The sequence below is a fragment of the Sorex araneus genome, chromosome 2 (assembly GCF_027595985.1).
Source record: "Sorex araneus isolate mSorAra2 chromosome 2, mSorAra2.pri, whole genome shotgun sequence".
NCBI lineage: Eukaryota > Metazoa > Chordata > Mammalia > Eulipotyphla > Soricidae > Sorex > Sorex araneus.
This window is the reverse complement of record NC_073303.1, coordinates 375,747,305-375,884,793: the sequence shown is the minus strand read 5'-3', so window position 1 is coordinate 375,884,793 and position 137,489 is coordinate 375,747,305. Positions and strand designations below refer to the sequence as shown.

The window sequence follows — 137,489 nt, the reverse complement described above, 5'->3', positions numbered from 1 at the left end:
GGATGGGTAACGATCACTGTATGAGTGAAATGCAAACACGAAAGTTCATAAGTTTGTAACTGTACCTCACAGTGATTCTCTAATAAAAATTTTGAAAAAAAAGAGAAACAGGCAGCCTCCTAGATAGGTGAATGGAAGGAGAGCTAATCTCTCCTCTCTCTCTCTCTCTCTCTCTCTCTCTCTCTCTCTCTCTCTCTCTCTCTCTCTCTCTCTCTCTTTCTCTCTCTAGCTGTCCTTGTTCTTGTGTCTTATCATACTGACAACTCAAGTCCTCAACTTCATACATACAAAAATATTTTGAAAGCAGCTATGAAGAAACAGAAAACCCAGACATTTATGTGAAAAAGAATGCATTGTTTCCTCAAACTTAGTTATTATTTCTTCATTACTATACTTTAGCGTACCTTGTTCTTTTCAAAGAAAACCACCGAGTATAACTAACAGAAATAAATGCGGGATTAAATAACAGCTAATTTCCAGTAATGCATTAATTAAACATTTTAACATTAATGCTATCCATTTAGTTTGACCCACTGTCTCAAAATATTTTACTTGAGTTTTAATTTTCTTTGAAATTAAGCAGACTTCAAAGGTCCTCCATAATCACGTGAATCCCTTTGAGTGTCTTACATCAGAAGTTAGTAAATTTGTCATTTTTTGGTTGTTTGTTTTGTTTTTTGGGTCACACCCAGTAATGCACAGGGGTTATTCCTGGCTCTGCACTCAGGAATTACTCCTGGTGGTGCTTGGGGGACCATATGGGATGCTGGGAATCGAACCCAGGTCGGCCATGTGCAAGGCAAACGCCCTACCCACTGTGCTATCACTCCAGCCCCAGTTGTTTTGTATATATATTTAAAATTCCAACACTGTATTTTTTTACTGGCTTCTTATGATTAGCCTGGAATTTCTTCTGCAGGATATGCAAATACCACTCAAAACTTTGCGCGTTTGGGTCAGAGATAACAGAGTATTGAGTTGCTTAAGGGCCCGCAGCTGACCCTAGTTTGACCCTCACCCCACACAGAGGCCCAGATATGGGCCCTTAAATCCGCACTAACACATTTTACATTCAAAACATCTTATCTTTATGTACATCTGAAAGCCATACGATGCTCTGATGCAGTTTTACTTCAATCAAAGTGTTTTCTTTCAACGTGGGCCGCACCCAGCTGTGCTCAGGGATCAGTCGCCCCCGGTGGCACCTTTGTGTACTGGGGGATCAAAGCCCAGCTGGCCAGCGCCCTGCTGTCACGCTGTCTTCAACCCAGCAGGAACGTTTTTCAAACAAAACACCTTGGGGGCCGGGTTGACAGCTGGGGCGGGGGGGGGGGGGGGGGGGGGGGGAGGCGCACACAGATGCCCCGGCTGGTGCCACCTGGTCTTCTCCCAGCTGCTCTGAGGGGGTCTGAGGGGGTCCCAGGTGTCCCCAGACACTGCAGCCTGACCCCCAGGCCCCCAAGCCGCTGGCCCTGTGAGCAAGTGGCTCATGCCAGGTGGCCCAGCTGAGCTGGGGACCTTGGCTCTGTGCCCTGAGCCCCTGGGGAGAGGGACCGGCCTCTGCCTGTGCGGATCCGGGTGCCCAGCGGGTGCCACCTGGCTTGAGCAGCCCCCGCGGGCTGTCTGCCTCTTCCTGGTTTCCAGTCCCGTTCGTCTCACCTTTCTCTGGCCCCTGCTTGGTCTGGGGGCTCTGCCCTCCAGGGCCGCCCAGACCAGCCCCTCTGCCCTCCTGCCCCTCCGTGCACGAGGAAACGGCGTGAGGTGAGGCGTGGAGCCCAGAGCGCGGGGTCCTTGCCTCGCTGTCCATTCCCCAAGACAATGGCCCCAGAGCCTTTCTGTCTCAGGCCGGGCCAGGCCACCCCTGGGCCCCAAGGCCTCCTGCTTGCGGTTCCCTCCGGAGCCCTCTGTTGCCCCTTCCCTGGGCTTCCTGATTCCCCCGGGGGTCCTGTGTCCAGCTCCCCTGTTAGCTGGCCTCCACTCTTGGTTGGTTGATGTCCCCTCGCCCTGACACGGTGGGATTCGGCGTCTGCTGGGGCCATGTTGCTGAGGAGCTGTGCAGAAGCCCCGGGCACTCGGCTGGACGGGCCAGTGCCTGGGACGCACACGGCTATTTCCAGTCAGGGCCAGACCGCATCTAGCTCCTGCCTGGTGTCACCCGTGTTGACTCAGCTTGGGAACAGCCTGTCTGTCACCTCCAGGCCCTCCTCCGACTTCCCTGAGGGAGGGAGGGAGGCCGGCAGGTGAATGTTTAGCTCGAGGACAAACAGTTCCCCAGCACGGCTCCTCGTCCTTAACAACGTTAGAAGGGATGCGCGTCCGGCTCCGCCCTGGTGGGCGCTGGCGTGTGCCCCCCTGGGGTCCAGCTTCCCTTCAGCGGCTCCGTCTCCCCCCATCTTCCCTTCCTGCTCTTGAGCCTTCAGTCTGAACGTCAAGCACCAGGCACGCTGGCACCCCCTAGCCAGGCTGATGGCGCAAGGTCAATACTTATCCTGGGCTGGGGCAATAGCACAGCGGGGAGGGCGTTTGCCTTGCACGCGGCAGACCCGGGTTCGGTTCCCAGCATCCCATATGGTCCCCTGAGCACCGCCAGGAGTGATTCCTGAGTGCAGAGCCAGGTGTGACCCAAAAAGCAAAAAAAAAAAAGGTCAATACTTATCCTGGGCCGGGGCTGGTTTGAGAAAGAAGGGAGAGACACTCTCCAGGTTGTTCCCTTGAGACACGGGGACACGAGCTGTCCCAATCCTCTGTGATTTCTCTTCCTTCTTTACCAGCACCACTGAGCCTCGTTACCAGCCAAATTAGCTTAGCAATGACTGAGGAGGGTCCTTGGTGACAACCTGAGTTGGACAAGAACTGAGTGTTGGAAGTAGGTCAAGGGATATACCTGACAACCTTTCAGCATCTGTACTGCAAAGTATAAGGCCTAAAATGAGGGAGAGAGAAAGAGAGGGGGGGAGAGAGAGAGAGAGAGAGAGAGGAGGAGAGAGAGAGGAAAGAGTGGAGAGAGGGAGGAAGGGGAAGAGGGAGAGCAGAGAGAGAGGAGAGAGAGAGAGAGAGTGGAGAGAGAGAGAGGAGAGAGGAGAGAGAGAGAGAGGGTGGGAGGGAAACTGGGGTCACCGGTGCTAGGACATGTACACAGGTGGAGGGACGGTGTTGGAACATTGTAGGACTGAAACCCAATCATGAACAGCTTTGTAATGCTCTATCTCATGGTGATTCAACTAAAAATAATTTAAAGAGAAATATTTAAGTTATTAAAATATTTATAGAGATCTTTAAATTGTTTGAATTTTCGTTTGGGAAAAGATGTTTCTCAGCTTTAGCTTGTATAACCTGGGTTCAAACCTTGCACCACAAAAATCAATCCATCATTCTTTAGAATGGTTGAGAATCAAAAAAAAAAATCTTAGCAACTACACTGAAATCATATTCTCCTAGAGAGCATCATGAACTGATGTCACCCAGAGCCTGTTTTGGGCGCTCTCAGAGGTTAGGGTCTGAAAGTGAAACTAAGATTCCTATCAGCTACTTTCACTCCTTGACAGAGTATTGTGTGATGATTATTAGGTTTCGTAAAAATATGTTTAGTTTGCAAAGTATTGTGTGATGTTTATTAGACTCTGTAAAAGTATTTCACAAAGATAACCAAGATTCAATGACCCCATGCATTTTCTTTATCTGTATTAATCTCATTTTTCTTTTTTTTCCTCCTTTTTGGATGATGAATGTCTAAGTAGATGTTATCTATTCTTTAGATCCTCCTAGAAAGCAAACTTCTCCCTTCTGGTGTTTAATTTAACAGAGGAAGTTAAAAGCCGCCTTTCGCTGGTTCAATAAAAACTTTCACCTGAGCTCGTTTCTGATTGTGGCATTCACTGGAAACACACAAAAAAAAATGTTCCATGAATTTATCCTAGGCTGCAACTCATTTTCATGTCACCTATGCCCTTTGTGTGTGTTTGAAAAAAAGGATTTTAGTTTTTTTCCATATTGTAGAAATAACTTCACTCTTACGTTTTTCTTTTTTGGGAGTTTATTCTTTGATGTGAGTAAATTTATTGCCTGACATTTAGACCTGATATGAAAACGTGACAGACATTAACAATTATTCATTAAGAAAACATTTAGTTGGAGCTTCCTTTTCTATAGCTGTCTTTGCTTTTATGGATTATATGCTAGTCTGGGTTATGCCCAAATATTTGTACGCTAACAAAGAGAAAAGTTTATTCTCATAAAGATAATGAACATGGCCTGCATATCAATTTACAATAAGTGTAAGTGCCTTTATATATCAAAAAGGACTGGAAGGAGATAAAATTGTAATTAATTTGTAAATTTGTTAAATTAACTGAGTGAAGCATAGTAATTATTTGAAAACATCATACTTCAAAGCCAGATCAGAAAATACTACTTAATGTAACCACCAAAGAGTGAACTTTTTTTTTTGTCATACTCAGCGGTGCTTAGCACCTATTCCTGGCTCTGCACCCAGAGATCACTCCTGGTGGGGCTCAGGGGATCGAAGCTGGTCGGCTGCGGCAAGGCCAGGCCCTACTCCCGTACTCACTCTGGCCCGAGAGTGACTTTCTTTTTTTTCCCTTTCTTTTTAGGTCACACTCGGCGATGCACAGGGGCCACTCCTGGCTCTGCACTCAGGAACCACCCCTGGCCATGCTCAGGGGACCATATGGGATGCTGGGAATCGAACCTGGGTCGGCCACATGCAAGGCAAACGCCCTCCCCGCTGTGCTATTGCCCCAGCCCCCCAAGAGTGACTTTCTTTATAAAATCCTTCCTGAGGCTTCACTAAGGACCTCCCTGTGGATGAGAACAAGCAACATTTAATTTCATTAGATGCCATCCACAGTGGGACTCAGCAGTCCGAGAGAACAGTGGGTTCTGTTGAGGTTAGACCATCAGAGAAACTAAGGTCAGGGCTTCCTTCTAGTTTAAAAAAAATTTATAAATAAAAAATATATATTGGCACCATGCTTATTTTAGATAAACTACGTTTATTTTTAAAACAATTGGAGCAGCCCTGGACAGCGTTCCATTCCACCAACTCTATCGTCTTGAGAAGTTGACTATGAATAGATGAAAAGTTTGGGCATGATTTCCTGAGCGGGGCTAAACTTGTCATTAAGCCGGCTTAGAGGAGAAGAGGGGCAGAGTGAGGATGAATAACTTCAAAGGAAGGTCAGATGAATTTACAGCAAACTTTACACGGCAAATCAATTTGGTGTAGTTTACAACAAAGGTATTTCATTGATATTGTAGATATCCCATCACTGTCACTGTCATCCTGTTGTTCATTGATTTACTTGAGAGGGCACCAGTAAAGTCTCTATTCCTCCCAGCCCTGAGATTTTAGCAGCCTCTCCTTACTCGTCTTTCCCAACAATTGGAGGCTCTGAAGGGCCAGGGGAATGAGACCTATTGTTACTGTTTTTGGCATATTGAATATGCCATGGGTAGCTTGCCAGGCTCTGCCTGTGCAGGCGAGATACTCTCAGTAGCTTGCCGGTCTCTCCAAGATATAGATATAGATATATATATGGATATAGATATAGATATAGATATAGGTATAGATATAAATATAGATATAGATATAGATCTGTATCACTGTATCACTGTCATCCCTTTGCTCATCGATTTGCTCGAGCGGGCACCAGTAACATTGTGAGAATTGTTACTGGTTTTGGCATATCAAATACATCATGGGTAGCTTGCCGGCTATGCTATCGCTCCAGCCAATAGAGTAATAACATATATATATATACACATATATATGTGTATATATATATATACTCTCCAATAGAGTAATATAAATAATATATATTACTCTCTATGATTTGTTGCCTACTGTCTGAACTCCATCAAATATGGTGTGGTGATTATGGAAAGTGGGTAGGAAGTGTCTTATGTGTCACACAGCCGCTTTGTGCCCGCGTGATCCGGAAAGTGGGCTGGAGCATGGCGGCAGTTGGGTAGTGGAGGTCGGCTGCCAGGGCTGGGTCCCTTGTGTGTAGTGTATTGTATTGTGTAGATATTCCATAACTTTGGAAAATAAGGACTAGCATTATAGGCAATAATGCCAAAACCATAGTGATTATTTTTGAGTTTTTTAAATCATCGAAGAATAAGCATAGATGCTCAATTTTTAATATAGAAAGAAGGAAGAAATTATTTATTGTATTTTATTCCTTGCTTAATGTGACAAATATTAGCTATTTGGGAGAAGACTGGTGCTTCAATTGAGGATGAAAATTATCAAATAGTGTTTAGATGCAGATAAACTAAAGGTAGAGTGGTAATTTCCTTTTCAGAAAAACAAAGTAATTGAATTATACTTTTATAAATAGGATTGATTTTAAAATCTCTTTTGGATTAATATAAGTTGTCTCTTAATATTTTCTGTTCTGTAGCAATTAAACGGTGCTTTCACATTCTGTGATAATATGAAGCACACTGTTAGTCTTGGATCAGATACCCAGTATTGTAGTCCATATTAAGGTTATTTATAGATTCACTTTCAATTCCCCAAACCTCAGTGATGGATGGTCGCTTGTTAAGTGTCCTAATATCTTAATACCAACACTAAATCATATCAGTGTCTCTTAATCTGTTGGTTTTCTTCAGCATCTCTTGACACTCACATGCAACGCACAAGAGAAACTTCGGGTATTGCCTTACGGACTGATTCTCCAACATGAGCTCAGAGACAAAGATGGCTATTGTTTTAGGTCTAGGAAAATCTAGCGCCAGAAACACAGCTTTCATGTTCTGGGTCAAAACAAAGATAGTCATTGGGTATTTTTTGGCTTCTATTTTCATTTTATGAGGTAATGTCATGTTGACACTATTGTGTGGCTTTTCAATTCATAGCATAACTGCATGCTAAGATTTTAATTCAGACCAATTTATTTTTTAAATTGTCTGCCCTGAAATGACTGATGGATCTTTTTTGTTGGTTCCTGTTAGCTACTTCCTCTTCTTTTTGCCAGATGCATGTATAGCCCTCTGAAACATCTCATAAAGCTAATAATGAAGATATGTTATTTAATAAGCATAACAACCAGTGTTATCAACTAATCTTAATTTTTTTAATCTTAATATTTTAAAAGCAGCTTTGGAAAAGAAGACCAAGGTCATCTTTTTTTTCTCTAGAAAGTTTCAAACCCTTAAAATTAAGAGAACTTGTTAAAATTTGTGACACTACAATGCACAAAAAAAACATAAATGTAAGGCTTTAAGATTTTAATTATGCTTATTGTCTTTCATTGTTTTTTCACACTCTGCAAAATGTATCCATAATCAGAGCTCAGTGGGAATATAGAACATTTTAAATGAGAAAATATTAGTAATTCTCTGAGTTTCAAGATAATTCTCTGTAAGTCATCTTATCTTCACTTTAAAAAGTCTTCTTTTGTTTCTGGGATTGATGTAGGCAGGTAGATAGGAAAAGGCCCTTGGCAATGAAAATTGAGATTTAACAGAGTCTCTGGGAAGGAGGCTCTTAAGATGTGCAGATTCAAGAAAACAAAAGACCCGGAAGAAACCATCAGCAGACCCTGAGGATAATGGACCCCTCCCCAGGAGGTTCCCCAAAGAAGGCCAGCACCACTCCCAACCTCCCTGGTAACCTCCTTAGCAACGGACTTTTACCTGGGAAGAAGCCCCCACGTGGGGGCAGGTTGGAGAAACCCTATAAAGGCCACCTTGAACAAAGGAAGCGCGCGCATATGCTGCCTGAGCCCATGTGCTGCTTGTGCCATGTGGCTGAGCACATGTGTCGCCCGCATCTCCCCCCTTGAGATGTGTACTTTCATGCTTTCGTGTCCAGTGCTAGGATGTGTGTAGAGCTTCCTCCACCCTTGGAGAAGCCCGCGTTCTCCCTTGAGCGCGTTATTCTTACTATGACTCTCTCACTTATCCCTTCCTCCCTCCCTCAGAAACTTCTGAATAAAATCTATTTACTTCACTGCTTGTCTACTCCTGAAATTCTTTTCCGCGAGCGAGACAAGAACCCCGTAACTCTGGGCCCCGGGTGGTAGAGGCGGTTGGGGAGAAAGTGACCGTCTTTCTCCTCCCCACTTCACATAAGTCACCCGTGGGGCCCACCGACATCAGGATGAATGAATTGCTTGATGTTTAGCAGTGTGTGAACTACTCGGAAAGGAAACCAGAATCATAAGACTACAGCGTGGCTTCATTAAAAGCAAGTGATATCACACTAACCTTATTTCTTTTTCAGAGACTGTGACTAACGGGGTAATTAAGGAATATGCTGTAGGACCCACGAAATTTAGACTTCAGCAAAGCATTTGACAAGGCCTCTCAGACGAGATCTTTGAGGATTAGATAGAGAAATATTAGCTAGAGGCAGGGACCGTTTGATAGATTGAGTTCTGGATGGATGATCATAGTTAAGAAATACAATGAATAAAATGACAAGAAATGTCAAATGTCCATAATCAAGGGCAAGCTTTGTCCTTGGTCCTTTGCTGATCAAATTTATTTTTGACTTGGATGAAAATAGAGAGCCCCTTAGATTTATTGCTAATGTGAAAAACTCCGTAGAAAGATCTGAACGCTGGCTTAAACTATCTTAAGATGGAAGTTAATGCAGGAAGTTCCTAATACTTGGTCACTAAGAAAATTTAAACAGACAGGATCAGGGGAAATATAGCTCCCCGGGCTGAGTGGAAAGATGACCCACCTTTAGCAAAGGACTTTGGACTGCTTTACTCCAGTTATAAAGCTCAGAGCAGGCAAGTGTCTTAATCCACTCAATGAGACCCACTTGAAATACTGTTTTCTGTGTGTGAATTAGAGCTCATTCAGAAGAACGTTTCCCAGAATTATGAAGGAATACCAAAGTAAGTGACGTGAAAAACAGTGAGTAAACAAACTCAGCGCTGGCTGGCTGAGAGGCGAGAAGGGCAGGAGCATTAAGCCCAGGGCTTTCGAACGTCTGAAGGCTCGCCAGGAACAGAAGGTTTAGAATCGGACGTTTTCCGAAGTGGTAGCAGGCCCGGCCTCTGCAAACAGAACAAAGGTCCTTGGTGCCGACTGATGTCAGCCTGTGCTTGCAGAAAGATTGGTGTGTTTTGAAGCTGGCCACTTTGCAGCTGCCATAGAAGTCACCGACTCAGACAGGAATCATCGAACGGATGGCTAAAACCAGGAAAAGGAAAGTGTGTGTGTGTGTGTGTGTGTGTGTGTGTGTGTGTGTGTGTGTGTGTGTGTGTGTTGGGGGGGTGGGGAGGAACCAACAGAATATTCATGTGGTATCAAAGCATCAACCCACAAATTGCATTCTGCCCTAATGCTTGTTTGGAAACTTCGTTTCCATGTCATTAGTACATCAGGGAACAATGGAAGCATGACACACCTCTCACGTTTGCTTCTGCAGCCTTTTCTGTTTTTCTTTTTTGCTTTTTGGGTCACACCCATTAATGCACAGGGGTTACTCCTAGTTCTCCACTCAGGAATTACCCCTGGTGGTGCTCAGGGGACCCTATGGGATGCTCGGAATTGAACCCCGGTCAGCCGCGTGCAAGGTAAACGCCCTCCCCGCTGTGCTATTGCTCCAGCCCCTTCTGCAGCCTTCTGGCTCCCTCGTTGCAAGCCAGGTTTTTCTTTTTTTTTTTTTTTTTTTTTTTTTGCTTTTTGGGTCACACCTGGCAATGCACAGGGGTTACTCCTGGCTCTGCACTCAGGAATCACCCCTGGCCATGCTCAGGGGACCATATGGGATGCTGGGATTTGAACCCGGGTCGGCCACGTGCAAGGCAAACGCCCTACCCGCTGTGCTATCTCTCCAGCCCCCAAGCCAGGTTTTTCGTTGCTTTTTTTGTTTTTTAGGAGAAAGTGGTCCCACACTTATGTGGCAATTATACATTTCCATTTTCTTAACACTTTAACATGTGTGAAGCTGTGCGATTTAATTTTTTTGACTTTTTTTTTGGGGGGGGTCACACCCGGTGATGCACAGGGGTTACTCCTGGCTCTTCACTCAGGAATCACCCCTGGCAGTCCTCAGGGGACTATATGGGATGCTGGGATTCGAACCCAGGTCGGCTGCATGCAAGGCAAATGCCCTACCCGCTGTGCTATCGCTCCAGCCCCTTGACTTTTTTTTTTTGTAGTGTTAGGCTTATTTGGTTACTTCCATCACAGTTCTCCCATTCCTCTGTGTTTACTTGTAAACTCTTTCTTTGTGCTCTTCTTTCCCAACCAGTCAATCACCTTTAACTCCTAACCAGACTCTGTTAAGTTGTAAATATTGCTTTTCTCTTCTCCTTAAGTCCTTTGCATAGTTAATTCAGAGCAATGTCCTTTTCTTTCAGACACAGGAAGACAGTTGATGCTATGTTTCTGTAACTTGGGTGTTAATTGACTCCAAACAATATTCACCACTGGGCATTTGTTCTCTCGACTTAAGCCTCAGTTGCCCTTACTTCCTAGATCCCCAAAAGCAGGGTCCTGACGAGGGACTGGGTGGACCCAGGGCAAGCGGTGAGCTCCCCTGGCATCGAAATGGGCCAGGCCAAAGGGCCATGATACTTAACTATAAGTTAAGAGCATCCAAAACGTAACAACTAGATTAGGACCCTGCTGGGGTTAGGAAAGATTAATCTGGCCTGAGCAGATGTCCCCGGGAGAGCCACCTATAAGCTTAATGTATCTCTTACTGTGTCCATACAAAATAATTAAGAAGTAGGATTAAGATGTTAATTAAGTTATTGGACTAAGGAAAGGAGAAAACCCCCTAAATGGTATTTCGCCCTAGAGCCTGACTGGGGCCCGGGAAGGGCTTTGGTGTGCTGATTGTGCTTCCCGACCAACCTGGGGTGTGGTGAGGGACCAAGGCAGCCAGGGGGGTTTCGGGGAGACTGGCAAGGGGGACGGGAGGAGAAGGGCATGAGGGGCAGTGTGAGATTGGAATGGGGGGGGGCTCAGTGAGGCTGGGACAGGCGCTCGGGAGAATGAATAAACAGCAACTGGTCACCAACCCGCCTGGCCTTCACTTGCTCCTTCGTCTGTCCGTGGCATCGGCCATCCCGGGTGGGGAAGCGACCCGAGACTCCCGAACACAGGTGGGGAGAGAGCCGGGGGGGGGCTTTCCTAGCCGTCTGGTGATTACTCAGTAGTGCTAGGGATCAAACCCGAGCCCCCACATCATACAAGGCTAGAGCCCTGCCCCCCTTTTATTGGATTTCTTTCTATTTCCTTTGAACTATGCCACCGAAAGGTTGGTTTTGTTGTTGTTATTTGTCCTTTTGGCCCCTTTCTCCACCCCCGCTCCCACGCTGTGGTTTTTATTTCATAATTTCTCGGATGACCTTTTACAGAGCACGTTTGCTGGGTTATAAGTGACTAACACTATTGCCTAATCACCAAGCTTGAAGATGCCCACCGTGGGGTGATCTGTCTCTGCCCCATACGAATGCCTGCTGTAGGTGAAGTGACTTGGAATAATCTGGTATCATGTATGTCTTGATGGCTTATATTAGGACGTACACACATACGGTAGAAAATGGTCAGGAATATTAAGTGTGATCTGATGAAGACGACATAGAAACCAAAATGGAAAACATATGCATCAATCCCCATAAAATATTACATGGAATTAGAATTAAGATTGTTTCACTGGAAAACAAAAGTTAAAACAAAACTGTCTACAAAATAAAAACATTTGCATTGCACTGGTGCGGTTCACTCGCCAATACTGGATGATCCCTGAGCACTGCTCTGGGAGCCCAGAGCCCAGAGTAGACCCTGAGCACTTCTGGGTGTGGGCCCCAACCTTCCCTTCACTCCAAACAAAAATTGCAGAAAATTTGGAAAATCTGAAAGTAGGGTGTTAGGAAATGATTGGTAATTTTCCTAAGTGTAATAATGGTATTATGTGCAGGAAAATATTATTTTCTAGGAGATGCAGGATGTATAGTATAATGTCTTCAGTGTGGTTGTTCATGGGACTGCTCTTTCATATTTGTGTTGAAAATATTTAAGTAGTTGAAGCTTATTTAAGTAAGTGAAACATTAATAAAATAACATGAAAAGTGAATGAGAGACTCTGAAAGGAACCATATGAATAATAGCATTTTAGATTAAGTATCATTTTTGTAGTCTATCCTTAATGGAATTTTCCCAGCAAAATATATATGTATATAAATATATATACATACATATATGTATATAATGTATAGATATGTATATGTGTGTATATAAATACACACACACACATACACACATATATGGGCTGGAGCGATAGCACAGCAGGTAGGGCGTTTGTCTTGCACATGGCTGACCTGGGTTCAAGTCCTCCATCCCTCTCGAACAGCCCGGCAAACTACGGAGAGTATCCCACCTGCACAGCAGAGCCTGGCAAGTTCCCCTGGCATATTCAATATGCCAAAAACAGTAACAACAAGTCTCACAATGGAGACATTACTGGTGCCCGCTCGAGCAAATCGATGAATAATGGGATGACAGTGCTACAGTGATACATACATACATACAGACAGACAGACAGACAGACAGTAGATAGATAGATAGATAGATAGATAGATAGATAGATAGATAGATAGATAGATCTATATCTCTCTATACAGGATTTTGTTTACTGGAAAGAGCTAGTGCTGTCGGGTGGGTATTAACGGTGCCTCTGCATTGAATGATGGCTTCAGACATTCTGTTGCAAGATCTTGTCCCCTTCTACGCCCCAGTCTCCCCAGGGCCTAGGGGTCTGCCCCAGGCATCCCATATGGTCCCCCAACCTCTGCCAGGAGTCAGCCCTGAGCACCACCTGGTGTGGTTCCAAACCCCAAAATAAATAAAATACTTTAAAAGGGGCAGGAATGAAAAAGAAAGAACAAGCAATTCTGTTGGAAGGCAGCAAAGCCAAGAAATGCCTCGTGGTGTGTGAGCACTGATCACAGTGACTCGGAAAAGTGACAAGGGTATTGGGAGGGACAAGCGCACTGGTGTGAAATAAACAAACAGAATAGTTTTCGGAACCGTTTGTCCAGGTGAGAGAAGCACAGAGCTCGCTGGAGAGGTGCGCTGGGATGTGTCTGTCCGCTGGTGCCCCGGCCGCTGGCCCCGGGTCTGCCTGTGTCCCACCCTCTCTAGGGAGATCATGTTTGAGAAACTGCTGTCAGAGAAGGCTAACTTAGGGGAAAGAGTCTCCAGCTTTTCACAAAATGGGTTCTTTTCAAAGTTGCAAAGAAGACCACTTTATTTATTAGGGAAAAGTATTAGATAAATGGCCTCTGTTCTATAAAAACTCGATTTTCCACTTGTTTTAGAATTCGAGTGCATGGAGCTATGCTGTAGAAGTCGCTCAGCCACCTGTGGGCCTTTGGCGTTCTCCACGTTAGCTGCCTTCAAGTCAGTCCTCTTTTGTCTCTGCCTTCAGTGACCTAAAGTTGTTTAGAAATCAAATTCTCCTCAGACTTGAAAACTGGTGACCAGGATGTCAGTATTCCAAGAGCAAGTTCGGTATTGTTTTAGGATTATGCAAACTTTTATGCGATTCCCTTGGCCTCTTGTTTCACAAAGCCACAGACCGGGGGAAAAATTTATCTTATGAAGAAAAGTGAAAAATTGGGAATAAGATCTGTTCTTGGGCTGTAAGACTTGGTAGCAAAGCAGAAGGAAGCTGTGGGAAGCATCCTCTTGTCCCTTCTTTATTCAGCAGACACCATGGGGGCTGACACTAAGAGGGGGATCGGGGTCCGAGGGAAGCTATAGCAAAACAGCATCATAAGCCAAGAGAATGATGCACTTCACATGCTAAGAGAAAAAAAGGTCTTGGAGATGAATCTTTGTACATTATAGTCAAGAGATGTGTATTGTCTGTGAAGTACCAGAGGCCTTATCTCTTGCACTCCCAGTCTGTAACCACTGCTAGCGATGGACTTCAGTCTCCTGATTGCAACCATCAAGAGATGCAGCTTGAAACCACCCTGAGACCGTAGACGACATCGGGAACTTGTCTTTGAGAGGCTGTTGTGGGGAAGGGCAGGGATAGGCTCCCTCCAGGCTTCCCATCTCTTCTCTCATTAGTGATGGCGAAATTGATAGGTTCGTACGGTCCCTTCGCCCTGCCCGCTTCCAAAGCAGAAGAGGAAACTAATCCCGCCTCTGCCTTTCTGCAGCGTTTCATTCTCCTTAAGGGGCCTTTGAAAGTCATTTAACTAGATTTCAGCTGGACAGAATTGATGGCGAGGCAGAGAAGGAAGCATATAATGTGATTTTGTGTGCCCCAATACTTCCTAGACAGAGCCCTGTAGACTCAGTTCCCCGAAGGAAGTGTCTTGCTGTTGTATAATCCATAAAGCCTCTGATAATTATATAACCATTTACTCCTTTTCCTGCTCCCAATTTCACTGATTAACTTATCTAATAGTGCCATTAAGATCCATACATCATTTTTCACCATTAGCTCAAAATTCATGAGTTTTATCCATCTTTGAAGTATGTTCATCAGGAAAAATAACCTTAATTTGCATTTTAATTGCCAATACCCAGTGGTATCTGATAATATAAACGGTGATTTCTCGTTAAGCAGAAGCTTATGCTTAGTGATATTAAAATGATCTTTATTTTAGGTCTCTGATGTGATTTTTTTTTTAATAAGGGTTTTTTATGTAGGTCTTTTTATTTACTTTTTTTTTTTTTTTTGCTTTTTGCATCACACCCAGTGATGCTCAGGGGTTACTCCTGGCTCTGCACTCAGAAATCACTCCTGGCAGTGCTCGGGGGACCCTATGGGATGCTGGGAATTGAATGCTGACCAACCAGGTTGGCCGAGTGCAAGGCAAACTCCCCACCTGCTGTGCTGTCACTCCAGCCCCTCTGATGTCATTTTTATAAAGAGAGTAGGTATTGCTTGCATGTTAACTAGCTTAACCAATAACTAAGACCTTAACTGAAAATCTCAGAGGCACTGTTACATTTAAAATTCAGAAAAACAAAAAAATATTTTTATACATAAATGTGTAAATAATACTGGAACTTTTTTGTGTGTGTGTGACGGGTGGTGGGACCATCGCTGACAGTACTCGGAGGACCATGCTGGGGTCAAACCAGGGCTGTTTGCATGGAAGGCAAGAGACTTAACTCCCATACGAACTCTTCAAACCGGTTATAACATACTTATACTAAAAGTATACATTGCTCATCTGAAATGCAATCTAACTGTGTGTTTACTTTTTTTATTTGCCAGATATCTCAACTTGGATCATGTAAAAAGTCCAAACAATTACATAACTAGTTTCTACCAAAGAAAGCTTTATTTACTACCATGGGTAGCTTTTAAAATATAATGAGGGTAATTATTTGAAATAGTTGAATGTTATCAGATCTCTTTATCAATAATATAAATAGCCTTAGCTATATATAGCCTTGAAGAACTATACTTAGGAGTACCAGGCAAATATTTTCACTTTTGATCTTGCTATTGAGATAATCAGGTTATATCTCTCCAGCTTGTAATTGTGTATGACTGTAATACTTGCTTTCTAATTTGTGCACGGGTACAAAGCTTTGCACAGACGGTGTCTTCCACAAACATTTTCGTCTTAATGATTTTGTGATCTTCCTCTTTAGCCAAAGAAAGTCTTGGTACCTTCTGTGTGTCTGTCCCTCCTTCAGAAGCAAAAGGCAATGCCAGGTGGAAGGGACATGCAGCCCTGAGTGGCCATCTTCATTTTAACTTTGCACTTTCCTTGATTTCAGAGGGAAATGGTTTGGTGTAGGATAATAAAGCCTCAGGTAGTTTAGATTTATTGGGTTGTTCCCATCACAGTGCTCCCTTTCCTCTGTGTTTATTTGTAGCTTCTTTCTTTGTGTTCTGTTGAGTGTAAATACTGTTTTTCTCTTCTCCTTGAGTCCTTTGCATAGTTTATTCAGAGCCAAGTCCATTTTGTATGGACACAGGAAGACTTAGCAAATGTTATGCTTTTGTAACCTGGGAGTCACTTGACTCTACATGATATTTTCCTCCTGGGCATCTGTTCTCTCGACCTAAGCCTCAGCTGCTCTTATTTCCTAGCACCCCCAAAAGCAGGGTCCCGACAAGGGATGGGACGAACCCAGGGCAAGCGGTGAGTTGTGTGCTACCCTGGCATCCAGATGGGCCTGGCCAAAGTGCCTAATGCTTAACTCTAAGTTAAGAACTTGGTCGTGGACAAATGCTGTCATGATCCAAAAAATAGTAACTAGATTCGGACCCTGCTACGGTTAAGGAATGATTAATCTGGTCTGAGCACTGTGGTCTGAGTCTGTGGCAAGATATTGCCAGGAGAGCTGCCTTGCAAGCCTCCGTGTAGATCTTACTGTGTCCATACAAAAATAACTAGTATTAAGATGTTGATGGAGTTTTTGGACTGAGGAAAGAGAAAAACACCTTAAGAGGTGTTTTGCCTGTGGGCCCTCAGGAAGGGCTTTCTTATGTTGACTTTGCTGGGTATGACTAGGGCCCAGGGAGAGAAGCAGGGGTGGGGAGACTAGTGGAGAAAGAGAGGAGGATCCAGAGAGCTGGGATGGAGGGATGAGGGGCGAGGAGAGACAGAAGGAGGCGGGAATGAGGAGCACTGTGAGACCAGAATGGGGGGCTCAGAGATACTGGAACAGGCATGTGGAGAGAACGGAATAAACCAGCAACTGACCAATCATCCGGCTTGGCCCTTGTTTCTTCTTTCGTCTGCCCCACAGCCTGGCCGCCCCAGCTGGGCGAGCGGCCCGGGACCGACCCCCTGAACCTGGGCCCTGCGCCCCTGGCAGGTGTGTTTTACAGCTTGTTTCCAATGACTGATGTATCAAATTAGCGGCTTCAAATAAGACCAGTTTGTTTTCTTACAGCCTGGGTGTCAGAGTTGCGAGAGTTTTGGGGGAGCTGCCTCCCAGAGGCCTGAGTTCCATTCCCGGAGACCCCCGTCAAGAGTGCCCCCCACCCCCAGAGCTGAGAGCAGTTCCCTGCACACCCTCCTTGCAACCGGAAGTGGACTCTCCCTCGTGGTGTGGGAGACTCCTCACCTCCGCCCCTCTGCAGGCTCGGGCCTTCTGTAGCTCACAGCCCACCGGCACCTCACTCCAGCCTGTTGTCCTGTTGTCACGTTTCCTGTGGGTCTCTCTCACCATCCTGTCTGACCCTTATGATGCCGTAGGCCTCACCCAGATGACGCTGGTTGCGTCCCCGTGTCAGAACCCTTGGTGCGCCCCCACCTAGAAATCCCTTCTACCACGCGCGACCGCTGCTCGCAGCTCCTGGGGTTGAGGAAGGCAGTCTGGGGGCACTGTTCAACTTACCAGAGAAGGGAGTGGCCGATTGGAGCCTTCTGACTTTTAAATTTGGATGTTGGGCCACACCCAACAGCTCCCGGGGCTTACTCCTGGCCCTGTTCCCTGACTCAGGGAACAGTCTTGGCGGGGCTTTAGGGACCACAAGGGGTGCCGGGATCGAACCTGGGTCAATTGTGTGCAAGGCAAGTACATTATCCACTGTACTAGTGCACTAGCCCTGCGAATTCAGTCTTGTTCACATCCGCATCTGCATCACGAACAAGGTTGCGTGTGTAAATACAGTAGTGCGTGCACACTGCTCTTACATTTGCACATTTGTGCTTTCCCTTCACCAGTCAAACTAATCTGACTGCTACCGTGCACAGTCCGTAAGCTGGGGCTTGTTTCATTGTTTCTCTGTTGCTGAATGATCACAGAAGCGAATGTTTCACGTGGGCTTTCATTGTGTCAGGTAGAATATTGAAGGTCAGTGGTTGCCTTTAAGCTTTGGAGCAGTCCTACCACATAGGCGGGGTTTGGGTTTCCACTTCCCTGTGATGAGCTCTAGAGAGACGAGCAGTTTAGAAACAGCAGAGCACCAAGTGTCTTCTTCTTTAGCACTTACTCAGGCCGCGTGTATCATTTAGAGTGTGTGGACATGCGATGCCATGTACTCCTGACAGAGCTTGAACACACAGTGCAGCCAGACTTCGGTGAGGCTCACGGTGCTCCGCTTCCAGAAGAGGGACGTGCTGTAGTCTGGAAACGGCAGAGCCAGCGTGAGGCCAGGATCCCTCGGTTCCGGGTCGCGTGATTGACCACTCTGCGCGGATCAATGCAGCAGGCGCCTGGTGTGACAGGGCGGGAGTCACAGCACTGAGGCAGACCGGCCCGGGCATTGCCTCTTGGTTGCAGGCCGGGGGGATGGTCTGCAGGTTATTGTGGAGCCTTTTAAATCTTTTTTTTTTCCCTTTTTTCACTAAAAAAGTCTGATCTAGGGGCTGGAACGATAGCACAGTGGGGAGGGCATTTGCCTTGCATGCGGCCGACCCAGGTTTGATTCCCAGCATCCCATATGGTCCCCTGAGCACCGCCAGGAGTAATTCCTGAGTGCAGAGCCAGGAGTGACCCCTGTGCATTGCCAGGTGTGACCCAAAAAGCAAAAAAAAAAGTCTGATCTAGGCCGTGGTCTCTGAGATTCCGGCCGTATGTGTCCAGAGTGAGGGATCAGACATTGGTAGACTTTAAATGCTGCCGGGTGATTCTCGTGCAGTTAGTAACCCTGGAAAGCAGTGGGCCCTGATTTGTAGGAAACACAGAGCAGGAAGTTGCCCTGGAGGCAAATGGTGTCTTGGAGGTTTGCTCCATGCAGATGCTGAGAGACCCCCGGGCTCTTCCCGGTCCCTGCTGGTCGAGATGGTGTGGAGAACCGGGTGGCAGGGTCAGTCTGTCTGTCCACCTTGCGCTCTCTGGACTCCCCAGGCGGGAGTAAGGTCCTGGGGGGATGGTGGTTCTTTCCCTGGTAGCCTGTAAGCTAACTATGACACAAGCGAACCGCGCTTAAGTACTGGTAGCAAGTTATTAGGGTCCTCTTGTGCCAGACGTGTCCCCAGCTGCGTCCCCCTCAACAAAGAAACAACACAGGAAAGAATCTGGTGGGTCTGCGTGTGTGAAGTCACGGGAAGGTGGGTACTGCAGAAAAGAAACCGGTAACCTGGGATTTAACAGAACTGTGCGTGTGTGTGTGCATGTGTGAACACGCGTGTGCAAGCTTATGTGCATGTGTGTGTGTTCATGCATGCGAGTGTGCATGTACAGATGTGTGCTTGTGTGTGCATGCATATATGCATATGCATGAGTGTGTGTTTGTACACATGTGTGCATGTGTGCATATGTGTGTGTGCATGTGTGTGTGCATGCACGTGTGTATGTGTGTGCGTGTGTGTATGTGTGCACACACGTGTGTGCGTGCATGGGTACATGTGTGCATGTGTGTATGTGCATGTGTGTGCGTGCATGCATGTATGCATGTGTGTGTGTGTGTGTGTGTGTGTGTACTCTTGGCTTTGCTTTCCAGTGCAGCCCCCGGAGGTGCTGAGGGGACCCTACGCAGCGCAGGCCATGAGATGCGGGTCTGGCGAGAGCCCTGGCCAGAGCAGCCTTATTTTGGGCTCCTGTTTACCTTCTTTTATTTTTTGTTGGACGGTGCCAGGGATCAAACCCAGACCTCAAGTGTGCCAGGCATGAGCCAGTGGCTCGGACATTTTATTTTTGTTTGTTTGTATGATTTTTTTTGGCATCAAGGTCTGAATACTTGCTTTATAAAGATTGTGGGAGCCAATAGATAAAGGTAATTATATCAATAATCTAACTGGCATCATAAGCAAGTAGACTGCACATAATACAACGCAGCATTAAGGTGGAGATGATATTCCAGTTTTCTGTTAGTTTATTTGGGGGGGGCACCAGGGATCAAACCCAAGGCAAAATGTGTGCTCTAGCACGAAGCGATATCCCTGATCCCCATAATTATTTCATTTTTTTAATGTACTCTCACATGTTAAAATACACATATGAAAAACATCATTAGTATGAATTAGCTTTATTCAATTTCTATTATCACATATATGTATCTATGTCTGAAAGTTTATAAAAGCAAAGGCAAAAACAGTAACTGTCAGACCTTAACATAATGCCTTTTAAAAGATATTTCTTTACATTATAGCCTTCAATACTTGCATTGTCTGTGACAATAGTTTAAGTTTTTCATTTATATAATTCTGAAAAACTAGTAATGCATTTCACTTTTCTGTACCCTGAAAAGTTTTCTATAAACTGAAATGCTAAAAGTACTTTTCCATTAAATTAAAAAAAGTAAGTATTATGTTTCTGAGTGTCTGTTATTATTGTTTCCACCCACTAAAAAAACATTCCATTGCTACTCAAAAAATGTCACATTTTTTTCCCCAAAAACATGTCAAAAATTCCTGTGACTGCCTTTTTATTTTTTTTTTTTAATTCTTTGGTAGGGTCCAAGAGAACAAATATGACACAGTGGGTCTGTATGGTAAGCACTGTTGCATTGCATACAAAGTCTGAGAAAACTCACTTTGAGTAAATAAAGAAAGAGAGCAGATTATTTTATTTGTGAGCGCAGTTGAGTCATGTGTGAGTTTTTGGTTTCTGCCTATGGGAAAGTCAGGTAGGGAAATTTCTCTTATAATTGTGAGCCAGATTCCATTAAGTGTTCCTGCATGCCCAAGTGAGCAAACAGAATCATTTGTTGATAGTCTCTGTAATTATAGGTCCTGATAGGATCCAACCATTGCGTGCTTTGAAACTCATCTGCCTTTAAGTTAGGCCAATGTATTCTTAGTATTAAGGGAGCCTAAAGGTTGGTGCTCAAGAAATGCAATCATTTAAAAAACAAAACAAAAAACCTTTTTTTTTTTAATGAATGACTTCAAAACACTCAAAAAAAAGAAAGAAAGAAAGAAAGAGAAAGAAAGAAAGAAAGAAAGAAAGAAAGAAAGAAAGAAAGAAAGAAAGAAAGAAAGAAAGAAAGAAAGAAAGAAAGAAAGACTTTTGTAGTTGTTTCTGATGGCGGGTTGACAAGAGCACACAGAACTGAGTTTCCTGTTCTCTCCTCCTTCTCCCTAGCATGCTCTGTTTTCCTAAGCCTCTGACTTCTCATGGACTTCATGCCCACGCCCGAGTGGTTTTCAGTAACAAAGGCACACCTCTGAAAAGTATGCAGGATGTACTCGCATTTTTTCCTTATTATAAAATCTTACCAGGGGAGGGATGATGCGCTTGTGGTTTCAACAATTAAGCCCAGAGATCAGGCAGGAAGCATCCCTGTTGGTGCGAATGAAAGAGCAGATGTTGCACACGGCTCCCAGAGGTGGAAGGGGACTGGCGCTGCCCCGCTCCGTGCCTTTGCTGAACACGCCCTTCCAAGAGATGTTATCTCCGCTTCGGGTCCGTTTCCTCCCCAGTAGGAGTTATTTCAGATGGCCGAGGGGAACGGTTCACAGGCTGCGCTTACACTTGGACTCTCTTATCAGATTTCTGTACACGTCCTGCCCAATTGTTCCTTTAATCCAGAGAGGGCGGGCAGGATGTATGCTGTGCACGGGGAGATTTCCCCTGCGTACAAGGGATCCCAGTCCTGCACTCTTTCTTTTAAAAAAAAATTTAAACAAATTTCTTTATTGAATCACTGTGAGATCCACAGTTCGAGTTGTTCACGATTGAGTTTCAGTCATACAATGTTCCCAAACCCGTCCCTTCACCAGTGTATGTTTTCCAACACCAATGACCCTCGTTTCCCTCCCTCCTGTCCCTATGCAAACACCTCTCTCCCTCCTCTCTCTCTCTCTCTCTCTCTCTCTCTCTCTCTCTCTCTCTCTCTCTCTCTCTCTCTCTCGTCCTCTCTTCGTCTTCTCTCTCCCTCCCTCTCCTATCTCTTCCTCTCCCCCTCCCTTTCTCTCCCTCCCTCTTTCATTTTAGACACCGTGGTTTGCAATACAGGTACTGAGAGGTTCTCGTGTCCATCCCTTTACCTCCTTTCATCGCTCAGTTCTTGACCAGAGCGATCATTTCCCAATACCATTGCCATAGTGGTCCCTGGTCTGTCCTCACAGCCCTCTCCCCGCCCTCCACTGTGCCAAGCTTCCTACCGTGGACCAGTTTTCCTGGCTTTCCTTTCTACGGTCTTAGAATATTCTTCTTCTTTGTCTCGGTGTATCTCGCAGACGAGCGTGATCATTTTATGCCCGTTCCTCTCCTTCTGACTCACTTCACGCAGCACGATCCTCGCCACGTCCATCCACACGGAAGCAGATTTCATGACTTCATTCCTCCTAGTGCCTGCGTCGTGCGTCATTGTGTAGATGTCCCAGAGTTTCTTTATCCAGTCATCTGCTCTCAGGCACTTGGGCTGTTTCCCGATTCTTGCTGTTGTGAACAGTGCTGCAGTGAAGTAGAAGGTAGAAGGACTTTCCCGCATTGTGTTTCCCCCAGAGCCTATTCCCCAGAGGGGCATTGCTGGGGTGTATGGAAGCTCAATTTCTGCATTTTGGGGCAATGTTGTTTTCCGAAAAGGCAGAAGGGAGCAAAGACGCCTCAGAATACATTTTGCTCTGCTGGGTTGTGTCCCTAAGGATCTGTTCCCTCAGGCGACTTTACTCCTCAGCCATAGAGACACTCTCTCCTGTCTTTGAATCACGCACACTCTTTTGATTCTCTGCTGGTGTGTTTGGTACTTATGTGTTAATTATTTTTTTTTTTTTTTAGTGCCAGGGATCAAACCTACAGTTCACACATCCAAGGCAAGTGCTCTACCGCTGAGCAATCCTCACCCCACACATTTTCCTCCCTCCCTCCCTCCCTCCCTCCCTCCTCCCCTCCTTTCCTCCTTTCCTCCTTCCCTCCCTCCCTGCCAGCCTCCCTGCCTCCCTCCTTGCCTCCCTCGTTCCTTCCTTCCTTCCTTCCTTCCTTCCTTCCTTCCTTCCTTCCTTCCTTCCTTCCTTCCTTCCTTCCTTCCTTCCTTCCTTCCTTCCTTCCTTCCTTCCTCCCTCCCTCCCTCCCTCCCTCCCTCCGTGTTTCTCTCTCTCCTCTCTCTCCTCCCTCCCTCTTTTCTCTCTCCCTCTCTCTCCACCCTCCCCCTCTCTCCCTCACTCTCCCCCTCTCCTTTCTCTCCCTCCCTCTTCTCTCTCTCCTCCCTCCATCTCTTTCCTCTCTCTCCTCTCCTCTCTCTCTTCCCTCTCTCTCCTCTCTCTCCCCTCCCTCCCACTCTCTCTCTTCTCTCTCTCCTCTCTCTCTCCCTCCTTCCCCTGTCCCTCTCCTCCCTCCCTCCCTCTCTCTCTCTCTCTCTCTGTATACCATGCAAGACCAAATTTAGCTCTGCTACAGGAAAAAGGCTAATAATTTCCAAGTGGAAGAAATCTTTTTCTGCAGTAAAATAAACGCCCCAGCACAATAGAATTCTTTGCCACAGCTGATAAATATTTCCAAGTGGGAAACCTGACTTTATGAAACAAATGGAATTCAGTGGAACAAAAAAAATTGTTACCCTCCTTCAATTACTTAATTGCCTTCAAATTCAATACCACTTTGAGGGGCAACTTTTCCGTTAAGAACTTGTTGGTCTGTTTCCTCATTACCCTGAGTAATGAGGAAACAGCATCTCTGAAAATAGCCACTGCATTTTAATGACTGTGATGGGGGAAGTTAGGGATTGGCTTCTTCTCCTGTAGAATGATGTTGAATTAACTGTAGATATGGCCCCAAAGGAGCTTCTGATTGGTCCTTTGAAAATAAATTCTACACTCACTTTTTCTTGGGGGTTGTTTTTTGTTATTTGTATGGGAGTTTAAAATACAAACACTATCTGGAAAAGCAAAGCATGACCCATCTTATTTAAGGAAATTCCTCACAAACTTAGTTTAAAGGAAATGTGTGACATTTTCCAAATTCTTAAAGCTGACATTGTCCAGCTTTAAGAGGGCAACTGTTATTTACTTTCAATCACCAAATGGAGATGAATTGATGAATAACGATGCTTGGATTCAGACAAATATATTTTGCTTGTAAGCTACCGAGAGTATCCTGCCTGCACGGCAGAGCCTGGCAAGCTCCCCGTGGCATATTCAATATGCCCAAAACAGTAACAACAAGTCTCACAATGGAGCCGTTACTGGTGCCCGCTTGAGCAAATCAATGAATAGCGGGATGACAGTGCTATAGTGCTACAATCATTATCTCCAAGTGGGATGTTGGCCTATCTCACGTGCACTAATTTCACACCAGAAATCCAGTGTACTTCATCTCCAGAGTGTCCTGACCTGTCCTCTCGCCAGGCCTGCTTCAGACACGTTACTCTTCCTTTCTGGAAGCACTCTTGGTAGATGCTGAAGCAATCCATTGAAGATTTGGGGTTTTTGCTTGTTCATTTGTTCTTTCTTTTCTGTTTTGGGTCACACCTGGCGATGCTCAGGGTTACTCCTGGCTCTGCACTCAGGAATTACTTCTGGTGGTGCTCGGGGGGAGAGAGAGAGACAGAAAGATTGTACTCATCTGTGGAATATAAAGTAACAGAATGGGAGAATAACACCCAAAAACAGTAGAGATAAGTACCAGGAGGATTACTCCACAGCTTAGAAACCAGCCTCACATGCTGGGGGAAAAGGCAGCTCGGATAGAGAAGGGAACACCAAGTAAAGGGTGCTAGGAGGGCCCACTTGGGATGGGAGATGCGTGCTGGAAGTAGACTATAGACTGAATGTGATGGCCACTTATACCTCTACTGAAAACCACAACACCCAAAAGGAGAGAGACAGCAAAAGGGAATGCCCTGCACAGAGGTGGGGTGAGGTGGGGGAACGGGGTGGGGGTGTTGGGAGAGATATTGGGAACAGTGGTGGTGGAGAATGGGCACTGATGGAGAGATCAATACTCAACCATTGTATGACTGAAACGCAAGCACGGAAGTTTCTAAGTCTGTAACTGTACCTCACGGTGATTCACTAATAAAAAACTTTTTAAAAACCACAAGACTTTTTTTTTTCTTTTTGGGTCACACCTGGCAATGCTCAGGGGTTACTCCTGACTTTGCACTCAGGAATTACCCCTGGAAGTGCTCAGGGAACCATATGGGATGCTGGGAATTGAACCTGGGTCAGCCACGTGCAAGGAAAACGCCCCACCTGCTGTGCTATCACTCCAGCCCCCCACAAGACTTTTTTTGCGTGGAATCATGCAATTATCAATATTGTAAATCACAGTGCCTAAAATAAAATTTTTTTTAAATGAACTTAACAAAAAGTCTTCTGTTTTATCTTTGAGTATTTGTTTGTTTTCTTTAGTTTTGGCACCACACCAGGGGAGGCTTAGAGGTTACTTCTGACTCTGCTCAGGAATCACTCCCGGTGGTCCTGGAGGGCCTTGTGGGATGCCGGGGATTGAACCCAGGTTGGCAGGGTGCAAAGTGAACGCCCTCCCTCTGTGCTATCTCTCCAGCCCTGTTGCTTCTTTACAGTGTTTCTCTATGTACTACACATGAGAGATCACTCTGCATCACTCCCTCTCCTCCTGTCTAACTTCACTCATGACACTCGCTAGATCCACCCACACAGAGGCAAATGGCATGATTCGTCCCTTCTGATAGCCGAGCAGTATTCCCCTGCGTCTGTGTGCCTTTTCTTTATCCAACCATCTGCTCTTGGACACAGGTGTTTCCAGGGTTTGGCTACTGTAGACAGTGCCGCAGTGAGCGTGGGGGTGCAGGTATCTTTTCTGAAGAGAGTTCTTGGGGCCTGGAGGTAGATGCTAAGAAGTGGCATTGCTACACCATATGGGAGGTCAGTTCCTAGTTTTTTGAGAAGTGTCCATATTGTTTTCCAAAATGGCTGGGCTAAAGGGACTGAGGGTTCCTTTTGCTCCATACCTCGGCCAACACTGGTTTTTTTTTTTTTTTTTTTTTTTTTTTTCTTTTTTGGGTCACACCCGGCGATGCACAGGGGTCACTCCTGGCTCATGCACTCAGGAATCACCCCTGGCGGTGCTCAGGGGACCATATGGGATGCTGGGGATCGAACCCGGGTCGGCCACGTGCAAGGCAAATGCCCTCCCCGCTGTGCTACTGCTCCAGCCCCAACGCTGGTTGTTTTTAATCTTCATGATGCATCACACGGGTGTGAGTTGAGATGTCATTGTTGGTTTGATTTGCGTTTCCCCGATGGTGGGTGATGCTGAGCATTTTTCCGTATGCTTTTTGCCATCTATGTCTTTTCTTTCGGGAAGTTTCTGTTCATCATTGGCCAGGCAAACAGAAGCAAATACAAACAAATGGGACTACAGCAAGCTAGTTAGGCTTCTACAGTGCAAAGAAAACCATGCACAGACCAGGAGAGAATATTTACCCACCACTTACCTGATAAGGGGTTAATATCCAAGCTATCTAAGACCCTGCAGGCACTTTTTTATGAAAAAAACAAACAAACCCATCAAAAAATGGGGGAAGAGGTGAACCACATCTGCCTTTAAATGGAAACATGGGAGTGGCAGCTTGCTGGGCCCCCGGGTTTTCTAGTAAAACAGAGAAGACATTAAACTCCGTAACCTACGAAGGTCCTTGAGCTCTGAAGCCACGGCTCAGGCATTTTTCTCAGGACTGCCGGCACTCTGCCCCCCCTACCAGGGCCAGCACTGTCCCGTCCATCCTCCTGGGCAGAGATGAGCTGGTTTGGGTACCAGCTGTGGAGCAGCCGGCCCAGGAGCCAGATTTGGGAGTGACGTCTCTGTCTTGCACTCCAGAGACTTTGCTCCAGAAAAAAACTGAGCAAATTAGCTACAGATGTAATCTTTTTTTTTACAGATGTAATCTTGCATAGAATATTGTCCCTGCTAATCTCCCGGTTTCCCTCTGGTGGGCTTACCCAGGTTGGACAAATCGCAGCAATGTTTATTTTGGCACAGACAGATGGATTGTTTCGGGGAACCCTGTCATGATCCACGGAAAAAATCACATACTATTGTTATAAACTTTCCAGTTCTTGGTCCACTTAAACACTTTCCACCAATATTTAGTCCGAGTTGTACAGACAATGTATTTGGATTATTGTCGTTGTTTATCTGCAAACTCAAAACATAATCATTTTAAAGTACCTTGGGGATGTGTAGAGCATATTTCATGATAGATTTGTGATCCTTATGTTTTTTAAAAAATCATAAAGTTGGGTCTTCCTGGAGGCTGGAGCAATAGCACAGCAGGTAGGGCATTTGCCTTGCTTGTGGCTGATCTGGGTTCAATTCCCAGCTTCCCATATGGTCTCCTGAGCACCGCCAGGAATAACTCCTGTGCATCGCCGGGTGTGACCCAAAAAGCCAAAATAAATAAATAAATAAATAAATAAATAAATAAATAAAGTTGGGTCTTCCATGTTATAATCACAAAATTAAAACCAGTATTTAAAAGTGGAAAGGTATTAAAATATTATGGACCAAAAAAAAAAAAAAAAGAAAACCCAAACTGAGCGAAGGCCCAAAGGAGATGCTGTCCAGCGGCTGTGCCGTCCAGGTGCTGTGAGCTAAACCCACAGCTAACTCCACACTGGCAGCTGCTCCCTCGACATCACGCCGGGCCTGCATTCCTCCCCACGTGCCTTTACTTCTCCGTCCACTCAACGCCTTGGACTAAGTTCGAAGCCCAGCGACGGACTCCGGACTCCGGGGATCCACCAAGAGCTCGTCTCATTTCAGATCTTCTGGCCCTCAGAGGGATCTGCTGGAGAACCAAGGAAAACCAGCACCTCACAGTATCACCCACCAGCCCGCAGTGATAGCGCAGCGGGTAGGGCACTTGCCTTGCACGTGGCCGACCTGGGTCCGATCCCTGAGTCCACTAGGAGGAATCCCTGAGTGTAGAGCCAGGAGTAAGGCCTGAACCCCTCCGGCTGCGTCCCCTTCTCCGTAAGAGAGAGTCGTTCTGTGGCCATAACCAGCACTGGGTTTTCTCAGAATTCTGTCGCCCCGATGGAACTGAGTGCTTTCATGAGTTCACTGGGTGATTCTTTGGGCAGCTGCGTCTCAGTTAGCCCTCGTGTTGAGGGATGATCGAGTCTGGCAGGGCCAGGGGGCCTGCAGGGCCAAGCCCGGTGGTGCTCAGGGGACCAGGCAGTGCAGGGACAGAAGCTGAGCCGGGAGCACCCAGGCCCTGTGCACCTCTGAGCCATCTCCCCGGCTTCTCAGTCACCCTCAGCGTCCTTCACAATGATCATGCATTGGCATTGGACCGTGGGGTCGGTCTTTAAAGCCTGCAAAGTAGGCTGGGGGGCTGTTGGGAGGGGGAGCCGTGGTACAGCGGGCAGGGCACTTGCCTTGCATACGGCCGACCTGGGTTCGATTCCCGGCACCCCGTATGCTCTCTGGAGTCCCCACCAGGAGTGATCCCTGAGTGCAGAGCCAGGGTTAAGCCCTGAACACTGTTGGGTGTTTTCCCTCAAAATCCAAAAATAAATAAATAAATAATAAATAATAAATAAATAAATAAATAAATAGAGCTGGAGAGGGAGCTCACTGATCACTAGTGGCCTGTGCAGGAAGTGGGCGGCGACCGTCCAGCACGGTGTGGACGCCGCCGGCACACCACCCGCACTGACCAGAACTCTCAGCTGGGACCTCTGTGTGTGGCCCGGAAACCAAAAGGGAAAAAAATAAAATGTATCAAAAAGAATCCTTTTAGGCCACGCGCTTGAGTCCTCAAGGGCTGCCGATGGCTCCGTTAGGGCGTGCGTGGGGGACGGAGCAGGGCTGGAGGCACGGGATTCTCCTCCGGGCTGTACTCGATGCCACCCTTGAATTCTCTCTGGGGCACCCAAAGAACCTCCCTCACTGGCTGGCAGGGTCCTTGCGCATATTTATCTGGAAACTGAAACAACTAGATCTAATCCCAGCCACTCGCCTTGAAATCTAGTTAGAGCGAAAACAGCACCCGCGTGAGTTGTGATTTTCCTCCCAACTCTCTGCGCTCATTTAAACCGTGTGATGCATGATTCTCCATGCCCGGGCGGTGTTAGAGTGAGTCCTATAGAGTGTACGGGACTTCATTAACATTGCATACAGCCCATGAATTATTAACACCTCAATGTAGGCTCGAATTTCTCTTGACATTCAAGAGCACTTGCTGCTGTCTATCTGTGAGTGAAACCAAGTCCGCTCCTCAGAAATCACCCATGCCCAGCGGGCTCGGTGCCTTCCCCAGAGGCGTTTCCAATCAGAATTGAAGAATATCAGCAGGGGGATGGGTTTGAGGGCATGGTTTATAGTTCTACTTATGCCCCGTGGGACAGAGATAAAAATTCACAAGGCAATTGAGAGTTACCCTTTATAGGCTTGTAGAGACCTGGGTACAGTTACTAGAAGTTCAATGCTTAGAAATATCTTAAAATACCCTAGCAGAAGCCTCTACATAAACCTGAAACCCCCAAAGAAATGTGGCTTCCGAGTTCCACATCAGCTCGAGCCTCAAAACCGGGGTTCCCTGGGGAACAGTCTCTATGGGTCTTGGCTTGCTTGCGCTTCTCACTCCGGATAAGCCCGTGTTCTCTTTCTCTCCTCTCTCCTCCTTCTAAGTAAGGTTCATTCAGTGAAAATGATCTTGCTCCGCTAAATAAGTTCAACGTCAGGAGGGTAAAGCACTGACCACACGCTGGCAATTCGGGATCATACTCCCACTGGAGAGGGGAAAGTTGCTTTCCAGGAAAGATCTACGCGGGCGCTGATGGCACCGACCCGAGCTCAGGACCACGCCCCGGGCCTGGGCCACGCCCCCCACTCGGCCGGCTTCCCTATTGGTCCTGCTGGATGGGGGATGCAGGATGCTGTCAGCGCGGCGCCGCCTGCCTTAGGCATTCTGGCGGCTCTGGCGCTGGAGAGAGAGTCCAGGGATGAAGGCACTTGCCTTGCATGTAGCCAGCCCGGGTTCGATTCCCACGCACCACACATGGTCCCGGATCAATACAGGGGATCATTCCTGAGTACAGGACCGTGTCTGATCCATCTCCCTCCCCCGCTCCTTTAAAGAGACACTGGCACGGGCAGCCTTGCTTTTCAGCACTCGAAACCTGGAGAGTTCTTTCAACCCAGTTCCCACCAGTTGTGGGGCCTAAGGCCACCCCCAACTTCCCGTGAGCCTCCGCTGGTCTCTGCGGCACTCTGTCCCCTTCCTCTGCTCCTATTCTAATCTTCTCCCTCGCCCTCCCAAGGGGGTTCCCTTTCCTTGTAAGGCCACCCAGTCCCCACTTGACACCCTTGAAAACCGAAATACTCCTGTGGGGGGGTCACCTGCTACCCCAACTATCTAGAGATGGGGAGAAGCGAGTCTAGCTCATCCCCGCCCTGGCCCTGATGCTCCCTTTCACGAAACCATGGTCTCCATCTCTCTGTTTTCTGTAGGTCCTGAGAATGCTGTGGATGTCAGCTGAGAGCAGAGGCTTGCTCTTCCCCACAGTACTCCTGTGTGGGTAAAAAACAATGGCCTGGGGCCAAGAGCTAAGACCATGGGGGAGGGCATTGGCCTTGCACATTGCTGTCCCTGGTTTGATCTCCAGCAGCCCATATGGTGCCCTGAGCCCACCAGGGCATAGAACCAGGGATGAGCCCTGAGTGCACACACACACACACACACACACACACACACACACACACACACCAGCACAAGCACGACCCACTCTGGATGCCTGGCACGGAACTATGGCTGTTTCCAAGTCCCCCCCCCCCCCCCAGCTTCCGGACCAGATGTGAATGCCCTGGGCACCGGAGACCCCCTGCTTGCTCCTGTGTGATGGCCTGTGACTGAAATGCCACCTGAATGTGCCTCTTTTTTTTTTTTTTGCTTTTTGGGTCACATCCGGCGATACTCTGGGGTTACTCCTGGCTCTGCACTCAGGAATTACTCCTGGCGGTGCTCGAGGAACCATATGGGATGCTGGGAATTGAACCCGGGTCAACCATGTGCAAGGCAAATTCCCTCCTTGCGGTACTATCGCTCTGGCCCCATGAATGTGCTTCCTATGGCCTGGGCAGCTCTGGCCCCCCCCCCGCCCCCCCCAGCATACAATCTCCAGGGAGCACCCTGATCCTTGGTTCAGTTTGGGGTCTCCTCTGGTGTGTGTGAGCACTGATGGAGTTCAACACTGCGGGCCGGTAAGGTGGATTAGAGGCTGCAACGATGCAGCCTCTCTGGGGGCTGCCTTGTAGGTTTGAGGAGACACCGAGTCTCCAGGGAAAAAGCTCAGTTCCAAGGCCGTCTGTGATTCAAGACCCACCTGAGGAGTCTGGAAACCCGTGAAGGTGCAGAAGTGGACAGGAACATGCGGTCAGAGCAGCAGAAGTCCAGCGCTCTCTCCGAGGAAAGCCCGGCCAGAATTCCAGGTGTGCGGGATTCCAGACCAAGGCGATGTGGGAGATCTCCGCGTGTAACCTTGTCCCCTTGTCCTGGAGCGATCGAGTGCTCTCTGTCCTCCGGTGAAGCCTGCCCTCCCTCTCAAGTGCAGGACTCTCTCTCTCTCTCTCTCTCTCTCTCTCTCTCTCTCTCTCTCTCTCTCTCTCTCTCTCTCTCTCTCTCTCTCTCTCTCCTCAGATTTGCCAAATTATCCTACTTCACTCTTTGTCCTCTCCTGAAGTTCTTTCCTGTAAGGGCAGGCAAAGGACCGCGGGAGAAAGGAATGTGAGCGGAGGCTAGAACCGACCTCCCCGTTCCCTGTGAAGAGCAGTCCCTGGGTCCAGCCTGAGTCCCACGGCTGCCAGAGAAGTGGGGTGGCCTGGATCAATCCCCGCGCCCTGAATGATCCATCAATAATCAATAATCAATCGAGACCAGGCGCAGGTGGATGACTGCCCGTGGGGCTGGTGAGACGTAAGGTCTGTGCTGAGCAGCAGCTCAGAAACGCTCCCAGCTCTAACCCTCCCGCCCCCTTCCCTGCTGACCCGGTGAGCAAAGAGGAAGCAGTGGACAGTCCGCTCAAGGCTGACGCAGTCCCCAAGTCACTGCAACAGCACCACAGCGCCCCCTGGTGAGCACAACCAGGACTGGAGGGTGCAACCACCAAGAATACCATAAACCTCTGTGTGTGTGTGTGTGTGTATGTGTGCGTGTGTGTGTGTGTGTGTGTGTGTGTGTGTGCGCGCACGCGTGCAAGCTGGGGGAGAGGGGGTTGAGGGAAGAAAGCCAAACAAAGGGCATCTAGTTTCGATGTGAGTTGATGTTCTTGATCTTTCACCTTAGTGCCAACTTCAAAATTGAGGCAGCACAATTTTGTCTGAACATTGTCTGAACATTTCAGACAACTAATTAATATTTTCCTTCCAGATTCCATACTCAGCCAGCACCCAGGACCACCAGCTCCCAGGGCTGAGTGCCAGGCAACTTTCTGAGCCTCGGTTGAGTGAATGCGTTTGGCTGGAGCAGTGCAAAGCTCTGTATGGTGGAAGCTGGGCTGAGAGGGGCGCTGCTTGCGAGGGACCACCCAGGGACGCAGGGCGTGGGGATCTGATCGCTCCCCTGAGAAACAGAGCTGTTCTCGGGCTCTGTAGGCGTGTGGACGCCTTCCCTGTGACTGTCTCTTTGCAGCTTCCTCAGCCGTTTCTCCCTTGAAAATAGAAACTTTTCCTTTCTAAGCCGGAAGTCTCTTCTTTCTTGCCAATAACCTGGAAAAAACTTCCTGGATGATGTGGTACAGCCGGAGGCCGGGGGTAGTGGACATTCTTCCTGCTTCCCCACACCTATGATCAAGGTTCCAATTTACTCAACTGTGCAGACGCCACCGAGTTCAAATTCATGTTGTTCTTTGATTTGGAACTGGAGTGTTTCAGTCCTCCCACCTTAAAGTGGCATCAGATAGGTGGTAACTTTCTATTTGGGTATTGGAAGGACAAGCTTGAATTTGAAAAGCTCTGAAGAATGAGCTCTTATGTAAGACAAAGTTCTGAGGCCTGATCAGGAATCCATCAGTTTGTGGATTTTAAGAGATATCAGAATTTTTTTCTATTTTTATTTTTTTTCTTTTTGGGTCATACCTGGCGATGCATAGGGGTTACTCCTGGCTCTGCACTCAGGAATTACCCCTGGCAGTGCTCAGGGAACCATATGGGATGCTGGGAATCAAACCCGGGTCGGCCATGTGCAAGGCAAACGCCCTACCTGCTGTGCTATCACTCCAGCCCCCGAGAGATATCAGAATTTTGTTTAAAGCATGCTCCTTATTTGGGGGGCGGGAGAGAACTCTTCCAGAAGACACACAGGATGTTTCCTGTCCTAGGGACCCTGAGGAGTGTGGACTGGGTGGACCCTTTTATTTAACTCTTATGCTTTCAATGCAAAACTGCTCTGTTTCACACACACACACACACACACACACACAATATTTCAGGAGACAAAAAGTGAAGTAAACTAGTTTCATTCATAGATCATAAGGACGGGAAGATAATAGCCATTTCCAGAGCGAATACGGGCTTCTCCAAGGGCAGAGACCGGGGGTACCTCATAGAGTAGAAGCAAGGAATCATACACCCCGCACCTTGGTGCAGGCGACCCACACGGGGCTGCACATTGCTCGCCTTTACAGAGCTGTTTCCTCCCTCCAGTGCTCCAGCCTGTGGCTCTCTGCTGGGAAGTGTGTTGCCGGGTACTGGCACTGGGCTGAGCTCTGAATTTCTGTGTGTGTATGTGTGTGTGTGGGTGGGGGGCTGAGTGGTGGGGGAGTGGTGGGGGGGGTCTTTCATTTTCTGTCACAGCCCCTTATTCCTGCTCAAGCATCTCCTCCCTCGGGCCTGCAGGCCTCTCCGAGGTTGTGTTGGTGACCAAGCGACTAACTGAGCTGACTCTGCACACCCAGAGGATTTCTCGATGTTCTGGGCAACTTGAGGCTGGCGACAGAGTAATTCCTTTCACACGGTTAACACCAGAAGGGCAACTTGTGCCTTCTCTAGGGAGGTGAGAACGAGTGGCTGTGCTTCGGAAGGAACCACCGGGATGCGCTCAGCCGTGACATTGAATTAGGAAAGAATCACCCGTTTCCTCTTCTCCTTCTCTACCGCTGGCTGCTCCGGCCTTTCTCCTCTGGGCCCTGGGTACCGTGTGCGTCTGGGGACCTAACCCGGTCTGTCCGTGTGTTTATTTCGATCTAACCCTTCCAGTCCAGCCATACCACTTTTGTGGGGGCGCAGGGCTGTGGCTCAAGGGGCCATATCCTGACTTCTGCCTCCAGCACCTGCCTTCCAGATGTGGCCCCACAATGAGATAAAATTTAAAAAAAGGGGGGGCGGAGTTACAGTACAACAGGCAGGGCGCTTGCCTTGCACGGGCTGACCAGGGTTCAAGCCCCAGAACCCCATCTAGTTCCCTGAGCCCGCCAGGAGGAATTCCTGAGCACCGAGCCAAGAGTAACCCTTGAGCACTGCCAAGTGTTGCCTCCAAACCAAACCCAAAAAACATTAAAGCCCAGAGCATGTGAGCCGGTGCAGGCCCGCGCCCAGTCCGAGGGTCCCCAGGGCCCAGCGTGCAGCGGCCGGACGTCCTCCCCCTGCACGGACTCCCTTGACAGAGGCCGTCCGGGGCGGGTGGGGGCGCTGCTCAGGGGTCCCGTCTGCCGCCGCCGCCCCCCCCCCCCCCGTTTGCACACGAACTTGCGTGCCTCCGGCAGCTCTCAGCCCACCCTGCCACCCACTCGGGGAGCACCGTCGCCAGGTCCTTAGCACCCGCTGCCCTGCCGTGCGCCTGCTGGGGGACACACATCTCCTAGCGATATTAACAGCCACCCTGACCTTTCCCAGGACTCCTGGGCACAGCAGCGAGCTCCACTGGGAACTGCAAACATTTCATTTGATTTTTGAAAAACGGAATCACCGAGATACATAGTTACAAAGTTGTTCCCCGCTGGGTTTCAGTTATACAATGTTCCAACTACCTGTCCCTTCTTCAGGTCACATTTCCCGCACCTAAGCCCCCAGCTTCCTTCGTGCTTCGTGCTTCGTCCAACCCCACCCGCCTACCTCTATGCAGACACTTCTGTCTGTCTGTCTCTGTCTGTCTGTCTGTCTGTCTGTCTGTCTGTCTGTCTGTCTGTCTCTTTCTCTGTCTGTCTCTGTCTCTATCTCTGTCTGTCTCTCTCCTTTTGAACTTCATGGTTTGCAGCTCCCGGTTCTGGTCCAGAGAGATCATTTCCAACTCTCACGGCGCAAACGTTTAATTCTGGGCTTGCTGCTCGCTCTGGCTGAGCGCTTCCTCGCCTTTTCTTTCTGGCCCGGCTCGCAGAAGCTGCAGAAGTGGCCCCTGGTGGCACGCACATACCAACCTGGCACCCCCTTTGATGCCCAGCGCGCCCCTTCTCTCTCCTGTCCCCTTTCTCCCCGTCCGGTCTGGGCGCCGCGTCTCCGCCAGCTGGAGGGGAGAGTCGCCCGTTTGCCCGAATGGGTCTCCGAGGACGCGATCTCCCTTTGCAGATGCACCTCTGGGTCCCCCAGACGGTGTGTGTGTCTGTGTGGATCGCAACGACAGAGCAACGCAACGCAGCCGCCCGGGCTGCAGTCCCGGGCTGGAGAGCCGGGAACCCGGGTCGGCGGGCGCCGGGGCGGGCCGGGCCCTCGGGCGGGGAGCACCGCGGGGCGAGGACTACAACTCCCGAGATGCACCACGACGCGTCCGGCGCTAGTGCCGCTCCCCCGCCTCCCTTCCGGTGCTGCCGGCGGAGCCCGCCGTCCCGACACGGCGGGCTGGGGACTAAAACCAGGCCGTCAGCGTGTGTGGCGGCGACACGCAGACCGTAGCCACCCGCCCTCTCCCGAACCTCGGGAGCCCTTCGCTCCGCGGGCGCCTGCTCGGGCGAGACGGAACGTGCGGCGCGCGGGGCCGCGTTTCCGGGGGGACCGCGATCGGGGACGCGCGGCGTGGCGCGGCCGTTTAATTCTCCGGCGGCGGCGGCGGCGGCGGGACGCGATGGTCCCGAGCAGGCTGATCGCGAAGCTGGGTGAGGCTCGGCCGTGCGCGGGCCGGGGGAGGCCGCCGCGTGCAGCGCGGGGGGCCCGGGGCGGGGGGCGCGGGGGGCCCCGGGCGCGGGGCGCGGGGGGCCCCGGGCGCGGGCCGAGCCTCTGTTCCCGCCCCGCAGGCCACCGGCTGGCGGAGATCCGCGCGCGCGCGCTCAGGAGCATCCTCTGCAAGCTGGAGCACGGGCTGGCGAGCCCCGCCGAGCTGGCGCGGGACCGGCGGCTCCTGGCGCACCTGCTGGAGTGGTTCAACTTCCCCCGCGCGCCGCTGCCGGCCGAGGCGCTGAGCCTGCTGGGCCGCCTGGTGCAGGTGGGCGCGGGCTGCTGCGGGCGGGGCGGGTGGGCTTTGCTTTCCCTTCGGGAGACCCCCCCCCCATTGGCGGTGCTCAGGGGTCGGCTCCTGCCTCTGCGCTCGGGGGTCAGCCTCGGGGGGGCCCCGGGGAGCGAGCGCGGAGCCGGGGATCGAACCCGGGCTGTGGCGTGCAGCGCCAGCGCCCTCCCTGCTGTGGGTTGTGATGGGAACGCGGGGCTTCTGGGCGCCGCTGTGTGTTGCGTTCCACGCTGGGGTGTTTGTGTCTGTTCGGTTTGGGCCGCACCCAGCTGGGGGCACCTCCCTGCGCTCTGCCAACCCCGGGCCCGCCCTGGCCAGCACCAAGCCCCGCCTCCTGCTTGCCAAGCCGGGCTCAGCCCCTGCAGTCATTTCTCTGGTCCCCGATTTGTCTTTTTTTTGTGGGTGGGTCACACCCCGCGATGCACAGGGCTTCTTGGCTTTGCACTCAGACATTACCCCTGGCGGTGCTCGGGGGGCCCTATGGGATGCTGGAGATGGAACCCGGGTCGGCTGCGTGCAAGGCAAACGCCCTACCCACTGTACTGTCGCACCAGTCCTCCAGCATGTCTTTTTGGATTTTAACATTTGTGAGTCAGTTGAACATAGGGTTAAATGTTGTAGGTGACTGTGAGAAAAAACTTTGGTGCTCACGTGACGCAGCACGGTGCATGAAGGAGCTCGAGGATGTAAAGTTGCATCTCCATCTCCTCAGCGGCTTTTATGTTCCTCCGCGTACAGGCCCCTTAGATCCGTCAGAGTCAAACGTCCTTAGACAGTTTAACCTTCGGAAAAATACAGGCCACTTCAGAGGTGGGGATTCTTGGGACTCTGGGCACCCAGGCCAATAGCACCCCTGCCCGTCAGCCCGGAGAAGCAACCCACACACCCAGCTCAAGCAGGGCTTCGTGCTGTCTGTAGATTTTCTTTTACAAGGTCTTCCATCCTAGAGCATGGGATTTGTTTTCATTTGCTCCTCACTTCTTTCGTTGTTTTTTTTTTTTTTAAATTTATTTTTGCAAAAGCAAAAATAATCAAGTTTTTAATCAAGTTTTCATTCAGCCATTTGTGTGGGCCAGAGAGCCAGCCCAGGCTGGGCGCGCCCCCACTTCCGCCCACGGTTGCTGTGTACTGCCAGGAGGCGGCAGTTTCCTTTCATTTTACTGGTTTTGGGGACAGGCCCACTGGTGCTCAGGGGTCTCTCTTGACAGTGCTCCAGGGATTGGACACAGGTTGGCTACGTGGAAAGTAAGTGCCTCCGCCCCGGGCCATCTCTCCGGGCCTGCCCGCGTGCATTTTCATTGCTGCTGTCTGCTCTTGCTGTGGCATCAGGTGTCTTTCCTATGAAGCTCCGTGTGTATTTTCCCATGGTGCATCAGTCATCTGGGCAGTGGCTTTCATGGGCCGTCTGCGGCCGGGTGCCACCGAGAAATCTGCAGTTGCGGAGGGTGGGCAGTGGCCCGGCCAGCTGGGTGTGTGCCTTACAGCCCTGGGTCTGAGTTCCTGGTGCTGCCCTGCAGCCCCCTGACCCCGGCCCTCGACAGGCAGCGCCCTGAGGACCCCCAGTGCCTCCGCATGTGGCCCTGGTACCCCCAGAATGACTGGGACGTCACTTTGAACTGCCGACCTGGCTGGTAGGGTCTTCCCGGTGCCTCAGCCCGGGCGCCCCTGAAAAGAGAAAGGGGAAGTGACAAGAGTTCCCGCTGCCTGGCACGCGGTGCCCCTGGGCACAGAGGCGCGGCTGTGGGCGGCGGTCACGGTGCTGCGAATCCATGTACGGCAGATCACTGCTTTGATTCTGGCACCAGGGGGCTGTAAGTCCCGCCCTGTTGCCTCTCCCGCAGACGCGCGCCTGGGAAGCCACTGCTTGGCGTGATTTTAATGCAAAGTCGGTATTTTAAGGGAGGGGCCTCTCGTGTCCCCCGGCTTGAGGCTGCGTGCGGAGAGAGCCTCCGCGCCGCCGTCCCCGGCCCTACCCTCCAGGTCCTGCTCTGTTCCAGCACCCACCGGCAGCCCAGCACCTGGTGGATCTGGGCGCCGTGGAGTTCCTGTCTAGACTGCGGGGGAACGTGGAGCCCGCACTGCAGGCCGAGATCGACGGCATCCTGGACGGGCTCTTCGTCCTCCCCCCGGACGCTCCCGCGCTCTGCTCGGCCTCTCAGCAGACCACCAGCCATGCAGGTGACGCTTTGGGATCCACTGATGCTTCCTGGGGCCTGGCGGGGACGTGCGGCGGGTAGGGCTTGTGCACAGCCAACCCCGGGTTCGATCCTCAGGAACCCCCTCCGGTCTCCTGAGCTGGCCAGAAGGGACCCCTGAACTCAGCCTGGAGTCAGCCCCCAGGCCGGAAGTCAAAACACTGTATCCCCGTGTCACTGTCATCCCGTTGCTCATCGATTTGCTCAAGCGGGCTCCAGTAACGTCTCCGTTGTGAGACTTTTCATTACAGTTTTTGGCATATTGAATACGCCATGGGTAGCTTGCCAGGCTCTGCCGTGTGGGCGGGATACTCTCGGTAGCTTGCCGGGCTCTCCGAGAGGGGCGGAGGAATCTAACCCGGGTCAGCCACATGCAAGGCAAACACCCTACCCGCTGTGCTATCGCTCCAGCCCCAGAAATCAAAACAACAGTAACAAAAAACTATGCTTTTTGTCAGAACAGAAATGTATGGGTTGTAGGTGATCAGTTCTAAAGCAAAGGACCTTTAGACGGAACCCGCGTGCCCACCCCTCACCCTCCCACCCTTTCTGGTCCCCACGAGCCTGACCTGTGCTCCGCCGGCCCCTCTGCCTCCAGTCAGAGGAGGACACAGGCGTCGCACATGGGGTCTAAGCAGCCCAGTGAGTCCTCAAGGTGCTGTTCTTGGGCTGTCGGCCTGGGTTCGTGGCCCTGGGGAGGTGATGGCGTGCCCTGGTTCGGCCCAAACTGAGACCAAGGCAGCCCGGCTCCCCTCCCGTGCCAGCTTAGTTGTGTGTCCTGCAGCGTCCCGGGCGGCGCTGTGAGAGGCGTTTCCTTTCCGGGACGCGAGGGTGGTGGGGCGGGGCTGCAGTGCAGAGGGACCCACAGGCCCCGCGTACGCTGCTGCCCTTGCCTTCTCCTGCACTGTGACCCCCACACAGCTCCTAGCTCGTGGGCCGAGAGAGGCAGACGCCCGCAGTCTTCCTGTGAGGTGAAAGTGTCCGCAGGGCTTTTCTCTCCCCCGTCCGCGAGCACCATCAGCAGGAGCAGCTGGCGGTGGCCGGCTTCTCGCCGGAGTCCTCGCGCTGTAGCTTAGGGTTTTTTCCGAGCCCTGGCAAAGCGCTCCCTTGCAGGTGAGACTCAGGGATGGCGGAGGCCACGTTCCAGTTCCTGTGCCTTGGTCGCATCCCCGGGAGAGGCAAAGGGAACATCAGCCAGTTTAGCTTTAGCCCCCCCCCCCCCCCATTGCTGCCGGGAATGTGATCAGCCTGGCAGGGAAGTGGGAAGACTGAGCAGGCTTGGAGAGAGGGCAGATGCCAGAGGCAGGGTGGAGTGGATACTTTGTAACAGTCTTAGGTGTATCATCGTGGATGTTTCCCTTGTAGAAACAGTTGCAATTACTTAGGGCTGCAGGAGAGGAAAGACATCCGTTGGAGATTGGGCTTGTTCTTCCTCTTCCGCAGTCGAGCAGCGGGGTGGCTGCTTGACTGACCTGAGTGAGGAGGACACAGTACTCGAGTTTTCCTTTCAGTAAATAATGACGACTGCAGTAATCCGTGTTTTTCGTTTCAGAACTGCCGCCGCAGTGCGCAGCCTTCCCGGGCTACTTCCCCCCGGAGAGTCATGGCCAGTGGACGGAGGCGCCTCCCCGGGCCGCGGGTGCGTAGGGGTCAGGCCTGGGGCTGGTGGGAGGCCAGCACCCCCCCACCCCCCCTTCAGACCAGTCTCGGGCCTGCAGCGTCCGCGTGGTCAGTGTTCGTTGTTTGAGTGGCCTTGAGCCATCCCAGGCGGGGGTGGCCGTGGCAGCGGTCAGCGCTGATGGAGTCGCCCTCAGGGTCCTGCCGGCCCCGTGCTCAGCCAGGCCGAGGACCGTTTAGTTTCTACATCGATCCTTGGCCCCAGGTCCATTGATTAAGGAGTTTCCGTTTGGGGGCCGGAGAGATAGTCCAGCAGGGAGGGTGTTTGCCTTGCACGCAGCCGACCTGGGTTCGATCCCCAGCATCCCACAGGGTCCCCTGAGCACTGCCAGGAGAAATTCCTGAGTACAGCCAGGAGTAACCTTTGAGAATTGCTGGGTGTGACCCAAAAAGACAAAAAAAAAAAAAAAAATTGAAAAAATAAGAGTTTGGCTTTGAGTGTCCCGGGTCTTCTGTGTGCCATGCATGTCGCTCATGTGTCGCCTCTCAGCACAGGCCTGGTCTGGAAGCATCTGCGTTTGGGTCCCGCCTGTCTCCAGGTTGCGGCTGGGGGTCGCACGCCGGGGAGCTCTCCTGCTGGCGCCCCGTGAACCCGGCATGGCTGCCTCTGTGGCTGGCGAACTCTGGCCTTAGGAGGGAGGCGTCGTCTCGGGGGACACCGGTTAGGCAGTGGCCACGTCGGCACCGAGGCGTGATTGCCTGGTAGCTGGGGAGACGGGGGCCCGCGGCCGGGTGCCCTGGCCCTCACCAGTGCCCCGCTGGGCGCAGTCTGGAAGCCCTCCGTTTCCAGAACGCTCTGCGGGAGCTCAGGTGGACGCGTGGTCCGGCTGCAGGGCCGGGGTGCTGGCATGTCACAGGCTGCAGCTGCGGGCCGAGGAGCCGACTCGTCTGCACACGGCGTCTGTCTGTCTGTCAGTCTGTCCTCGCCGCCAGCCACCTCTTGCTGTCCCTGTGCAGAGTGGGCGCGTGGCAGAGTGACTCGCCGTGTCTGGGGTGGGGTCGTGCTGTTCTCTGCACGCAGCAGTGCCCTCTCCGGGCGCCTGGCAGGGCTGACGTAATGCTGTTTCTCGGGGTCACCCCCTAGTTTGCGCAGCCCAACACCTGGTGGGGGGGCTCGACGGAGCTGGAGCCATGCGGCGTCAGAGGGCGGCCCCACCCCCAGCGTTGCTGTCTGTCTGCTTGTCAGCCCTGTCTCCCGGTCACCAGGGGGCTCCCGTGCTGGGACGCGGCTGCGCCTTCCGTCTCTTTAAGGATCTCGCAGTCTAGTTCTTTCTCACTTAAATTTCAGTCAGGGCTGAGAAGGGCGGGGAGCCCGTCTGGGCGTTTGCCCCACCCTGAGCTTCTCCCCTCTGAGAAGCCTGGGCGTGTTGGGCGGGAGGCTGCCCTGTGCCATGGCAGCTGCCCCTGGCACCCGGGCCATCGGGGAGCTGGGGCTCGTCGGTGCCCTGTCCCCGTGTGCCCAGAGCCCCGCTGTTCTCTGCTGCAGGCCAGCCCGTGAGCTGCGTGAAGTTCTCTGTGTTCCCCTGGCTGCCGCTGACGGCCACCGACAGGCACGTGCTCGCCTCCCACGACAGGTGCATGGCCAGGCACGCCGGGCCTGGGGGCGGGGACGTGGCATGGGGGACCTCAGTGGGACGGAGGGGATGCAGGGGTGTGGAGTGGGGGACCTCAGTGGGACGGAGGAGACGCGGCGTGGGGGACCTCAGTGGGACGGAGGAGACGCGGCGTGGGGGACCTCAGTGGGACGGAGGAGACGCGGCGTGGGGGACCTCAGCGGGACAGAGGGGATGCAGGGGCGCGGCGTGGGGGACCTCAGCGGGACGGAGGGGCATGCCACAAGGCAGGGACGGGAACATCCAATGGGTCTCACCATTTCACTCACTTGCTGAGATAATCGGTTTGCCTTTAAGTCAGACCTTCAGGCCTGCAGGAAATTTCCCTTTTTGCCACTGGAGTTTTGTGGGTGTTGTGGGGCCGGGGGTCTCTGACGGCCTTTGCTCATGTCCTTGGGTAATAAAGTGGAAAAATGAGCCCAGTGGGTCTAACTGGGCAGGTCCTGTACTTTAAGACGTGGCGCTGTGAGAAGGACGAGGGGCTGTGGAGAGGGTGGGGACCACCTGTCAGCTGCTTGTTACCCCCCAGCGCAGCTGACGGGGGTGTTTGCGGAGAGCGCTCGTTTCAGGGGCTGCAGCGGCAGAGCAGCGGGAGAGCGTGTGCCTCGCATGCGGCCGATCTGGATTCAGTCCCCAGCATCCCGTGTGGTCCTTCCGTGCACAGCCAGGAGTTTTTCCTGGGTGCAGAGCCAGGATACTTAAAAAGCTTTAAAAATTTAAAAAAAGGACACAAAAAGCTTTTTTTTTTTTTTTCTTTTTGGGTCACACCGGCGATGCACAGGGGTTACTCCTGGCTCTGCACTCAGGAATTACCCCTGGCCGTGCTCAGGGGACCGTATGGGATGCTGGGATTTGAACCCGGGTTGGCCATGTGCAAGGCAAAGGCCCTCCCCGCTGTGCTATCACTCCAGCCCCCAAAAAGCTTTTTTTTTTTTTAAAGAATAAAGGGACTTTAGTTTCGGTGCCGCTGCAGAAACTGCGCTCCCTTTCCCGGGTGAGAATCTGGGCGCTGAGGATGGTCTCGCCGGGCCCGAGGCCTGTGCTGCTGACTGGCCCTTTCGAGGGAGGCTTGAGGGGTCGTCACTTCTTTCAGAGCAGCAGACTGGGGAGGCGCGGGGGGCGGGGGTGCAGGGTCGCCTCGTGCTGGTCGCCCACACGGAGAGCCGGTCCCCACTGTCCCCGCCCAGGGCCACTGCAGCGAGGCTGAGACTCGGGCGTCGGCTGCTGGCATGGGGTGGACACTCAGTCTAGGCCACAGAGGGAAAAGGTTGTAGAGAAACAGGGCGGGTGGGGGGAGGTCCCCCACTCACCGAGAGAGGAGCAGTGACGGTGGGGCGCGGACCCCTCTGCGCACTGGGCTTTTCCGTCTGGCTCATTCGCCGAGTCCCACGGCCGCGGCACTGCCGTGCTGGGTCGAGCCCGGGTGGGGGCTCTCGGCAGCTGCCTGCGGGTGTCACAGGTGTGGGGGGACACGTCTCCCGAAGTGGGGGGCTGGCGGGGGCCTGGCGGGATGGAGCCCTGGTGCCTGGCCCTGCCCTTCAGCCGTGAGTTCCGTGTTCCGTAGCTCTCTGAGGAGCAGCAACCACACCTTAATCTGGAACACGTGTGAGCTCCTCAAGGACGTCATCATGCAGGACTTCCCGGCCGAGATTTTCCTGCAGAGGCCGAAGATCGTGCAGGTGCGTGTCCTCGAATTGTTGTCGAGTTTGCAATGGAAAACTGTTGGCCGGGAAACAAGCAGTGCGAGGTCGGGAGTCCTCGGGGAGGAAGGTGGCCCGGCCACGTCTGCACAGTGGCCGAGGCTCCCGGACTTCACTGCAGTCCGCGTGGGCGTGGGCGGCTTCCATTGATTGCAGATTCGGTGGATGTGGACACCTTCCATTCACTGCAGTCCGCACGGGCAGCTCCCACTAACTGCAGTCCGCGTGGGTGTGGGCGGCTCCTGTTACCTGAGATCCGTGTGGACGTCAGGCTTCTTAAGGGACAGCCTGTCAGGGCGCGTGCAGCCAGTTGGCCTTCCTTGAACTGGCCGTTCCTGGGTCCCCTCAAGAGGAGGGTGGGTGGGCCAGCGTTACCCGAGGGTGCCCGGGCACATTCCCGGGTGCGGGAGGGATGTGAAGGGGCCCCGCGGCGGCCCCGCCTGCTCACCCCCCGCCTGTCCGGGCTGTGGGGGACAGCAGGGGACACGCTGCTCGGCCCCGGAGGAGGCGGGGTGCCGAGCCGTGTTCTGGGGAAGCGCGTGCCTCCGCGTCCGGAGAGGGCAGAGATTCCCGCGCCCTCCTCACGGGGCAGGGCCCTAGCCGGGAGGGGCGCGGTCGTCCTCTGCCCATCCTGGCTGCCCGGGTGGGACGCGGGTGGGACGCGGGGCTCTGCGTCTCTCCCCGCGGCCTCGCTGAGTCTTGCCTCCGCCCCCAGAGCCTCCTGTCGCTGCTGAAACTGGCCTTCGCGGGCGACGGGAAGCACCGGCTGGCCCTGCAGGCCGTGTCCTGCCTGCAGCAGCTCTGCACCGGCCTCCGCCAGCGGCTCAGCTGCCACCGCGACCCCGGCTTCTTCTCCAGCAAGCAAGGTGCAGCTGTTCCCCGGCCCCGCCCCGTCCCCGGCCCCGCCCCTCCCCGGCCCCGCCTCCGCGCCCTCTCCCACGCCCCGCCCCCTCCCCGGCCCCGCCCTCCCCGGCCCCGCCTCCACGCCCTCTCCCACCTCCCCACCCCCTCCCCGGCCCCGCCCTCCCCGGCCCTGCCTCCATGCTCTCTCCCACGCCCCGCCCCCTCCCTGGCCCCGCCCCTCCCCGGCCCCGCCTCTGCGCTCTCTCCCACGCCCCGCCCCCTCCCCGGCCCCGCCCCCTGCACCCTCTTTTCCCCGGCCCCGCCCCCGTGCCCTCTCCCCCGTCCCCCGCGCCCTCTCCCACGCCGCGCCCCCCACCCCGTGCCTCCCTGGAGGGGAGCCGTTTGTGGAGTCTCGCCTCTCCTGCACAAGCTACCAAGTGTCCCGCCCACACGGCGGAGCCTGGCGAGCTCCCCGTGGCACATTTGATGTGACCAAAGCAGTAACAACAAGTCTCACAATGAGAGACGTTACTGGTGCCCCCTCGAGCAAATTCATGAGCAACGGGATGACAGTGACAGTGACAGTGGTCCCTGTAGGTGTGCGGGTGCTTTGGTTTGTCCTTCCCAGGAGCTCCTGGCCAGTCCCCGGTGTGCCCCTGCAGGTGCTTTGGGGCCAGTTCTCTGTCTCCCCTGGAGAAGCGTCCGCTAACGTGCGTCACCCACTTACACGTCTGCGTTTTCCGCTGCGAGCCCAGTTTCACGGCTCTGTGTGGGTTGTGGACCCGTTTGGAGCTTTCCGCGACCGGCGAGAGGGTCCCCGAGAGCTCTGGCCTGGGCGGGCCGTGCTGGTCGGCTCGGTGGGCAGCCGCGTGCCGGGCCTGGGGCCGCAGAGTCCGCCGTGCCGTGCGGGCGGGGGCCTGCCGCGGGGGCCGGGCGGGCTCTGCTGTCTTCTCCAGCGGGCTTTTCCTGTTTGAGGACCGACCCCGGGCCGCGCTGACGCGTCGCTGTGCTCTTGCAGACTCGGTGTCGCAGAACTCCTCCCTGTCCTACTGCCAGGACGCGCGCGGCGCCCCGCACTCCCGGAACCCCTCCCTGGGCAGCAGCAGCCCGCGGCCGTCCGTCGTCGGGCGCACCGGCCAGCGGCCCCGCGGGGACGGCCAGGACTGGGACGCCGGCTCTTCCAGGTGACCGGGAGGGGGCGGGTGCTGCGGGGGCGTCTTCGGGGACCCTCACCCCAGCGGCTCTGGGCCGCTGCGAGCCGTGCCCGGGGCGGGCATACTCGGGCAGTGCCCCCGCGCAGGGCTGGCCGCCCTCTGCCCTGCTGCTCCCCGTGTCGCCGCTGCCCTGGCGGGTGTTTTCTGTCGCGTGTCCGGGGAGAGGCGGCCAGGGGGCCGTTGGCATCCGCGCTGTTTGGCGGAGCACTCGAGGGTGCTGGTGCCGTGGGAAGTGAGCCGGGCGGGCGGCAGCCGAGGGCCTGGCTCGGGGTCCCCGTGTGCTGTGGCCCCTCGGCGAGCAGCTCCCTCGCAGGCCGCCAGCCGAGCAGGGTCCCTTTCTGCAGGGGCCGCTCGCCCTGGGGCAGTGCCGGTGCCGGGGCCTGGCCATGTGCTGGGGCGGCAGCTCGAGAGCTCTGGGTCTCGCTCAGGCAACCTGGCTTCCCGGGCCCTCGGCACACGGGGTCCTCCAGGCCGGGCAGACCCTGCCGGTGCAGAGGGGTCTGCAGAGGCCGGGCTGTCGGGCTGTGTGGAGGGGGGGCCAGGTGGGCTGTGGGGCCGTGTAAAGGGGGGGGCCGTGCCACAGCGCGTGTGACCTGGGCCTGCCCGTCTCCCCCAGCGGCGGCAGCAGCCGTGCCCGCATGGACTCCCGGCTCTCCGGCCACTCCCCGCTGGACCTGGCCCCCCTGGAGCTGCCCGAGCTGGAGACGGAGCTGGGCGCCCTGGAGCTCCGGTGCCAGCAGCTCAGCCTGCCCCAGTTCTGCGTGTCCGTCCTGGAAGCGGCCGCCCCCCTGCTGCGCACCGGTAAGCGGCCGCCCCCCTCCTGCCCCCGTCCTGCCCCCCTGCTGCCGGCCCTTCCTGCCTGGGCCTTGGCCATCTGCGGCACGGACGCTGGGGGGAACAGAAACCAGAGGCCGGTCGGTCAGTCTCTCCATTCAGCACGAGTGTCTCGGAGCACTGTGTTGTGGGTCTTTCTGGATGCGGTGGCCTGTGAGGGCCTGGCCCTGGGGCAGCGCTGAGCTGCCGGCGGCTGTTCTCTTTCTCTTCCCGCTGCGTGTGCCGTCTTCTTTAGAACCTGTTAGAAACAAGCAAGCCCCAGACCTGACCTTTGCAGCAATGTCTTTCTCCAAACACAACCCCTCCCCCACCCCCCACTCTGAACCATTCTGGGGCCAGCGCTTCCCTCTCAGGTTGCTGCCCTTGGGTCCGTACTGGGATGTGGTTGTCACATGGCGGGTGGGTGGGGGGCTCCGGGGACAGTGCTGAGCTGGCCCGCGCCCCCAGCTGGCATCACAGAGTCTTAGGGGAGGTGCTCGGGGCCCTGCCACCGGCCCGTGCTGCCTGTCCTGTCTCGGGCGGTCTCTGCGTCTGCAGGTGAGGAAACAGGGTGAACGGGACCTAGAAACCCCTCTGAAGTCAGACAGCTGAGGACAGGGGCTTCGGGCCGTCTCTTCGGGATCCGACTGAGTCCCCCGGGCGTCTCGGAGAGAGGCCTCGGGAGCCACTGTGACCTTTAGTCTCTGGGGCTGAGCGTTTCCAAGATGTGGTCTGGCACCTGACCAGGCCCCTGGCTGTGTGAGCAGAAGGGAACCAGAGTCACTCCCGTTGCGGGGTTTCTGCTGGTGGCTGATGCCTCCCCTGTCTCCTAAACATGAACGTGTTAGTGGCTCTGTGAGCCCCGCGATGTTTCTGCCGGTGTGAAAGAGACAGGGTGCGAAGCCGTGTGCTCGGGAGCAGACACGGGCCTTTACCCTGGGAGGGTGTGCACGGGACTAGGAAGTCGGCTTCGGGGCTGCGGCAGCATCTGAATTCCTGGGCCGATTCTATGAAACGAAGGGAGAGCTGAACTTTGGCATCATAAAGGATGTGTTTGTCTGCCTGGGACACCGAGAAGAACGGCTTTAGATGTAATGATTTTGCATTTAACCTTTCCTTAATATGCTGTAAAAAGTCAGATTGATAATTATAAAGCTGTGTCTTGGTACATAAAATTTTCTAAATGTTCTCGTGCCCTTTTGTGGTAAATTAGTGCATAATTTATAGCTGTGCAGTATCATAAGGGATTTCTAAAGGAATTTGCTCCAGCTGCTCTAATGAAACAATTAATCTGGACCACTCATTGCGGAGGCCTTTCACTCCTCGGCCTGAGCCACTGGCCTTTGTTCTGTGGGCCGGCCGGGCGTCGTGGCTCTCGCCTTCCTGGCTCCTGACCTGGTGGGATTCCTGCCCTTCTCCCTCGCGGGAGGGGGCTTGCTCCGAGCCTTGTGGCTTTGACAGCATAGTTTGTGTGGATCTGTTTAGAGTTTGGAGCCTTGCACACCTTTCTTTCTTTCTTTCTTTCTTTCTTTCTTTCTTTCTTTCTTTCTTTCTTTCTTTCTTTCTTTCTTTCTTTCTTTCTTTCTTTCTTCCTTCCTCTCTCTTTTTCTTTCTTTCTTTCTTCCTCTCTTTCTTTCTTCTTTCTTTCTTTCTTTCTTTCTTTCTTTCTTTCTTTCTTTCTTTCTTTCTTTCTTTCTTTCTTTCTTTCTTTCTCTCTTTCTTTCTCTCTTTCTCTCTCTTTCTTTCTTTCTTTCTTTCTTTCTTTCTTTCTTTCTTTCTTTCTTTCTTTCTTTCTTTCTTTCTCTCTTTCTCTCTCTCTCTTTCTTTCTTTCTTTCTTTCTCTCTCTCTTCCTCTTTCTTTCTTTCTTTCTTTCTTTCTTTCTTTCTTTCTTTCTTTCTTTCTTTCTTTCTTTCTTCCTTTCTTCCTTTCTTCCTTTCTTTTCTTTCCTTTTAGTGAATCACCGTGAGGTACAGTTACAGACTTACAGACTTTAGTGCTTGTGTTTTAGTCATACAGTGGTCGAGTACCCATCCCTCCACCAGTGCCCATTCTCCACCACCAGTGGTCCCGGCCTCCCTCCCGACACCCTCACCCCGCCCTTCCACCCCGCCCCGCCTCTGTGGCAGGGCATCCGTTTTGCTCTCTCTGCTTTTGGGTTGCGCGCCTCTTTGGGGTGCTTCCTTGGCTGCCTTCAGTACGTTCAGAAGATGCGTCTGTAGTGGCTCCACTTCCGGGCTTTGCTCCCTCGGCAGCCCCCCGTGGGAAATGCGCGTATGGTGGAGATTAAGGCCCCTTTTAGTGCGGGGGAGATTGCCGGACCACTCCAGACTCGCCCAGTGCTTTGCCACGTGTCACGCTTCCCGGGATGGACCGTGGGTGTGAAGGACAGTCTCTGTGTGTCTCAGCACTGCCCTCGCGGCTTCTGTTCCTGAGTGTCTTCCCACAGGTTCGCGGTGTTTCAGCCGAGTGCTCACGGGGGTGCCGGGTCTTGAAAGGCGGTTGTAGGTGACGATCCCCCTGTTTCTTTCTTGCTGCAATGCAGGAAACAATAAAATAGAGAAATGGAAATGGGTGGGGCGTGACCCTCGAGAGGGTAGACCCAGGTGGTGTTCACCTGTGTACGTGAACGTTGACCTTCCCCTCCGCCTCCTCTCCGTGCCCAGGGAGCAGGCAGATGATGATCCGGGTTCTGGAGTTGCTGGCAGAGGACTTGGTGCTGACTGGGGAAGCGGTTTCAGCAGCCGTCTGGGATGACGACAGTCTGTTTGCCATTGATATGGTAAGGACTGATGTTTTCCGGGGGTGTGGGTAATAGCATTCTTATTCTCATTGTGCTCTTCTTAAGCTTGTTTCATGATCTCGTTAGCTTCTGAACGTATCCTTTCATAGAGACAGTGCGTGACCTGGAACGGTCTTTGGATTTGTGAGTCAGGGAACGTGTCTCAGCACAGAAACAGGCCAGTGGCTTTTCTCTGCTTTCAGTGCTGCAAGTAGGACATGATCCTCTCAGGCATTGTTTTATTTTTTATTTTTTTTATGTAGGAGTACTTTGCTATTTATTGAGCCACGGAGTAAGCTGATTGAAGCCGGCATGAATTCTGCATTACTTTAAAAAAATTCATTTTCAATTCTTCAGTTTTTCACAAGGTTGTCCACAATAAATGTTTACATTCGATATTTCAACACCAATCCCGGCACCATTGGACTTTCCCGCCACCCCAGCCTGCCCTCAGGCAGATGCTAAGTGATTTATTTTGTATTTCTTGCCTTAAGTAGTACGAGGTGTCACACGGCCACGAAAGCGGCTGCGTGGTTCTGGAATTCTAAAATTTTTCAATATTTGGGGTCTGGAGTCATCTCTGTGGTGTGCTGCTCTCTTTAAGATTCATTTGTGAGTCTCTGGATCGTGGCTGTTAAAGCATCTAAACAGCGCCCAGAGGCAGTTCTTGGGCGTGCCTGCCAGGAAACCGGAAGGGCGGGGAGATGGGGGAGGTCACCCATCCCCGACTCCGACTCCATGAAGCCTGGAGTTTTCAGTCACTGGTCCCGCACACCTGGGTTTTTCAGCGGGTTCATTCTCGTGTGTCGGGGGCTCGAGACAAGCCTGTGGGGGTTGGCTGTGAGTGTGGCGGCCATTGGGTCCTGTAGGTTTGCGGCTGCCGGGGTTCATTTGGGGCGATGGAGAGACACACCTGCCGCCTCCTTGGTGAAGTCAGCCTGGCGTGGGGAGGGGAGGCAGCTCTGCGGCGTGCTGCTCTCCTGCGAGGGTCATCATCTATTTGAAATTTTCAAGGCTGGAGCCATAGCACAGCGGGTAGGATGTTTGCCTTGCACGTGGCCAACCCGGGGTAGATTTCTCCATCCCTCTCTGAGAGCCTGGCAAGCTACCGAGAGTATCCCCTCACATGGCAGAGCCTGGCAAGCTCCCCATGGCGTATTCGATATGCCAAAAACAGTAACAAGTCTCACAGTGGAGACGTTACTGGTGCCCACCTGAGCAAATTGATGAGCAATGGGATGACGGTGCTTTGACAGTGCCTTATTTTAGGCGCCACAATTTACAGAACTCTCTGGGTAGGGCTTCCTGGGCGGAACATCCCAGCCCATCCCCTGCACAGGGCCCGCCCCCTTCACGTGGCCCCCAGCCCCTCGGGCCTCAGAATCGGTTAGATCTCAGCTCCACGCTTCTCTTTCTCTTTGTCCTTTGTCTTTGTTTTCTTCTGCCGGTACCAGGCCGACAAAGTCATTAGGAGTCGAGGTAGAAGTTAACAGAATGCGGATGTTTGTCCCATGTGTAAAAGTCTCAAGGTTTTTTTTTTTAACTTCCAAAATTTCTTGACAAGAGAAAACAAGCACTTGTGATAGGTATAATATCTTATGCCTTCAAGTTCCTCGATTTACAAAGAATTCCTTATCCTTAATTTTTCTTTATTCCTTAAGGTTATCACACTGTTTTGTAGTGCTTTGATCGAAAATCTTCACATATTGAAGATTTCAGCAAGTGAGTTTTTTCCTAGAAGTGTGAAGAATGTTCTATCAGTTGCTTAAATTAACTGAAAGAAAATTTTTTTTAACTGAAATTTTCTTGGCCAGAACATGATCTGTAAAAGTTATTCCTTCATTTTTTTTTTGGATCCTGATCTTTTATGATTCAGTGGATTATTTTTACTTTAAAGGTTAAGTCTGTTGTACAATTGCCAATTGGTATGTTAGAAATGTTAAATAAAACAGCACTGCTTGAAATTATATCGAATTTACTTTTTCTTGTTTAAAAGAATAACAGTCTCCTAGGAAAAGCCTCATTCTTGGGCCACATATTAATAGAAGCAAACAGTCAGGCAGAGTGTCCTAGCGTATCTTGCCAGGTTGGAGAGGGAGCGGGGAGCGGCGCCCGCTGCGTCTCGGGGAGACAGGCCCCCACGTGTCCGGGAGGGCAGAGAGGCCGCCCGAGAGCCGCCAGCGGGGGCCCTGAGCACTGTGCGGAGTGAGCCCTGAGCATAGACATGTGTGACCCCCAAACAGAAAACTGCAGAGAATTCCCTGTTCTTGGGGTTGCACAGCCGCCCGTGGGAACAGGGCGCAGGCTGGGGTGCCCAGCGTCCACTGTGTGCCGGCCAGCAGTGCCGCCTGGCCCTGGGACAGAGGAGTGCTGGGGGGGGAGAGCCGCCACTGGACGGAGTGGGAGGGCAGGACGGAGTGGGGGCAGGGGGAAGGCAAGGGGTGGGGGGAGGCGTGGGGGTGGGGGGAGGCGCGGGGTCGGGGGAAGGCGTGGGGGTGGGGGGAGGCGCGGGGTCGGGGGAAGGCGTGGGGGTGGGGGGAGGCGTGGGGTTGGGGGGGTGGGGGGAGGTGCGGGGTCGGGGGATGGCGGGGGGGGGGTGGGGGCGGTGGCGGGGGGGGGGGGGGGTGTGTGCGGAGCAGCTGAGTCAGAAGGCGCCTTCAGGTGCGAGGCCCCGGCTGTGGCCCGTCGGGGTGGGTCGGGGTGTTGGGTGCCGGGTCAGTGCAGTGACACTGAAGCTGGTGCTCGTGGCGGGGCCCCGTCCGCGTGTGCCCCTCTCGCTTCTGCCTCTGAAGCGCCTCATTTACACACGGACTCATAGTTGAGTTTCAGACTTGCCGTATTGCAGCACGGTCCCACCGCCAGGGCCCGCCCCCCTGCACAGCGCCCGCCCCCCCGCACAGCGCCCACCCTTCTGCACAGCGCCCGCCCCCCCTGCACAGCGCCCGCCCCCTGCACAGGGCCCGCCCCCCTGCACAGCGCCCGGGTTCCCTCCCAGACCGCCGTCCAGCTGCCCTCCCGACAGGCCCTTTCCCGCCGGGCTGTGGGTTCGAGTGCTCGGTGTCAGAGTGCGGCTCCTGTCACCCTCAGTCCTGCCTCTGCCCGAGAGCCCTGCCCTGCCCCCTTGCTTCTCTGTCCCGTCTCGAGTGCTCTGGGCCACGGCTGACCTGGGCGCCCTTCTAACGCATCCCTCCCCGGTCAGGACCCCGACTCCTCAGGCCATGTGGTGTGCCGGGCCGTGTGCCGGGACCCACAGTGGCCGCTGCCGCCCCGTCTGTGCTTCAGCTTCGGATTCTTGGGGACTCAGAGAATCCCAAGGGACGTGTCTGATTGGCCGGGTGTCCCCGGCACTGTCCTCCCGGCGGGGATGCCCGGGCCTCACCTTGCTCCCTCGTCCTTCCCTCCTCCCCGCAGGGGTGCGGAGGGCGGGCTTGTCCTGCCGGGCCCTTTCCTCTCATCTGCAGAGCCATCCTTGGGCAAAACATCCGCCCGCACACCAGACCGTTCTGGGCTGGGAGGCCGTGCAGACGTCTCTTTCCCCACCGTAAGGGGCAGTCCAAAGAGGCTTCCGCACGCTCTCCTGTGCTCCGGCTGCGGGTGGCTCTGAGGTGACCAGGCCGTCAGCACATCCAGGGCAGTCAGTCTAGCAGCGTGTGCAGGATGCACACATACACACGCACACACACACACACACACACAACATATGCATGCGCACACATACATTCACATACATTCACACTTACACTCACACATATACATGCACGCATACATACAGGATATACATGTACACACATACATATATACACACGCACACACTCACATATACATGCACACACATACAAGACATACATGCACACACATATACATCCACGCACACATAGACACACACATACACACAGACACATACACACATGCACACATATATATACACACATACTCACACACACACACCCACACACACACACATGCTTGTGGTGCGGGGCTGGAGCCTGGGTGGGCCGTGTGCAGGGCCCCCTGCCCGGCCGCCTGTGCCCTGGCTTCCTCTCTGTGTCCCGGTGCTCGTCCGCCCTCAGCGTGTACCTCATCGGAGTCGTGGGCCGGTGGGAAGCTGGCGGGGGGCCGTCGCCGTCGGCACAGCGCTGGGGCCTGGCCCCTTCGTACCGGCTGTATTTAATAGGCTGCCCCTGGCGGCCTCGGAACTCCTGGGTCTGTGCTCGGCACCCCGGCGGGTGTGGGGTGCCTGGTGCGTCCTGGATCGTGCCCAGGGTGACTGCGTACACGGCGAGCGCCCGGCCCTCCCACTGTCTTTCCGGCCCGTTGACTCATTTCGTTTTGGTTTAACTCTTTCTCTCCCGAGGGCCGAGCTCGCCCTCTTGTGTGCGGGTGAGGCGTGGCCCCCGGGGCCTGCCAGCACCCCGTGGCCTGTCACAGCCTCCCGAGCAGGGAGAGGCCCGCGGGTCGGGACAGGACAGGGCTTTGGGGTGTGTTCGACTGTGGGGTTCGGTTTCTCGTTGGGAGTCACGGTGTGAAGTGCTCACGTATCTCCGAGCGGGTCTGAGCAGCCCGAGTGCATCGCCCCCGAGACTGACCCGGGCTGCAGCAGGGGGCGGCGCCTCCCGGGACAGCAGGACCCAGCGCGCAGGCCTGGGCCCTGCTGCGGCTGCTCCTCCCGCAGTGCTCCTCCCGCAGTGCCCGCCTGCTCCGTTTGCAGAGAGAGCGCCTGCTGGCCGTGCTGAGCTCCCTGGGGGACACGCTGTGCCACCACCAGAGCAGCGCCCACGCGGGGCCCACCGAGGCCGTGCGCGTGCACCACCGGATGGCCTTCGTCAGCACCTCGCTGCTCGCCCTGCGGCTGCTGCAGACAGTGCTCCCCGTGGAGAAGGTGAGTGCGGCCGCGGCCTCCCGCGGGGACGGTCCCTCGGTCTCCACGGTGACGTGCCGGTGTTGAGGGAGCCAGAGCACTTCCCCGCAGGCACCGTCAGCCCCTCCCTGGAGCCGGGCCCCGCCTGCCCCCGGCCCCCATCACTTCCCGGGACACAGGCGTCACGCCACTCGCACCCGCGCCCCTTTACCCTCTCTGGAAGCTGACGGGGCAGGAGCCCTCGGGGCGCCCTTGTTCCTGTCTTGGCATGCCTGGGTCCGCCTGAGCAAGCTTGGCCGAATGCTCAGGGCTCTGCGCTCAGGAATCACTCCCGGCAGTGCTCAGGGACCCTAAGGGATGCTGGGAGTCGAACCCAGGTCGGCCGCATGCAAGGCAAACGCCCTCCCCGTTGTGCTGTCGCTCCAGCCCCTGGCCATCTCTTGATTTGGAACCTGACCCGGCTCTCTGGGCTCCCGTGGGGGCTGCGGGGCCTCCTTGCCTCCCCCTCCTGCGGGACCCCTCCGGGTGCCACCCGGCTCGGACCATGCCTGCTCCCGCCCTTCCTTGCCAGCCCGTTGACTCCTCTGCACCCCGGCCACCCCTGGGCCTCGGGGAGTTGCGTGTGGACCGTCTCCGCTGCCCACCGCGGGGCCCAGGGCTCGCCGGGAGCAGGTGACCTTCCCCGCGGCCTGTGGCCCCTGCACCTAATGTGTTCCCAGAGCCAGCAGGAGAGAGCCCTGAGCACAGAGTCAGGAGTAGGACCCGAGCACACAGCCTTGCCCAGTCACCGAGATACAAAACCAAACCCACCGTACTATCTGGAGCAATAGTACAGTGGGTAGGGCATTTGCCTTGCACGCGGCTGACCTGGGTTCGATTCCCGGCATCCCAGTGGTCTCCTGAGCACCGCCAGGAGTAATTCCTGAGTGCATGAGCCAGGAGTAACTCCTGTGCATCACCGGGTGCAACTGAAAAAGAAAAAAAAAGAAAGCAGTTTATTTAACATTCTAAGACAGTGCTGGAGAGAGTGTAGTGGGTGGGTGCGCGCCTTACACCCAGCCTGGATGATTGCCGCCCCAGAGGGCCCCCTGAGCACAGAGCCAGGAGCACTCTGAGCAGTGCTGGGTGTGTGGTTCCCTCCTCCCCCTCCCCCCACAAAACAGCAACAATCTTTATAATCAAACAGACGGCTTCGTTTGACCCCACTGGCTGATTGATTTCCCTGCTGAGGGTTAGTCTCCAGAGTACTGGGAGCTGTTTCCGGTATTTGGCCGAGCTTCTCCCTCCTCCTCTCTGGAACACGAGCCTGGCCTCAGTTTCTGTCGCGGTGCTCGGCGGGTCTGCCGTCTGTCAGCCCGGGGGCCCTGCTTGCTTGCTGCCCGACACCCTCTCGCTGTGTCCGTAAGGGAGCACTCTTGGAGGTGCTCGGGCCGCGGGCAGTGCTGGGCACGGGACTGCAGCTGCCCGCAGAGCTGGGCTGTCCCCGACACTCGCTGGGGCAAGGGTTTGCAAAGGCACTTTCGGGTATTCAGGGTAGAGGAGAATCACCGAGGAGAGGCCGAGAGGACGGTGCGTGTCAGCGCGGGCGCGAGGGGAGCGTTGCGGGCGGGCGAGGCGTGTGCTCGCCGTGGGCCTCGCCCCGGGAGGAGACGGCGCTGAAAGCGTCTCTCTTTCCCTCACGCAGGCCAGCCACTTCCTGCCGGAGTCGCTGTCGGCCGCCCTGTTCCTGCTCGCGCTGGACCTGCCCGTGTCCCGGGAGTACCCGGGCGAGCACGGCGCCGCGGTCGCCTACCTGGAGCAGCTGGACGCCGATGGCTACAGCGTCTACACGCGCGCCGCCCAGGCCGTGCGCTCCCTCGAGTGCGCCTGCAGCTTCCTGGCCGACGTGGGCAGGGAGGTACGTACACGTCCGAGACGGGAGCTTCCCGGGCGCGGGCCGGCGGGCAGCGAGACCCGCGCTGAGAGCCTGGCTCTGTGGCTGCCGGCTGAGGTCAGCGGCCGGGTGAGATGCGTGTACACGTAAAACACAGGAGACTGTACCCGTGGGGTGCGCCCGAGATCAGAGCGTCCTGCAGGAGCAACGATTCGTATAAAGGGTTTGTTTTTGTTTTTGTTTTTATTCTTTTTTGCTTTTTGAGTCACACCCGGCGATGCGCAGGGATACTCCCGGCTCATGCACCCAGGAATTATTCCTGGTAGTGCTTGGGGGACCTTATGGGATGCTGGGAATCAAACCTGGGTCGGCCACGTGCAAGGCAGTTGTGCTATTGCTCTAGCCCCTAGCATAAAGATTTTAATATTCAATAGGGAGTTCCTATAGAGCTACTTTCTCCGCATGAGCAGAGAGACAGTTGAATAAACAATAAATAAAAAGTTCTATTTTATTGCTTATTTAGATATTTTTTCCTTTGATGTCTTGTAGACTCATTGCATAGATCAAGGACCTGATTTTTTTTCTTTTTAAATTAAACGCCATGAGCTGGATGAAAGGGAATTGGGAAGAGTGATGGTAGAGGGGGGAGGCGTTTGCCTGGCACACAGCCCACCCACACTCGATCCCCAGCATCCCACATGGTGCCCCGAGCACGCCAGGAGTGATCCGTGAGTGCAGAGCCGGGAGTCAGCCCTGAGCACCACCAGGTGCAACCCAGAAACAAAAACAGGACAAAGAGGTAGCTGGATGACTTCCAGCAGTGTATTGTCATCTGTCCTGTCCAGTGTGTCACTAGGAATATTCCCCATTGCGTGGAAAGGGCTGACGAGTCATAAAAGACAACAAGGTGGTTCTTATTTTTTTTTAAGTACTAAAAGGTTTGGAAAATTAGGGACAGAATTCCTAGTTGCTTTCGTCCCTCCTTGAGTCTCCTATTGCTTTATTTTCCCATTGTTCTTTTCCCTGTGCCACACGGCCACCCCGCCCGCTCCCTGTCTCCGCCAGGATGGCCCGCTGTCACTCCCGCAGGGAGGGCCCTTACGGCCTTGGACCAGCAGGGCGCTGGGAGGGCGGGTGGGCCCTGCGAGTTGGCAGGGGAGTCCGGCCCGGCTGGCCCACTGCTGGCCTCCAGCTGGGCGCTGGCCCCGGGTCTGGGTGGCAGGCGGACAGACTGGGGTCCCCGAGTGACGCGATTCCTCTGCTGCGTTGGGGTGGTCGGGCACGTCATCGTGCAGGACCTTGGCGTTCACTGTCCCGTTCTGCTTCCACTGAAGGGCGAGAAGAACCTTCCGGAACTGCTGGAGCTGGCGGACCACGCCCTGCGCAGCTTCTCCTGCCACCAGCACTTCGCCCTGGTCCCGGAGATCGTCCGCGTTTGCTCGAAGATGTAATACCTTTTTTTTTTGTCCCCTCTTACTATGACTCCCTTCTTCTAGGTCGTCGTGTGTGGCTGTGTAAACTTTGGGGCGGTGAAAGCAAAACTGCTCTTCAGTCTTACTCTTCTTTATTTTCAAGCTGTGAGTGGTCTTATGTGTGTCTGAGTGGTCTTATGTGTGTCTGAGCTATGTATGTTCCGTGGCTTTAGGATAGTTGGCGTTTATTTAATAGGAACGTAAAAAACGTTTGGACTAAAATGAGCTGTCTTTGGGTTTTTATGCGTTTCTTTTGGAGTTCATCCAACCAAGTAGTCAAGGGTATTCATTTATCTTTAAAGTTTTCCTTTGAAGTGTATCTAGCCCTAAAGTTTTAATGAACGATGTAAATTTCAGGTTCTTAAGAATGTGAGTGTCGTTGCTCCCAGCCTCTTTCTCCCTCGGGGGTTTGGAAAGCACCAGTGACCCCGAGGACAGCAGGGCAAGCTCACGTTTAGAACCTAATTATCTTCATTGCTTGTGGAAAGAGTAAATGTCATAGTGATAACTTTTACTTAAGTATGGCTTTTTATTTAGTTTTTTTACTGTGTGTGTGATTTAATGTCTACTGTAATTGTCTTTGTGTGCGTCTAGAGCATTTTTCTGCCCCCACCAGATATCAAAGATCCAGTTCATTCTTCTTGTTACTGCTGGGAGTGCGTTAGTCTGGTTCCTCTGCCCCCGAGTCTCCCCTTCCCTCTGCCCCGCATCCTTACGACCAGCCTCCGAGCCTCTGCTTCTCCGCGGGTCTGACTGGCTTAGATTTGATTTATAAGCGAGGCCACATGGCGTTTAGCTGTTTCTGTTCATGCCACCTACCGTAACCATTTCCGGACTCGTTCCTGCTGCCACAAGTGCTAGGCTTCCCTTTCCGAGGCTGAGCAGTGGCCCCTGGTGTCTTCACGCCGCACTCTCTTTACCCGTCTGCCCCCCAGCGGGTCCTGGTGTGGCCCATGCTGCAGGGCCAGGGCACGTGCACGGACCCTTCTTCAGCGCGCCCGCTTCACTCCTTTGGTCGCGAGAGACGGCTGCACTCCGTGGGCCTTCTGTTTGGCAGGTTTTGAGGGATGGGTCCCTCCCTGTGTTTCTCACAGTGCCCGCCCGAGTGTACCCCCAGCAGGGCTTTCAGGACAGTCTAGTGTTGGGCACTGTTGGAGGGAGCATAGTCTCGCCTGGAAGCGAGTGAGTGCGGAATGAGTGTGTCTACTGCTCTATCAGCTCAGCAGGCTCCCCGCCTCCGGCCCCTCCTCGCAGTAACTCCCGCGTGTCTTGGCTCCGCAGCTGGAAGCCCGCCCAGGCCAGCCCCCTGCTGCAGGCCGAGAGCCAGAAGGTGCTGCTCCGGCTGCTGTCCCACCCCATGCCGCAGGTGCGGGCCGAGACGTACCGCCGCTGCCTGGAGACCGTGAAGGTGGGCCTCCTTCTCGGGCGCAGGGGCAGGGGGGAGGGGTGGCTAACATCGGGGCCCGGGTTCAACTCCAGAATTAAGTTCCCTGACCGAGGTGGGACGGACACACGGGGGCCATAGAGGACAGACGGGCATCGTTAGCTCTTGGGAATTGGCGCTGTTCCATCTTCTCCAGAGTCTACCCACAATTCTCTCACTGAGGAACTAGGTGGTCCCGGCCCTAAGTTCCCCTGGTGTTGCCTTGTACCAGCTCTTCCAGAGGCGAGTTGGAGGTGATTATGATGGAAGTGTCGGAGCCTCAGATCTCACAATATTTCTGAAACTAGTATTTATTCTCTATGTTTTTAAAAGGCATTTAGCTTAGCCTACCGCGTAGGATGGTGACAGTTTCATCACTGACAAGGCCGTTGGACGGGGACAGTGCTGACCACGGCGTCAGACCCCTGAGCGTCTTCCCCCACGTGCTGGGCTGCATTTTGCCATTTCCCTTTGGGTGCTTTTTTATTTTTGGTTGCTCGTCAGCCACCGGTTATTTCGCTCCCGTGCTCACCCTTGCAGCTTCATTCTCCTGAGCCGTTGTTGCTTCTCCTCTATAGCTGTTTCTTCTCCTGGATGAGTTTTTATTCAGAGAAGTAAAATCTTACTCTGACCGCAGCTTTCCTTTCTGTTTCCCCGAGAAAGCTCGCCACTGGGACACACACAGATCAGTCTGTGTCCTCCCCAGTTTCGCCAGAGAGCACGTCCTTGTCACGCGGCTTCACGTTCAGGCGTGTGTAGTCCTGTCCTCGGATCCCCACACTCCGCCCGTCTCCCGCCCCCGAGGACTTGTCTCAGAAGGTCACATGTTTATCTCCCTGGCCCCACGTCACACATGAGCTTCCACGTCTGTTCACACGACAGCCCCCACGCGCGGGGTTTGGGCTCCCGGGCTGGTGACAGCTGTGGCTCGTGTCTCCCACCTTTTCATGCAGAGACGGACACGGGCTCTGGCCTTTGCTCTTTCCCCTTTTGGGGTTTGCGGCTGCAGCCAGCTGTGCTCGGGACTTCTCCTGGCGGGCAGCTGGGGCTGGGCGAGAGGCAGAGGCCCTGCCCCTGGCCCCGTGTCCCTGCGCCGTCCCCTCCTCTGTGACCGCGGGCAGCCCCGGAGACGCGGTTGCAGGTTGCAGGCATCTTTGGAGTTCCTGGTTTTTATCCTTCATCACTTCCGCCCAGAGCCCGGGGTGCGGGTGCGGGTGCGGGTGCGGGTGCAGTGCTCTCTCCAGGAACTCACAGGCTCTTTTGCGCTGAGCAGCCGTGCACAGGCCTCTCCGGGCGGGGGGATACTGCCAGCAGCCGTCACGGTAACGGCCGTTCTCATCTCCTCCTGCTCAGTTTTCAGCTTAGTCACCAACAGTCCTTGGGCGTCTGTCTCACACGGAGTGAAAGGAAAGTTCCGATGTAGTAAACCCTGGATTGGACTAGAGCAAAGACTCCTTTGGAAAAATCAGTGTCACTAACGCGATTATGTTTTAAAACCTTTCCCCCATTTTTTCCCTCCGGGCCACACCAGGCCGTGTTTGGGCTCCTGCTGACTGGGGGGGGAGAGGCCAGGGCCCCGCCCTGCGTGTGTGCCCGGCCGTCCCTCTTGTCCCCTGTAGAAGGCTCTGTTCTGTTCCCCAGGACTGTCTAGGCGTCCACAACGTCGGTAAGCCCGAGTCGTCACTCTGTACTGGAATCCATTTTCTCCTGCACCCGAAAGTCCTGTATGAGATTTCTGCGTTTGGCATCCAAGAGCCCCAGGACGAGGTACGGCGGGTGGGCAGGGGGCGCGGGGCAGCTGCGCCCCTTTGGCCGTCAGTCGGGCAGCAGCGCCATGGGGCAGTTTCCACCCTGGTGAAACTTAGCGTGGCTCTGCGTGTGCCGTCGAGGGCTGGTGTCTCGGTCTGGCTTATTGGCGGGGCGGGGCGGGGGGGTGCTTGGCCCCCGGGGACTCCTGGCTCTCTCCTCAGGGGGACCGGGGAGCAGCCTGGGGTCGGTGGTGTGCCGGGCACGCGCGGTTTCTCCGGCCCTGAAGTATTCTTTAAAAGCAATGGCGAGATCTGAGCATCCAGGCCGGAGACAGACTTGCTCTTGGACGAGTCCCCGTGACACCCTCTGCCCGTCTCTCCCCCACGCCGTGGAGAAGCAGCCGGGGGCGGCGCAGGCCGCCGTGTGGGGAAGGTGCAGGGTGGACAGGGCGGGGCCGGGCCCCTGGCAGCGCGTTGAGTTCCGTGTGTGCTTGTCTAGGTGAGGGCTGCGGCCAGGGCCGTCCTGACGTACCTGCTGCAGGGCCGGCTGATGATGCCGGCGCCCACCTGGGGCAGGTTCATCGAGTCCCTGTGCCCCGTCATCCCCGTGCTGCAGGTAGGCGGCTGCTGTCTCTCGGGCCGGGGTCTTGTTTCCGGGGGAGAATGAAGCCCAGGGGCCGCCGCCCCTCCGAGAAGCCCGTAGAACCTGCGCCAGGGTCTCGAGCAAACGCCCAGGGCGGGGCCCGGCCTCTCGCCCTTCCGTGCACCTCCCTGCCTGCCCGCCCTGTTTAGTTTTAGTTTTCATTTAAATTTGAAAATGTGCTTTACTTTGTTCTAGTGGCCTCTTGCCGGGTGATAGTTACTAATTTCTTTGGGCCACACCCACTGGTGCCCAGTCTTACTCCGGGCTCTGCCTGGCGGGCCCAGGGGCCAGACGGGGTGCCCGGGAGTGAACCGGGTTGGCGGTGTATGGCGGGGCTGTCGCTGGGGCCCGCCCCTGTCCGTAGGTGTGCGACCCGCCCTCCGCATGCCCCGGGGCCCTTCCTGCTCCTCAGCGCGGCCCTGGCCCTTGACTGCGGGTGGCCACGTCCCGCCCGGGCGTTTCTCTGAGCCGCACCCCCTCCGCGCAGTGCAGGGCGTTGGCGCGCGCCCGGGGGCCAGCACGGTTCTCCTGACCCCGGGGTCTCTGCCCGCCTGTCGCCGCAGGGCTACGCCGACACCGAGGACCCACTGGGCAGCTGCATCCTCCTCCTGAGCAAGGCCAGCCCCGAGGCGGGCGGCGGCCTGCCCCGGCCCGTCTGGCTCCGCTCCGTCCTGCGGCTGCTGCTGGTCAAGAAGCCCAAGTGAGTCCGCTGTGGCCCCGGGTCTGCCCGCTTCAGGGGCAGCGGTCCTTGCTTTTCCCTGTTGAGAGGCGCCTGGTCCCCTGACGGCGTTTAGACAGTCCCCCTCTGACGCATCGTCAGGGGCCAGGCCTCGCGTGGGCACACACGTGCTTGTCCTCATGTTCCCCGGGAAGTGGCCGCTGTTCCTGAACTCGCAGCCGCAGACTCGTGGGCAGTCTCTTCCCGCCGTCGGGGTGACGTCTGCTCGCAGCGGGCCTGGCCCCGGTGCGGGGCCCCTCTCTGCACCCAGCATTAGAGGAAGGGTCGTACAGACCCAGCCACTCTCATGGGGGGCGTAGCCTTCTCCCCGCGATGGGGCGTCGCCCGCCCGCCGCCCGTGAGTGCAGCCTCCCGCGTGTCGGCGTGTGCGCGGCCAGCGGCCCTGTGGCGCCCTTGTCTTGCAGGGTGCGCCTGCTCGCCTTGAAGTACTTGGCGACCCACCTGGCCCGGGAGGAGGGGGCCGAGGGAAAGCGCCCTCGGGTCGATGCCCGGCTTCTCGCCAGAGCCACGGATTTGTTCATCGTGAGGAAGCCTGTCGCGCTCCAGCTGGACGACCACAGGGAGCTGATCATCAAGGTGACGTTTCTGGAAAGGAGCCCCGGGCCCAGACTGCTCCGGTCCACTTGTACAGACACCGGAAATGGGAGGGAACTGGAGCACTTTCTTCCGAGTATCTGTCTCCGCAGGGAGTGGCGGGGGTGGGGAGTTGGGGGCCCCTGAGGCTGACGTTAGACCGGGCACGGCTGCTCCTGAGTTCCCGTCCCTGCGCCCAGAGCTGCGTGTGGGGCAGGAGAGCCGTATCCAGCCCCTTCCGGAGCGAGGCGGCTTCTCAGCACTCCCGGCTGGAGTCTTGGGCCCAGCGGCCGGCGGGGGGTACTGGCCGCTCCCTGGCCACGGCGGGGTTCTAGGGGGTCGAGCAAGCCCGAGGCCCCGGGCTGTGGTGGAGGGAGCGGGCGGGGGTCTCCCCCGTCTCTGTTCGTGTTGGGGAGACGACGTGCTGGGGCTCCCTCTGCCCTTTCCTCTCCCTCCCTGTCAGGTGGTGCCGCCTCCTGCCGCCCGGTCAGTGACCTTGGCCGGGCCTGGGTTCTCGTGGGCCGACCTGCCCTCCTCAGGCCGCACGACCCGGGGCGGGACGGGCTCTGCTGTGCTTTGGAAGCTGTGGGGGCCTCTGGTCACTGGGGCCGGGGGCCCAGCCCCCTCCACGTGGCCCTGGGCTCAGTAATTTCCCGGGATGCTCCTTGTATTCCGGTCGAGCTGGTTCTCGGGAAAGGCTCCGTGATTGTGAGGGCTGCGGGACGGGTCTGTCCTGGCCCGGCAGCGCATTCGGGGCTACTCCCACTCTGCTGGGAGACTCATGGTGCTCCCCGAAAGTGCTCCCCACCCCCGACAGTGCTCCCTGCCCCCCGACAGTGCTCCCCGCCCCCTGACGGTGCTCCCTGCCCCTGACGATGCTCCCCGCCCCCTGACAGTGCTCCCTGCCCCCTGACGGTGCTGGTGGTGCTCCTGGGCCCATGCAGAGCCCACTGAGCTCCCCAGCCACCGTGGCTGCAGGACTTGTGTGTCCACTGCAGCTTGGGTTCAGACCCGCGCCCCCAGGGCCGTCCGCTCCCCGCTGCGGTTCTCAGACTCTTTGCTTCAGACACAGCCTTCGCCGGCTCAGCTTCTGTGCCTGTGGAAGAAGGTGTGAGTTCGAGGACTCCCGAAGCCGGTGGCAATCCCGTTCCCTTGTTCGGTTCCCAGGTGGAGACGGTGGAAAAGGTGTACGGCATCTTCGTCTCGAACGACGTGGACCTCGCGGTGAGGAAGTCGGCGGCCGAGCAGCTGGCGGTGATCCTGCAAGGTGACGTCTCCGGGGGCCGCCATCTGTGGGCCGCTCGCGACTCTGTGTCGCTGCGTGTGTGTGTGTGTGTGTGTGTGTGTGTGTGTGTGTGTGGGAGGGGGGCGAGGCCTTAGTTCTAGCTCAGTTGAGTTTCCGGGGGGCTGGGGGTTGGGCCGGGCCGTGGGGTGGAGGGGGACGAGCGTCTCTGCTCTGGGGCCCGTGTAAGCAGGTGCTGGTCAGGGGCTGCCTCTGGGCATCTGCGCCCCAGTTCCCAAGTGGTCTCCTTTCTGTGCCCCCCGTGTCCTGTCCCCTCGCCCTGTGCTGTGCCCCCTCCCTCCATTTTTACTCTGGTTCCCTTGTGGTATCCCGGCCCGTGGCGGGGACACAGCTCCCTGGCTGGGAATTGCGGGGAGGGGTGTTGACCGTTGGTAGACCCGGAGAACGGTGTCAGTGGAGCTGTCTTTGGACTTGGGGCTCAGTCGCTGCCTGTCTCTGACCGGAGCGTGTCTCTGGGTGGACGGTTCTTACCCCAGTGCTGCTCGCAGCACACGTCAGTCTCGGTGCCCGGAGCATCCCGGCTCCCGCTGGGGTCATCCTGCTTCAAGAAATCAGTGGAACCGTACTTGGGGGCAGATGAAGTAAAAATAACGTAGTGTGTCTGCATTTCTGCTGAGGGGGCATCTTTGAGAGTGAGGAGTCAGGCTCCCGCTGCTGTCCGGGGGGGCTAGTGCTCGCCTGAGCCTAAGGCGTGTCTCGGCATGCCGCGTGTGATCACCCGCCGATGGGCTTGGGAACTGTGTGAGTATTTTGTATTTTGTGTTTAAAAACTGTAAGAACGTGGTTTGATTTCTGATATTCTTTCTGTCTGCAGATATTAAGATGCATAGCATGGTGAAAAAGGCATGCTTGATTGACAAGATAGTCGAGTACCTGAGTAGGTGTGTGGCTCGGGATGGCCAGGTAAGGCATGGGCAGTTCTGAAGGGCGCTTGGCTGGGGCGGTGCTCGGGACCCGCCCAGACCCTCAAGTCTGCTGCCCGGGGGGGCTTGCTGTCTCGGAGTCATAGGTGAGCTGGAGCCACCTGAATGCATCAGGCCACTCGGGCCTGGGGTCTGGAGTGCCACCCACCGTCTTGCTCGTCTTTTAAATTCCTAAAGTTAGGTCTTTGCCAAGAAAAATGAATCTTGGAATTTGTATAAGATACATCATAAAATACAAGGATTGTCATTTTCATTTCAGTGGCGAGTAATTTTCAGGGTGTGCTTTTTAGGTGCATACTTTTGATGAGAGAGCAGAGAACGTGGATTAAGTGCAGTTTTCTCTGAGCTGAGATGGTGCAGTGTCTCTGCTCTGAGCTGAGATGGTGCAGTGTCTCTGCTCTGAGCTGAGATGGTGCAGTGTCTCTGCTCTGAGCTGAGATGGTGCAGTGTCTCTGCTCTGCGCTGGGATAGTGCAGTGTCTCTGCTCTGAGCTGAGATGGTGCAGTGTCTCTGCTCTGCGCTGGGATAGTGCAGTGTCTCTGCTCTGAACTGAGATGGTTCAGTGATTTTGCTCTGTGCCAGGATCGTGCAGTGTCTGTTCTGCACTGGGAATGAGCAGTGTCTGCTCTGAGCTGGGATAGTGCAGTGTCTGCTCCGCACTGGGATAGTGCAGTGTCTCTGTTCCACACTGGGCTAGTGCAGTGTCTCTGCTCCGCGCCGGGCTGGTGCAGTGTCTCTGCTCCGCGCCGGGCTGGTGCAGTGTCTCTGCTCCGCGCTGGACTAATGCAGTGTCTGCTCTGAGCCGGGAAGTGTGGAGGGGAGATTCAGGCCGTGTTTTCCTCCTGTGCAGCTGCTGGAGTGCCTGGTGCCGCCCAGCCTCACGCTCCTGAGGAAGGTCCTGTGCGCCGACGGGGCCCTGCGCCTCTCGCTCTCCCAGCAGCCCGCTCTGCTGACCGCCCTGCTCCGAGGTGAGTGGGGCAGGCCGCATCCCCGGCCCCCACAGGGTCCCCTCGCCCCAGAGCCAGGAGTCGGCCCTGAGCATCCCTGGGTGTGACCCAAACACAAAGAAACAAGGATGGCCAGTGAGGGGGCCTGCAGGTGCGGGCCGGTGCCAGCAGGGCTGGCGTGGGCACTAACGGGCCGTGAGATCTCTTCCCGCCGGCCAACTTCTCCGAGGCCGGTGCGTCCTCGGACTCACCCTCGTTTCTCCTCCTCTGAGAAGCGTGTGCACCGTCTTCCTTCTGTGTTGCAGTCTCCTTGATCTTCCACGAAGACAGTGCTGTCGTGACCGAGGTCGGAGCCTTGTTCTGCCTCCTGTTGTTCGACGAAGTCTCGCGGATGGACGTGTGGTAAGCCGGGGGCGCCCGGCTCTCCGTGCTCCGGCCGAGGGCTCCCGGGGGCCTGCGGAGGGAGGAGTGCACTGGGGCTTCTCACTGCGGCGCCTGTGCGTGCTTTGCCGGAGAGAGCACTGTCACATTTCTCTCTTTTGGTCACATAAGCAGTAGTAAAATGGGCATTGATTAAACGCACCCCCCGGAAGCTTCCTTTTGAACAGTGCCGAGTGTGAAATCACAAAGAGCTGCTGTGATGCCTGTTCATGTCTGTTTTAGTCCAGACTCTTAGCTTTGTGCTCGTTCCTCAACATTTAAAAACACTGGGGGTGGGGGGGGCGATCCCTGCCGGGGCAGTGCTGAGACGGTGCCAGCTGCCGGGGGAGGCAGAGGTCACTGCGCACGTGCAGCTGGCAGCGGGCTGTTAGCTTGCACTCGGTGACACAGCCCATCTCGACTCTTCACAGACCGGGGGGCCAGGGCGATAGCACAGCCGGGAGGGGGCGCGCCTTGCACGCAGCCCACCTGGGCTTGATCCCCGGCATCCCTCATCCCCCCAGCACCGCCAGGAGTGATTCCTGAGTGCCCAGCCAGGAGTCAGCCTGGGCACTGCCGGGTGTGCAAAGCGTTGTCTCCTGCTGCCTTCCTTCGGAGCGACTGCTTCCCGAGTTCGCTGAGGGACGGCCGCCCGGTCTCGGTGGCGGGTCGTGGCGGTAGGGCAGCTCCTGTCCACGCCTGGCAAATAAGAGGCAAGAAGAGGTTTCTGTGTCGTGAGAAGCAGCTGCAGCTCCGGGTGGACCGTCCGGCCCAGGCGTGAGGGCCTGTGGGACAGCACGTGGCCCTGCCCAGCCGCCCTGCCCAGCCGCCCTTCCTCCTCCCGCAGGTCCCTGGACCCGGCCCCCGCCGAGGCCGCGCCCGCCGTCTTCAGCTTGCCCGTGTCCGTTTTCAGAAGGTAAATGTTCCGGGGCTGGAGCGATAGCACAGCGGGCAGGGCGTTTGCCTTGCACGCAGCGGACCCAGGTTCGGTTCCCGGCATCCCATATGGTCCCCTGAGCACCGTTAGGAGTAATTCCTGAGTGCACAGCCAGGAGTGACCCCTGAGCATTGCCGGGCGTGACTCAAAAAGGGAAAAAAAAAAAGAAGATGAATGTTCCTTTCTTTGATTTTCAGAGACTGTCGAGTGTCCGACAGGGACCCCCCGGCTGTCACTGGCTTTTCTCTCAGTGTCCCTGCGGTGGCTGCGTGTGGCTCAGGCCAAGAGCAGAGTCGTAAGGCCACTTAGCAAGGCCCCATGCCCCTCCCCCAGCCCCACTGAGGTCTGGGGTCGCTCCCTTTCCTGCTCAGCAGATTGAGTTTAGGTCATGTTTACTCAAGTGCCCTGTAATAGTCGTCCTAAAATTAAAGTCGAGTGTAAATTGTTTTATAGGTTTATTAATTGTAACAGATATAATGTGCATATCATTATGCATCTGTTTATAGTAATGCCTAAATTCATATAAAGCATATTGTTTATGCTTAAGTCACATAACACATGCATTTATAGCCTGTTGTATAGATAAGGCGTATGTGTCTTTTCCAACCCCTTTGAAAAGATATTTCAGCTATAATCTGACTTGCTGCCTGATGGCCCCGCCGTGTTCCTCTCTAGAGATCCCTCCTCACGGCTGATGGCCCTCCGTGCCCCCTAAGAGAACGCGCTCTGTAGTGTGACCTCGGTTCCCCGCCCTGGCCCAGGCCCTCACAGTTACTGAAGGCCGGGTGCAGCCAAAGACATCAACTGCGCCTGCTTTTCGTGCTCTGTGGGGTTTTCAGAAAGGAATTGTTGTAGTTGAAATCCAAGAGCACGTGGAACACAGAGTCCCAAGAGCACCCTGAGTGCATTGATGTCTGTGTGATGCTGTGCTCCCCTCCGAAGTGCTCGTTGGAGCACCGGCATCTAGAGTGAGGGAACGGAGCCTGGCGCGCCGTGGTGGGGGGCAGCTTCCCCGGCGTCAAGTCAGCTCTGCAGAGCCTCTGCCTGCGGGGAGAGTCTTGCAACGGGTGTTGAGGGACCGCAGGGACCGCGGGGGACGGAGGGCGCGTGCCCGCGAGTGGCACCTGGGCGAGGCCGGCCCGCAGCTGCCCCGGCCCGTGGTCCCCGAGGCGCCCGTCTGTGACTCGGTGCCCATTCCCTGCAGGTATCACCTGCCCGTCCACGTCCTGCGGCACCACGCCGTGAGCCCGTACGCCATCGTCCTGCCGCTGTCCGCCGACTGTCTGGCCTCCAGGCCCGTCTCTGACATGCTGCGGATCGCCTGGAACCTCGCGTGGTACCGCGGGAGCGAGAACCTGCTGAAGCAGGCTGACTCGGAGCCTCAGCACCCAGAGTGAGCCCACCCCGCCCAGGGCCTCTCCCCCCTGTGCGGAGTCTTACTCATAGCGCCTGTGTCTTTAAATCACTGCGGGGGGTGAGCCTCACCGCCCTCCCGTCCTGAGATACACGGCTAGGAAGTTGTTCATGGCTTCAGTCTGCAGTGTCCACCCCCCCGCCGAGTGTCCAGTGTCCAGCACCCGCCCCTGCCCAGTGTCCAGTGTCCAGCACCCGCCCCTGCCCAGTGTCCAGTGTCCAGCACCCGCCCCTGCCCCTGCCGAGTGTCCGGTGTCCAACACCCACCCCTGCCGAGTGTCCGGTGTCCAGCCCCCGCCTGCCCCTGGTGGACATCCTCTCTTCCTCACGCCCTCCTTTTAGGCGTGGTGGTCTGCAGGCGCTGAAAGGCCATCTCGTATGTCCCTCTCCGTCCTGTCTGCACCCAGTTCCTACCCGCAGTGACCCTTTCCAGCTTTCCTTGTCACAGCGGTCCCTTCTCTGTCCTAACCGCCCCCTCACTGTGCCAGGCCTCCTGCCACCGACCAGCCCTCCGGGGCCTCATTCCTACTGTCGTAGGCGATGTTCTTCTGCTCTGTCGGGCGCCTCTCCCTCAGGGGCGTGCTTCCCCCTCTGGCCCGCTGCCTCTGACTCATCTCGCTCAGCATGGTGCTCTCCGTGTCCGTTCATTGCAGGCAGGTTTCATAGCTCCCACTGTGTAGACCACCTGAGTTTCTTACCCAGTCGTCTGTTCTCAGGCACTCGGGTTGTTTCCAGATTGGCTGTTGTGAACAGTGCTGCCGTGGACACAGACGTGAGGTGGCATTTCTGCGGTGTGTTTCGGGGCCCCCAGAGTGTATTCTCACACTGCTGGGTCATATGGAAGCTCAGTTTCTAGCTTCTTGAGGAATGCCCATGTTCTTTTCGACGAAGGCTGGGCCCGTCGGCATTCCCACCCACCACCGATGAGGGAGGCTCCCTTTCTCCCCACATCCACGCCAGCACTGGCTGTTCTTGTTCTCTTGGGCGTGTGCCAATCTCTGTGGTGTGAGATGGCATCTCATTGTTGTTTTGATCTGCATCTCCCTGATGCTTAGCGATGTGGAGCAATTTTTCATGTGCCTTTTGGCCATTTGTATTTCTTCTTTGAAGGAGTTTGTTTTCACTTTTGATGGGTTTGGGTTTTTCTTTTTCTTTTGCAAAGTTCTTCCAGTTCTGCCTTACCTATCTTTGATTTTAAACCCGAATCAGATAGGTGTTGGCTAAATAATTTGTCCTGTTCCCTGGGTCGTCTTTGTTTCCTGGTCATTGTTTCATCTGCGGTGCAGGAACTTCAGGGTTTAACGTACCTGTCTGTTTATCTCTGCTTCCACTTTGTTCTAAAGGCTGCATAGCTCACTGCTTTAGAAGACCACGGCCCATCTGGAGCGATAGCACAGTGGGTAGGGCGTTTGCCTTGCTTTTGGCTGACCCGGGTTCGATTCCCAGCATCCCATATGGTCCCCTGAGCACCGCCAGGAGTAATTCCTGAGTGCAGAGCCAGGAGTAACCCCTGTGCATCGCCAGATGTGACCCAAACCAAAAAGAAAAAAAAAAAAAAGAAGACCACGGCCCAAGGAGATAGAGACAGACACGTGATGCTTGATGCTGCGTTAGAGACCACTTAATGCAGGGCTAGTTAGTAGCACCTCCTCTCTAGCCATAGCTCGCCGGAACTGGGTGTGGTCATCGCCACGGCTGCTGGGGGGTGGGGGGGTCAGTTCTCTTCTGCAGCCTCGGATCTGAAGCTGCCAGTGCTTCCTGATTGGAGTGAAAACGGTATTTCTCTTGGCAGGAAAACGTCCCTGTGAGTGCTGGTGGGTCAGGGAAGTGTCAGACTCCGGTTGCGCATTCACCAAAGGCCCGAGTGCAGCCGAGTTGGGGCCTCGCTCCCGGGAGACCTCAGTGTCGGCCCCCAGGGCGTCGGGCGACCCGAGGTGACTCTGTTCCCCCTCTCAGGTTCCTAGGTGCCCTGCGGCTGTCTGCGGAGGACGCCCTGGCTCTGAGGGTCACGCACACGGCCAGCGGCCTGCAGGACTGTGTCCAGGCCATCTCGCAGGCTGCAGGCCACCGGGAGGTGCGGGCGGCCGTCACCAGGATGAGCTTCTACCTCCTCAACGACAGGTGGTCCTCCAGGGATGCCGGTGGCCGCTGTGGGGCGGCCCTGAAGTCTCTGGCTTCTTGGCACGTGGCGCTGGACAGGTCAGTGGCAGTCGGAGGCTGCTGGTTCCAACGGTCGGGATCGAGTCGGACCTGGGCTCTCCTTCAGCGCGTTTTCTTAGCATCGCTGCCGGGAAAAACCTTCCGAAGAAAGAAAAATCACGCGATTTTTATTGTCTGTAATAATAGAGAAAGAAAAATCCCAACCTGAGTGTGGCTTTGTGGAAGGAATTATCCATGCATCCGACAGTCGGACAATTCCTGTTGTCAGGGCTGAGTCCTGCTGGGCTCGGGGGTCTTCCGGCTGTGTCCCGAGCACTGCATGGGTGAGCTCCCAGCACTCGGCATTGGGGCCCCGGGCCCCAGAAACCCACACCCGGAAGTGGCCCTTGGGCTGGGAGATCCTGTTTGCCCGTGATAGTCAGTGACCCTGCTAGGTCAGGGGGACACCGGGACTGCCCCGGGCGGAGCATCCCACAGGGAGCCCTTGGCTTGGCTCCTGATTGGCTCCCGGGTGAATCATCTTTTTTTTTTTTTTGCTTTTTGGGTCACACCTGGCAATGCTCAAGGGTTACTCCTGGCTCTGCACTCAGGAATTACTCCTGGTGGTGCCCGGGGAACCATATGGGATGCTGGGAATCGAACCCGGGTCGGCTGCATGCAAGGCAAATGCCCCGCCCACTGTGCTATCGCTCCAGCCCAGAATCGTCTCCTTCTCCGTCTCACGCCAAGGCTCCCGAAGTGGGCTGTGGGGTCTTGGTGGGGAGAGGCCGTGTCCGGTGAGTCTCAGGCCAAGGGCAGCAGCCGCCGGAGCACTGGGCACCAGCAGCGGGTCCTCTTGACGATGCCCGCGCGTTGGTCTGTGCCCCGTCGCTGTCTCTCCCTGTGCCACTGTGCCGTGCTCAGCGTGGCGGGCCCGGACCCCCGAGAGGGGGCGGCTCCCGGCCTCTCGGCCCCCGCCGCGGCCTCTCTGAGGTACTGTCGGCACAGCACCGCTGGGAGAAGGAGAAAGCCTGATTGTCGCCTTTCCTGAAGGTTCCTGCAGGTGCTTCCTGCGTGCACCGAGGACGAGAAGCTGCTGATAGACGTCGTGCACTTCCTGCACAAGTTGCTGCGGGACCAGAGGAAAGCTCCTTCGGTGCAGCTGCTCACCTGGCTTCTGGAATCGCTGCTCCGACCCGTGAGTGCTCAGGAACTGGGTGTGAGGCGTGGCAAGGAATTGGTGTGCAGTCGTTAGCGTGATGCTGGGGTGCGAGACGCTGTGTGTGGAGCCTGCTGGGCCCGTCCTGTGCCGGGGCGGAGCGTCACGGTCTCCTGACGTGGACGGGGTCCTGCTCGCTCAGGTGTTCAGCGGGAACGGGACCGTCAGGGTGTCCAGAGGTGCCTGCCCTCCGCGCCCGCTCTGCGGCCAGTGCTCCCAGGGCTCGGGGGCCCGCGGGCACCAGGGCAGGAGAGCGGGCAGGGACAGGGGCCCGCGGGCACCTGGGCGGGAGAGTGGGCGGGTGCTGGGGGGCGGGGACGGGGCCCGCGGGCACTGGGAGCAGCTCCAGCAGCAGGAGCCCTGCGGGAGCAGCACTCAGTCCCGTCTCGTTGTCTGTTGTCTGCCTGTGTCATTCCCAGAGCCCGAACCCCCTGCTGGACCTGCTGGTCCCGGCGGAGTCCCAGGCACGGGAGGAGGCGGACAACGTCCGCACGGCCGTGCGGCAGCAGCTGCAGAAGGAGCTGATCGCTTTCTTCAACACCCTCCTGCTCGCCTTCGACGGCGTCTCCGACAGGTGCCCCTGCCCGGGCCGGCCGCTGGGTGCGCGGTTTGGGTCTTTTTCTTTCTTTCTAGTTAAAAGGAGGGAAGACTTTCTGGTAATAGTTTGGTAGTATTCACTACACACACAAACACACACATAGGCACAGACACACACACACACACACACAGAGGCACAGAGACACATGTAGACACACACACACACAGGCACAGAGACACACACACACAGAGGCACAGAGACACATGTAGACACACAGGCACAGAGACACGTGTAGACACACACACACAGAGACACATGTAGACACACACACACACAGGCACAGAGACACATGTAGACACACACACAGACACAGAGACACGTGTAGACACACACACACACAGGCACAGAGACACATGTAGACACACACACAGGCACAGAGACACGTGTAGACACACACACACAGGCACAGAGACACGTGTAGACACACACACAGGCACAGAGACACGTGTAGACACACACACAGGCACAGAGACACGTGTAGACACACACACAGGCACAGACACGTGCAGACACACACACACATACACCCCTTTTTCTGGGCTTATTTCTTATTCTGTCTTAGTCTCTACACTTCTCTCTGCTCATCATACTCGTTCCTGTGATCTTTTGAATATATCTGTACATTGGTCGTTTTAAAATATATGTCTGGCTGCGATTTCTTTTGTAAAAACTTTAAAAGTCCACTCTTGACTGTTTCAAAGTGTAAAATGAAGTGGTTTGCTCATTTTCACAATGATGTAAGGTTGCCACTCCTTACAGATGTCTGATAACCTCAAAAAGAACTCCCTTATCAGTTAAGAGTTCCTTTCCGTTCCCCCTACTCTCACCCCCAGCCGCCCCCTGGACATTTCATGTGAAAGGAATCATACATCAGTGGCATTTCGTGTCTTGCTTCTGTCATTTATCAATGTGTTTTCAAGGTCCTTCCTATGTAACAGCACAAACAACTGTATTTTTTCCTGTGACTGAATCACTGCTGATGTATGGATATAACACATTTCATTCACGCATTCATCCGATAGTTGACATTTGAATTGTTTTCAGCCCATCACATGTTACTAAACTCCAAGCTATTTCTATGAGCAATTACTTGTCTCCTTCCCTTTTAACAATCGTCTTATACGAGTGTTTGGTATATGATCATAGACAGGAGAACAGTGTAAAGTAAGAAAACCTCACAGTGAAGGGGAAACGTCACTGGAAGCAGGTGCACAGTGACTGTCGTAGTAGCAGCACCATCTTAAACAGTGAGGCAGTAGGCCAGGAGCCGAGCAAGGTAGATGCAAATATGTCCTCTGCCAGCAGCAGAGAAGCGGGGACCGCACACAGAACTGTGCACACCGACCTCACTGGGGGCTGCAGTCTGCAGTGGCACCTGCCCGCCGGTGACGGCCGCCTGACCCGGTGGCAGCAAGCGCCTCCGCGTCCGGGCACCCCTCTGAGCTCTGAGCCCAGCCCTGCGGGCTGTCGTCTGGTTGCTTTTAAGATTCACAACACAGACTTCACGCTCCTCCCGGAAGGCGCACTGGTCCTTCTGGCCCTTTAAGAAGCGGGAAGAGTTGGGGGGCCAGTGATGCTGGCGGTCTCTGGGGCACCTGCAGCTGGAGAGATGGAGCTGCCCGCTGCCCCATGAGCGTCCCCGCCTGGGGAGAGCGCTGAGACGCCGAGCTTGATGCTTCGCGTCAAGTTTGTGTCTTAGATCTTCAGAGCCGCGAGGTGACAGCTCTGTTAGGACGGCGGTCTCAGAAGTCGCCCCCATTCGGGGCGGGGGGCACCTGTCTGCCTTGCGCGTGCCGGGCCTGCTTCAGTTCCCGCGTCACCTACGGGCCCTTGAGCCTGCCATGAGCCCTGCGCGCCGCTGGGTGTGTCTGACAGACAGACCGTGACGCCTTGGTGGAGTAGTGAACTGCAGTCGGTAGCCTTCAGTTCTGAGCTCTGGACACCTGTGGGCCTAAGCAGAACCCAGGCCGTACCCGATGCCCTGTGGCACAGTGGTTATCGTTTCTCCCAGGAACTTTAACTCCAGACCCATGCCTAGCTATTTGGTTTGGGAATTGTTTCCTGGAGAAACGTGCTCTTGATTGTTCTGCTTCCGAAAATTTTGTTTAAATTCATTTTCATTATTTTCCTTTTTGCCTTTCAGCTTCGTGGGGCATTTTTGCTAGGCACACTGTCAGCTTTTAAACAGTCCTGCCTGACAGTAGCTGTAAACTTGAATAGATGGCAGTTAAATCCGCTTAACGTCTGCGTTTCATTTTCCTCCCCGGGTCCGGAGGTCCTTACTGGGTGGCCACACTGCGTCCTTGCGAGTGTTTCTCGGTGCCCTGCGGCCGTGGGGCGCAGCTCCTGCAACCCCGTGCCCTGCGGCCCCCTTTCGGGCCCAGAGCGTCCGCCGCCTTCGGGGGGAGCAGAGCTCCCCAGGTTCCTCGGGGTGGCTTCTGCCCTCCCCCGCTGCGCGCGCTGAGCTCGGAACTGTGCTCGGAAAGCGTCGGGAGACTGGGGGTCTCTGGCCTCCCCCCACGCTGACCCCGCCCCCGCCCCGCCCTCTCCCTGCTCTGCCGCAGGCGCTGCCTGGAGCTCCTGCGCGCCTTCCAGACGCAGCTGGGCCTGCGGCTGCTGCAGCGCCTGCGGGTCAGCGACGCGCCCCACTTCTACGGGCTGCCGGCCCTGGCGCGGACGCTGCGCGCCCTGGCGCACCTCACCGCCTGCCCGGGCTGGAGCGCGCACTCCCCGCATGCGCGGCCCCTGGACATCTGCGAGAAGTACCTGGCGGGGCTCCTGGAGGTGAGTGAGGAGCCCACCAGGGCCGGGCCGGGGATGCGCGCTGCAGGCGCCCGCGTTCCCTGGGTGGTTGTGCGGCCCGGCTGGCGGCGGGTGGTTCGGGCTCTCGGTGCTGTTGGCTTGTTTTGGGCCGTCCCCACCCCCAGTGAGCAGGGTTACTCCCGGCTCTGCACCCCGGAATTACTCCTGGTGGCACTTCAGGTACCGTGTGGCATGCCGGGGCTCGAACCCGGGCCAGCCGCGTTGCCTGCCCACTGTACTGGGGCTTTGGTCCCACGGCTCAGAGATCTGACGTTAGCGAATGTCTGCTTCTGACGAATTAGTTTCAGGAAAAGCACAGACAGGCTTTCTGCTCAAGACTCCTCATGACGGTGTTTCATGTACTTACACGGGGCTTTGTGTTGTGAAATACAAGACACGTAGGAATACACAAACTAGCCATAAGGCTTGATTGGTGGTGACCATCCGCGCGCTCCGGCCCCCCGCGCCTCTCCTTCCCCAGGGGTTTCGGGGCACTCTCTGCGCTGCTGTTCTCGATGCTCTTCCCGCCGACTCTCGTGTCTGTGTCCACGGTGATTCTTGAGTTTTCTGAGTTTCAGGTACATCCGATCTGGGTCTCGGGACACGGCTCAGGGAAGCTTTGACTCACCCCCCGGGTGGGAGGAAGGCGCGTTGGTTTGGTGTTTCCCCAAGTCTCTGCTACACTGTTCACGGGACACTGGGCTTTTCGTCCTCCAGTTCAGGGCGCGTTGGTCACTGCCGCTGTGGGCGTTCCTGCCTTGAGAAGATGCTCACGAGAGCCCTAACTAATGTCTAATGATTCTTTAGGCCTCTCCATGAATACTTAGAGGTGAGGTCCATGGGGAAGGCACTCCTGCACCCGCCCTCCCCCGTGTCCTCCGTGTCCTGACCCCTGTCGTGTCCCCCGCCCCTGTGGGACCTTCCGGCCGGAGACACTTTGACTTTTTCTATTTTGATTTTTGGGCCACACGTGGCAGTGCACAGGGCTTACTCCTGGCTCAGTGCTCAGGGATCACGCCTGGCAGTGCACAGGGGACCATATAAGGTGTTAGGGGTCAAACCCGGGTGGGCTGCATGCCAAGGAACCCGCCGTACGACGGCTCCGCGGCCAGCGTTTCTTCGCACCCCGCACATGGCCGTCCTGTGTGTGCCCATGGCCGGACCCGTTGTCCGAGAGCCTCTGCAGCCTTGTGTGCCAGGGGAGGGGCCCGTCTGCCGCCTTCCCGTGTCACGGCAGGGCGCTCGCATCGGTTGATTAAATGACAATCTTCACACTTGGGTAGAAGTGATAAAAAATAATTTTTTTTCTGGATTTCTTTTAAGATGATCATGATTCTTCTATATTTAGTAAAATGGTAGATTGTGTTGATTGAAAGTGTTTATTTTGCATTTCTGTACAACCTGTAGTGAGGCTGAGGTGTGTCCTTTTTCTACTCTAACACAGTTGGGTTAGTCATGTTTTTAGAGTCATTCCCTCTACTTGCTCAGGCAAAAGTGTTTTTAGTCTGAGTATCACTGTGTCACTGTCATCTTGTTGTTGGTCGATTTACTCGAGCGGGCACCAGTAACGTCTCTATTACACTCAGCCCTGAGATTTTATTTATTTTTTTTTTATTATTTTTTTTTAATTTATTTATTTTTAATTAGAGAATCACCGTGAGGGTACAGTTACAGATTTATACACTTTTGTGCTTATACTTCCCTCATACAAAGTTTGGAACCCATCCCTTCACCAGTGCCCATTCTCCACCACCCGTAAACCCAGTGTCCCTCCCACCCTCCCCAATCCCATCTCCCCCCCACCCCACCCTGCCACTGTGGCAAGGCATTCCCTTCTGTTTTCTCTCTCTAATTAGCTGTTGTGGTTTGCAATAAAGGTGTTGAGTGGCTGCTGTGCTCAGTCTCTAGCCCTCATTCAGCCCGCAACTCCCTTCCCCCACATGGCCTTCGACTACAATGTAGTACACTCAGCCCTGAGATTTTAGCAGCCTCTCCTTACTCGTCTTTCCCAATGGTTTAGTATAGTATAATAAATTAGTATAATATTGGTTTTTAACATAAAACCATCAGGTTTTAGTATCAAAATTAGTTCACCTTTATGTGTGCGACTTATTCCTTTCCTTTTTTTTTTTCTTTTTTCTGGAGGCCGGCTCACCCAGTGGTGCTTGGGTTGTTCCTGGTCCTGCTCTTGGGAATTCCTCCTGGTGACGCCGTGGAGTGCTGGGTGCTGGGTCCGACTCTGGTCAGCCACGGGCAGGGTGGGCTCCCTCCCCGCTGCCCAGACAGCCCCCGGCTTTCTCCTTTTCTCATAGAACTTTCTCCTTTTCTTTTTCCTTTTTTAGAAATTCTCTAAATAGTCTGTTTGAATTGGTGTTTCTTAAACCTGTAATAGAACCTGATGGCGAAGCTCTCTGGGCTCGGTTTTCTCTTTTGGGGGGAGATTGTAGATGAATTGAATATTAAAATGGAGCTGAGTCTTATTCAGATTTTCCATTTTTGTGTGTCAGTCTTGGCAAGTTAAATTTTTCTAGAATTAGATCTGAATTTTCAAAGTTATTGCTTTCTAATTATCCTTCAGATCTTGTTTTTGAAGTAGATGATGTCTGTAGTGGGCTTCTCTTTCCCTCCAGCCGTCGGTTTCTTGGTCGCCCTCCCCACCCCATCATGCACGTGCTCGGTGACCTGGATGGTGTGTGTGTAGTTTGCATGGTTAGTTAGAGGGGTCTTTGGCTTTACCCATCATCTCCGCAACGTTTCCTCCTGCTCTAAAGATTCTGCTTCTATTTATTTCCTTTTTTTTTTAAATAAAAATTTTATTTTATTCAATCACCACGTGGAAGATAACAATGCTTTCAGGCTTAGGTCTCAGTTATACAATGCTGAAACAACCATCCCTTCACCAGCACCCATATACCACCACCAAAAAAAAAAAAAACCACACAGTACACCTCCCATCCCACCCTCCCACCCCCCCGCCTTGTAACTGATAAGTTTCATTTTACTTTTTGTTTATTTTGGTTAAATTCAATATTTCAACACAAACATCACTATTGTTGTTAGCAGTACCCCACTAGATTCAGACCTATTGTGAAGACAAATGAGGTCTCGCGGCCGCACTACCGGACACGCGGTTTTGAATTTCTGTACTTTAACAACTAAGTCCAGGGAGATTTCTTCCAGATATTGGATCATTGCAGGCTTGAAAATCCAATCTGTGGTCGTCATAATATGGCGGACACCGTGCCCTTCATCCCAGGAGAGAGAGAGAGAGAGAGAGAGAGAGGAGAGAGAGAGAGAGAGAGAGAGAGAGAGAGAGAGAGAGAGAGAGAGAGAGAGAGAGAGAGAGAGAGAGAGCCGAGGCTTAGTTCTCAGGCAGGAGACATTCTGCGAGGAGTTGCCCATGCCGAAAGAGGTTTTGCTGGGTCTGGATTCACACTCGTGCAGCTGCGGAGAGGCTGCACACGCGTGCGGCCCCTATTTCCTTTCTTTTTGGTTTGACTTAAGAGTCTTTCTGCGGTGTGTTAAGGTGGAATCTGCCTTCATTGATTTTTTTAATAAAGCTTTCACTGGGCACATACTGACTGTCCGTCACCCCCTGCGCACCTGCTGGCCTGCCCCCTCTCGCCACCCTCTAATCCCTGGTGGCACGAATGCCTCGGCCCTCGAGGCTGTGTGAGCTCAGGGAGGAAAGCTTGGCCCAGTGTCCTGGCAGCTGGGCCTCTGCCAGGGGCCACAGGCTCAGCCCCGCCTCACTGACGAGCGTCCCCGGAGCAGCCAGTGGTCTCTGTCTGGCACTGAGGGGCGTAGGGCTTCCTGACTGTCCTTGGCCCTCTGTCTGGGTGAGGGCGTCGTCCGCTTCTCTCCCCTGGCTTCTGGCGCCCCCTTCCCTCGGGGCCCCCCTGGCCTGGCATCGCGGTGGGAGGTGGGGAGAGGGCGGGCCTGGGGGTTAGGCTGCCCCTCCTCCTCCCCCAGGCCGCTCTCCCGTCACCTTTCTGCCATCACCATCGCGATCATCACAGTACTTAGAGTCTGCTCTCTAGAAGCCTCTTTCCTGTCTGTGTGGCCGGTTTCCCCACTGCCGTGAGTTGCCCTTCTGCCCGGGCAGTTAGTCTCGGGCTGGGGACACGGTGCTTTGCTGCAGGAGCCCCCGGGCCCCCCGCCCCACCCCGCCCCCCCGGCCAGCGGACACAGACTCAGAGTCTCCCCTTTCTCCTTCGGGGCCTGGAACAGAGCCGAAGGCCTCCTGCACCCCTTTCCCGAGCCTCCTTGGCGGGCGTCGGTGTGTGGCCCTCTGCTGGCTGGCCCCTGGTGAGGCGGGGCCCCTGGCGAGCGTCCCAAAAGCTCCGCGCGTGTCTGTGCCGGCTGCGAGCCCCAGAGCGTCGCCCTCAGACGGGCGCTGCGGTCTCCCGGCTGCTGTTGGAGCCCCGGGGGCTCACTTTCGGGGGTGCCGGCCGGGTCCTGTCTCGGGGGCCCCACGGGTGTTGGCGCTTGTGTTGCAGGTGGTGACCTCCTTCTACGTGGAGCGCGGCGGGAACGCCATGTCGTTCATGGGCAAGGGCGTCACCAAGAGCACCGTGCTCTGCCTGCTGCAGCTGTCGCACGAGATGCTGGCGCAGGCCCCCGTCCCGGTGAGAGCCCCGCGCCCCCCCTGGCCCCCGAGACGCGCCCGCGGTCACGCTTCTCCGGGGCACGTTCCGTCCTGACTCTCGTCCTGGGGGATGGCGTGATGTTGGTGCTTTGCTCTTCACCGGGGTTTCTGGTCGGGCTCACACGCCTGCGCTTCACTCTCAGCAGGTTCCGGGTGGGATCTGTGTGCCCGGCCCGGCTGCCTTGTGTCGGCCCCGGGAGGGAGCAGTCGCTCTGAGGGGAGACCCTGCGCCTCCTGACGGGGACACGGGGATTTCTCCGCACCCTGTTGTGACCGAAAGCTGCCCGAGACTCGGGTGTGACGGCGCAGGGCCCCGGCTTCTCCAGGCCGGGCGGGTGCCCGACTCACGCGTGTCCCCCTCGCCTTGCAGGACTGGATGTCGCGGTGGTTCCTGCCGCTGGGCGGCCCCGGGGAGGACCAGGCTCCGGGCCAGCAGGGACTCATGTGGCTCATCCCGCTGTGGGTGGACCGCGACCCAGAGGTCAGTGAGGGGACGAGTCCGGGGAGGGTGGTGGCGGCGGGGGAAGCGGGTCAGGCGGGCTCCTCGGGGCCCCTCGCCTGAGCCAAGCTGGCCGTCGTAGTTCGCCTGCGGGGCCCGTGGCGTGTGGGGGCTGCAGTCGGGATGAGGGGGATGAGGGGCCCCGGGGTGGGTGCTGGGCGGCCCCCCGACAGCCGCCTTCCCCTGGGCGAGTTCCCAGTCGGCTCATCAGGCCACCGCCTGGCCCTGACCTCCCTCCGGAAGCCCCGTCCTCAGGCTCTCGGAGACGACCCGGACAGCCGGGCTAGAGGTGCGGCCCCGCCCCCTGGCAGGGCTGGGGGGATTTTCCGCTGCGGCCCCTGCGGCCGTGCACCCGCGCGTGGGGCCCTGGCCGGCTGCGTCCAAGGCGCGTGCCTGGCGCTCAGCTGCCTCACAAGCCTGTGTCCGGCAATTTTACATAAGGAATGGCCCTGCCCTGTGGCCCCAGGCCCTTTGCTTGCAGGATGTTTTTATCTGAACCTTGAGGTTTAGGTCCTTAAAGCCCTCGAGCTTGCTCCTGTTTGACTAGATGGTGACGGCCGCGTCCATTCCCGTCACCTGCTTTGGGCCACAGAGTCAGAATGCGGCCTTCCTGCCGACTCCGTCCCGGTGCTCCCTGCCTCTTGGTCCCGTGTGAGGCATTCTCTCTAAAAGTGACTGTTGGGGAAAATACTAAGTGCCCGGTAAAAGGTCATTCCGGTCAGAGAAGTCGCGGTCGTTAACTCAGAGGAACCCTGAAGCAGGCAGAGGGAGGTCGAGGCAGGTCCTCGGCGCGGGCGTGACGCTCTCACTCCCGGACAGGGCTGCGGGCCGGCCCTTGAGTCTCCTTTACACCCGGTTTGAGGTTCTGTGGCGCTGGCTGCCGTAACTGTCACTGTCCGCGCCATTGCTCCCTCGGATTCTGGACGGATAACAGGCTTCCACTCACGGCCTAGGGTGCCGCTCCTCCGGGTGTCCCACGATTCGGGACTCTCCAGACGTGGCCCAAGGGTGGCGGCTCTCGCTGCAGAGTGCAGGCGCCGGGCGACCCCTCTCCTTCCCTTCCGCAGGTCAGGTTCACTTCGCTGGCCCTGGGAGCGGCGCTGACCACCCTGGACACGGGCTGTGTGGCCCTGGCCAGCAGCTGCCAGAACATCTCCGGAGGGCTCTGGGGAACCGTGCTCAGCGTCCTGCTGGACCAGGCCGAGTGCAGCATGGCGCGCCGGGAGGTGGGTCTGCCTCGCCCTCCCCGCACACACCCTTGCGGGGACGTCCCTCCCCTCTCCCCCTCTCCCTCCACTTTTCCCCCTCCCTCTCTGTCTACTTGTGTGTCTCTCTCTCCCTTTCTCTCCCTCTCTCCCCCTTTCCTCTCTCCCCCTCCCCCTCTCCCCCCTCTCTCTTTTTCTCCCTCCCTCTCTCTGTCTTTCTCTCTCCCTCTCTCTCCCTTTCTCTCTCTCCAATTGAACCTGGGTTGCATGCAGGGCCACTCCCCTCCCGGTCCCTGGCGACAGCCCGTCTCTACTGTACCTGACTCCCCCCCGAATCGTTCCCATTTCAGCATCTGTGCTGCTGAGGCGAGCAGCTGCCCCCGGGAGCCCGTGGACTCCCCGCTGACCCTGCTGGCTCCTGTTACAGGGAGCCGAGTGCTGTGGTAGTACGGCAGGAAAGTGCTCACACCGTAGCCAGATGCCGTCTGCGGGGGTCAGCAGCTCAGAGTCCTGGCACATGCTCTCCGTGGCACTCCTGCTTACGGAGCAGCTCTGGGCCACATTCCGGGGAGCGGTGGGGTGGGCAGGGCTCGCCTGGGGCGTGGCTCCCGGGCAGCCACGTCAGGTGTAATCCCCACCTGACGGGCCGCCGGTGTTGCTCGGGCCCTGAGGTCTGCCGCAGGGCTCTGGCTCTGGCGCACAGGAGACAGCCTTGTTTCAGTCCTTCTGAAGGACGGAGTCGTCCCACTGCCGCCTTCCCCGGGCAAGCTGGGGCAGAAGGGCTGCAGAGCAGGGAACAGACAGTGCTCAGCCACGGGGACAAGCCCCCAGCCCCCAGAGTGCGTCCTTTCTTCCTGCCTTACGCGTGCACGTGCGTTGGACGCCCCCGAGTGTCAGCAGCTCCAGCCGCTGCCTGCCCCGGCTGCCCTGCCCAGCCCCCCGCTGGCCTCGGCCGGGAAGTTGGGTTTGGTTCATTGCGTGCCTCATGGGTCACTGACGTTCCATGGTGTGTGTGTGTGTGTGTGTGTGCGTGTGCGTGCGTGCGCGAGCGCGTATGTGTGTGTGTGCACGCATGTATGTGTGTGTGCGCGCATATGTGTGTGCATGTGTGTTTGTGTGTGTGTGCATGCGTGTGTGTGTGTGTGTGTGTATCTCACTCTTTGGCTTCTGTCACCAAGCGTAGTGACTGCTAGGTCTCCCCTGCTGTTTGTTGTTGTTGTTTTGGTCTGGGGGCCACAGCCGCTGGTGACTCCCGCCTGGGCCTCCAGGGACCAGATGGGTGGCAGGGGTCGAGCCCGGGAGAGTCTGTGCAGGGCAAGTGCCCTCCCCTATCCCTCGCGTGTCCCCCCAGCCGAGACTTCTCATTTGCGTTTCCCTGGGCAGAGGTACCGAGCCTGTCACGTGCCCATCAGCCATCTCTGTTTCGGGGGGAAAGAGCCTATTTAGACCCTCTGCCAATGTTTTTCATTTGAACAATAGGTTTGATTTGCTTTCTTTTGTTATTATTACTGAGTTTTAGGTCTACTTTGTGTGTTTTGAACATTAAACCAAACAAGTATCTTCTGCATTCACTAGGATTATCTTCTCATTCTGATGTTCCCACTAGCACTCTTTAAACTTGGAGCTTCCTCTTCATTTGTCAACTCAAGAGATGTGGATATGGTCTACCAAGGAGTAATAGAAACATACGAGCATAATTTTCAAATGAGTCTCAGTGCTATTTAAGATTTGCAAATCTTGCATCATAGAAATAACTGAAGAGACTGTGCGTGTGTGCGTGCGTGTGTGCGTGTGTGCGTGTGTGCGTGTGTGTGTGTGTGTGTGTGTGTGTGTGTGTGTGTGCACTTGGCCTGGGAGGGGTCTGGCTAGGGTCCCTGCCCCCCAAGACACAGAGACGCCCTGAGCACCACCAAGCTGTGGCTCCCAAACCCAGAATAAACCAACCAAACGAAATACAGATTTTTTTTTTTAAAGTTTTAAAATCAGAAAAAAAGTTTATTTTCTGAAATCATTTTATCCCTGTGAGGCCACCTCCCCAAATCAGTTCCAGTCTGCCAGTTTTTGCCATCTCTCAGCACGCGGCCGGCCAGGGCTCGTTTCTGGTTGCTGATGAATGATATATTGGTTATTTCAGAACTGACAACAAGATGGCAGTGTTGACATTTGTTTTCTTTCCCCTTCGTCTCCAGGCCGCGTTTATTCTTCAGAATCTCCTTGTAATTCCCATGCCTTCAGAAAGTATAAAGGATTATACTTGGCAGGTGAGTGACTTAAAGTAATTATCAGCTCCGTGGTATTCAAAGTCACTCTAGGCAGAAACAATAGTAGCGAGTGTCGCTGCGTCTCGGCACGTGCCGGGAGCGTCACACGTGGCCGCTTGGAGGAGGCCCGAGCTGGGCGCGGTACTCGGACCCTCTGTGGGTGGGGGGGCCGGGGCTCCTCGGTGTCGCCCACCTCCCGTCCTCTCCTGGGCGCGTGGATCCTTCGGGCGAGTGGGACTCGTGCCTGACGGTTAAGTCGGGAGTTTCCTGGCGTCCGCGGGTCGCCTGCTGTCGCTGTCAGCGCGGGGAGCCCGGCTGGCAGTGCCCTGCAGGGCCGGGGCCGGGTCTCAGGGACGACGCGCTGGTCAGACGAAGCTCGAGCAGTGCAGGGCCCTGGACGCCTTGGACGCTGCCTCTGGTCCACTCGCACCCTGTGCCGGAGGCAGGAAGGCCCAGGACGGGGGTCCCGGGGGTGTCCTGTCCAGCATCCAGACTGGAGGCTGAGGATCGCTCCTGCCCCTGCCCAGGGCACCGCCCAACACTTACGACCCCGCCCCGACGCCCTCTGGGCTGTGCGTCCGGCCAGAGCCTGGGCCAGGAGGGACAGTGCCGGGAGCTGGTGCCAGGCCGGGTGCTCGGCTCCTCTGGCCCCTGCGGGCTGCGACGGGCTGGTCAGCACAGGTCAGAGTGTGGGGGGCGTCGCGGCTCCCGGAAGGTCCATAAATACTTAGCGTGGACCGAGGTGGATGGATGGTGTTTGCGCAGAGAGTGGCCCTGCCCGCCCGGCCCGACCCCGCTGCAGTTCCCACCCCACCCCCCCAGCCCCGCCCCCGCTGCAGTTCCCGCCTCGCCCCGGGCCCCCCCAGCCCCTCCCCAGCCCCGCCTCTGCTGCTGTTCCCGCCACGCTCCGGCCGTCAGGGTACCGTTTGCCTCTGCTACCGGCCTCACACCGGGCTGGGACAGCCAGGCGGGCCCATGCCAGACAGACTTTCCGTTCTGAAAGCGCGTATTCAGAACGACGCCCCCTGGCCGATGCGGTCCTGAAGCCTCCCGTGCTCTGCAGTGCCCCGAGTGACTTCCCCCCCTCCCCGTGGTGACCCTGTTGGCTGTGACGGTCACGTGCCCTGCTGGGACCCAGGGTCTCGGACAGGAGCTGCCGGGGTTTGCCCTCGGCGTGTGGGGGACGGCCCAGGGTCAGGCTCTCTCGCTGGGCTTCATGCTCTCTAACGGGTGCTTTGGCTGCTGTGTTTTGTATCTGAGCACTTAACTTACTCTCCCTAAGTGGAGATACGTGTCGGGAAGACTCCTGTTTTTATGCGTCTATTTTAATGCGTTTTCAAAGCGCTCTCCCAGCCCCACACAGAGAAGACAGAGAGGCCCTTTAGTTGTTGCTGGCAGATAAAACGTGCAAAGCGTCCCAGCGATCGCCTTAGTTTTCATGATGCTGCAAAATACTTCAAAATTTGGACCTTAAAGTTGCCTTCAGTGATCTGATACCAGTGGCAAAAGCAACAACACAAAAGTAAGCAAATGAAACCGTGGTTATATAAAGTTGACTGAAATCACATTAAAGTTGTATAAAGTCACATAAAGTTAAAGAGCTTCTGTATGGCAAAAAACAAACAAACAGAAAAAACCCAAACAAACCAAAAAACCCCAAACATGGGGTGAAACTAAAAGACTGTTAACCGAATGGGCAAAAATATTTGCATTCCACACATCAGTTAAAGGTTCTATCACATATAAAATGCTCATGAAGATCAACAACAGCAACGAAAAATTCAGCAGCCCTATGAACAAGTGGGGAGAGGAAATGGACACTCTCGGAGGGTGACAGGCGGGTGGCCAGCAGGCACATGGGAAAGCATCACCCCCCGGCAGGGAGACCCAGATCACGACAGGGAGCTGCCTCCTCGCAGGGAGAAGGCTCGTGTCAGGGACAGGGGGCAGTCTGCGGGCGGGTGTGTGAAAAGAAACCCGCCCACCGCTGGTGCAGCACTGTCGGGTACAGCCCTGTGGGGAGCAGTGGGTGGGAGTTGGAGGACAGTCACGGTAGCCCTGAGCAGAGGGACCCTGGGGAGAGCTGGGGAGGGCCCCGAGAGCAGAGGCAGGCGGCCCCCACGCCCCCTCAGGCTCGGACTGGGCGCGGCTCGCTCCACTTCTGGAGGAGTCGGCATTCTCTCTCCCTCTCTCTCTCCCTCTCTCTCCCTTTCTCTCTCCCTCTCTCTTCCCCCCTCTCTCTCCCTACCTCTCTCTCCCTCTCTCCCTGTCTTTCCCTCTATCTCTTCTTGTCGCCGAGAGCTGCAGGGAGAGGGTTCGGCACTTGCTGCACAGCAGAGCTCGGTGTGAGCACTGTTGGGGTGACCTCGTCGGGGAGCCTTGCCATGGGGACCCCAAAGCCCCTCCCGCCCCGACACCCCCTGTTAGCGGAAAGTCAATTTCCCGTGAAAATATTAATTCTCTCTCTTTCATGAATATCACTTCGACTTGCTTCTCACTCCTTTTGAACCCTGGCTAGTGGGTGTTTCAGTAGTCGAGGGTCGAGCTTTGAAATTGGTATTATAGCTCGCTGCATCTCGAGAACGATATTTTCAGATTGGAGTGTTTTATGAGACGATCAGCTTGGCATCTTCCTTGCAAACGTGCTCGCAGTGGCCTGTGGTGGTGTGGAAGGTGTCTCCCTTCGCGTCCTGCCCTCCGGCCCTCCCTGGCAGCTGGCGCTCGCCCAAGGGCGGGCTGCTGACGGTGTAGACGTCTCGAGACAGCCCTGTGGCCCGGCTAGACGCCCCATCAGTCCCTGAGCCTGAGGTGTGCTCGGAAGGCTTCTCGTGCGCATGGCCGTAGTCCCCTGGGGGACGCCCGAGTCCCCCGTCCTGGCGGCATATGCTGGGCCCGGCTGTTTGGCCACCCGTAAAGCCTCATGATAACGAGCCGCTCCGGCGGGAAGAGTTCCCGCACGTGGGAGTGGAGGTGCAGACTTCACGTTCACGTCTCAGGAATTAGACGAAGAATACGCGCTGTGGAGCAGGCCCAGTTCCTGATCGTCTGGCTTTCCTGGAAGTCACAGACTTTCTGAACGAACAGTCGGGGTCTCCGGGAGTCATTTTCTAAAGATAATAAGTGCACGCGCCCCCGTGCCCTGGGCGAGCTTCTGACGCGGTCTCTGCCCCGCGCCCTTCTCAGAGTTGCATCCCTCCTTCCCATTTCCGGAGTTTAGGGCGTTACCGTGGCAGCCGAGCACACGAGGGTGCTCTGAGCGCGTCTCTGTGTCGGAGTCACTGCTCGTGGACCACCGCCTGCCGCTGGAGTTAGCTCTCTCCCTTAGCGTCTCACCGCCCCCCTGCTCTTTCTGACCCCGTTGGCTGCCTGTGCGTCTCGTTGGGCGCCCCCCCCCCCCCCACTGAGGAGGGGAGGCCTTGCCTCTCTGCAGCGTCACCTCACACACCCTCTGTTACTCGGCCTCAACACTGAGAAAGGTTTTATCTGAGGCATGATTTGCAATAAATGATGGGATTCCACGCGTACCCCATCCTAACATGGTTAATGGTGGGATTCCATGTGCACACCATCCTAACACGGTTAATGGTGGGATTCCATGCGTACCCCATCCTAACACGGTTAATGATGGCATTCCATGCGTACACCATTCCAACCCCCACCCGCAACCCAACACACACACCCCATTGGCATGTCACTTCCCTCCACCATTGTCTCTGTGTCCCCTCTAGCCCTCCCTGGGTCATCTCATTCTGTACATCAGCGCTCAGCTCTGTCTCTTTCAGACATTTGTTCTTCCCCTGTTACATTTCTTTCTGTTCCATATCTGAGACAAATCATTCCGCGTCTGTCTCTATCTCTCTCTCTGACTCATTCTACTCAGCTATTTTCTAATTTTGTCCACGTTTGACAAACTGACGATTTTGTCTTTTTTCCATGCTGCGTAGTATTCCGTCGTGGGTGTCTGCCTCGGTTTCTTTATCTGGCCCTCTGTTCTCAGACACACGGGTTGTTTCCAGATTTAGGCCACCGTGGTGAGAGCTGCAGTGGAATAGGAGTACTAATGGCTTTTCAAAACCGGGCTCGGGGGCCCTGGCGGTAGGTGTTTGGAAGTAGAATTGCCGCTTCCGGGGGGCTGGAGCCTTCGTTTTGGGGAGTCCGTGTTATTTTCCAGAGCGGCTGACCCGCCTGGCATTCCCAGCAGCAGGAGGGGGGCTGCTCTCCCCCGCGCCAGCCCAGCCCTGGTTGTTTCTGTCAGCCTTGCAGCTGAACGGCCCGGGCGCAGGCCACGGCACCCTGTGTGGTCCGAGGAGCCCCGCAGGAGTGAGCCCTGAGCACGGAGCCAGGAGCAAGTCCTGAGCACAGCCGGGTGGGACAAATGAACAGAGCTCTGGAGTGTGGCCCAGGAGAGGAGCGCAGCCCTGCAGGCGCTGGCCGGGCTTCTGGCCCTGTCGGGAGTGAGCCCTGAGCACCAAGTCAGGAGTCAGTCCCGAGCAAGCTGAGCGGGTGTGACCCAAAGACAACAACAAAAAGGAAAGGTGATTGTCCTCTTACCTCACGCCCAGTGCACGAGCGGAAGCTTCAGACGTTCTTCTGGATTTTTTTTTTTTTCCTTTTGGCTCACATCAGGCGACACTCAGGGATCGCTCCAGGCTCTGCACTCAGGAATTACTCCTGGTGGTGCTCGGGGGACCCTATGGGATGCTGGGATTCGAACCCGGGTCGGCCGCATGCATGGCAAACGCCCTCCCCACTGTGCTATTGCTCCAGCCCGTTCTTCTGGATTTGAGGGTCTGTTAGACGGTGCTGGATTAACAACTTGGATAGTTGGCAGGCACTGGTGCCATCCTGCCTCCCCGGAAGGTTGTTCTGCTGCTTCCTGCACCCGGGGCGGCCCTGGAGGAAGCCCCGGGCACTCGAGTGGCCTTTGTTACAGCCTTTTGCTCTGTCTTCTGCCATCGCTTCATCTTTCTTTTTCTGTTGTGTGGTTTTTCTTTGTTTCTTAAATCTTTTTGTTTGTGGGCCATACCCAGCAGTGCTCAGGGAGTCGGGCTTTCTGGGGTGCCAGGGATGGACCTTGGGTTGTCCGCGTGCCAGGCAGGTGCTCCACTCGCTGTGCTTTCGCCCCAGCCTCGCGTCTCTTCGTCTGTGATGTTCGGGATTGTAATGGTGCTGCCCTTTTTTCCCTTCTCTCGTGTGACATCCAGTAAGAAACTTAATTGGAAGCTGGGGCTGTCCTTTAGCTCTTGGTTGGTTCTGACAATTTTTTTTCTGTATTTTTTTGCTTTAAAAGTGACTCTCCCCTTGTTTTGCTTCTGTTTTATCTTTTGACAAATCCTACGAGCCCCCTCTGAATTGTTCTTCCCTTCACCTTATCTTTTACATTTCTATTTCTTGGCCTTTATTTTCTGGGATATTCATTCCTTTGTCACATCAGAATCAGTTTAACTTCTTCAGAGGACTGAATAATTTTCTCCATGATTTCTAGGCAGAGAAAAAAAATTAGGTTCTAAAGAACGACTTGGCAGATTGACTTTTCTGTTATCTCTTCACAAAACTAATTGCTCGGCTTGGTGAGAGTCGTGGTCCCGCGGAGCACTGGAGGAGGACATGAGTAGAGAGGTCTCCGCGGCTGCTCGGGGGGCTGAGTCCGTAGCCTCCTGGTGCCTTAAGCCAGTGAGGAATCAGTATGAGTCAGTGAAAAGAGGGCTGGGGAGACAGGACAGCGGGGGGGGCGGGGCGCTCGCCTTGTGAGTGGCTCACTCGGGTTCGAGCCCCACCTCCCACAGGACCCCTGCGTGAGAGCCAGCTGCGTGTGACGCAAGAACCAAACATAAATGAATCAGTAAGTGGGGGGAGGAAAGGAAAGAAAATGTGAAGAGTCGGAAGACACAGCCGAAAGGTGTTGAAGTTTGGGTTAGGGGGTGCGCTTGCCCGCCAGTGAAGTTGGGGGCGCTGGCCGGGGCTCGCCGCACAGCTCCCGGCCCTTCGCGGGAGAGGTAGAAACTTCAGCGATCCACCTTCAAGGATTTCACTTTCTATTGTCAGATGGTACATTTTGCTTATTACATACTCTTGACAACGATAAAATCTGTCGCATGACTCCTTTCCTTGCCTTTATTGTATTTATCAGGAATAGGATCTCTCCTGTTGCATATTTTTTTTAAGATCATCAAAAATCTTTATGATCTTTAAAAAATACAATCATTAGGGGTAAACCTAGCTATGTTAGAGAGACGAGCTAGGTGAATGAGAATATCTACCTCAGTTGCACGTCATATTTACATGTATCATTTCTCACACTGAAATCACAGTTAAATCGAAGGTGATTTTCAGAGGAATTTGTAGCACCTTTTTTCCTAGCAGATGGTAAGAATCCTCAATAGGCCTTTTCAAAATAAGGAATCAGCAGACTTAAGAACTCTTACAAAACCCATTTTCTAGATTTATGCAGTCGATGTGCCTTCGACTACTTTTGTTAAATCTTTGGGAGTGTTGAACTGTGGCTGTCACCCCATCCGGGAAGCAATCATGTAGACACAATTCTTCAATAGTGAGCAAAATAATTTGACATGATCTGTAAGTAAAATATTTTAGTGGGTTTCTGGACATTGCTAAGCCATATTTAAAAAATAGTGCTTTTACGACTTTGCTTGAGAGTTTTATGTTAATGATTTGCTTTTTAAAAGTAGACTTAAGTGAGTAAAGAAACTTAGCTGAATGTTTTATCTTTCAGTCTTTGTTGTTCCTTTCTTGAACTACCTTCAGTGTGCTGTTCCACAGCTGCTGAGTCTCGAGTGCGTGACTTGGCGAAGTACGTTCGACCAGGCCTTGACTTGGAGTCATTACTTCTTGCCCAGATAATGGGGTGAGGGCCACGGTCCCTGAATCGGCTGTGCGCTCTTTGGACCTGCTGCTCCCGGGCCTCTGAATTTCAAGTGACGGTGGTGGCCGTCCCAGGCCGGCTGGTCACTGGACAGGCACATGCTTATTCAGTGTGAGGATTGACCCCTCGTGCAGTGAAGGGCACAGTGTTGGGACACACGGTCACAGCGCCGCCCACCAGAGGCCTTCACGGCTGAGGTGGGACGAAAGCATAATGATGTTTGTGAGAAGGAAGGTTCGTGGACATCCCGTTATTTCACGTAATTTTTGTTGCTTATCCCCTTCTGTGTGAGTAACTTTCTCTTCCTGCCTAGTAAGAGTCAGCTTCTGTTTTTGGTGTTGGTGGAGAGTGGTGAGGAAACACACACACACACACACACACACACACACACACACATCTAAGTGACTCATACGTGTTGGGCATGTTTGGAACTGACGTTTTCTGTCAACACGGACTGAGATTTCTCATTTCTGTCTTCCACTTTTCTTTGTCTTACGACTTTGAAATCTTTATCACATTTTCCAAAATTAGAAATACAGGTAAACTAAAGGTGGAGTTATCCGCAAAGCTTCGGCCAACCCCGATGCTTGACTTCTGCCCCGAACAGCAGCGCGAGGCAGTGTGAAGAGTTGCTCGGAGGGGCCTGCCCAGGGATGGGAGCGTGGCACGGCTCACCACCTCCCGTCCTGCTGGCGAGTGTGGCGCGTTCACACTCACACTCACACCCGCCCGCTGCAGAATCAGCGGGGGCAGCGCTTCTGGACCCGTGGATTCGGGTGTTAGGGACGGTGTGGGGTGACTGTGTTTCGGGTGTGGGGAGCTTGTCGGGGCCCTGACGCCTTCGGGGAGGGCTTTGGGGTCGGCGGGGCCGTGTGTCGCTGAGGGCACCGCCAGGGCCGGGCCCAGCGTCTCTCCTCTCTCGCAGGGCCCCTGTGTCCATGACGAGGACTCGGGCCTGTCCCTCGTGGGCACGCCGGCCCTCCAGGCGCTCCTGAGCCACTGTCGCTTCTACGAGCACCTGCACCAGATGGTGGAGCACCGCTTCCTGGCGCCCGCCACGTGCGATGCGGTTCCCGCTGCTCCGGACGAAGCTGCAGAAGGCCACGGCGACTCGGACGGTCAGTGCTCTCGCGTGGACCCTCAGGGAACAGATTCCCAACTGCCTCTGTGTGCTCTGAAGAGTTTGCGGGGGCAGCTTCCGTGCCCCTGTGCCCGGGGCTGGCTCGGAGACGCTGGGATGCTGGCGTTTTCCTCCCCCGCCCGCGCTCTCTCTCTCCGCAGAGCTGCTGTTTGTTTTACATGATTGCGTTCATATATTATGTACGTTTGTGTTCTTTGCTTTCCCTAAACGTTGCTTAAGCTTTTGGGGTATGTTATGAATTCTTTATGGAAGCCGTTTGGACGTCGTATTAATGTTTCATAAGTTTTCTCATGCCCTTCAGAAAAGTCATGTTGTTGTTTTTTTCCCTCTTTATTAATAGCATACTTTGGGGGAGGCTTTTCCTAGGCCATGAAAATTGAGACCTTTCCCGACATTTCCTAATTTGTTTTGCCAGTCTGGTTTAAAGTGCTGTGTGTCTTAACACCTGCATTGCAAACCGCAGCACCCGAAAGGAGAGAGAGTACAAGGGAGTGCGCCTGCCACAGAGGCGGGGGGTGGGGGTGGGGGGGGATGGGAAAGGGTGGGAGTAGTGGGGGGGGATGCTGGGACCATGGTGGAGGTGAATGGGCACAGGTGGAGGGGTGGGTACTCGATCATTGTATGACTGAAACGCAAGCACAAAAGTTTGTAAGCCTGTAACTACCTCACGGTGATTCATTTAAAAAAATAAAAAAGGTTCTGGGGCTGGAGCGATAGCACAGCGGGGAGGGCATTTGCCTTGCACGCGGTCGACCCGGGTTCAATTCCCAGCATCCCATATGGTCCCCTGAGCACCACCAGGGGTAATTCCTGAGTGCAGAGCCAGGAGTAACCCCTGTGCACCACCAGGTATGACCAAGAAAGAAAGAAAAAAAGAGTAATTACTGACACGAACAAAGTTCATTTGCTTCTAAATACTTTCATGTAAATTTTTTTTTTTTTTTTTGCTTTTTGGGTCACACCCGGCAATGCACAGGGGTTACTCCTGGCTCATGCACTCAGGAATTACCCCTGGCGGTGCTCAGGGGACCATATGGGATGCTGGGATTCGAACCCGGGTTGGCCGCGTGCAGGGCAAACGCCCTACCCACTGTGCTATCACTCCAGCCCCTACATGTAAATTTTTTTTTTAATTTAAATTTTATTGAATCACCATGTGGAGGGTTACAAAGTTCTCAGGATTATGTCAGTTATACAGTACTCAAACACCCTTCCCTTCACCCGTGCCCATATTCCATCACCAACCACCCATTAAACCTCCCGCCCCCTCCCGCCCCCCCAGTCCCCGCCCTTGTAAGTGATAAGTTTCACTTTGTTTACGCTTTATCTTGGTTACAGTCCATGTTTCAACACATAACTCACTATTGTTGCTAGGGTTTCCCCCCAAAAAAGAAAAGACAGTCCCACTGTCAAGGAAGCATTTGATGGCTCTCCATTGCTGAGAATGTAGAGATATTAAGTCCCGCTGTTTGTTACATAACTTTTCTATTTTTTTCCCCCCTCGTCCCGCGCCACCGAGATCACGCCTGTTTAGTAATCACCACGCTGCCTGACAAAGGGAAAACAAACCAAAAGAGATGGTTATTTCTCGTCATCAGCCGGCGTGGGGCTCTGGCTTAGTTGATAGTCTGGTAGAATGTCTGCAAGCAGTTTCTGGAACCAAAAGTAATACGCTGGTATCGACCCCGGCTCAAGATTCCACCAGCGTCCCGCTGTTCCAAGTACATAATAATTTATTCCCTTGAATCCGATTCCCACGCCACCAGGTCCGTGTCAGCTTAATGGACATCATACTATGGTTAACGCCACGCCGCGTTTCTTCCCGAGAAAGAAGGATATTTCTTCTCAGCCGGCGTGGGGATATGGCTTAGTTCAGTCTATAGAGATGGCTACCACTTTGGTGGCCTTCAATATTTCAGCAAAAGACTTACTATTCTTGTTAGGATTTCGACCCGTTAAAAGGGAACCATTTCATATTGGCGATGATTAAATGACAATAGGTTGTGCGGCCATGGCAGCAGCCTCGCGGTTTTGAATTTCTGTATAAAGTCCAGGGAAAGTACAGCCAGAAATTACACGTCGCTACAAACTTTAACCCTATTATGGTCCCCCCAAAGTCCAACCCATTACAAAGGAACCATTTCATATTGCTGATGATTAGATGACATTAGGCTGCCGCAGCCGCGCAGTTTTGGGTTTCTATATAAAGTCCAGGGAAAATTCTGCCTAAAATTCTATCGCTACAATCTTTTACCCTTTAACAAAAAACTTAGTACTATTGTTTGGAGTTTCCCCCCACGTTAAGCCCTGCCAAAAAGGAACATTTACACGTTGCTGACAATCAAGAGATATTAGGTTGCTGACAACCAAGAGATTGGCTGCGATAGCAGCCGCGCGGTTTTGGATTTCTATATGAAGTCCAGGGAAAATTCTTTTGGTAATTGCATCACTCGCTGGCAGCGCCTGGGCCAGAAGCTCCCAGCACACAGTTTGGAGGCATTTTGGGGGCGCCGCTCGTGTCCAAAGTGGTTCAGTTGCCTCCGGAGTCGATCTTGCGCGGGGCCGCAAACGAGCGTCCCCACACCTACATGTAAATTTTTAATTAATTTCTTTGCTCACTGTTGAAAGAATTCAGAGGAAATTGACATTTAATGATACCCCCTCCTCCCCCCATTCTAACCAAATGTCCTTTTAGGAAGAGGAATTTTCCTGGATTCGTGTTGCTCAAACACGAACACTGCTTTTGCCATCCTGAGCTTACTGGGCGCTCACATCTCCCTCCAACCCTGACTTGGGGGTCGATCTCTCGGCTAAGGACTCCGGAAGCTGCTTTAGTGCTCAGTGATTCTTATGCCTGTTCAAGTTGGAAGCTCTTGGTCTTGTATGAAGCTAAATAAGTCAACAAATAGTCATTAAGTTTTTTTTGGTGTCAGCTTTGTGTGTAAGTGTGTCTATGATTAAGAACCGTCAGAACTGGCGAGTGACTGTCCTTAGTCTCCGTTGGCTCCTGTAGCCAGCATTCCCCGGCGTATCCCGGGACGCAGAATTCACTCATGGTTTTCCTGCTGCCCCAGGTCTGGACGACTCCTTCAAGTTCTGGTGGACTCCGTCGGGGATACCTACGCACGATCAAGATCCAGCCTCTCTCTCGACCTCGGAAACAATGGTATCTCTAACAACATGTCACTGGGTGCTTTATTTTGAATCTCTGAAAAATAATCTGAATTTGCAGAGTGTCGAGACGGAAGCGGGCATGCACGGCGAGGCTGTGCGAGTGGTGCTGTGCCCTTCGCCTGGCTGCCCACCGGCTGCCCACTCGGGGGTGGCCTCGCCTCGGCTGCTCCCGTGTCCTGGGCTAGGGGTCGTCGGTCTCTTTTGAATTGACGTAGAGCTAGTACGGGAAGGGCTCAGGTCCCACGTCATCAGTGGCGTTTCATTACCACGAGGTCCGTTTTTTATTTTATTTTATTTTGCTTTTTGGGTCACACCCAGCGATGCACAGGGGTTACTCCTGGCTCTGCACTCAGGAATTACTCCTGGTGGTGCTCAGGGGACCATATGGGATGCTGGGATTCGAACCCAGGTCGGCCGCATGCAAGGCAAACGCCCTCCCCGCTGTGCTATCTCTCCAGCCCCGAGGTCCGTTTTTTAAATTGGAGACCACACGTGGCGTTGCCCAGTACTGACTCCTGACCCCGGGCCCAGGCGTCACTCCTGGCAGTGCCCATATTGAACCACGGTCGCGCCATACCTGCTGCTCTCTCCAGCCTCAGGCAGTGCTCTCTCGAGCGTGGTAAGCGGCTCGATCATTCCCGCGGGGCGCTGGCCTTTCCCAGTGCAACTCTGAATGCTCCTGTCAGGTAGGCGCTTGTCAGAGGTACCTGGGCTACCCGAAACTAGCGTGTGCCCGCCTGCCCGTCTCCTTCCTTCCTCTGTGCAGTTGCCTTGGCCTGGCTTGCGTCAGTAGTTCTCTAACAACGATACCGGGCAAATATTTCAAGTGACTTATCCTTAACTGGGCCACATTACCTTCAGTTTTAAACTGTTCTTGAAAACGGTGGTTGTATTTTAGGACCTTTTAGGAAGGCCCCTGTGTCCAGGAGCAAAAGACGATCTGAGATTAAGTAATTATACAAGTGTACATTTTGCTCTACTTTTCAAACCTCTTCTTTCACTCGGAAGAGTTTCTGTTTATTGCTAAATTGAAAATCTTTGTTCAGAAAAGTAGCCTAATTACCCACCCTGGTTCCACTAGATGTCATGCTTTCCTTTTCAAGCTAGAGTAGTATGTATCTTTGTTGCAAAAAGAGAAATAACAACTTGATTAAGCACAAATAGAGTCTTATTAATTGGTTATTTAGCTCACAGGAGGACATAAACGTGATTTCTTTTAAGGCTTTCCTGCTTGTTGGAAGGTCTTTAGTCTAATCTTGTACATTCTTCAGATCTTTGGCTGTAGCAAGTTCTTGATTCGTAGTTGGCTCTGTTTAATAAACAGCTCTAATTATCCTGAGTTATCTTAGTTATTCTGTAGACAGCACGTTGTGTTTAGGTATGAAGGTAAGGATGAAAAACAAGGAAATCAAATCTTTGTATTTCTTTTTATAATAGTGTATATTTTATAGATTATAATATTAGATTTTTCATGACAAATTTTAAAGGTATTATAAACATTATTATGACAAAATCTCAACGTTTCATGGTACATAGACTTTTAGCAACATGAAACAGTGTTATTTAAAAAAAAATTCTTATGTAAAGTCACATAAGATTTACACCTTATAACGTCTTACAAACTAGCGTGATTAATCAGAATTTACACAGTCCACCCTTTATTTATGGTCACTGGGGATATTGGGGGGCGGGGGCGGGGGGTGGAAGGGAATTCCAGATCCAGGTAGTTTCGGTTTTAGAGATTCCCGCACGGCTCGGTGGCTGTGTCTCAGACTTGAGGAGAACGCCGTCTTGTCACTGGCGCCTGCGCGTTTCCCTGCTGTCTCCCCACGAGAGCCCAGCCCTCGGGCCGGGCATCGCACGCACGGTGTGCCAAGCCCTGCCTGGGCCCTTGCGCCCTCAGGAAGCTGCCCAAGCTGTCCGATGAGTCCTGGGCGGTGCTCTGGCCGCCCTGTGAGGCCGTGCCGAGTCCCCGTGTGTCAGAGAGTGAGCAGGGACCCTGTCGCCTGCAGGGCGTTGCCCCCTGTCAGTGCCCGGGGGCATGGCTCCCACCCCTGCACGAGGAGCCGGGCGTCCCGGGGGTCTCCCGGGGCACGTCGGGCTTCTCACAAGTGCCAGCGTTACAGCAAAGCAGCTTTTATATTTTGGGGGTTTTTATAGTTTAGGGAGGCAGTCCAGGGGCCCAGATGCATGAGCCGACCCTGGTGTTCTCGCAGCCCTCGTGGGTGCAGTCCAGGGGGCCCAAAATAGCCCTGGGGCCCCGAACAACTTTGTAGTATGGCTCTGCCCCCCCAACTCTGAGGCCTGGCCCTGGGGTCCCCAAACAGCTCTGCAGTCCGGCTCTGGAGGCCCAAGCCCCTCTGGGCTGGCCGAGGACCCCTCGCACGCTGCATCTTCCCTTCCTGCCATGGAGCCTCTGGTCTGGCTGGTGAGACGCCCCGGGAAGGGGACCCCAGACCGGCTGAATTCTGACATTGGCTGTTAGAGGTTTCGAAGGGAAGGGGAACAGTCACGCACCAGTGAGTGTCAGTGATGTGACGAGGACCAATTAGCAGTTACTTTCTGAGCCTGGGGGAGCCTTTCACTGTTGTACAGTTTTGCCTTTAAGATAATAATAATAATGTATATATATATATATGCACGTGTTACTATATACAGAAGTCATGTTTTTTAACCACATGGCGTAAGTTACACGCCTCTTAGGCTGGCACCTGCTATAGCCACACTTTCTTCCATTTGTTTGTGTTTTGGGGTCACACCCAGCAGTGTCCAGGGCTACCTCCTGGCTCTGCACTCACTCGGGGGGCCGTGGGGTGCTGAGGACTGAACTGGGCTGGAGTCAGGGTGGGCTGCGTACAAGGCAAGCGCCTGCCCCCCAGCCCCTCTCGACCCCGGGAGCTGACGTGCATGGCCGCCCTGGGGGTGAGAAGCCTGCAGGAGCCACGGCCGTCACTGACCACAGCTTGCCGCCCGGCCAGCAGGGGAGACCGCGGCAGTGCCCCTTCCTGTCTTGAGCGTCCCCAGTTCCCCCCAGTTCCGTCACGTGAGGGCTGTGGGCGTTGGCGGGGAGGGGCGGGAGGGGCGGGGAGGACGCCGGAGAAGAGTGCGGGGCTCCCTCGCCACCCTAGCGTGCCCCTGGCCAGCGCGGGCGTGAGTGGCGTCCACGGGCGTGAGTGGCGTCCCGGGTACTCGCCCCCACAGCCGCACCGCACCCCTGTGAGTGACACAGCCGTCTGTCACGCCCTCTCAGCGGCCTGTCAGCACACGCAGGCCCGGTTGTCCCTGTTCCCTGGCTCTGGGTGCGAGTAAAGGGAGGCGGTGAATGTTTGCTCGCCTCGAGTGCTCTCCGCAGACTGAACTCTGCCATATGCCACGTCCTGGGGTGGTGGCTTCTTACCACGCCTTGTCGTCGTTCTTTAGGGAAGCGAGCCCTGGCGTGCGGGGAAGGAGGATTTCAACGGAGAGGGGGGTCCGGGCGCTGGAGCGATCGCACAGTGGGTAGGGCGTTTGCTTGCGCACAGCCAGCCTGGGTCCGATCCCCGGCATCCCATATGGTCCCTGAACACCGCCTGGAGTGATTCCTGTGTGCAGGGCCAGGAGTAGCCCCCGAGCATCGCCGGGTGTGACCCCTCCCCCCCAAAAAAAATAAGGAAAGAAAAGAAAGGGGAATTCGACACTGACACTAGACTACTTTCCGGCCGTTTCCTCCCTCTGTGTATTCTCCCCGAACCCGGGGGCTGTGCTTCAGTCTGTCCGCTCAGGCCCCGGGGGCCCCGTGAGGTGGGCTAAGAGCCGGGTAGAGTCGGACTGTGAGGGGTGGGTGTTGGTTCCTGAGCCCGCCCGGGGCTTGTCCTCAGTGGGGGCTCACGCTCTCTTGCAAGAACGCGCTGACGCAGCCAGAAAGGGCGTCTCTTCATAGGAGGAAGCCAGCAGGCAGGCAGGGTCTCCTCAGTGACCGCGTGTCCGGAGGCCACGCGGCTGCGCATCCTTCGGCCCGGAGGTGAATCGTGTTTGCCTGTGCAGACCGTCCCGTTGAACGTTGTAAACGTTGCTGTGCTCTGCTGAGCCTTTCCAAGGGGCTCTTCGGCCTGTGGGCAGAGGTGGAGAAAGGTCGGTCTGACCTGCTCAGCAGCCGGGCTGTACGCTGAAGCCTTGCCTTCCTGCTGGCTTCCCTGAAACGGACTCGTAGAGGAAGGGGAAGGTGTGCCGGACAGGCTTGGTGCCGCCACGCTCTCGCATAGTCTGCTCGCGGCCCTTGCAGGGGACTGTGCGCGTCACTCTCCTGTGGTCACATCCCGGAGGGAAGTAACTGTCCTTGCTGGTCCCTAGGTGACGCCTCCCTCCGGAAGTGCCGAATTCCAGCCGCTGCTTCTACCGGAGACCTCGCAGCACCAGTTTGGGACTCAAGGTATCAGTTTGATTTGTTTTTATTGTTATTATTAATTTTTATTAAAGAATCGCGATTTACAAAGTTGTTCATTACACAGTTGTTTCAGCACTTACTGTGGCAACGATACCAGAGTGACCTTCCCGCCACCTGTGTCCCCGGTTTCCCTCCTGATCCCAGTCTGCCACCTAGGGCACAGAGCAAATCTATTTGATGTTGCTTATTCCCACAAAACCTTAAGAACTGGCAGATAGAATGATCAGAAAATAAATCACTAAGAGCCAGTTAGTAATTCCTATGTGATTTTCACCTCTGTAAAAAAATCAAAACCATTGAACACAATAAAAAATACCTATTCACATTTACATGTGGGCTGGAGCGATAGCACAGTGGGTAGGACGTTTGCCTTGCATGCGGCCGGCCCAGGTTCGATTCTTCCACTCCTCTTGGAGAGCCCGGCAAGCTACTGAGAGTATCTCACCCCCACGGCAGAGCCTGGCAAGCTACCTGTGGAGTATTTGATATGCCAAAAACAGTAACAACAAGTCTCATATGGAGATGTTACTGGTGCCCACTTGAGCAAATTGATGAGCAGCGGGATGACAGTGACATTTACATGTACATACGGTATCAACTCTGGAATCTAAAGTATATTATGTTAAATTTTATCTTACATGTGTATTTCGTTATGGTAATGATCATGTCCCACCTGTCATTACTAGAACTTTTCAAGGTATTATTTTCGGAGGACTTGCTGCTCCCAAGAAGGAAAATAACCCTTTCAGAGAGGTGCGTGAAATAAGAACCTAATGAGGTGTTGCATAACGTGGTAGATGAGAACAAATAGCTCAGGAGCCAGCAAACAACCTTGGCTGAGAAATGGGAACTTGGCCCTGAGTCGCAGTCCCCGACACGTCACTCTCTGACTATAAGAGCAGGGACACTCGAGTCCGAACCGGGAAACCAGTGACTTAGTTTATTTCATTCTTCTCTCCTTCTGGGAGAAGAGATTTGTCACCGTAGTCCACTGGAAAGTGAAGAGACCCCGGTCATAAGTACTTCCAAAGGAGATGCAGGAAGAGCATCAAATGCCTGAGATTGGTTTATGGTAACTCGACCTAAAAGGACTATAACACCTTAAAATAAGGTGATTTCAAATACTGAAGTATTTACAGAGAAAATACCAACTGAAAGTTCAGAAATACTTGCTAATTCTTGATAATTCAGTAATACCAGCAAATACTTGCTAAAACTTCTGAATTCTTATTATAGTATTTGTTATGTAACTTACTGAACAGTGGTCAGCTCTGGTTTTTGGTGATTATGTGAGCACTATACAAAAGTCTTTCTAGAGTGTGCCCAGAGGATTCTTTTAAAAACAAAAGGAGTCAAAAAAGCAAATCTCAAAGACAAAGAACAGGAATTGTAATTTTTGTTACTCTTCTTTAAATGGCTTTATTGCAATAATTCACGTGTCCTGCAGGCCGCCTAGTTTAAAGCATAGTTAATTGTTTTTATTTATCTCTAGAGTTGAGTGGTTTGCTCAAATCAATTTTTGAATGTTTCCCACCCAAGAAAGAAACCCTGTGCTCACCAGTATCTCCATCCCCACTGCCCACTGCTTCTCTCCTGCCCACGGCAGCCACAAAACAACTCTGCCGCTTTAGGGATCTGCCTTTTTGAACATTTCTTATTATGGAATTTGAGCAATGTAGTCTTATGTGAGTGACTTCTTTCATTTGGCATATTTTCTGGGCTCATCTGTACTCTAGCATGTCTGTTCATCATTTAAAAAAGTTTTTATCAGGGCTGGAGTGATAGTACAGCGGGTAGGGCATTTGCTTTGCACACAGCCGACCCGGGTTCGATTCCCAGCACCCCATATGGTCCTTTGAGCACTGCCAGGAGTAATCCCTGTACATCGCTGGGTGTGCCCAAAAAAAAAACGTTTTTATCTTTTAATGTAGTTTCACAGCTAAATTATATTCCAGTACAGATGTACCACATTTTATTGACCAGTTTGTTATCTAATAGACGGTTGAAGTTTTTCACTTTTAGGCTATTACAAATGTTTCTTTTTTTGTTTGTTTTGTTTTGGGGGCTACACCCAGCTGTGCTCAGGGCTTACTCCTGGCTCTGTGCTCAAGGATCACTCCTGGCTCTGTGCTCAGGGATCACTCCTGGCTCTGTGCTCAAGGATCACTCCTGGCTCTGTGCTCAGGGCTTACTGCTGGGGGCTCGGAGGACCCCTGGCTTGCTCCTCCCCACTGCTCTATACCTCTGGCCTAATATCAGTATTTTTGTGAACATCCTGCTGGGGCTTTAGTGTGGACTTAGAGTTGTATAATTTTGCTGTTTATTTGCGTGAATTGATTTAGGGTTATTTTGAAGAATTCTGATTGCATAGCACATTCATACAGTGTTTTCCTGATTGCCATCACTTCAGTAGGTCTCTTTTTACCAAGAACAACAATCTTTGATTCTTCTTATTATTTGTTGTGCCTGTCACAAAATCCTTGAATGGTGCTGCAAAGAATAACATGTATATTGCCAGTGAACCTTAAGATTTGAGCACTAAAATATAACTAGGATTGGGCCAGAAAGATACCACGGGACTAAGGCACTTGCCTTGCACACACCCAACCCTGGTGCCATCCTCAGCACCACAGCTGGCCTCCCGAGCACTGCCGGGGGTGAGCTCTAAGCTCTGCCAGGAGTTATCCCTGAGCACAGGGCAAGGAGTTAGCCCCAATCGAGCACAGTCAGGGGTGGCCCAAACATCAAAATCTTAAAACAAAAGTAACTGGGATAGTTCTTTCTAATTAAGATCCAAAATTTTTATTAGGCCAGGCATGTAGGGCACATAGCTTGAGTACTTGGGGTCCCGGGTTGGAGCCCCAGCACTGCAGAATAAAGAATGTCTTGGCTTTATTGATAGCTCTACATTTTAAATACGGACTCCCCCCTCCTGTGAGCATGCTTTGCTTTCCTCGGCTTGGCCCAGAGGTGCCAAGACGCAGAGTACCAATCCTGTGGATACGTTTCACCAGCTTTGACTTGTCAAATCTTTCGTTGCCATAGGAAAGCTACTGCTCTGATGTCTAAGCTTCAAATTTTGCAAAATGTTTTCTTCCTGTCGTGTTAGGCCTCAAAAGAAAATTAAGAGCATTTCAGGGGCCGGATTGGCAGTATAGCAGGTAGGACACTTCCCTTGCATGCGAGCGGCATCCCTTTTGGCCCCCTGAGCACTGCTGGGTGTGGCCCCCAAACAAACAAACCCAAAGAAAATTAAGAGCATTTCTGAGGCTCCCAGGTAGTGAGCACTAAGCACAGTCTCCGCACATCACCTTTCTGAGGCCTCACACCTGCTCTGGCTGTTGGTTTCCTCTCCTGTTTTCTACAAATGAGAAGATACTCAAGGTCATAAGATGATTAGAATTTGACGTAGGCAGTTTAAAAAAGGTTGGTCTGTGGAGGAATCGCATCAGAGAGACTTGAAGTAATGACAGCTGTCCCATAGAAAACAAAATTGAACATTCTATTTCAGATATAGGAGATGAGATTGAAATGGGTTGAAGAATAGATCACTGAAAAGAAAAGTTCTTGAAGAAAACAAAGTAGGAATTGATGGATATTACCTTGACAAGATAGAGTGCATTGGGGGCTGGAGCGATAGCACCCCGGGTAGGGCGTTTGCCTTGCACGAGGCAGACCCGGGTTCGATTCCCAGCATCCCATATGGTCCCCTGAGCACCACCAGGGGTAGGTAATACCTGAGTGCATAGCCAGGAGTGATCCCTGTGCATCGCCAGGTATGACCGAAAAAAAAAAAAAAGGTAGAGTGTATATTCCTTCTTCATAAAGTTAGGGTCTTTTTCATCGAGGTAGAATTCGAATATCTCTACCACATCCACTGTTATTCTGTTTTGTAGTATGGGCATTAGACAAGAGACCTCAATGAAAGCCTAAGAATAAGAGCAGAAATAATTCTGTCTTTTCACTTATTTTAAACAGTATACTTTGGAACTTTTTAAGAAATAATGACAGGAAAGATAGTACAACAGATAAGTCGCTTGCCTTGCATGTGGCTGACCTTTGGCCACACCTGACCAGGCACAAAACCAGGACAGGTGTGGCCCAAAACAACAAGCAAACAAACAAAAATTGTGGGCAAACCTTAATTTAAGCAGCAAAAGAATTCAGTAAGGTTGCAGGACTAATTGGCATGCAAAAGAAATCAGTCTTTCTGTAGACACATGAGAAAAATCACCACTAACAACCCCAAGTATTTAAAAAAATTTTAAGAATTTCTAGGAAATTTCTAGGAACACGTGGCCATTTTTGTGACCACACGACATCGCATACTATTCATAATAAGCCACACAAAATAAATTATTTAGCATCTGCCTATGGGGCAAGCATGGGTGCTGGTGGGCGTGGCGTGGAAAGGTTGAATACAATTATTGTGAGCAACTTTATGAAAATAAAATTTAAAAATTATTTTTAAGAAGTAATGTGGAGTTCACGTCTGCTTCAGTCAACTTAATAATTAGTGGCTGAATAAATTGCACTACTCCTACACTTAAAGAAAAAAGGAAATCACTGCTAGCAGTTACAACAAAAAAATATTAGGAGTGGTCATAATTATATGCAGAACTCATGAGAAAAACTGAAATATTCTTGGAAAAGATCACAAAAATAGAGATGAACAGATGGATACACATTCCTTGTGTTCAGAGAGAATAGCTCACCATCAAAAAGACCATTTCTAAGTTAACCTATACATTTAACGTGACTCCTATAAAATTATCAGCAAACTTTTCATTGTGGTAAACAAATTTCCATTCATATGGAGAAACAAGCAGGAATTGGAAAATATTCCAGAGGAAGTAGCTTTACCAAGAAGCCATTCTAAAAAGGCGTAGCTAAATCACCCATCGTGATATGGACCCACTCGCAAACCAGTAGGATAGAAACTAGAGCATCCGCTGGAAAAGAGGCTTCCCGGAACCGGCTCTCCCTGTGGGCTGGACAGAGTAGAGACACCGGGGCCTGGGAGAAGGAGCTGCGGTCACATAGATGCTCAAGGAATACATGCCTGGATTTCTTCAGAGACTGAACATGGGAGAGAAGTTTCTAACTTCGTGCCTTTCTCTATAAGGAAAGAATTGAGAAAGATGTTTCTTCAATTTGAAAAAGAAGTACAAATATTTTGAAAGGAAAGACTGACAAATTTGATTGCATAGAAATAAAAAATAACCATTGTACGGCAGAAAAATACAGTAAGTGAAGTCAAGGCACAGTTGATATAATTACTCGTAATTAAGTCATTGATATTGCACCAATATCCCTAAATTAAAATTCTTCCTAATATTTGAGCTCGGGAAACTCAGGCTTCTCATGGAAAAGTGAGCAAAAGGTATGAACGGATGGCTGCCTTCCAAAAGATATGCCTCCTTCTTTGGATAAATATAAGTTTATCGTATGCCAAGATGGTCTTTCTTATCTATCAGCCTGCTGCTAATTAAAATGCTAGCAGCACATCCTCTTGGCAAGGTTGTGGGAAAGGGTGACCTTCAGACGCTGCTAGAGAGCGAACTGGAGCGGTAGCCCCGTGGGGAGGACACTGCCCATGTCGAAAGGACTCTGTGTACACTCTCGGTCCGCGGCCCACTCCTAGGCGCCTCCTGTTTCTGTTCCAGCGGCACAGACGCTCCTGCGTGCAGTGACTCCGCAGCACTGCTGGCGGGGGGAAGGCGTGTCCACGGAGAGCCGTAGATGACGTGGCGCTCTCCTGAGGACGCGCATTTTCCAGCACCTCTGAGTTAGCAGTTCTGAACTACTTAGCGTGTGTCCCAACCGCGTGCATGGATTGCAGGGCAAAGAAAGTTTCTTTGTCAGTGAAGGGGGCTGGAGTCTGGGAGTGGAAGGGCCTGTAGTGTGCCCTGGGATTAGTCCTGGAGCTTGCCGTGTGAACTGGTGGCTTCTGATGTGTCCATGTGGCTCCAACATGTACGCGGCCAAGTGTCCATACATGTAGTATATGTGTATATGTGCCTGGCCAACTGTCCATAAATGTAGTACATGTGCCCCGCCGACTGTCTATACATGTAGTACATGTGCCTGGCCAACTGTCCATACGTGTAGTACATGTGCCCAGCCAACTGTCTATACATGTAGTACATGTGCCCGGCCAACTGTCCATACATGTAGTACATGTGCCCGGCCAACTGTCCATACATGTAGTACATGTGCCCGGCCAACTGTCCATACATGTAGTACATGTGCCCGGCCAACTGTCCATACATGTAGTACATGTGCCCGGCCAACTGTCTATACATGTAGTACATGTGCCTGGCCAACTGTCCATACATGTAGTACATGTGCCTGGCCAACTGTCCATACATGTAGTACATGTGCCCGGCCAGCCGTCCATACATGTAGCATATATGCAAACTTGTCTCATAGCAGCACGCCCGTAGCGGTGTGTGCACTTACTGGCAGGTGATGGTGTCTGAGCCCCAGTCTCTGCTTCAGACTTGGGCTAGGAAAGAGAGAGTGGAGGGCTGGAGTCGATGGTCCAGCTGGCCGGACACTGGCCTTGCACGAAGCCCACCCGAGCTCAGTCCCCAGCACCCCACAAGGTCCCCTGGGCACCACCAGCGTTGATCCTTGAGTGCTGTGCCAGGCGTAAGCCCTGAGCACTGCCAAGGGTGCCCCCTTCTGCCCCCCCCAAAACAATGGGCCACCCAAAGAGAGTGACTGAAATGGAGTATCCCGTCTCCAGGGGTCCCTGTAGGAACTAGACTCAAAGAATCCCGGAGCTTGCCAGGAGCAGGCCCATGTGACGGCAGGGAGGCTTAAGGAAATCCTGTTTCTCCTGGCGTGAAGGGCTGATGGCCCAGTCACGAGGGTCTACGGATTCAAGGCCGTCCAGTCGCCGCCTGCCCTTAGTGTCCAGCCTGGCCTGCAGGAGCCTTGCGTTCCCCGAGGACGCCCAGGGCAGGTGGCTGCAGGGTGGGTCGAGCAAGAGAAAGGACACCTTCCCCTGTGACAAGGACAGCAGAGGCGCGCAGGGTGCGCAGCCTGGAAGGCTCACGGACGAGGGGACATCCCGGCGTCAGTGTCAGTTCCGTCATAGCACTGTTGATTCTGACAGGCCAAGTCCCCATTCTTAGGGACGTCAGATTTAAAGGGGCGTTACCTGGGCAGCATGCGGTTCATGAGGAGGCTGGCAGGTAGGTAGGTAAAATGGAGTAGAGTATTAGTATTTAGGGGTTAGGCTGTCTTTGTTATCTTTGTTGTCGGTTGGCCTATACCCGGTGGTCTCCTGGCTCTGTGCTCGGGGGTCCCTCCTGGTGGGCTTGGGAGGCCATCTAGGGATGCCAGGGATCAAACCTGGGTCAGCCTCACTCCTGGGGCCCTATCCCTGGCCCCAGGAGTCTCTGCACGGTTGTCTTTTCATTCTGTATTGGTTCAAAGCATGATGTTTGGTTTTTAAAAAATGGAATTAAGTCCATGCGGGGAAGCGTTTGGACAGTTAGCTCTCCCGCTGGCAGTCCCCTGCTAGTCCTTCAGGAAAGGGTCACCGTTCGTGTCTGCAGTAGTAAAGCCCCAGCTCTCTGGAAACGGAAAGGTTTCCCCCAGCCCACATGGGAGCAAAGCTTGCGGGCCCCCGAGCAGGCATCTGCCCTTCCCGCTCACTGGGACTGTGAACACCCAGGTCCTGGCAGGCGTGGCCCGGGTCCCACGGGAGGGATGCCGTCACGGGGTGCGGTCACAGGTGGTACATGACCTCAGCGCTGTCCTCGGGAGTCTGAGTTACAGCAAGGTTCAGAGTCGCCAATACCCTGACCCTGGGGTCCGGGTCAGAGGTGGTGGCATGTCCGTTTGCTCTCAGTGGGAGGGTGCCAGGGACACAGCCACAGAGGCCTCGGCCTGTCCCTGTGCATTTACCGGAGGCACATACACGTGTGCATCACAGCCTTTGTCTACACAAACAGTCTCAACCCCCACATGCCTGCCCTTGCATACACACCAGGATGCTGCCCCACCACACACCCACACGTGCCCACACACACAATGGATGCTACAACCCACCACACACACACACAGACATACCCACATTCAGACACACACACAGCCCCATGCTCACATGCACACACAGGCTCATAGACACGCTCACACATGCACTCAGACACTCAGATACACTCAGAGACACACTCAGACACATAGACACACATGCTCACACAGACACACACTCAGACACACACACAGCCCCATGCTCACATGCACACACAGGCTCACGCAGGCTCACAGACACGCTCACACATGCACTCAGACACTCAGATACACTCAGACACACACTCAGACACATAGACACACATGCTCACACAGACACACGCTCAGACACAGGCTCACACACACTTAGACACACACAGGCTCTCACAGGCTCCCACGTGCGCCCAGCCGTGGAGGTGACCTAGGTAGCCCCGTGGCCTGTCGCTCTGCTCCCTGGGGACCTTGCCGGGGGCGGGGCGGGGACCCACCTCGTGTCTGCTGCTCTCCGCCACAGGCCAGCCTGGCACTGCGTCACCCTGGCTTCCGCGCGACTCGTCGCTCTCGGCCCCTGCGCCCAGACCCCGCGTGCTGGTGACGCCCCCTCTGCTGTCGGCCGTGTGCAGCCTCCTGGACAGCCTGCTGGCCGTCATGCCCAGCGACACCGCCAGTGCCCTGCGCCAGGCCCGGCTCGTGGAGCTGCTGTGCAGGTGAGGGGGCGCAGACCGGGGAGGGGCGGGGACCGGCACACTGCGTGCCCGGGGACAGGACGGAGACTGGACGCACTGCGTGCCTGGGGGCGGGGGCAGCCACACTGCGTGCGGGATGCCGGGGGCGGGGGCAGCTGGTGCTTTTTCTTCTCTTCCTGGTGGAGCGCTGTGGGGGTCTGGGGGGGTCCAGGGAGAAGCAGAAGGCAAGCCCAGGCGAACGCGACTGGAAGAGCGGGCGGCTTTCCTGCTTGGGGCCAGTTTTCTTGTTTTTATTTATTTCTGTCTAATTGTCGTGTTCACTTCAGATTAAATGTGGGGCCGCACCACTGTTTTTTTTTTTTTTTTTCTTTTTGGGTCACACCCACATGCTCAGGGTTTACTCCTGGCTCTGTGCTCAGGGGTTACTCCTGGCGGTGCTCGGGGACCCCTATGGGATGCTGGGGATCGAACCCGGGTGGGCCGCGTGCCAGGCTAACGCCCTCCCCGCCGTGCCATCACTCTGGCCCCCCAGCACTGGTGTTATTCCCGCGGGGGGCGCCCTGCTCTGTCCTGCCGTGTTCAGCTTGCGCTGGCGCCTAGTCCGGGTCAGTGTGTGTCCCCGCGTGCCCGTGCGTCCCCGCGCACCCGTGCGTCCCTGCGGCTGCAGCCCTTTCTGCCTTTTCCGTGAATTCCACTCGAGGCCGCGTTCCCGCCCCCGGTTCTGCTCTTGTGGTCCCCGCGTCAGGATAAGCGTTTCCCCTCCGCCCGCAGCACCGCAGAGGCCGCCCCGCTGGACACCCGCCTCCAGGAGCTCCGGGCCTCGCCGCCGGCCTCGCCCTCCCGGGAGCACTGCCGGGCCCAGGTGAGTGTGGCGCTGCTCCTCGCCCAGTGCTCTCTCGAGGGCTGCTCATGGGCTTGTTCTGAGCGGTGCCCGTCCCCGGGAGCTGTGGGGGGCGGTGGGCCGTGTTGGATATCTGGGTGTCGCGAGGCCCTTTGAAACTGGCTATGCGACCTCTTAATCCCACCCTCCGCTTTGCTGAGAGGGTTGCTGGGGGTGTGTCCTGGGGGGGGGGCGGCTCAGGAGTGAGGGTCGCGCCCGGGCGATGCTCTCCCGACCGTGCCTGGCCTTGTCTGGCGGGAGCACCCCTCTGGGGGTGCACGGCAGCTCTGGGCTCCGGGAGGCGCCCCGTGTTCTTATCAGGACCTTTAGGCACCCCCTCTCCGGGCCGTGCCTCAGTTTCTCCCATTCCCAGGCCTTGGGGCCACTTCAGGGCCGGGCGGTTTCTCCTTCGATTTGGTTATTTCTCTAGCGCTCGTGCTGAGGCCGCCCTGTCTGTGCCTCGGTGTTCCTGCTCTTCTCTACAGTGCTCGTCCTTTCTGCTCCGGGGAGGGGCTACTCCCAGTCTGTGTTCAGGGCTCGCTCCCAGCAGTGCTCCTGTGGCTGGGGTCCCCCAGCGTGGCTGCACGCCCTGGTATTGAATGGTTCTGTATTCGGAGAATTGTTTGAAGAGTTCTCTTGCTAAGACTTACTATGGCGTTAGAACCAAGCAACATTTCAGAGGCAGTTTTAGTGTTAATTTAGGAAGATTTACGTTTTCTTTCATAATTAAGAATAGCATTTTTTTGTTCTGAGAGTTGAAGACAAAACGTGAGCCTATTTCGTTTGTAGCAGTCACTGCACCATTAACTCGCCCGCCTCGCTCTCCACGTGCATGCTTTGGAGTGTTTTGTCGCCTTTCTTTGTAGATTTTATGGCTTTGGAATGTCCCTTTCTGCCTCTCCCAGAATACTGATTCTACAGTTTAATGACATGAAAACCATAAAGGCTTTCCCCCCTCTCAAGTGAACCCAGAATTTGCCTTTGGAGATACTTGCTTTGTTTGCCGCTACTGGGGCCGGCCATGCTTCTGTGACCTTTAATGCCTACCAAGAACGTAGAATACAGTCTGTGTACATTCATTTGAGGCTTCCAAGTATTGTGATTATTTTTTATTAATTTTTTTTATTAACTTACAAAACCTCAGAATGCTGCATAGGAATGTCACGTTTGAAAACAGGTATTCCGTGTTTTATTTCTTTTTTTAAACTGAGATGTTTCCCCCCCTTCATCGCCCTTCTCCACTAGGCGTCCTTCCTCCTGGAGTTCCTGTCCTCTCTGTCCAGGCTGCTGCAGTCCTGTCTGCTGGTCGACCCCGACCTCGTGGTGCAGGAAGAGCTTCTGAAGCGCCTCACGAGGACCGTCCTGGGGGTCCTCACCGTGGGCGCCAAGGACGTAGCCGGTGAGCCTCCTCTGGGCCGGGGGACGGGAGCGGGGCGGGGCAGAACAGTCTTCTCTGCCCGGACACTCGCTTCAGGACTCCGGTATGTGTTGGGTGTTGTGAAAGATCTTGATAATCCGCCTTAGCAGTTTGGTGTTTGCAGACGGTTCCCGGAGACCGTCAGAGGTAGCGTGTACACTGCAGCAGTGGGCCTTCTCTGCAGAGCACTCCCATGAGGGCCGTGTTCTTTCTTTCTTTTTTGGCTTTTGGGTCACACCCAGCGATGCACAGGGGTTACTCCTGGCTCTTCACTCAGGAATTACCCCTGGCGGTGCTCAGGGGACCATATGGGATGCTGGGATTAGAACCCGGGTCGGCCTCGTGCAAGGCAAACGCCCTACCCACTGTGCTATCGCTCCAGCCCCGAGGGCCGTGTTCTTTTGTGATCTTAGAAAGCAAGTGACTTACAGATTCGTGACTCCTAGGAACTATGATCAAGGCCAAATGGCCCCGTTCACGATAACAATTATCAGGGAGTCTGAAAGAGATTATCAGCATTTGGATGAAGGTCCTAATTTATTGGAAAATGCAAGAAATCTGAATATCGTGCTAATCCTAAATGAAAGCCAGGTAGGATCTTTATTGGAATTAAAATGCCGTTTTGTCTAAAATAGTAATTGGCTGACAGTTGTCTTTGACTGTCAGTTCATTCCTGCTGAGTCCTGTGAATTTTCTGGACTGACTTGGTGTGAAGTTTGGGACGTTCATGTTTTCTGATACCAGCCAGTCAGCCATTGCCCTGTCACTGGTTAATCATTGCGAAAATTACGCCAGTGCTGGTGGGAACAGTAGTTCCTCACTTGGTAACTTTACTGGTACAGTGACACCCTAAATAAAACGATTAGATTAGACCAGCTGAATGATCTTACTTCTCTCCGGGGCTCCTCTTGGCCCCCAAAGACTGAAAACGTGACTGTGGACGGGAGGAAACCCAGGGCTCTGGCAGGGCTTTGTGGTGCTCCAGAGCCTCTGTCCCGCATGGCCGCTGCCCAGGCTCACGCCAGCATCGTGGCCATGTGAGTTGTTAAGTGATGAGGAAATTAATGACATCTGAATGCTTCGAGTCTGGCTTAATCTAGACTTGTCTGGAATCGTTTTGTGTAGCCAAAGTTCATTAAACATATTTTAAATAGATGGTATCGTTTCTTCCTGGGAAAAGACAACGGATGAATGCTTTTATAAAAAGCGGATTGTATTTCAGCATACATTTGTGGAATTTCCTAACTTTTATTTATACTTTTTATATGTACTTGCAGCACATCGAAGTGAATCATATTAAAAGTAATTCAGCAAGTATAGTTATAAAGTTAAGTGCTAATGGCTTTTAAATTTTTAATTTACAACGTAAATATTTTATTTGACCTTCTCAAGCATATATTGAGTAGAATTACTGGGCTTTTACTTCTTTTTGTATGTACAGATAAGCAGATGCCCCCGGAGTAGAGTATGTATGAAGTTAACATGTCCTGAGCACGGGAAGGAGGAAATCTGTCTAAAGAGGCTCCTTCTAGGGCTGACAGTGGCAAAAACGTCACCAAACACCTGGCGTTGTTACTCGCCAGGGCCCTGAATCCGCGTCCCCATGCCCCAAGGGCCCCAGGGCCTCCTTTGCTTGTCGCGGGTTTTGTTGTTAGTTTGGGGGCCACACCCGGCGGTGCTCAGGGTGGCTCCTGGCTCTGCTCCGGGCCATGTGGGCTCCGGGGGCCCACCCCGCTCGGCTGCGTGCAGGGTGGGTCCCGACCTGACCTGCTCGCGTCCTCCGCCGGCACAGTTCTTGCACCCGTTGCTGTGGGGGACGGTGTGAGCAGCTCGCAGCCCCCTCGGCCAGAGGCCCTGGGGCAACCCCTCTTGCACGCCTGGTGTCTCTCGGGGACAGCCCTGTGCGGCCACGTCCGTCTTCTCGCTGCTCGAAGGGCCGTTTCCGGGCGGGGCGCTCAGCTGAGGTCGTGGCCAGGGCGCTCAGCTCGGCCTCCCCGCGTGGTGGTGGCGCAGGATCGGGAGGAGGTGCCCGGGGCCCGCTTTGCCCACCTGAGACCCAAGAGCAAAGCGGTTCACTGGAACCAGCTGGGGGCCGTGCCGAGCTGCGTTGGCCTCCACTGGCCTCTCTAGGGGGAGGGGGCGTCTCGGGGCTCTGGGGGTCTCCCGTCTCCTCTTTCTTCTCTGTCACTCACTTGAGACGTCCTGATGTGTCTTGCAGATGCGGAGCTCGTCCCTGCCTTCCACCACGCGTGGACACATCTGTTTAGCCTGCTGGCCGCTCTCCTGCGCAAGGCCGGCGCGGCCGCCCTCCCGGCCCTGACCCTGGGCCTGGCCGAGCGCTGGGCGCCCGCCGTCGGTAAGGACTCAGCCGTGAGGGCGGGGGTGGGGGGCAGTGAAGGCGTCTGAGGGGCAGCCAGCTCCTGACTCGGAGGCGTCTGCAGTGCTCGTCAGACTCCCCCAAACTCAGTCTGTAAAAATGAAATCGTCCCGAGGCGCAGTGAACGCCAGTCAGACCAGGCCGGCGGGAGGTTCGGAGGGCGCCGGGTGGCGCCGGGTGCAAAACCGGCTCCTTCCAGCCTGGTCAGGTGCAGGCGGAAACCTCCTCCCCGCCCCCTCGAAGGGCCGCAGAGCACTGTGCCCAAGGGGAGAGTCGCTCCTCTTTCATCAGCAGTTTTCCCGGGTGGTGTTGGGGACTCGAACTAGGGTCGCGGCCGGCCCAGCCTCAGGCCGGGCAGGGCCTCTCCCCCGTACTGTCTCTCTGGCGCCGGTACAGGAGGCTTTTCTGATCGGTCGCCTCCTGAATGAGCGAAGGACGGTGCTCAGATCACCACTCGGACGTTTTCTCACCCGACTCTTAGTGTGGTAGGGAATGTAGCAGCCTCTTTCTTTTCCTTTTCTTTTCTCTTCTTTTTCTTTTCCTTTTTCTTTTTTTTTGGCTTTTTTGCTTGTTGGGTCACACCCGGTGATGCTCAGGGGTTCCTCTTGGCTCTGCACTGAGGAATTACTCCTGGCGGTGCTTGGGGGACCATATGGGATGCCGGGGATTGAACCCGGGTCGGCTGCGTCCGCTGTACTATAGCTCCAACCCGGTCGCAGCCTTTTTCAATTAAAAAAATAAAAATAAAACCGCCGTAATTTTGGTAACACTTGTTCCCCCTTGGTTTGTTTCTGGTCTCGGGTGGCGCTCGGAGCTTGCTTTTCGCTCTGCTCACAGATCACTCGCGCCAGGCCTTGGCGCATCGCTCCGGGGTGCTGGGGATCGAACCCGGGTCAGCGGTCGCAGGGCCCCGCCTTGCCTGCTCTGCCCTCCTCCCTCTGCCTTTGTTAGCTGTTTAAAAACGCCTGTGTGAGGGGCTGGAGCGATAGCACAGCGGGTAGGGCATTTGCCTTGCACGCGGCTGACCTGGGTTGATTCCCAGCATCCCATATGATCCCCGAGCACCGACAGAAGTAATTCCTGAGTGCATGAGCCAGGAGTGACCCCTGTGCATCGCCGGGTGAGACCCAAAAAAAGCAAAAAAAAAAAAAAAAAAAAAAATGCCCGTGTGAATGTGTGCAGCGCTGAGTGATTTTACGTTTCCAAGTTATCCAAGTTATTTCCCAGTTCTTCCTAAAGCGGCTGACATTTCCTTTCCTCTCCTTTTACCATTTACCATTCGGTCGGTCTGGAAACTTAGGTTGTATGACACATTTTCTTCAGTCTGATGGCTGGGAAGTAAGATTTATGGGGAACTAGATGATCTGTAAGGAATAAAATTATTAGTATTCTGGATCTGAGAGGCCTGCGTTTACCCGGAGGGCACCAGTGTCCTTTCGGGGAAGAAATGCAGAGATTAATCAATGAGCGTTTGCTCGGGCACTCGGGGTCCGCGTGTCTGGGCAGTGGTGATTGCTTGAGCACCTGAATTGCTGACGCTATAAAGCGAGAGCCTCGGGGCTGCCCCGGGCCCAGCTGGTCGGAGGAGAGGGCGCGCCTGCTGAGTCGCCGGTGCCCGGCTTCCTTGCTCGTCAGCACGTTGCTCCGGCCGCCACATGCTCCCGGGCTGGAGGGGAATAGTTGGGACAGAGACTTATGGCCTGCGGAGCAGAAAATATGTTTACTCCCGGGCCTTCTGCAGGAAGCTTGCTGACCCCTGATTTAGGCCTGCTCACCTGTCACTACGTTCTCAGTGATGAAATATACATATTAAATACCAAATCTGTCCACGAAATAGAGTTTTATATAATAATGATGCTCATCAAAAAGTCTGCCCCAGGGGCCAGAGAGAGAGGGGAGAGAGAGAGAGAGAGAGAGAGAGAGAGAGAGAGAGAGAGAGAGAGAGAGAGAGAGAGAGAGAGAGAGAGAGAGAGAGAGAGAGAAGAGAGAGGAGAGAGAGAGAGAGAGAGGGAGAGGGGAGAGAGAGAGAGAGAGAGAGAGAGAGAGAGAGAGAGAGAGAGAGAGAGAGAGAGAGGAGGGCACTTGCCTTCCCTCGTAACTCATGAAACTATCGCCAAATCAATTATTTACTGACCCGCGTTCGATCCCCAGCATCCCATCTGGTTCCCTGAGTACCACCGGGAGTAATTCCTGAGTGCAGAGCCAGGATTAACCCCTGAACATCGCTGGGTATGGCCAGAAAACCAGAACAAACAAATAAATAACCCCGATAGCTGTACAGAGTTAGCTTTGGTAATAATTTACTGAATCATAAATAATAAAAGCCATCAGTAAGGGTCCCTTCCTCGGGGTTCTTTTGTGTTTCTCTCCTCGCCCCGGGTCCCGTGCCCGGGTTGGCACACCCTGTAACTCACACCCTCCATACCGTTCATCCCTCAGACCTCACTATTTTCATGCGCGTAACTCATGAAACTCCACTGGCAAATCAGTTATTTCTCATGTTACTTTATAACAGTGAGAGTTTCTGTGAGTCTAAATCTGGGATGCAAACCTTTTGGTCGTAACTCGACACAAGTACAAGCCCCAAATACAAAAATGAAACCTAACCAACTTTAGACCAGCGATACTTAATAAAACTAACACCACACGTCCTTTTGATTCCGTTAAATCAGTGCTCACAACAGGAACTAGCCGTGACGGACTCCGCGGGCTGCTTCCGAGTGGCCTGGCCGTGCACACAGTCATTTGTTTGCAGTTCACTTCCTGCCTCCCCCCATTCTCTGCCAGAACTGCCGTGAAGCCTTGGTTTCTGCACTGTGCCAGCTGCGTGCTAAGTTTGATTTTAAGTACTATTTGGCATCAACTTGTTTAAAAACAGACGCATGCCCACTCTAGGTATTGTAATCATATTAACTCTCTTCTCTGGTGTTTTGTTTTGTTTTTTTGAGTCACTTCCAGCAGTGCTCAGGGCTTAGCCCTGGCTCTGAGCTCAGGGCTCCCTCCTGGGGGCACCGGGCAGACCAATGGAACGGTGGGGATCAAGTGAACCCCAGTGGGCTATATTCTTGCACCGGCCCCTTAACTCTTTTTTCATTAGTGTTGGAATAAAAATTTTAAAACTCTAGCGACTTCGTCGATCCCGACAGACCTCAGAGAGATCAGTAACTCAGTGGTAAGGAACCCTTTGGTTTCCGAGTGTCAGTGACTGTTGTGTATGTGTGTGTTGCCCAAGAAAGAGCCCACGTGAAAAGGAAACAGGCAGCTTACGTGCCTTGAGTGCGTATGTCGTCTCACTATTGACTTTTCAAATACTCTGAACGTGAATTATACTTGTAATACCCAAACTCTCGGTAACTTCGTTAGATATAGTATTAGCCTAATGAAATATCTCCTGTCTGATAAAGTGATATTAGAAATAAAGGGGTCAACATAATTTCTCAAATCAGTCTGAGTGACTTTCAAAAATTCGGATGAGCTCTCAGCCGTTGTCCTGCCAATCGTTCCTCGTAGATCTGTTCTGCCACTGTGTGGGCCTGGCCGCCCGGTGTCCCTCGCTGTCCACCGCCTGTCTGCAGTTCCTGTCCGTCATCTGGACGCAGGAGGCGAAGCGGCGCCTGCAGGACAAGGAGAAAGCGCGGGAGACGCACAGCCCCACCCTCACGGCGCTTCTCGACCGGCCTGGGGCGGGGCAGAGCTCAGCCGAGCGGCTGGGTGAGGTCATCCTGCAGGTACGTGGGGTCTTCTTGGTTTTACAAAATGTGTGCTTTTGGTCGATCTTCACTGTCCACTGTCATCCGTCTCCAAGTGAGACTTAATGTTTTTGGCATATGAAATACACCCTGGGGAGCTTGCCAGGCTCTGCCGTGCGGGCCAGATACTCGGTAGCTTGCTGGGCTCTCCGAGAGGGGCGGAGGAATCGAACCTGGGTCGGCCGCATGCAAGGCAAATGCCCTACCGCTGTGCTGTCACTCCAGCCCAGACTCAATCTTACTTTAAAAAAAAAATCCATCTTTTGAATAAAAAAATTTTTTTGAAAAAACAGTAATGCTCATTAGGGTCATGTAATATTGTGGAAGGGTATAAAATTAAATTAACCATCTTTTCTCCAGTCCTATCCTGCTGTATTAACCAGGTTTTTTTTTTTTTAGGATCACAATAAAATAATTTATGTAATGTTGTGGAAGGATATCACTGTAGCACTGTCGTCCCATTGTTCATCGATTTGCTCAAACAGGCACCAGTAACGTCTCCATTGTGAGACTTGTTGCTACTGTGTTTGGCATATCAAATATGCCACGAGGAGCTTGCCAGGTTCTGCCATGTGGGCGGGATACTCTCGGTAGCTTGCCGGGCTCTCCGAGAGGGATGGAAGAATTGAACTCGGGTCCGCTGCGTGCAAGGCAAACGCCCTACCCACTGTGCTATCGCTCTAGTCCTGTGGAAGGTCATGAAATTAAATTAACCATCTTTTCTCCAGATGCATTCCATGTATTAACCAGTTTGATTTTTTTTTTATGGTCATGATAAAATGATTGAGAATGAAGTGGTAATCTTCGTCCAGCAGCTGATCAGAACAGTGTGCTGTGCTACAGCCGCTGTTTCAGGACGGCCAGTGTAATAATTTAGTGTCACTTGTGAACGTCTCTGAAAGTAACTCCGCTCCAGGGCAGTGTGCGGGTCTGAGGGACCCGTGGAGGCTCCGAGGGGGTCTGTGAGGCTGAAACGTGCCCGAGGCCCCTGGGGGTCGGAAGCCATCCTTCCGACGCCGCTCAGGAAGCAGGAGCCTGTGGAGAGCTCACCGTGGAGGGTTCCGGGTGTCGGGGCACCCAGGTGGGGGCCCCTGGAGGGTCTCGGGCTCCTCCGGGCCGCTGTCCCCTCTCCCCGAGAAGACGGTCGTCTGTAGAGCACAGGCGGAAGAGCTCGCTGAAGGGGCCTCACGCTCTCCCCCTCCCCCGCCGTCTCAGAAGCAGCGTCCGCATTTCGTCTTGGCTGAAAGGACGCTGCGAGCCTGTCCCGGGCTGGCGCTCACAGGGCCCGGGGCCAGGGGGAGGGCCAGAGCGGTGGCTGCCCTGACCCCTGCCCTGCCCGCGCTGTGGCTGGGGACCGTGTGGGCCAGGGAGGGAAGCCGAGGCCCCGGCCACATGCATGGGGACACCCGTAAGCCCTGGGCACTTCCTTAGGAGTCCGCGCTGCCCCATGGCCGCCTCTGTCCACCCCGGCCACCCGCCAGCTCCACTTGCCCGGGGCTAACCCCCAGGCGACACTGCCCCCTCCCCGCCCTGCGCACGGCAGCCACACTGCCCCGGATGGCCCTGCCGGGCCCCGCTCCTGAGAGGATCCGTTTCCTCGCTTGGGCTCCCGAGAAGCGTTTCCCCCGGGAGCAGAGGCCGGAGTCCTGTCCACGTGGCATTTTTTTTTTTTATCACTATGTGGAAAGTTACAAAGTTCTCAGGTTTATGTCTCAGTTATACCGTATTCAAACACCATCCCTTCACCAGTGCCCATATTCCACCACCAAAAACCCCACTATACCCCCCGCCCCCCACCCCAACTGTATAACTGATGAATTTCACTTCATTTTCTCTTTACCTTGATTACGGTCCATATTTCAACACAAAACTCACTATTGTTGTTGGAGTTTCCCCCCAAGAAAGACAGCCCTACTGAGGAAGCATTTGATAATTAGTTTTCCATTAAAAGATTGTATGTTTTCAGTATTTAGACAAGGTCGCACGGCTGTGTTAGTGGCCGCGTGGTTCGGATGTGTCCCAGTCCCTCATCCTGGAGCCATGTTAGTTGTTGCTCAGTGTCGCCAGGGCTCCATCTGGAGAAGGTGTGGTGGCTGCACCCCCTCCGTCCAGATCCCTGGTGTTGCTGGCCTGGTTTCGGGCCCAGAGCATTCTCCGGCCGCATTGCTCACCAGAACACCTGGCTGCTTCTCTGTTGAATGTGGCAAGATCCCACGTGGCATTTGAATGATGGGTGCCTCGTCCCTGGGACCGTGGCCGTGGCCGGGACCCAGGGCCCTTGGGAGCTCGGCTGAGACCAGGCCGCTCTCCTGCACTCCCCTTTTGGCTTTGGCTGCAACGGGGGTTTCCAGGAAGTTCGATTAGTGCGTAGAAGTCAGGCCCGTGGTGGACGCGCAGGTTGAGGCGGTGTGCTTGGGGAAGACGCCCCATCGCGGGGCCCTGCCGCTCCCGTGCCCTTCCTGGCTCGGCAGGTTATTATCCGATACATAAGTTACTGTTTGTAACACTGGGCTGTTACCTACTTGGCCGAGGAAACGCGCCACGGGGCATCTCCATATTTTCCTAATGACTCGCTAATTTTCCTCTTCATTTCTTCCCAATTACTAAAGATACAAAGTATTCTGTGTGGATATGGATCCACTCGCCAGTCCCTTAGATCACCGCGCCCAGTAAGTCACTCCTGAACTTGGGAACAGTAGAATAGGACTCCCTCGTGGTTGGAAGGGCACACAAGGACGAAACCGAGAGAGAAAGTATGCCTGTGATACATAGTATATGTAGTGAGCTATATATGATACATAGTTCCCGTAGGTATATGTCTAACAGAAGATGTTACATTTATTAATGAACTTAGTAACCTGTGAACTTTTCCTTATTTTGTTCTTTGTTTCATATAAAAGGATATATGCACTCAAGTATTATTAGGATATAGCACAGCGGGTAGGGTGTTTGCCTTGCACTTGGCAGACCCCGGTTTGATTCCTCCATCCCTCTCGGAGAGCCCGGCAAGCTCCTGAGAGTATCCCGCCTGCATGGCAGAGCCTGGCAAGCTCCCCGTGGTGTATTCGATATGCCAAACACAGTAACAAGTCTCGCAATGGAGACATTACTGGTGCCCGCTCAAGCAAATCAAGGAGCAACGGGACTACAGTGCTACAGTGCTACCAAACAGCATCTGTTGAGTCAGTCGGTTTCTTAATATGTGTGATAAATGTTATAGGGAGTGGAATAAACTAGTCTTTAAATGATCAGGAGTATATTAAAATCGATGCCCTTCCACTCTATAAGTTCTCTGTAAGCGGTACTCAGAAGAAACTCGATACGTCCTGTAAGTGCCATGCCCTGGTGGCCCTGAGGAAGTGGATGGCCTTGCTGTGTTGGCATGAAGTCCCGCAGTTTGATGTGGTGACGCAGACTGTAGTTCTTGGCCACACCTGATGGTGCTCGGGCCTTACCCCTGACTCTGCGCTCAGGGCTGACTCCGGTGGAGCTCGAGGGACTGTGTGGGGTCACCGGGGATTGAATCCGGGCTGGCCACGTGCAAGGCTGCCCACCGGCCTGTCCCTTGGGCCCAGGGCGTCCCAGAGTCTCGGCCACAGAGTCCCCTCCGGTCTGACGACTGCTCAGAGGGCGGCGAGATCCCCGGAAGCCTCAGCACGCCGTGTCCCTCCGGCGGCGTCGCTGTCTGCGGAGAGGCCCTGCCGCCCGTCTCATGTGTCTTCCTTCTTCCTCGCAGTGCTACGAAGGCGTGCCCGCCCGAGACAGCCTGGGGAGGGCCGCCGCGGGCGCCCTGCTGTCCCTCCTGGCCGTCAGCCGCGGGGCGCAGGAGCACGCGCTGAGAGGTGAGCGGGCCCCATGGGGTGGGGGTGCTCAGGGGCTACTCGGCTCAGCCCGCAGCTCGCTCCTGGCGGGACCCGGGGCACAGCCTCCGTCAGAGCCTCGGCCCCAGCCTGTGGCGCGTCTCTCCCGCCAGGAGGGCAGAATTGCAGGAACCACGCATCACGTCGAAAATAAGTGGTTCTGCATGTCGGTTATTTCTGTGTGCGGTCACAGGCGTGACGTCCGCCTGTCCGAAGCTTTGGAGAGTGACACAGTGCGTCATTTCCCGTCAGACACTAGTGTCCCAGACACATTCTGCATGCTAGGAGGGAGCCCAGATCATAGTTTTGATAATGGTAACAGCCACGTTGGACGCTGTTTTCCCGGAAGCCTCGCGTGTAGCGTGTAGCCGCACCTGGGGCTCGGAGACACAGATCTCAGAGCCCAAGCAGAATCCACACGATGTCGGGACACTCAGTTCCCCTTGAACTGCTGCGAAATGCAGTTCCACGTGCCTCGCCGAGTCTGGGCTGGAGACAGCGGCTGCGGCGTCAGCCTGTCTTCTCCTGAGTCTGGTCTGTGTGTTCTCACTGGAGTCGGAGGGAAGTGGAGAAGTCAGGCCCTTTTTCTTTATGCGTTTGACCGTTGTGTGTCCCTCGACCTGCCTGCCAGGGGACTGTCCTTCTGACTGTTGGGTCCTGCCTTCCAGCCGGTCTGATAGACAGTTGCCTGGCACAGATGAAGCATGTCAGCGCACAGCTGCACCTCGAGACCCTGCGGCCCAGGAAGGCAGCGCTGAGGAAGAGGGTAACTGGGGTGGGGGCCGGGGAGACCTCTGGGGGGGCAGAGAGGCCGGGGGTCTCTGCGCGTGTGAGGGTGGGGAGGCCAGGGGTCTCTGTGCGTGCACGTGGCACACTGGGTGGCACTGAGCACCTGGCATAGAAGAAAGGTCCAGTGGGATTGATGCGGGTGTGTGTGTGTGTGTGTGTGTGTGTGTGAGAGAGAGACTGAGGGATTCTCACATTCCAGACTTAGCCACACTCGCGTCCTCACAGCCCCACAGGGAACAGTTGGTAAAGCCGGCGCCGGCCTCCCGTCTGGGCGTCCGCAGGGCGTGTGGTCGTTTCCCGCCTGACCACCACGTGTCTCCCTGCCGCACTGGGCTCCCGGGTGTGGTGATGGGGGTACGGTGCCTGGGCGTTACAGTGTTGACACACACAGGTGTTAATAGCAGCTGTGCTTAGACCACTGGCCAGACAGGATGAGAGAGAGAGAGAGAGAGACAGAGAGAGAGAGAGAGAGAGAGAGAGAGAGAAAGAACAGAGCTGCGACTGTTGGCAACAGTGTGTGTCCAAGCGGCATTTGGTGGGAGCCCAGGAAAGCCCCCTCCCCACCCCCGCACGTCCCAGAGAGGGATCCCGTCCGTGCCCGTCGGGGTTTTCTTGCCTCTTCCCCGTCTCCTCTCTCGGCAAAGGCCTTTGTCTGTGGAGCAGGTCAGCCCGCGCCTGCTCTGACGGGAGCCGGGCAGTGCCCGCCGGTGCTGAGATGAAGGGGCCCACCCGGCCGGGGCAGCAGAGCGGCCTTGCGTGGGCAGGCGGGCGGGCGGGGCACCCGGCGGGAAGGGGTGTGTCTGGCGCACCCTCGTGTTCTGACCGCTTCCTCGCCGTCCCCGCAGGACGACGGCCTGGGGAGAGAGCTGGGCACGGCCATGCAGCTGCTGAGGAACTGTCTCTACCGGAACGGAGGCTGCAAGGTACGGCAGGCTTTCTCGACGGCGTGGGGCGCGGGCCGGCCCCTGGGGGCAGGCAGGGCCGGGGGCGTGGGGCGCAGGCTGGATCTTTGTTTCTTGCATCGGTGCCCGGCCCGTCGGCCCTTGGTGCCTGTGGGCTGTTTCCCCTCGGTGCCGATTCTGTTACTTACGGCTGACAACTTTTTTTTTCAATTTTCACACTGCAAAGTTGGGGTTTCTGGGGGCGGAAGTTGACTCAGTTTGACTCACGGCTCCTTCTCGCCCTGTTGGCGAGGAGCGTGAACGGCCGCGTGGGGCTGGGAGCTCGAGTGGGCCTCGGGGGCCGATAGTGTCTGCGTTGGGACGGACGAGCCGGCAGCCCCCTCCCTCAGGCTGCTGCCCGGGTGGGCCGGGCCGGGGCGCTGGTCGTGCCGGCTGCTCCGTCCTCAGCACCCTGAGGCGCTGTCCCAGCGACACCCCCTTTCCCAGCACCCGCCTTCCCGCCGAGGCGCTGTGGGGAGTGAGTCGGACACAGACCAACCCCAGAGCCGTCCTCGCCCACGACGAGGCGTCTGACCGTGTCCGTTCCCGAGGCCAAGCAGGAAAAGCACCTGAGCCTGGGACTGGGCGTCTGAGGACGGAGTGCTCAGGGCACAGCCAGCAGCTGCTGTGATGGCATCTGTGGGAGTGTTAGACCCGAGCCCTCCCCGGTACGACCTTTCACTAAGACACAAGGAGTCGCCTGGGCCGTTCCGGCCCCTCACTGCACTCGGCTTCCCTGTGCCGGGAGTCACCGCGGCACAGTGCTCAGGGGACACGGGACACTGCAGGGCGAGTTTCTGGGGCGGTGACCCGGCTGTTGGCTGCTGAAACGCGTGCTCACAGGGATGCTGGGGCGGCCGGGCCAGCAGCAGTGCTCTGGGCTGGGCGTGGGCCCGGGAGCGGCCCTCTCCAGGCGTGTGCTCTTCCTTCAGTGCTCTTCCTTCGGGGCCGCTTCCTCCCATCTCCGTCCACTCCCCTGGGCGCTGGAGTGCTGGCCCCAGATGCTGGTGCTCAGGGCGTCTCTGGTGCTGCCCGGGGAACCCGTGGCTCTCCGGGCCGGCGGCCACACTGCCCCTGCCCCACCTGTGACTCCCGACCACTGTGCTCGTTTCCAGTCGCCTGCCTATAGTGCTAGTCAGTGGCCGCATCTGTGAGGTCAGGGAAGGAAGATCCCGGGAGCTTGAGCCGAGGGGCAGGGGAGAGGGGCCGGGCAGGGGGTGAAAGGGGGGCGGCGAGCGGGAAGGGCAGGTGCTCCCCAGCTGGACTGTGCAGGAGCGCGGGGGGCCGGGCCTGGCGGGGCCCTGGCCCAGGTCTGCACACGTCCGTCGGGAGGGTCCCGGGGCAGCCGGACGGAAGGTGCCGGGGTTGGTGAGGGAGGGCCGCAAGCAGCGTGCGTGCTCTGCTGCTCACGGTCGTTCGTTTGTTGGGGGGCCTCACCTCACAGTGCTCAGGGCGTCCTCCCGGCTCAGGCCCGGGGTCACTCCTGGCGGGGACTGAGGGACTGTATGGGAAGCCGGGCTGGCCCGCTGTGCGTGAGGCACGTGCCACGCTGTGTGGGCCGTCCCCGAGAGTGGGTGGCGCGCCCGGGACAGTGACGGCGCGGCGGGGAGCAGGCGCCGTGGACATGCCCGGGCCTCCATGGAAATGGAGCCAGATGCCACAGGGCTGAGGGTTGCACACGGGTGTGTCCATGCCCACGTGCACACGTGCATGCTCAGGAAGCGTGAGCTCCGGTATACCTACGCAGGCACATAATGTATGTGCACGCACACGCACACACGTGCACGTGCACACATGCACACACAAACATGCACAAGCACATGCACACACAAATATGCAAACACACACAGACGCATGCACACGCACACACACGCGTGGAGGGCCGCGTCTGTACACCCGTGCCCACACTGAGAGAGCGGTCTCCTTGCCGACACCCGCACTGCAGGGCGAGCAGCTGGTGCTGGGGCGGGAGAGGACGGGCGGCCGCAGGGACCCGCCCTGTGGGACCGTTTCTCACCAGGACCCCCGAGGAAGCCGCCCCCGGGAGCGAGTGGGCGTTGGGAGCTCCCTCCCGCCTCGCGGGCCTCGCGGCCTGGTTCCCCCCTGCGCGTGACGGCTCCTCACCCGGGGCTGCTGAGGGCCCCCTGAGAGCATCTGGGGGTCCCCGGCCAGCTCGACCGCTCGCCCAGGAGACACTCTGCGGGCGGGCGACAGGGCATGTGTCGTGCCTGGTGCCCGCCCCGTGCCCACGGTCCTTCTCAGTGTCCTGCTTTCTGCCGGCCCAGGAGGCGGCTCTCCAGGCCCACCTCGTCCCGGTGCTGCACTCTCTCTGGCCCTGGCTCTTGATGGACGACTCGCTGATGCAGACCGCCCTGCAGCTCCTGTGCGTCTACACCGCCAACTTCCCCAACGGTAACTGCACCCGCGCCCCCCACCCCCCACCCCGAGCGCGCGCCCGCCTTCCCGCTCGGAAGGGATGGCATCGCGCGGGGGCTGAGGCACGATGTGAACGGTCTCCTCTCCGCTGGCCGAGAGTCGGGGGGCTTCGAAGGGCGGCCAGATACTCCCGGGGGGCGGGGCAGGAAGTGTGCAGACAGCCCAGGGCACGGGGCCAGCTGTGGGCTCGCTGGTTGGGCCGGCTCTTCTCAGGCACCTCCAGCCGCTCTCTCTCTCTCGAGAGCCGTCCGTGATGCTGTGCCCGGCCGAGGCTGGAGCAGGGAGCAAGCCAGGCGAGGGGAGGGAAGTGCCAGCTCGGGCCCGCTGCACGCTGGGCTTTTCTGGAACATTCTGCCGCTCGGCCCCTGGCTCTCTGGAGCCACCCAGCCAGAGCTCTGTCAGGACAGTTTGGTCCTTTCGCCCTGGCTCCCTGAGTCCAGCCTGGCCCGGCCAGGAGCGTGGCCAGCCCCCCCCCCCCCCCGCCCCCGCGCTCGCCCCTCCCGCTGGCCTGCCCGCCGGCCGAGCGCTGAGGGGCACAGCGGGAGGAGGCCCAGCTGCTGAACTGCAAGCAGAAGGCAGACACGTCCCAGCCTCTCGGACAGTCTGCTGTTACTCTCGTCCCTGCGGTCAGTGGCGCGGTTGGAACTGTGGCTAGGCCATGTCACTCAGGACAGCAGTGCTCCTTGCCTGGCCTGACTGCAAACGCACATTCATCCAGTTTCACAGAACCTGTGTAGCGCTCCGTGTGGCGGGGAGGGGCCCACGCGTGTCTGTTGCCGTGCCCCCGGGGTACTGGCCGGAGTTGAACTTGAGCTGTGGGGACCCTGCGTGTCCTTCTCTGCCTCACCCAGGGGCTCCCAAGCTGCTTTGTCCCCACAGCCCTCCCCAGTCCTCTGGAGATGGGCCTCCTGGGAGGCCACGCGTGCCCCGAGGGGAAGGCACCGCCCTTGTCCCGCCCGCACCCCACCCGCCCCCGGGTGCCTGGTGCCTCGTCTTTCATTTTGTCCCAGGGAGACCTCGGGCCCAGCCGTGCCCGTCTCCAGCGCCTTGCTCTCCACTCCGGCTTCTATTGAGATGCCGTCTTTAGCAGCTACTGAAAAACCTTCTCGTGCTCATTTGATGCCTTAAAAGACTAAGCTCCGCGCTTTCGGGTGCTCTGTTGAGATTAGGCTGCTGATGAGGACCGTGAGCCCATTGGCTTGAGCGCAGACACCAGCACTGCCTTTGGTGCTCGTGTGCCGTTCGGGTTAATGGGTGAGTCTTGAGAGACAGACTCGCTCCCGTGCCCGGGCTCGTGCAGCACCGCGCGGGCAGCGTGCGTGAGGCGAGGCGGTGATGGCGCTGTCCCTCCAGGTTGCAGTTCCCTCTGCTGGCCGGGGGCCGGGCCGGCGGCCTGCAGGGGGCCGGCAGGCAGCTCGCTGATGCAGTGCCTCCTGAAGCTGGCTTCCCAGATGCCCCCCGAGAGCAGCACGGTGCAGCAGATGGTCTTCATGTTCCTCTCCAACCTGGCCTTGTCGCACGACTGCAAGGGCGTCATTCAGAAAGTGAGTACTCCCGCCCCCCACCAGTACTCCCACCAGGCGACGCTCAGGAAATACTTCCTTTCTACCGGGAAACCGGGAGGACTCCATTCTCCAGGACGCACTGGTGCCGACTCCAAGGCCTTTTCTTTACAGGACTGCGAGAGGATTAAGAGGCTCACTTTGTTTAAGGCCCGGGGAGGGATACATGAAAAGTGACAAGAACTGGAACATGATCGTGCAGTTTCCTCTCGGTTTCTCGCCTCAGCTTTCGGATTACAGTCTGTCTCTCTTAGAAGTGAGGCTTTGAGGGAGACAGCTGTCTCGCGTTTATACACGGTCGTAAAAGTAATGTACTTGGTCTTTGGAAGAGACCAAATTGAGCAATAACAGTTTCAATGCAGTTTAAATTCTCGAGGCAGTTTATGAGCCACAGACCCTTCCCCAAGTCCGCCTGGCTCCCTTGACAGGTTAGTCGAGCCTCAGCCCTTGGGACTCGGGTCTCTCGGCCCTGCCCCTGCTCGGGGCGCCTTCAGAGAGATCGCATCAGTTAAGGAGAAAGTCTGAGACACGCGCCCCCTTACTCCAGCGGGTGTGGCTGCACGGAACCCCAGGGCGGGAGACCCCTGCAGGCGTTGACGGAAGTAGATTTCCTGCGACTTAGGGGCCTGGTGCTGCTGACCCACCTGCTGGAGGCAAACCATCACCGTCAGCAGCCCTGGAAAGCACCGAGCTTCCCTTTTCTCCTGCCATCTCTCCAGTCCACGTGCCTCTGTAGGACCCTTGCCATCTCTGTTTTTTTTTTTTTTTTTTTTAAATTAGTAAATCACCGTGAGGTACAGTTACAGACTTAAAAACTTCCCTGCTTACATTTCAGTCATATAATGGTCAAGTGTCCATCCCTCCACCAGTGCCCATTCTCCACCACCAATGGTCCCAGCATCCCTCCCACCACCCCAACCCGCCTCTGTGGCAGGGCATTCCCTTTTTCTCTCTCTCTCTCTCCTTTTGGGTGTTGTGGTTTGCAATAGAGGTATTTAGTGGCCGTCATGTTCAGTCTATAGTCTTCTCTCAGGTGCGTCTCCCATCCTGAGTGGATCCGCCTAGCACCATTTTCTTGGTGATCCCTTCTCTAACTGAGCTGCCTTTCCCCCACAGCTTCTAAGCTATGTGGTAATCCTCCCAATATTTATCTTTAATAATCTTGGGTGTTAGTCTTTCATTCTTTTACTTTATATTCCACAAACGAGTGCAATCTTTCTTTGTCTGTCCCTCTCTTTCTGACTCATTTCGCTTAAGTATCGACATGATAATTTCCATGTTGATCCATCTATATGCAAATTTCGTGACCATCTTTTCTGACAGCTGTATAGTATTCCATTGTGTAGATGTACTAGAGTTTCTTTAACCAGTCATCTGTTCTTGGGCAGTCGGGTCTTTTCCAGATTCTGGCTATTGTAAACAGTGCTGCAATGAACACACAGGTGCAGATGTCATCTCTACTATCCTTTTTTGCATCTCCGGGATATATCCCCAGGAGTGGTTTTGCTGGTTCAAATGGCAGCTCAATTTCTGATCTTTGAGAATCGTCCATATTGTTTTCCAAAACGGCTGAGTCAGTCGCCTTGCCGTCTCTGAGTCAGTGCCGGGCTCCTTGCAGTGTCGGATCGGAGTGAAGCATGCTGCTTGCGAGTGTCACTGTCACTGCCGGGAGCTCTGACAGCCCTGGGCGTCACGGCGGGGTCATGAGATCAGTCGGGGGGAGTATTCCCACGTCAGGGCGCTGAGCCCGGGGCCTGGAACCCGCAGTTCCCTGGGGGCAGCGGGCCGGACGCAGGGCTCTCACTGAGGTCAGGGTGGGCGTGTGCCCCCCGGAGAGCCGGCGTGTGGGCAGGCGGGGCCCCGTCCCCCAGCCTCAGCCTCTTCGCCCCGGGATCACTGCAGACTCAGTGCCGCTCCCGCCAGTTGTTCTGGCACGAGTGTCGCCGTGCTCCGGGGCCTGGGTGGTGTGCTGTGTCCCAAGGGCGGTCGAGTGCAGGCGCGTCCTGTGCTTACGGAGGGCACGATGGCCGCGTGTCACGAGCCCTGCACACTCCCAGAACCTCCCGCCCCGGAGTCTCGCCCTGCAGGACCAGGCCGGCCCCACCCAGGTGCTCGGAAGGCGCCTCCACCTTCCCGTGTCCTTTGTCCGCCCCAGAGCCCCAGTGACCGGCAGGGACAGGGCCCCGGGGGTCTCTTGGGTGGGCTGCAGCGCTTCTCTTCCTCATAGGCTGCTCGGACAGCCTCGGGCCGGGCCCCCGAGACCCCCAGACACGCTCCAGCACGATCTGTTCTGCGCGCTCTGAGAGTCCTCGGGTCCCGATTCCGTACCCTGCCGGGCCCGCCGCGCCCGCCCCTGTCCAGAGCCCCTGCTGGGCGGGGTGGTCGGTGCTGTCCCCTTCCGTGTAGGCCACACTGGGCAGTGCTGCTGGTGCCCACAGCTGAGGGGCTGGTGCGCTTGTGCGAGGTGCTCTGTTGGTGGCGGGCAGGCGGTGGGGCACGAGGGCCCGCAGAGAGCCTCGCCGCCAGCGCAGTTCCCGTCTGACGCCCACGGCTGGTTCCGGCTTCATCTCCTTCTTCCCCGTAAGAGAGATTTTAGTGAGTACAGGATTGCCAGGAGGCAGGCAGAGAGAGGAGACTGAGGGGCACGGGCTGACCCCCAGCCCGAATTATCAATCCTAAATAATTGAGCTGACTCCCGTTTACTTACCCATCACCAGGAAAGAATTAGTAAGAAGAAGAACTTGACCGTGTTCTGTTCTCCTCAGCCCCTTCCCGGACACCTGGAAGCACCCGGGCATCTGGGCCGGGGGCCGGTGTGGGGGGGGGAGGGATCTCGGCGGGAGCAGCCGCGCAGATTGCGGGCTAATTGGTCTCGGAGGGACCGGAGCAACCCGCCTCCCCTCTGTCGGCCCGCAGAGTAACTTCCTGCAGAACTTCCTGTCCCTGGTGCCGCCGCGGGGGGCAGGCCGGCAGCCCGGCCCCCTGACGGCGCTCTGGCTGAAGCTGCTGCTCAACATCTCCCTGGGCGAGGACGGGCAGCAGATGATCCTGCGGCTGGACGGCTGCCTGGACCTGCTCACCGAGATGAGCCGCTTCGAGCACAAGAGCGCTCCCTACACGCCGCTGCTCATCTTCCACAACCTCTGCTTCAGCCCCGCCCACAAGCCCCGGATCCTGGCCAACGGTCAGTGTCTGGCTTCACATCCGGCCGGAAAACGCTCTGGGAAGTGACAGTGCCGGCCACCGGGCGGGGCTGGGGGGGTTTCTCCCGGCCTCGGGGCCCCCGGGATTCTGGCATGTGGGTGGAGGGACGGCCAGCCTGTCTGCACGCGGTAACCGTGGCCGCCTCCTTGCCGCTGGCCTTTGTGGGGCCCGGGACTTCAGCGCCTCTGCCAGCTGCCCGCCTGCTGCCCTCTGGGGGGCCACGGTCCCCCTCCAAGGACGCAGCCTGTTCCCCGGCCCCCCGTTTTGGAGGGCGGAAGCGTCAGGTGGTAGTTGACAGACGCCTCCAGCCCTCAGGTGTCCGGAGGCGGCTTCCTCCGTGGGTCTGTCCCCGCCGGCTGCCGAGGGCCTTCGCGCCGTGCGTGGGGGTCCTGGCACACTTCCCCCTCCGCTTCGCTGGCACCGAGACGCTCCCGCAGCCGGCTCGGTGCTCTTTAGAAGGCTTCCCCGAGACGGCGGGGACTGGCACTGGGGTCCTGGGATCTGAGTCAGTCCTGGCCCTGCACTCGGGAGTTCCTCCTGGCAGCGGCCCTACAGGGTGCCGGGGACCGAGCGCAGATCATCCGCGTGCAAGGCAGGGCCCCTCTCGTGTGCCGTCACTCCAGCCTGAGTGTTGGGTTGGATGCTCGTGTTTCCGATAGACGGAGACAAAAGTCTCTGACTCGCTGTAAGGGCGGGGCTGCTTCCTGCGTGCCGAGGTGGGGGCTGTGATCTAATTCCCCGCTCCTGCAGCGATTTGTTGCTGCCCAGTTGAGTGAGTGTCCCTTGGTGCCCTGGCGTGTGGCCCTCGGGCTCCCCCAGCCCTGGTCCTTCGTGGAAGCCGGGGGTCGAGGTCACTCTCCCTCGGACCATGCCTGTCTGGCGCCTCCCGTGGGCGGTGGCTGCTGGGATGGGTGGGCTGTGCGCCCCGGCGGGAGAGTGAGCCTGCCGCCCTGTCCCCCCCCCACCACAGAGAAAGTCCTGCAGGTGCTGGCCGCCTGCCTGGAGAGCGAGCACCAGGACGCACAGCGGATCGGCGCCTCGGCCCTCTGGGCTCTGGTTCACAACTACCAGAAGGTGCGTCTCCGGGGGTCCTGCAGGGGAGGGGCCGAGGGGGTCCCCGGGAGGAGGCGGGGGGACTCTCGTCTCTGAGCTCTCCCCCTGCTGACACTCGTGTCCGTTGCTTCTCGAGGCCCGAGACACAGTCCCCGCTTCCCGCACACGCCTTGCCTGTGTCTCCCCCAGTTCCAGCCGCTGGCCCCCAAGCAGAGCTGCTGAGCGCCCCTTTGGGCCCCCCGTGCTCCGGCGTGCCCGACCTTTCCGTGTCAGAGATCCAGGGGCCCTAGTAGCGACTTTTATGCATGTTTTTCCTTAGATTATTTTATTAATGAGTCACCGTGAGACACAGTTACAAGTGTCCCTGATTGAGTTTCAGTCATACGATGATCGGACATTGCTGTGGAGACTCTTTCTTACAGATGCTTTAGAGTTGGGCCCCCGGCTGGGCCAGGGGCCCCTTGTGGCTGGAGGGTCGGAGCAGGGCCAGGAGGGCGCGAGTCCACCGGCTCTGGTGTGAGCCTGTGCGTGGCCCTTTCCCTGGCCCAGACCCGCTGCCTCCCCCCTTCCGCCTTCCCGGGCTCAGACGTCTCCTCCGAGGGGGCCCTGGAGTGTGACCGCTCGGGCCAGCGGGAGGCGGCCCTGCCGGAGGGTCCCTAGCCCGAGGCACCCGGGCCAGCCAGGCCGGACTGCTCCGCCGGAGAGACGGCCCGAGCACTGGGAACCCCTCAGCAGGGCCGAGCGGTTTAGGTAGCGCTTCTCGTGCAGGGAGGGGGTCCGGCGGCGAAGGACAGCGCAGGGGAGGGGAGGGAGCTGCGCGTGACGGTGCGTCCGCTGGTCTCTCCCCAGGCGAAGTCGGCCCTGAAAACCCAGTCGATCAAACGGAGAGTGGACGAGGCGTACTCCTTGGCGAGGAAAAGTAAGTCCCGTTTGCGAGAGGAGTGGCCCCGCCCCGGGCGCCCGGTCACGAGTGCAGGTGCCCGACCTCGGTGGGGTGTTTCGTTACGGCTTTGCCAGATCTGAGGGGAAGGTTCCAGGGACGATGGGTTTATTTTTGCTCCTTGTTCTTCGTTTTGTTTTGTTGTTTTCCCTTTCTGAGCCGCGCCTGCGGTGCCCGGGGCCTTCTCCTGGCTCTGCTCGGGGCGTCTCTCCCGGCGGGGCTCGGGGGGGACCCTCGGGGATCCCGGGAACCTGGGTCAGCCTTGTGCTGGGCGGCAGAGGTTCCTCTGGCGCTGAGCGTGCTGCTCTTGCCCCCGGAGCAGACCCGGGCTGGAGGGCGGCGGGGCGAGTGTCTCCCACAGCCAGTCACGGCCCGTCGTGGGGGCCGCGCCGAGAGCCTGAGTGTCGGACTCGTAGTCGGTTTGTGTTTCTCTCTCTCGGGGGCTTTGTCCTGGCCCTGACCGAGCCAGTGTCCACGTGCGGAGGGTGGGCACCACGGGGTTCGGGTGAGACTGCCCGGGGCGAGTGGGTGGGTCTCTGGCTCCACCATGCAAGCCGGGGCCAGTCAGCGGGAACGCTGGGACTTGTTCACTTTTCAGGCAAGGGCCGATACTCTGAGGCCGAACGGGAAGAGAGGGAGGAGAGGAAGTAGAATTTCTGATTCACTATTCACTGTGTGTGTGTGTGTATGTGTGTGCACGTGATGTGTGTGCCCATGTGTGTGTGAGTGTGTGTGTCTCTGTGTGTGCATGTGTGTGTATGTGTCTTTATGTGTGTGCGTGTGGCTGTGTGTGCATGTGTGTTTGTGCGTGTGTGTGTGTCTGCGTGTGTCTGCATGTGTGTGTGTCTGCGTGTGTGTCTGCATGTGTGTGTGTCTGTGTGTGTCTGCGTGTGTGTGTGTCTGCGTGTGTGTGTCTGTGTGTGTCTGTGTGTCTGTGTGTGTGCGTGCGTGCTCCTCCCCTGCCCAGCACGGTGGTGAGTGCCCTCTCCCGTCCCGTCCTCAGCTCTGTCCCACGCGGAGGAGACTCCCCTCAACGCCTATTACCTGAAATGTCTCGGCAACCTGGCGCAGCTGCTGAACTCCTCCTGACCCCGGCGGTCAGCGCGAGCAGGACTGCCCCAACTCGGCCTGGCTGTGTCCCCAGGGGGTCGGGGGCCGCTCCCTGCCCGGCGCCCACCCCCCCACCCCCTTCCTCAGGAAATGCCGCTGACGCTGAAGGAAGGCCAGCGCAGGGTCCCAGGGACACGCACCTTTTCTATGCAACTTGTTTTGTAAAAATGTTATTTAACTATTATTTAATTAAAAAAATCTTTGAAACCTGAATGTTGGTAGCTAATTACTGCTTGCAGTCCCGTGAATATGCATCTTAGCGCCAAGGAAAGACCTTTGTTTTGATTGCCTTTAAAAATATATATTTGAAGGGAAAAAAAGTAAGACAAATCTGAATCTTTGTGTTGTCCAGAGCATGGCCCTCGTGCAGGTATTTCTGCGGAAGCATGAGTGACCCTTACTGACCCCCCTGCGGCTTCAGGGCCCTGTGGGGCTGTGCCAGCTCCTGACTTTGACCTTCAGCTTCTGAAATGCTCTGTCTTGAAGGTCTGGGTTCAGGCGCAGAACGGGCCTGAGAGAGACGGAAGGGCCAGGGCCTGTGGGCTCTCCTCGGGCAGACCCTCCCGGCGGCCAGCAGGCGGGCCCAGCGGCTCGCCCCACATTATGGAGAGGGAAACAGAGCTGACATGTTTGTGCAGGCTGGCCAAGAGGGGGGTGTGTGTGTGTGTGTGTGTGTGTGTGTGTGTGTGTGTGTGTGTGTCTGCACTCACACTCATCTTAGGGGAAAGGCACCTCTCTGAACTGCGGTTGCCGGGGGAATCAGCTCAGTCTGTGGCGCTGTATCCGTCACGGCCGTCAGTAGGACACGCGAATCAGGCCCGTGGGCGGAGTCCCGAGGGCCGCTACATGCAGGATTCTGAGAGCAAACACGCGTGTGTCTGAAGTTACTGGTGACCAACCTGCAGAAGCAAACACGTGGGGCAGGAACACCCGGGCGGCCCGGCAGTGGGCACGAACATCCTGGAAAAGGAAACAAGCCAGTGTTCCGCCGCGGGCTGCAAGGCGGCTCGGCACGGCCTTCCCCTCACTCTCTCTCTCTCCCTCTCTCCCTCTCTCTTCCTCTCTCCCTCTCTCTCTCCCTCTCTCCCTCTCCCTCTCTCTTCCTCTCTCCCTCTCTCTCTCTCTCCCTCTCCCTCTCTCTCTCCCTCCCTCTCTCCCTCTCTCTCTCTCTCCCTCTCACTCTCTCTCTCCCTCCCTCTCTCATCTCTCTCTCCCTCTCCCTCTCTCACTCTCTCTTTCTCCCCCTCTCTCCCTCTCTCTCCCTGTCTCCCTCTCTCTCTCCCTCCCTCTCTCATCTCTCTCTCCCTCTCTCTCTGTCTCTCTCTCTCCCTCCCTCTCCTTCTCCCTCCCTCTCTCCCTCCCTCTCTCTCTCCCTCTCCCTCTCTCTCTCTCACTCTCTCTCTCCCTCTCTTCCTCTCTCCCTCTTTCTCTCTCTCTCTCCCCCCGTCTCTCTCTCCCTCCCTCTCCCTCTCCGTCTCCGTCTCCCTCTCCCTCTCCCTCCCTCTCTCTCTTCCTCTCTCTCTGTCTCTCTCTCTCTTTCTCTCCCTCTCTCCCTCTCCCTCTCTCTCCCTCTCCCCCCCCCTCTCCCTCTCTCTCTCCCCCCTCTCTCCCTCTCTCTCTCCCTCTCTCTCTCCCTCTCTCTCTTCCTCTGTCTGTCTCTGTCTCTTTCTCTCCCTCTCTCCCTCTCCCTCTCTCTCTCTGTCTCTCCCTCTCTCTCTCCCCCATCTCTCTTCCCTCTCTCCCCTTTCGGGCTGTATGGTTTGCGCTATAGATGCCGAGAGGTCATCGTGACTGTCCGTCTCTCTGCACTCAGTTCTTGTCCAGAGTGTTCATTCCCAACTGTCACTGTCATCCTGGTCCCTTCTCTCTCCTAACTTCCCCTTGCCCCCCCCACCCCCCACTGAGACAAGCTCTCAACCACTGTCCAGTCCTCTGGCCCCTGTTTTCCTCGCTGTGGTGAGGGGCCTGCTGGGGAGTGAGCTGGGGTCATCGCTGGGGTCATGCAGGGTCACCAGCTCGCGCCTCTGCTCGGCCTGTCCTGGTGCTCACCGGCCTGGAGCACCTTCTCCGTCTGCCTTGCAGGGGTGCCGGATGGGGGACCTCGTCACCAGGCCTGGGCCCGGCCATTGCGGTTCTCCCGCCTGTGCCCACGGCAGGAAAGGGCGGTGCCGGGAGGGCAGGGAGTGGAGTCTCTGAAACTCTAAGGCCTGATGCAAAGCGTGAAGCAGCAGCAGGGGCCTAGCGGGGCCTGGGCCGGCCCTGACTCTGGGGGGAGGAGCCGGCTGGGGGGTCGGGAATGGCTCTTCCTCAGTGTTCTCTGTGTTAGGAGAAACCTCCTCGCAGGGCGCGGGGAGAAGCACCCGAAATGCTCGTCAAAAATAGTATTTTGTCCCAGGTCCGCCCGGTGAGCTTTCACTGAGTTTCTCAGCGCTGCCTGGCCAGGAGAAGGCCGCAGGAGTCTGCCCTGCCCGTGACCTCCATCAGCTCAGCAGGGCTACGGGTCCCGCTCTCCGGTCACAGTTGCTTCGGCTCCCGAGCATGGTTCCCGCAGACACGCCCCGAGCGGAGCGCATGCCCCTCAGCTTCCGGGGAAAGAGGCAGAGGGTACAGTGGAAACTCATTCTGAACCATTTTTCCAGTGACCTGAAAAGAATCCATTTGGGGTCATGGTACCTTTCATAATGTGATTGCACAGAGCAGAAAGTCCAAACACAGGACCTTGGCTTTTTTTTAAAAAAAAAATTAATTTAATCAAGGGATTGATATCCAGGATACACAAGACACCTGTGGAATTGTACAAGAAAAAAACCTCCAACCCCATCAAAAAATGGGGAAAAGAAATGACCTGGAGCTTCCTCAAAAAAGAAATACAAATGGCCAAAAGGCACATGAAAAAAATAAATGCTCCACATCGCTAGTCATCAGGGAGATGCAGATCAAAACAACAGTGAGACATCATTTCACACCACAGAGACTGGCACACATGCAAAAGAACAAAAGCAACCATTGCTGGCGGGGATGTGGGGGAAAAGGGACGCTTCTTCACTGTTGGTGGGAATGCCGACTGGTCCAGCCTTTCTGGAAAACAGTATGGACTGTCCTTCAAAAACTAGAAATTGAGCTTCCATATGACCCCGAAATACTACTTCTGGGAATATATCCCGAGGATGCAAATAAGCATAGTAGAAATGACATCTGTACCTGTATGTTCATTGCAGCACTGTTCACAATAGCCAGAATCTGGAAACGACCCGAGTGCCCAAGAATAGGCGACTGGTTCAAGAAACTTTGGTACATCTACACAGTGGAATACTATGCAGCTGTTAGGAGAGATGAAGTCATGAAATTTGCTTATAAATGGAATGACATGGAGAGTATCATGCTAAGTGAAATGAGTCAGAAAGAGGGACAGACATAGAGGGACTGCACTCATTGGTGGAATATAACATAGTAACACGAGACCAACACCCAAGGACAGTAGACACAAGGACCAGGAAGATGGGTCCATAGTTGGAAGCCTGCCTCATGAGCTGAGGGAGAAGGCAGCTGGAATAGAGAAGGGAGCACTAAGATAATGATGGTTGGAGGGATGGGTCAGGATGGGAGATGTGTGCTGAAAGTGGCCAGGGGACCAAACATGATGTCCTCTCAGCATCTCTATTGAAAACCATAATGCCCCAAAGCAGAGAGAGAATATAGTGGAAATTGTCTGCCGTGGAGGCAGGGGGAGGGTGGGAAAGGGGGGTATGCCGGGGATATTGGGGGTGGGGAATGTGCACTCCCGGGGGGATGGGTGTTTGATCATTGTGTCATTGTAACCCAAGCATGAAAGCCTGTAAGTGTATCTCACGGTGATTCAATTAAAAGAAAAATTAATCTTGTTTTCAATACCATGACCTGCAGTACAGTCAGGTGACAGGGTTTCGTGTCAGCGACAGTCCAGCAGCACGGCCCTGCCCTCACAGCCAGCCCTGCACACCCTGAGGCCTGGCGCGGTGGCCTTGGGGCATTGGTTCCTCCCCTGCTGTGTTTCTTTATTTTTTTAAATTTATTTTATTGAATCACCATGTGGAAAGATACAAAGTTCTCAGGCTTATGTCTCAGTTATACAATGCTCAAACACCCATCCTTTCACCAGTGCCCGTATTCCACCACCAAAAAAGAAAAAAAATAAAACCCAGTATACCTCCCAACCCCCTTACCCCCCACCCCCCGGCCCCCTGCATAACTGATAAATTTCACTTCCTTTTCTCTTTACCTTGATTACATTCCATATTTCAACACAAAACTCACTATTGCTGTTGGAGTTTCAACACAGAACTCACTATTCTTGCTGGAGTTTATCCCCCAAGAATACAGCCCTATTGACAAGGAAACATTTGATAATTAGTTTTCCACTGATGAGAAGGAAGCGATATAAAGTCGAGGCTGCGCAGTTTAGGATTTCTGCATTTTAGTAATTAAGTCCAGGGAGATTTAAGTTGGAAGTTGCATCATTTCCCTTCCTGGGGCAGCATGGGGCAAAAGCTTAGTTCACAGTCTGGAGACATGGTTGCAAGCACTCGCTGGGACCCCAAGTCATATAGCTGGCTCTGGATCCTGGTCGTTCAGCAGCAAAGCGGCTGTGCAAAGGCACGGCCACCCGGGTCGAATCTCGGCGGAGCTCGAGCCAGCACCGGCCCCGGCCTGAGACTGCCCAAGCGTCCCGCTGTTTCAAGTTCAAGACGCCACGCACGAGCGAGATCAGCCTGCATCTCCCCTCTCCCGCTGACTCGGAGGGACCCTCCACTTCTCTGCATGCAGCGGCCGGCCACAGGATTCCCCCTTTTCTCCAGCTGAGGACCCCACCCGTGACCCGCTGTGTGTTTTATACGACACGGCGCCTTCCGTCCCGCGTCGGCTCTTGGACACAGGCGATTTCCAGATCTTGGCAGTTGCGACCAGCGCTCAGGGAACACAGGGGCACGGATGTCCTGTGAAAGTGTTCTGGAACCTTCGGGAGGGATGCTGGACGTGGCGTGGCCGGGCTGTGTGGAGTATTTAGGTGTGGATGTGGGGAAGGGAAGCCCCGTCCACGGCCGGCCGGTGTGCATGGTGGCGTCCACCCTCTTTGGGGAGCAAGACGGACATGGTCAAGCCCGCGCAGCTCTGTCTCTCTGTTCCGTCTGCCCGTGGCCCCAGCCCGGGCC

General features: G+C 55.1%; 1 protein-coding gene across 3 annotated transcripts; it reads left to right on the top strand.

Moving 5' to 3' along the window:
* Window positions 1-35,707: 35,707 nt before the first annotated feature.
* Window positions 35,708-132,492, top strand: RTTN (rotatin). 3 transcript variants are annotated; one of them, XM_055128180.1, is made up of 49 exons: window positions 35,708-35,825; window positions 35,964-36,151; window positions 38,170-38,350; window positions 39,920-40,006; window positions 41,531-41,618; window positions 43,222-43,336; window positions 44,073-44,223; window positions 45,219-45,384; window positions 46,031-46,215; window positions 48,892-49,007; window positions 53,716-53,886; window positions 55,550-55,762; window positions 57,073-57,185; window positions 58,492-58,618; window positions 60,275-60,400; window positions 60,881-60,997; window positions 61,588-61,724; window positions 62,168-62,339; window positions 63,504-63,603; window positions 64,454-64,542; window positions 65,413-65,530; window positions 65,815-65,911; window positions 66,777-66,845; window positions 68,071-68,259; window positions 70,236-70,478; window positions 71,472-71,616; window positions 72,057-72,211; window positions 74,800-75,019; window positions 79,537-79,665; window positions 80,056-80,166; window positions 81,252-81,410; window positions 83,579-83,650; window positions 91,459-91,651; window positions 94,749-94,840; window positions 99,178-99,256; window positions 107,811-108,003; window positions 108,754-108,844; window positions 110,108-110,261; window positions 112,498-112,635; window positions 116,167-116,384; window positions 120,142-120,247; window positions 120,934-121,031; window positions 121,900-121,977; window positions 124,281-124,407; window positions 125,785-125,975; window positions 128,910-129,177; window positions 130,168-130,271; window positions 131,100-131,169; window positions 132,194-132,492. In XM_055128180.1, exons 1-49 carry the CDS (start codon window positions 35,795-35,797, stop codon window positions 132,277-132,279), a joined length of 6,666 nt encoding a protein of 2,221 aa, XP_054984155.1. In that variant the 5' UTR covers window positions 35,708-35,794; the 3' UTR covers window positions 132,280-132,492. The 3 variants fall into 3 exon arrangements, with proteins under 3 accessions (XP_054984155.1, XP_054984156.1, XP_054984157.1); XM_055128181.1 differs by lacking the exons at window positions 35,708-35,825; window positions 35,964-36,151; window positions 38,170-38,350; ... (4 more) ...; window positions 45,219-45,384; window positions 48,892-49,007 and having other exon boundaries at window positions 46,094-46,215; XM_055128182.1 differs by lacking the exons at window positions 35,708-35,825; window positions 35,964-36,151; window positions 38,170-38,350; ... (7 more) ...; window positions 53,716-53,886; window positions 55,550-55,762 and having other exon boundaries at window positions 57,179-57,315.
* Window positions 132,493-137,489: the final 4,997 nt, after the last annotated feature.

Excerpts from the sequence above, each read along its gene's own strand:
- RTTN (XM_055128180.1), top strand. The coding sequence starts at position 35,795 with ATGGTCCCGAGCAGGCTGATCGCGAAGCTGG. Across the intron at positions 36,152-38,169 it reads TGCTGGGCCGCCTGGTGCAG|CACCCACCGGCAGCCCAGCA; the intron begins GTGGGCGCGGGC and ends GCTCTGTTCCAG. Across the intron at positions 44,224-45,218 it reads CTTCTTCTCCAGCAAGCAAG|ACTCGGTGTCGCAGAACTCC; the intron begins GTGCAGCTGTTC and ends GTGCTCTTGCAG.